The sequence below is a fragment of the Mustela putorius genome, unplaced genomic scaffold, assembly GCF_011764305.1.
Source record: "Mustela putorius furo isolate JIRA1106 unplaced genomic scaffold, ASM1176430v1.1 tig00000196_pilon_pilon_pilon, whole genome shotgun sequence".
Lineage (NCBI taxonomy): Eukaryota > Metazoa > Chordata > Mammalia > Carnivora > Mustelidae > Mustela > Mustela putorius.
The window spans coordinates 14,728,540-14,872,718 of record NW_025421310.1 but is presented as its reverse complement, the minus strand read 5'-3'; the positions used below and the strand labels follow the sequence as shown (position 1 = coordinate 14,872,718).

At 39.6% G+C, this 144,179-nt stretch overlaps 3 protein-coding genes, 1 long non-coding RNA gene and 2 pseudogenes across 28 annotated transcripts; 4 read left to right on the top strand and 2 right to left on the bottom strand.

Annotated features, from left to right (window-relative positions):
- The first annotated feature begins 10,834 nt into the window (after positions 1 to 10,834).
- LOC101688036 lies at positions 10,835 to 11,928 on the top strand (annotated as a pseudogene).
- A 2,634-nt stretch (positions 11,929 to 14,562) lies between these two features.
- On the top strand, positions 14,563 to 15,258 carry LOC101687754 (annotated as a pseudogene).
- Positions 15,259 to 21,312: 6,054 nt separating this feature from the next.
- LOC123391188 lies at positions 21,313 to 30,385 on the bottom strand. The gene is made up of 2 exons (XR_006605838.1): positions 29,839 to 30,385; positions 21,313 to 22,154 (listed from the first exon to the last, which is right to left on the bottom strand). It is a non-coding gene; the product is annotated as an uncharacterized LOC123391188 (long non-coding RNA).
- Positions 30,386 to 30,448: 63 nt separating this feature from the next.
- ZNF283 (zinc finger protein 283) lies at positions 30,449 to 51,174 on the top strand (the record flags this gene model as incomplete). Its single annotated transcript, XM_045077288.1, has 5 exons — positions 30,449 to 30,669; positions 31,366 to 31,416; positions 37,475 to 37,562; positions 39,783 to 39,909; positions 49,639 to 51,174. Coding segments are annotated over 5 exons (1,818 nt in total), but the record flags the coding sequence as incomplete, so codon positions are not given.
- A 14,708-nt stretch (positions 51,175 to 65,882) lies between these two features.
- Positions 65,883 to 98,880, bottom strand: ZNF404 (zinc finger protein 404). Its single transcript, XM_004767666.3, has 5 exons — positions 98,822 to 98,880; positions 97,889 to 98,466; positions 87,041 to 87,116; positions 83,472 to 83,598; positions 65,883 to 69,309 (listed from the first exon to the last, which is right to left on the bottom strand). The coding sequence occupies exons 3-5, from the start codon at positions 87,047 to 87,049 to the stop codon at positions 67,787 to 67,789; spliced, it is 1,659 nt and encodes a 552-aa protein (XP_004767723.1). The 5' UTR covers positions 87,050 to 87,116; positions 97,889 to 98,466; positions 98,822 to 98,880; the 3' UTR covers positions 65,883 to 67,786.
- Positions 98,881 to 112,786: 13,906 nt separating this feature from the next.
- Positions 112,787 to 134,873, top strand: LOC101673815 (zinc finger protein 45). Of its 25 annotated transcripts, none has more exons than XM_013063878.2 (12): positions 112,833 to 113,098; positions 113,562 to 113,807; positions 114,178 to 114,224; positions 115,601 to 115,683; positions 116,449 to 116,506; positions 123,965 to 124,395; positions 125,485 to 125,538; positions 125,902 to 125,942; positions 128,484 to 128,612; positions 129,364 to 129,490; positions 130,215 to 130,310; positions 132,287 to 134,873. In XM_013063878.2, exons 8-12 carry the CDS (start codon positions 125,928 to 125,930, stop codon positions 134,113 to 134,115), a joined length of 2,196 nt encoding a protein of 731 aa, XP_012919332.1. In that variant the 5' UTR covers positions 112,833 to 113,098; positions 113,562 to 113,807; positions 114,178 to 114,224; positions 115,601 to 115,683; positions 116,449 to 116,506; positions 123,965 to 124,395; positions 125,485 to 125,538; positions 125,902 to 125,927; the 3' UTR covers positions 134,116 to 134,873. The 25 variants fall into 25 exon arrangements, 24 of the variants coding, with proteins under 24 accessions (XP_012919332.1, XP_012919337.1, XP_012919346.1 ...); XM_013063883.2 differs by having other exon boundaries at positions 113,562 to 114,224; positions 123,965 to 124,231; positions 124,328 to 124,395; XM_013063892.2 differs by having other exon boundaries at positions 113,562 to 114,224; positions 132,287 to 132,417; positions 132,520 to 134,873.
- The last annotated feature ends 9,306 nt before the right edge of the window (positions 134,874 to 144,179 follow it).

Sequence of the window (144,179 nt, the reverse complement as noted above, 5' to 3'; positions counted from 1 at the left end):
GACTTTTGTTTGTTGGGAATTTAAAAAAAAATAATGATTCATTTTCACTACTGGTAATTGGTCTATTCAGATTTTCTTTCTTTCCTTTTTTTCCCCCCTGTTTTTGAAAGATTTTTTTTTTAAGATTTTATTTATTTATCAGAGAGAGGGGGGGAGCGAGCGAGCACAGGCAGACAGAATGGCAGGCAGAGGCAGAGGGAGAAGCAGGCTCCCCGCCGAGCAAGGAGCCTGATGTGGGACTCGATCCCAGCACGCTGGGATCATGACCTGAGCCGAAGGCAGCTGCTCAACCAACTGAGCCACCCAGGCATCCCGAAAGATTTTATTTATTTATTTGACAGACAGAAATCACAAGCAGGCAGAGAGGCAGGAAGAGAGAGAGGGGGAAGTGGGCTTCCCTCTGAGCAGAGAGCCTGATGTGGGGCTCGATTCCAGGACCCTGAGATCATGACATGAGCTGAAGGCAGAGGCTTAACCCACTGAGCCACCCAGGCACCCCTTTTCCTTAAAAAATATTTTATATATTTATTTGAGAGAGGCAGAGATAGTGACAGAAATAGTGAGAAGGAGCATAAACAGGGAAGAGAAGGAGAAGCAGGCTCCCTACTGAGGAAGGAGCCTTATATAGGACTCAATCTCAGGACCCTGGGATCATGGTATGAGCTGAAGGCAGGTCCTTAACCAACTGGGCCAACCAGGTGCCCCTTGTCTATTCATATTTTCTACTTCTTCATGATTCAGTGTGTGTGTTTTTTTTAAAGAATTCATTTGAGAGAGAGAGAGAGAGAGAGCATGACAGGGGGGAGGGTCAGAGAGAGAAGCAGACTCCCACTGAGCAGGGAGCCTGATGCAGGACTCAATCCTGGGACCCTGGGATCATGACCTGAGCTGAAGGCTGTTGCTCAACCACCTGAGCCACCCAGGCACCACATGATTCTTGAAAGATTGTATGTTTCTAGGAATTTATCCATTTTTCTAGGTTGTCTAATCTATAATTGTTCATAGCATTTTCTTATGACCCTTTATATTTCTGCGGTATTGGTTGTAATTCCTCCTCTTTCATTTCTGATTTTACTTGGGCTTTTTTTCCCCTTGATGAATCTGCTAATGGTTTGTTGATTTTGTTTATCTTTTCAAAAACTAGCTCTTAGTTTCATCGATCTTTTCTTTTCTTTTTTTAAGTTCCTATTCCACTTATTTCTATTCTGATCTGTTATTTCCTTCCTTCTACTAACTCTGGGATTTGTTTTTTCTTTTTTACCTAGTTCCTTTAGGTGTAGGTTTAGATTGCTTTTTTGAGATTTTTCTTGTTTCTTGAGATTGACCTATATTTAATTATGAACTTCCTCTTAAAACTACTTTTGCTTCATCACACACAAAAAATGGAAAATTGTTTCCATTTTCATTTGTCTCAAAAAAGTTTTTAATTTCCTCTTTGAGGGTAGCTCAGTCAGTTAAGTGTCTGACTTTGGCTTAGGTCATGATCTCAGGATCCTGGGATCAAGTCTGACATCTGGCTATCTTTTCAGTGGGGAGTCTGCTTCTCCTTCTCATTCTTCCTCTGTGTTCTCCCTCTCTCAAATGAATAAAAGCAAGAGAGAAGGGGAGAGAGCATGAGCAGGAGGAGGGGGAGAAGCAGACTCTCCACTTGAGCAGGGAGCCCAATGTAGGACTCAATCTCAGGACCCTGGGGTCATAACCTGAGCCAAAGGCCGACACTTAACCAATGGAGCCATCCCAGGTGCCCCGTAATAAAAATCTTTAAAAAAATAAATTTGCTCTTTGATTTCTTGGTTGATACATTGGTTGTCTAATAGCAAGTTGTTTAGTCTCCATGTGTTTATATTTTTTCCAGTTTTCTTCTTTTAGTTGACTTCTGGTTTCCCTGTGATCAGGGACGCCTGGCTGGCTCAGTCAGTAGAGCATGCGACTCTTGATGTCAGGGTTATGAGTTTGAGCCCCATAATGGGCATAGAGCTTACTTCAAAAAATAAGATAAGTTCATACCATTGTGGTCAGAAAAGATGTTTGATATGATTTCCATCTTCTTAAATTTATTGAGACTTGTTTTGTGTTCTAATATGTGATCTATCTTGAAAAATATTTCATTGGACTTGAGAAGAATGTGTATTCTTCTGTTTTGGGATGAAATGTTATATATAGACATATATGTCTATATATATATATAGACATATATATATATTAAGTCTATCTAGTTTTTTTTTAAAGATTTTTAAAAATTTTTATTTATTTGACAGACAGAGATCACAAGTACGCAGAAAGGCAGGAAGAGAGAGAGAGAGAGGAAGGGAAGCAGGCTCCCTGCTGAGCAGAGAGCCTGATGCGAGGCTGGATCCCAGGACCCTGGGATCATGACCTGAGCTGAAGGCAGAGGCTTTAACCTACTGAGCCACCCAGGCACCCAAGAAACAGACTCTTAAGTACAGAATACAAACTAATGGTTAACAGAGGGGAAGTGGGAGGATGGGTTACATAGGTGATGGGGATTAAGGAGTGCACTTGTGATGAGCACTGGGTGTTATATGGAAGTGTTGAAGCTCTATATCATGCACTGGAAACTAACATAACACTCTATGTTCACTGAACGGAATTAAATATAAAGCTTAAAAAAGCTACTGTGATTCTTTCATCAAAGAAGGAGATGGCTGTTGGCTGGGACACCACCAGTGACTGCCACACTGCAAAAATCTCCTTCACATGCAAGGAACAGAGAAAGACGTGTCAGACCTGGAGGAGCTGAGCAATTATGTCAATCACCTTAACTGTCTGAAGGAACTCTTAGGAGAAAGGGTGCAGCCAAATGATATTTAAATCAGAACTAAGATTTCAGGTGAACAATGGTCAGGGATACTTCTGTACCTCTGACTTTTCAGTTCCTTTCAAAGTCTCCAAGATCTTGCCTTCTTTAGGCCTTTGCAATGCCAGGAATTCTCTTTCCCCTGTCTGTGTCCGAGACCCTAATACTCATCTTTTGAACTGTAACTTAATTATTAATTTCTCTTACTGACCTTCCTTTTACCCATATTTAAGTCATGATCACCTACCAGTGGTTCTCAAAAAGCCCTCTTCTTTTTGTTCTTGTCACTTCTTATCACATGGGCAATTCTATGGTTTTTATATTCCAACTATTCTATATGTCTGGTCAAATAAAATGTCCACTAGGGAAAGAATTTTGACCCTTTGATTATTCATCGATAGCAGGCATCAAAAAACTATGGGCCCAGGCCAAATCTGGCCCACCACTTGTTTTGTACAGCTAATGAGGTTAGAATAGTGGTTATTACATTTTTAAATGATTGAAAAAAGAAAGATGAACAATATTTATGGACAGTTGAAAGTTACAAGATTCAATTTTTTTGTCCATAAATAAAGTTTTATTGGAATACTGCTACAGTACCTTGTATACATTTTGTCTGTGGCTGCTGTCCCACTGTAGTGGCAGAGTTGAATAGTTGTGACAGAGACCCTTTACAGGAGAAGTGTGCCAGCTCCTGCTCCATACTAATTATTGAGATAAATACCTGGTGGATAATGGAATCTATTGGTCCAAATTCAGTGTATCACTTAGACATCAGTCATTTACCTCAAGAGCTGGACTTTAACAAGCAATCACTTTCTTCAGTAGTGGGAAAATAAGACATCCCCATAGGGCTAACAGGCAAAGGGAATCCCTGGCTGGTGAAAAGTCAAGTTTGCCTCAATTGGTCAGGCAATGAATCTACACTTGCACAGCTGGAGGGATGTGGTGAATCGGTTTTGAAGTCCGAGGAGGAGACACTGGTAAGTGAAAATGTGAGCATGGGGACATGGGGGTTTGTCACTAATCCTTTACCTCTCAGGTTCTGCATTCAAGCCATGCAAATCCCCTCTGCACCATCCTCAAGACAATATCACAGGAAAGTTTCCCTACAAGGTACAATTGGTGTCCGGATTTTCCTCACCCAACTATTGCTCATGTTATTTATTTGTCTTTTTACTGGGGCCGGCAGTTCCTCAGGGATATTATCGATTCCCCTTGCAGACACTGTCCTTGCTACCAGTAACATTATAATTGCTACACTGGTGGGATCAATTGCTACACCATGAGATCATGGTGTCTGTAACCTTAAATTTGGGGTCAGGTGCTTTCTTACACTCTCAGGCACATACACTCGTGGTGACAGGCTCACTGTCCAGATATCAAAGATCTACTTGGTGAGTTTTTCTTTCTTTTTCCTCCTCTTAGAACATGTTAGAAAAAGTGACTTTCAGTGTTAGAGCTTTATCTTGGAATCCTAATATGCTTCTTGCCTGGGAAGGATGGAGTGCTATATTCAATCTGAAGATTCTAGAGAAATGTGTAGATCCTCAGGAAGACACTAATAATATGTCTTATGTTTGTACTGTATTTAGAGTTATTCTCTTTCCCTTCCTTTCATTTTTGTACTTGGCTTCCAGAGAATTCCTGGCCAGCCTTTCTTACTATTAACTTGCCAGAATATTCCTTTTTTCCTTTGCAACCTTTTAAACACTTTCTTTAAAATTGGGGACCACATCGGGACACCTGGGTGGCTCAGTTGGTTAAGCAGCTGCCTTCGGCTCAGGTCATGATCCAAGCGTCCTGGGATGGAGCCCCACATCAGGCTCCTTGCCCCGCGGGGAGCCTGCTTCTCCCTCTGACTCTGCCTTCCACTGTGTCTGCCTGTGCTCGCTCTCACTCGCTCTCTCTCTGACAAATAAATAAATCTTTAAAAAAAAAAGAATAAAAAAAATTGGGGACCACAGGGATATTATGAGGAATAAATAAAATAACATACGTGTCTGGCTTTAAGCATGGACATAGAGGCCACAGGTTCATTTTTTCTTGTTTTCTCGTTGGTCAAGGCTGGCTTCAGAAGAACGTTCATAGAGAGCCATCCCTTTGGGTGGTGCAAGGAAAAGGCACAAACCATATTCTTCTCAGGTTCTTCATAGGTCCCAGGAAAGGAATGTTAATTGTTGACTCTCAGTCTCTTAAGGAGAGATATATTCCTGAATTTATTTCCCAGAATCAATAATGGACATAAAGCCACCCATTGACCGCATCATCAGTGCTGAGCCAGAGTCATAAATGGGCCATGACATTTAGACAGGAAATCCAGAGTTTGGGCTCTAATTCAGGTTAATTCCCTCCCACATGCTCGGGTCTGACCTTACCCTGTCCTTGGTGTGACAGAGGAAATGAATACAAGAAAACGTGCCATACAAGGGCAGGGCCCAGAAAAGAGACCAGCAAAGAACCCATTGAATATTGGATTATTTTCAGCATCAGTTGTTGGTACTGGCAGGAACCATGTGAAGGTTGCCACCGTGCTTCTCCCCACCTGGCTAAAGGCCAATGCCTAAAGAAGGGAAAACCTTCCTTACCTTGGGGCTGCCTTTTCTACCTATTTGACTTCCTGCTATTTCCTCCTTAATGACCGACTCACTTCTCCTTTCTTGCCCTTACATACAGTGCTCTTTTTTAGCAAAGGAAGCCTGGATCCTAAATATTTGGCTGTCCATGTTCTTATTCCATATTAGTTTCATTATCTTCTTTCTCCACACTAGACTTGTTTCTAATAACTTTGCTTAGTCATCATAACACACTGGAATCTAGGGGCTTATCACAGAGTCTGCTTTGGTGTTCATGATTCCACACTCTTCAACGCCAGATTGAAGTGGGGACCCCTTCAACATGGCTGGTGTACCCATACCCCAGCGCCTTTGAGTGTTGGCTGTTAAAGCCTCACACCGGCACCCCTCTCAGAATTACCCTTAGATGCAATGCAACCCCCCTTACAATGTTACCTGAATGGCCAATGGCCAACGATGACTGAAATGGAGTCTGCGAGCCCAGCCTGTTGCCTCGGTGAGACACTAACTATGCTGCCGGGTGTGTACCAGGCCCTCCGGGGAATCTGGACAAGCCCGTATCCTTGCTCAGCCTCTTTCCCTTGCCCTACCTGCCTCCCTCCCGCCTCTCTCCTGGGAGTTCTCTCTCACTAGAACACTATGGAAGCTTCCCCATCTGAGGCTCTGCTCCAGGGAAATGGACCTAAAAGAGCAATAGTTTTATTTAATAATGGACATGAGGCTCAACAGAAAACACATAAGGCCTCAAATCTGAGCTGCCAGCATCTGATATTCATCAAAGACACCTCTGAATTAGAGTGTGGGGTCCCTTCAGCACCATGTGCTTGGGGCTGGACACAGGAAATGGAGGCTTTCCCAACGTGCCATTATTCCTGAACCCTTGGAAAGCCATTATTGCCACTGAGAATGATACCAGGTTTGCCTGCCTGCCTGCCTCCTTCTTTCCCACCCTTTCTCCCTTCCCTATTGGTTTCTTTCTCTTTCCCCTGGTCTCTTCTCTCCTCATTCCATCCCCCTTTCCCCTCCCCTCCCATTTCCTTCCTGCCTCTCTTTCTTTCTTCCATCGCTCCTTCCTTCCTTCCTCCCCCCCCCCCGCCTCTCTCTCTTTCTTTCTTTCATAACTGCAGTGGGAATGGATTCCCCTCTCCCTTCAACTACTTCAGCTCCCTCCTCAGAATCACAAAGGTACCTACTGTACATATCCACAAAGAAAGGTGAGGTGTCTCCTGACTTCTGAGATTTTGGGTTGAGAATCTGTAGATAAGACACTTGCTTACTTCCTTCTCTTCTGAGAAGCCTTTCTGGTTAGATGTAACATAGGACTTGAGAGTAGGAGATTTGGAGACACCATGCCTGGATGCCAAGGTTCTGTGGGGGTGATTTTAGATGATTTTATTAATTTTTTCTGATTTGAAAATGGGCGATGATAGTAACATCTCTATTTTTTTAGAGAGAAAGTAATGTTAGAATATGTGAAGTACATACTTAGAACAGTGGTTTTCTCCCTTGACTCTATATATGTGCTACAAATGTAAGAGCTGGTGATACCTCCCCCAGTTTATGCTTATCATTTGTTTTCCAGCCCAGGACTATTTAGCATAAAAAGGGCTTTAATTAAACTTGGCAGGGTACATTTTTGCCTTTTTTTTTTTAAGGTTTTATTTATTTATTTGACAGACAGAGATCACAAGCAGGCAGAGAAGCAGGCAGAGAGAGAGAAAGGGAGAAGCAGGCTCCCCGCTGAGCAGAGAGCCTGATACGGAGCTTGATCCCAAGACCCTGAGATCATGTCCTGAGCCGAAGGCAGAGGCTTAGCCCACTGAACCACCCAGGCGCCCCATTTTTGCCTTTCTTATTGAATATTTCCATGTCTCTTGTTTAGTGAGAATGCTATCTCCCAACATCAACACATTTATTCCTTTGCTCAGTGCAGTAAAACATTTGCTTATTTTTTTAAATGCAGTAAAACATTTTTTAAAGATTTTTATTTTAATTTTATTTCTGTTTTTCTTAGGTTTTATTTATTTATTTGACAGAGAAAGAGATCACAAGTAGGCAGAGAGGCAGGCAGAGAGAGAGGGGGAAGCAGGCTCCCTGCTGAGCCGAGAACCCAATGTGGGGCTCGATCCCAGGACCCTGAGATCATGACCTGAGCCGAAGGCAGAGGCTTAGCCCACTGAGCAGCCCAGGTGCCCCTCAGTAAAATATTTTTAAAAAGATTTTATTTATGTGAGAGAGAGAGTGGGGGGAGGAGCAGCAGGACAGGGATAAGCAGAGTATGGAGCCAGGTGCCCCCAGTGTAGTAGTTTTTGAATAGCTTCATCCATGCTACCATAGGTAACAAAACCACTAAAAAGAGTTCAGGATTTGTTTGCACTTAGTTTGCATTTCTCTATCTTCTACATTGCCCAGGACTGAGGGAATGTATTCAAATATTATATTCAGAGTTTTTGTTTGTTCGTTATTATTTTTTCTTCATTGTGGTTAGGGCAGTCATTGAAAGACAACTGGGTTTATTTGTTTCGTTTCTAGTTTTTTATCCCTTCCCATCCTCGGTGATTTTTATTAAATTTTATTTTTGGAAAATGTAGAACATTAACATGGCCCCCAAACTCAAAAATATATGCAATTTTATTTTCAGAGAAATGTCCTTCTCTCCTTTAACTCTTTTAGTCTGTGAGTGTGTCTTTTCCACCCCTGACTGGTTATCTCTTTCTTGTGGAAATGTCACCACAAGGCTCTGGTTGATGCCCCTGTTGCAGTTGTGCTGCCCAGTGGCTTGAAAGGTCAATACTCAAGAGACAGTTTTTATTCGAAGGGAATTTGAGCTCTATTCAGGAGGCCAGTCACCTAGGGAGAAGATAGGCTCTTGTCCAAAAGCTAATTCCAAGGTTTCTGGCTGGCCTAAGGATTTTAAAAGGACTTTAGGGCAGTTAGTCATAAAGGGAGTGCAGTAGTCTGTAACAGTTCTTTCTTTTTTTTAAGATTTTATTTTTCAGGTAAAAATAACCTGCGTAGGGCTCAAACTCACAGTCCTGAGATCAAGTGTCACAGGTTCCACCAATTGATCCAGCCAGGCACCCCTGTAACATTTCTTGATTATGTGCAGACTCGGTGGTGCCAGCCACAAATACTATCTCAGTGCTGGTTCCTGTTTTGTGATGTGCAGGAGAACTCCTTCCTCCTCCTCCTCCTCCTCCTCCTTCTTTGGAGACTTTATTCAGTTATTTGTCAGAGAGAGAGAACACAGCAGGCAGAGAAGCAGACGCCTTGCTGAGCAGACTCCCCAGATTTGGGACCCAGTCCCAGGACCCGGGTATCATGACCCAAGCCAAAAGCAGCTGCTTAACCAACTGAGCCACCCAGGTGTCCTAGGAGTACTCTGTTCATTCTGCAAAGAAGGGCAAGGTCCATTAGTACACAAAAGAAGGTCAGTTAAATAATTTGTGTGACCTAAAAAAAAGAAAAACATTTTACTAAAAAATCGGTAGGCTAATCAGAAAGCCAAGGTGTCTTCAAACAGACTTGATGGCTTCTGTAGCCTGGGAAAGTTTTGGTTCTTCTTTCCTCAAGGCCAGTGGTCTGTCTCCTACAGATCAAGGCACGGGTCAGCAGATAAGAAGTATGTTAACTTGAAGCCAGTTAACCATTAAGACCAGATGGAGTGCTCTTATAACTCCTCTAGAAAACTTCCCTGGCCTCTAACCACTAAAGAAGAGCAGAACTCGGTGGGGGCAGATTTCTTCCATAATCTGCCATTCTGGGTTTGGTGGAGAAAGAGAGAAGGAGTGAGCATCTCGGGAGATCTGGTAATCCTATATCTGCTGTCACCGTTATCTCAATTCAGCAAGGCTTTTAATCTCCCTGGATAACCACGTGTAATGTCATTCTCTAATTGTCTAGTTCTATGGCTATGGATCAATAAATATCTTCTAACTACAATGTAGAGAAGCAGCATGTGCAGAATATCAAAGCTCTCCAAAATTATTTTCTTTCTTCTGCATTCATCAACAAACGTTTTTTAAAGTTGTGCACATAATATCCTCTTGGGATATTTAAAGCTTATCTATATCTAGTGTAATATTCTCTTACCATTATAAAATTGTTAGTTTTTTCCCTTTTGTCTTGACAAGATTTACCAACGTTAGACTTATTTATATATCCTTTTATATTTTTGTCAGTTATAGAGCTATTTTTATTTCTATTTCATTAATTTATTATATTATCTTCAAGGATATCTTCCTTCTACTGTCTTCAGTAAAATTTAGCAAAATGTGTAGGTTAATTTTAAAATGCTTTTTTTCAGTTTAAAATTATTCCATAAAATCTGTTAAATCAGGCAGGCTAATGATGTTATTCAAATCCTCTATATTTTATCTATTTTTGTGAAGGAGTGGCATATTCAGATAGAAATCTGTTAAACTCCATCTTGGGTCCTTATATATAAAGAGGCAACTGTCAATCCAAAATCCTACAGGGATGAGTCATTAATATGAATAGATAAAGCTGGTTTAATGAAGGCTATTATGAATTAAGGATACCTCCCCCAGTCAATGGAGTTGACATTATCTAGTTCCAACAACCATTTAATATGGGAGAACCCTGGCCAGGACCATAGCATTTTCTAATTTTTAAAGAGAAACAGAAGCTCCAGATTGTTTAAAAGTTGACAAATAATCTAAAATATTTATTTATTAATTATTTTAGATGAGTCCGTAGAGAACAATTTATTTATTTATTTTTAAATCCAATAACCAGCTTTCAGCCCCTACATCATTAGTTTTTGACGTGGTGTTGATTCATTAGTTGCATATAACACCCAGGGCTCATCACATCACATGCCCTCCTTAATGCCTATCACCCAGCTATGCCATCCACCGTCCACCTCCCTTTAAAACATTTAAACTATAGGGGCGCCTGGGTGGCTCAGTGGGTTAAAGCCTCTGCCTTTGGCTCAGGCCCTGATACCAGGGTCCTGTGATTGAGCCCCGCATCAGACTCTCTGTTCAGCAGGGAGCCTGCCTCCCTTCCTCTCTCTGCCTGCCTCTCTGCCTACTTGTGGTCTCTGTCTGTCAAATAAATAAATAAAATCTTTTAAAAACAAACAAAAAACCCCATTTAAACTATAGAGTGGCAAAAGGAAGTGAATTATTGGGACCACTTTCTGCAATTGTATAGCCTATGTTTAGAAAAATGTCATTCATAAATATGCATCCACATACCCTAAATAAAATGCTAGAAATCATGTATACTTGGAAGAGAACCAGTTCACTCTTTCAGAGTAGTTTGAATCAGTATTTGTATATCCAATAATATAGGATTTTGCAAATACGAGTAAAGGTGAAATTTGTTAATATTGAACTTGTCGGGCTTAGGAAAGTAATATATATATTCTTTCTCTCTAGATTATATAGCTCTGAAACTCCTGGGCATTGACATGATGGCTTCTTATGAGTTGGTAATGGGGATTCTCCTCCTCTTCCAGACTATAGTTGGGAATGTCTTATTCCTTTCTTTTTATATATTGACTTCGTTCAGTAAACATACTTGGAGACCTACAGATCTAATCACCAACCAGTTGGCCTCAGCCAACTTTCTAGTCCTTTTCTCTAGCTGCTCAGGCACTGGCAGCTTTTTATTTAGACTATTCCCTGGGAGAACCTATGTGCAAGATTACCTTTTATACTCAGAGGGTGGCCCAAGGGGTTTCTCTATGCACCACCTGCCTTTAAATGGCTTCCAGGCTATCACTATTAGTCCTAATAATTCCGGGTGGGCAGAACTCAAACCAAAAGCTCCTAGGGGTGCCTGAGTGGCTCAGTGGGTTAAGCCGCTGCCTTCAGCTCAGGTCATGATCCCGGGGTCCTGGAATCGAGTCCTGCATCGGGCTCTCTGCTCGGCGGGGAGCCTGCTTCCCCCCACCCCCTCTTTGCCTGCCTGTGAAATAAATAAATAAAATCTTCAAAAAAAAAAAAAAAAAGCTCCTAGATTTGTTCAGCCCTCCTGTTGCCTCTGTTGGAATCTTCATCTCCTGATAAATATTATCGTGCCAGTGAAAGTGACTCACTCAAGGACTACTATAAACATCACAAAAATGCAGTTTGGACTGTGTGCTACAGAAAAATCCGATTCATCCATAAGCTCACTGTATGCATTCCTCTTTACCTTCCTAGACATTTTGTGTTTGGGACCAATGGGTTGGGCCAGTGGCTTCATAGTGCTCTTCCTGCAAAGACATAGGCAAAGAATCAAATACCGTCACCACGCCTATCTCTCTCTCTCAGAGCTTCCTCAGAGACCACTGCCACTCACACTGTCCTGCTTCCGGTGAGCTCCTTTGTTTCCTTTTATTTTCTATCCTCCATCTTATCACTCTGTAGGACTTGCTTTGTCACCCAAAGCCTGCAACTGGCGAACATAAGTGCATTCCTGGCTGTTTGTTTTCCAGCTTTCAGCCCCTATCTCTTCATCAGCCATGACATTCAAACCTTAAGAATCTACTTTGTCAGTTTTAAGACAAAAATCTCCAAATAGTCTCATTCAACAGGTTTTTAAGTACAAAATATTCAACAGCTGTGGGTCTAACTGTAGACTCATTTAAAATTTATCCTGGTTGTTTTCCAATGTGAGATTTCAGTCCCGTGATTTAATTTTCTAAGTGCATCAATTTTCTCATTGAATATTTCCTCCCAATGCAACAAAATACATTTTCTTCTCTGCAGAAACTGCATAATCCAAGAAAAAGGAATTTTTAATTATATTAACAGTTGGGGTTACCCTAATGATATGGCAAGGCTTACATAATAATCCTAATTGGAAGGCCCACCTGGTAATCTTCACGCCCTATCATGCATGATTTTTAAAGGCCTCATCCTTTGGGGCACCTGGGTGGCTCAGTCAGTTAAGTGTCCAACTCTTGGATTTAGCTCAGGTCATGATCTAACTGTTATGAGATTGAGCCCCATGTTGAGCCTGGCTGGCATTTGGCTCTGCACTGAGTGTGGAGCCTGCTTGAGGTTTTCTCTCATCCTCTTCCTCTCTCTCTCTCCTTCTCTGAAAAAAGTAAATGAAATAATTAATTAAATAAATAAAGGCCTCATCCTTTAATATGGATCAGGCAAAGACCAGTAGGCACCTGAAGAACTATTCAATCTTGAAAGAAAAACACAAAGACAAACAGATGGGAACAAGGGAGGGATAGTAACATGGAAAAAACAAAGCATATTAAGGAAGTAGAATAAAGTTCTACAATTTGTAAGTAATATTGTTGATGAGATATGAAATTATTGCATGCATAGGCAAGGGTAGGATGCTATTAAAATGAATGATAGATGACTAAAAGGATCTTTTGGGAATTAGGACCATGACAGAAGAGATAAAGTACTCAGCAGAGTGGATGGAAGGTAATACAGAGCAACCTCTAGGAAATTGAAAGAAGGGAAAAGAACTTAGAAACACCAGAAAAATAGCAAAACTTTTCTGATGGTGAATATCTGAATAACAGATATCCCTAGGAGAAAGACGTATAAACATGGAGAGGAGAATAATATCAAAAAAGTTAATACAAGATAGTTTGTCACACCCATTTGCAGACTAAAAGGCTCATTTGTTTAATGTAATTGAACTAAAATATGCCAATATATAAATTTTAAATATTGGAAAGAATAATACTCTCTAACTCCATCCATGTCATTGCAAATGGCAAGATTTCATTCTTTTTTATGGCTGAGTAATATTCCATTATATATTTCACTCATATGTGGAATTTAAGAAACAAAACAAATGAACATGGTAGGGGGAAAGAAAGAGGCGAAGCAAGAAACAGACTCTCAACTATAGAGAGCAATCTGATAGTTTGTTTGGAGGGGAGGTAGGCAGGGGAATGGGTTAAACAGGTTGATGGGTATTAAGGAAGGCACTTGTGATAAGCACTGGCTGTTGTATATAAGTGATAAATGACTAAATTCTACACCTGAAACTAACATTACCCTGTATGTTAACTAGAATCTAAATAAAAACTTGGAAAGAGAAAAAAATATTGGAGAGAAAAACAGATTCCTAAAGATTCTGGAAAGCAAACAACAGGTCATATTCAAAGGGAGAAAAATAAAAATGGCTCAGATTTCTAAAGAAAAGAGAACAACACTGAAAACTGGAAGGCAATGGAGCAATGCTGCCAAACTTCTGAAATAATGATTTCTAAACTAAAATTGGATACGTGTCAAACAAAACTCAGGGATGATTTAGAATAGAGATATTTTCAAGGAAGGCAAGTTCTCAAAATGTTCTGTTAATGCTTTTCCAGGAATTACTGAAGGCCAAATTCTGTAAAGTAAGTAAGTGAAAAAGAAGACAATATGGACCCCCGCGAACTGGAGATTCAACCCACCCGAAATGCTAATGAGATCTGTTCAATGACAGAGAAAGGCAATCTAGGTTAACCACTATCCAGCCAGCCTAGAAATAACACAGTCAAACTCGTGGCAGAGGCTTGTATTGAAGAAGAAGATTATATTGATAGAATTCCTGATGTGGGGGCGCCTGGGTGGCTCAGTGGGTTAAGGCCTCTGCCTTCGGCTCAGGTCATGGTCCCAGGGTCCTGGGATGGAGCCCCGCATCGGGCTCTCTGCTCAGCAGGGAGCCTGCTTCCTCCTCTCTCTCTGCCTGCCTCTCTGCCTCCTTGTGATCTCTCTCTGTCAAACAAATAAATAAAATCTAAAAAAAAAAAAAAAAAGAATTCCTGATGTGTTCTATTGAAAACTTGGGAATGAATAAATGTTTGTATACAGAGAAATCAAGCATAGTAAAATACATTAATTCTAATTTGGGGAAATTAAAATTGGTATGAGAATAGAAATGTAACATGAAACCTCCCATGTTGAGCAATTAAGTCATAATAGGTAAACACTGATCATTTATTTGACCAAAATATATGTATTTAAGCTAGTGCGGAGGGTTTACTTGCTATTCTGTCAAATGCATCTCTAAATGATACACTGGCAAATATAATTGAGATATATTAGTAATGCCTGAACCCTAGGCTCAGTCCTGTGAGCTGGATCAGGGAGCTCCCTGTCTCCACCTCCACATCCAGCAGAAAGTCATTGCGTGACTAACACATTTTCATCAGACTTCCTCTGATTTACCCAAAGGAATGTGAATGTGTATGTGAAAATGATGTGCACTGCCAAGAAATGTGGAATTAGGTTTCAGCCTCCAGCTGTTATCTTCATCTTTGAGAATGAAATAGGGGACAAGTCACCAATGCATCATGCCAGTCTGAAACTTTTCAAAGTTTTCAGATTTCAGCAGAGCTGCTGAACAATTAAAGAATATCCAGAACACAAGAATGACCTGGAACAAGTATCCCTGAGACAGCTAGAGAAGTTATTCTTTTTTTTTTCTTTTAAGATTTTATTTATTTATTTGACAGAGATCACAAGTATGCAGAGAGACAGGCAGAGAGAGAGGGGGAAGCAGGCTCCCCTCCTAACAGAGAGCCCGATGTGGGGCTCGATCCCAGGACCCTGGAATCATGACCTGAGCTGAAGGCAGAGGCTTTAACCTGCTGAGCCACCCAGGCGCCCCCGCCCTTTTTTTTTTTTTTTTTTTTACAAGGTTACTTGTGGGGGCAAATTCTGGCAAAAACAGTGGAACAACTTCAACAAGACACAACCATTGATCTTGTGGAAGACTTGAACAAACTAGATGACAAAGAACATGCCAAAAGAAAGAGCGTAATGAACTTTTTGAGAAAAATCAGAATGATGATCCAAATTTTGTTTATGATGTTGAAGCTGAGTTCCTGCGGATGAACAACTGCAGTCTTGTGGCTTGGGCACAGAGACAACTGATGAATTTTGATATAAACAACTCAAAAAATTTATTATGCTAGCAGAAAATCTATACAAATAATGTATAAATACGATTCTAGAAAAATCTGTAAGGAACACTAAATGTACCTGTTGGGTCATGTTTGGATTGACCTTGTTACTTTTCAAAACGAGGACATGAGGAGTATCTAGTATGTAGATGCATAAGGAAGTCAGGGAAAACTGAATACAGGAATCTGCCTGTAAGGAGTTTACAATCTAGGGATGCCTGGGTGGCTCAGTCTGTTAGGCGTCTGTCTTTGGCTCAAGTCATGATCCCAAGGTCTTGGTGTCAAGTCCCACATAAGGCTTCTTGCTCAGTGGGGAACCTGCTTCTCTCCCTGCCTGCCATTCCCCCTGCTTTTGCTCCCTTTCTCTCTCTCCCTCTGACAAATAAATAAATAAAATATTTTTAAAAAGAAAGTGTATTGATTCTGAGGTTCGATTTACTGTATCCATTAAAATAATCAAGAAAAGCCTAATCTAGGAAAGTATGAATGTTACAAAGTATGTTAATATAATTCACCATATCAATTCTGAAAGTGAAAATTTAGATATGTATCTCTATAGATTATTTTTTTAAATTCCAGTATAGTTAACATACAGTGTTACATTATTAGTTTCATGTGTACAATACAGTGATTCAACAATTCTATACAACTCAGGGCCCATCATGGTAAGGGTATTCCCAATCCCTTCACCTATTTCACCAATCTCCCCACCTACCTCTCCTCTGGTAACCAACAGTTTGTTTTCTGTTTTTTGGTTTGTCTTTTTTTTTTCTTTATTTGTTTTGTTTCTTTAATTCCACATGTGAGTGAAATCATATGGTATTTGTCTTCCTCTGACTGACTTATTTCACTTAGCCTTATACCCTTCAGATCCAACCATGTCATTGCAAATGGCAAGATTTCATTTTTTGTGGCTGGGAAACATTCCATTATATATAGACATAACCTCTTCTTTATCCATTCATTTATTGATGACCACTTATACTGTTTCCATAATTGGCTATTACTCTAATTAACATAGTGGTGCATATATCTTTTTGAATTAGTGCTTTCATGTTCTTTGGGTAAATACCCAGTAGTGGAATTACTGAATGATATGGCAATTGTATTTTTAATTTTTTGAGGAAACTCCATACTGTTTTCCATGGTGGTTTCACCAGTCTGCATTCCCACCAAGAGTGTACAAGTGTTCCTTTTTCTCTACATCTTCACCAACACTTGTTGTTTCTCATATTTTTTTATTTTAGACATTCGGACAGATGTGAGGTGATATTGTGGTTTGATTTGCATTGCCCTGTTGATGAGTGATGTTGAATATCTTTTCATGTGTCTGTTTAACAATTTGTATATTTTCTTTGGAGAAATGTCTGTTCGTGTCTTCTGCCCATTTTTAAATTGGATTATTTGGTCTTTTGTTGGTGAGTTGTATAAATTCCTTATATATTTTGGATAGTAACCCTTTATTGGATATATCATTTGCAAATATCTTCTCCCATTCAGTAAGTTGTATCTTAGTTGTGTTGATGGTTTCCTTTGCTGTGCAGAAACCTTTCATTTTGATGTAGTCCCAATAATTTATTTTTGCTTTTGTGTCCATTGACTCAAGCAACATATCTAGAAAAATGTTTCTATGACTGATATCAGACTGTGCTCTCTTCTAGGATTTTAATAATTTCAGGTCTCACAGTTAGTATTTAATCCATTTTTAATTTATCTTTGTGTATGGTGTAAGAAAGTGGTCCAGTTTCATTCTTTTCTATGTAGCTGTCTGGTTTTCCCAAGACCATTTGTTGAAGAGATGTGTTTTTTTCCTATTGCATATTCTTGCTTTCTTTGTCAAAGATTAATTGACCACATAATCATGGGTTTAGTATGAGGTTCTCTATTCTGTTCCTTTAATTTATCTGTCTCTTTTTGTGCCAGTACCACAGTATTTTCATTACTACAGGGTTTTTTTTTAAATTTTTATTTATTTATTTGACAGAGATCACAAGTAGGCAGAGAAGCAGGCAGAGAAAGAGGAGGAAGCAGGTTCCCTGATGAGCAGAGAGCCCGACGTGGAGCTCGATCCCAGGACCCTGGGATCATGACCTGAGCAGAAGGCAGAGGCTTTAACCCACTGTGCCACCCAGGCGCCCCCATTACTACAGGTTTTTAGTACATCTTGATATCTGGGATTGTGACACTTCCAATTTTGTTCTTCTTTCTCAAGACTGCTTTGGCTATTCAGAGTATTTTGTGGTTTCATACAAATTTTAGGATTATTTGTTCTAGGATTATTTGGGTAGTATAGACATTTTAGCAATATTTGTTCTTCCAATCCATAAGCATGAAAAATCTTTCTGGGAAGGGTCCAAGATGGTTGAGGAGTAGGGGACCCTATTTTAACCGGATCCCTGAATTGAGCTGGGTATCTACCAGACCACTCTGAACACACATGAAACAGCCTGAGATGTAAGAAGATATCTGTTACCATGTATCATTCAAAGCCACCATTTCCTTTTGGATTTTCTGTTTGGATGATCTATCCTTTGATATAAGTGGGGTGTTAAAGTCTCCTATTATTATATTACTACCAATTATTCCCTTTATATTTGCTATTAGCTGCTTTAAGTATTTTGGTGCTCCCATGTTGAGCACATGGATATTTACAATTGTTATATCTTCTTGTTGGATTGATCCTTTTATGATTATGTAGTATCCTTTGTCTCATGTTATAGTTTTTTTTCTTTTAAGATTATACTTATTTATGAGACAGAGAATACAAGCAGGGGGAGCAGCAGAGGGAGAGGAAGAAGTAGGCTCCCTGCTGAGCAGGTAGCCTGATGTGGGGCTCCATCCCAGGACCCTGAGATCATGACCTGAGCCAAAGTCAGACACTTACCTGACTGAACCATGCAGGCACCTCTCATCTTTAGATTAAAATAATTTTGTCCAGGAGAGTGGGGCCAAAAAAGTCTATTTTGTCCAACCTAAATATTGCTACCCCAATTTTCTCTTCTATTTGCATGGTAAATAAATGCTTTGCCTTCTTTTCAGTTCAATCCACATCATGTCTTTAGGTCTGAAATGAGTCTTTTATAGGCAGCATATAAATGGGTCCTGCTTTTTTTTTTTGGTATGGAGACAGAGAAAATATTTTATTAAGTAAAAGAAAAATAAATAGATTCTACAACACAAAAATATGACATTCTATGTAATAATTACCATCCAATAAAAGAATATAATGGGAAATGACACCTCACAAGAACATAATTTTACAGTTATCATTAAGAGGACAGGCATCAAATGAAAGAGGTTAAATGCTTAGTACTGACACACATGAGGTGATAGAGCCACTATGATGTGTTCAATGCTGGCATCTAAGTCTACAAATTGTAGTGGAAGAATATGTCTGTCCACAAAACCAGATTCTCAGTATGCAAACTACACATCATAAAGACCAAAGATCTCAAGATAATGTCTGTCTTTAAGTTATTTCAAATAAACAATATCCACTTTATTTTTTAATCCATTCCCTCATCCTATTTTTTTTATGGGAGTGTTCGGTCCCTTTACAGTCGAAGTAATTATTGATAGGTATATTCTTATTCCGTTTGTTACTTGTTTTATGGTTGTTTTTGTAGTTATCTGTTCCTTTCTTCTCTTGCTCTCTTTTCTCATGGTTTGCTGGCTTTCTTTAGTGATATACTTGGATTCCTTTCTCTTTATTTTTATGTATCTATTACCAGTTTTTGATTTGTGGGTACCATTGGGTTTACATATAACATCTTATGCATATAGCAGTCTATATTAAGTTGATGTTGCTTAAGTTTGAACCCATTCTTTACTCTATGCCCTCCCCTATTTTAGGTATATGGTGTCATATTTTACATTCTTTTATTTTGTGAATCCCTTGACTGATATCTATAGATATACTTAATTTTACTTTTTTTGTGCTTCCTACTTTTCTTACTCCTGCTTATGGTCTTTCCTTTCCACTCAAAGAATCCCTTTTAACATTTCCTGTAGGGCTGGTTTAGTGATCATGAATTCGTTTAACGTTTGTCTGGGAAACTCTTTACCTCTGCTTCTATTCTGAATGATAGTCTTATTGGATAGAATATCTTTGGCTGAAGGTATATTTTCTTTCAGTACTTAAATTATATCACACCACTCCCTTCTAGCCTGCAAAGTTTCTGTTGAAAAATCACCTTCTGGGGTTTCCCTTGTATGTAAGTGTTTTCTTTTCTCTTGCTGCCTTAAAAATTCTCCATCACTTTTTTTTTTTTTTGCAATTTTAATTACTGTGTATCTTGGTGTGAGCCTCCTTGGGTTGATTTTATTGGCCTTTTGTGCCTCCTGGATCTGGATTTCTGTTTCCTTTCCCAGATTTGGGAAGTCTTCAGCTGCTATTTTTTTTTAATATATATATTTTTAATTTATTTGTCAGAGAGAGAGGAGCAAGAGCGAGCACAGGCAGACAGAGTGACAGGTAGAGGCAGAGGGAGAAGCAGGCTCCCTGCCAAGCAAGGAGCCCGATGTGGGACTTGATCCCAGGACACTGGGATCATGACCTGGGCTGAAGGCAGCTGCCCAACCAACTGAGCCACCCAGGCATCCCTTCAGCTGCTATTTCTTCAAATAAATTTTCTGGCCCTTTTTCTCTCTTCTCCTTCTGAGATCCCTATAATGTGAATGTTACTGTGCTTGATGTTGGTTGAGTCCCTTAGTCTATTTTCACTTGTAATTATTATTTTTTTTTCTCTCATGTTCACCTTGATTGGTTCCTGTTTCCACTTCAGGTTGCTGAGCCATTCTTCTGTTTCATATTGGTGATCCATTGATGATTCCTGCCTAAAAAAATTACTACCACAGTGATTGTCAAATTGTGATTTTTTTGAAGTTTCTCTTCCTTTCTACATTTATTAGTTTGAATTCTACTGTATAGAAAAGTGTTAAAATTGGTATAATATAATGATATAATATAAATAAATTACATTTATCTATAGTAACATAGGCTCATGGGTTCTTATTTTGCTCAGTGTACCATAATCCATTATTATCATTATTACAAATGGTCCCAGGTGAGATTAGTGAGGGTCCCTTCAAGCTGGATTCTCTTGGAATATACCTTATACTTCTTGAACACCACCTTCTTTACTGACACAAGATGTTCTAAGCTCATCTTGTGATTTTCATGGTCAAGTTCTAGAGATAGCCATTTCTCTATGAGTAGAGAATGATATTGAGAAACTAACTGGGTGCTCAAGCTCATTACTCTAGGTGGGGGTGGGTAGCACTAGTTCAAGAGGTAATATATGTATATATATACATGTATCCATATATCCATGGTAGAAACCATGCGTTCATACCAAAACCTCCAATTCCAATACATTATAAGGTTTGTTCTAGCTTTCTTCTTTTTCAGATTTGGAACTCCCTTCTCATTCCTTGAAAAATCTGGCTCCCACTATCTCCAATATGTTTGTTTATTTGGAAAGTTCTCCTCTAAGTGACTGACCTTTTGACCTATGCTGCTTCGACCTCCTATAGCAACAGTGGCCTTATCCATTCAGTCACCAACCTGGGATTCCTTCTCCTCTTCTTCCTACTCAGATGTCGTCTTTACATGGGCACTGATCCTGCATTGAGCTGGGTCATCATCAGCCCTGTCCCTTTCACCCTTTTCTACCAGATCCAACTAATGGATTTTGGACTGAGAAAGGGAGGACTGACTATTTGATATTAATAATTTACTGTTAATTATGTATGTGTGAGAATATAGTGATGAACTTTATTTTTTAAAAAGAATCCTTAACTTTAAGAGACACTGAAATATGTATGAGTGAAATGTGTTGGATTTTCTTCAAAACAATAAGGGGTTGGGAGAAGTGGGTGGGGGTAGAGGTAAAACCAAATTGCTTATAAACATAATTATTGGTGCTGGTGGTATGTACATGAGTGTTCATTATATTTTTCCATAACAAGAAATATTTTTTAAAGGCCAATAAGCAAATTCTCCCCCTATCATGTAGTTCTCAAAATTGTTGTGGTTTGTCTTTTTTCTTTTTTTCTTCCATTTGAAATATAACATTCTAGCAAATCTATGAGAAAACTATACTTTGGAATATTGTTTTGGGTGTAGTTTTAGAAAGAATTGAATGGCTCTAAATTTGAGTGTTTACATGCAGGTTCAGGGCAATTCTTTCATTAATGTAAGTCTTTTAAAAAGTTTCTTTCAAAAGCAATATATTTTCTGAGCTTCCTGTTCTCTGCAGCTTCCTGGCTTCTGGGGCTTCAGTTCCAGTTAATCCAGGGCTTCTCTGTGTTGTAGTTTCTGCTTGCCTTGTACCTGCACCTCTTCAATTCCTGTTGCCTTGCTACCTTGTGGCTCTTACAGTCAGATCACTTCTTCTGCCTCATGGATCTTATCTGTTCAAGCCTTCTGCTGCTTTGTGGATCTCAGATTCAGGACTTTCCCTCATGGTTTCTGTTCCTCATGGATCCTGCTACATTGTGGCTCCTGTTGCTTCATGCTTGTTGGCCCACTGTTGTCTTGATGCTTCATGGCTTTTTGCTGCTTTGTGGTTCTGCATGCTCATGATATGAGGCCCCCAAAGGCCAAAGGCAAGCAAAGAGGGTAACAGGGGGAAAAAAAAGGTAATCAGTAGTACTAGGAGTATAAATACAGCCAAGAAGTTGAGTGACCATTTTGGGAAGCACTAGAGAAGGGAGCAACAGATGCCCACAGCTGAGGAGGTGACAAGATATGCCAGGCTTAAGAGCTGCTTTGGACTGTGAACAATTTCCAAGTTTCTGTTCTTGCAAGAGGCTGCCTGCGTAGCTGACTTTGTCCTCCTTATTTCCCCATGAATGCTTCGATAAATCACCATCACTAAAAATGAAGAAACAAATAAATGAAATAAAAAACATATTTTATTTTCTCAATAGAATTTCTTTTTTTTTAATTTTATTTATTTATTTGACAGACAGAGATCACAAGCAGGCAGAGAGGCAGGCAGAGAGAGAGAAGGAAGCAGGCTCCCTGCTGAGCAGAGAGCCCGATGCAGGGCTCGATCCCAGGACCTTGAGATCATGACCTGAGCCGAAGGCAGAGGCTTTAACCCACTGAGCCACCCAGGCGCCCCTCTTAATAGAATTTCTATTAGCTTATTATTTTTTCTTTAGGTATTTTATATTGCAACTGTGTGTAGCAAATTAACTTTTCCCCCTAATAGTTTCCTGCTTATAGTAGAAATTTTCAATTTTGTTACTTGATATTTGACTGCCACTGATTTTTAAAAAAGATTTTATTTATTTGACAGAGAGAGAGAGTGAGAGCGAGCAAGTAGGCAGAGTGGTAGGCTGAGGGAGAGGAAGGAGCAGACACCCTACTGAGCAGGGGAGTCTGATGCAGGGCTTGATCCCAGGACCCTGAGATCATGACCTAAGCCACCCAGATGCCCCATGCCACTGAATTCTTAATAATTCTAGTTTTTTTTAAAGATTTTATTTATTTTTTTATTTGACAGACAGATATCACAAGTAGGCAGAGAGGCAGGCAGAGAGAGGAGGAAACAGGCTCCCTGCTGAGCAGAGAACCCAGCATGGGGCTTGATCCTAGGACTCTGAGATCACAACCCGAGCTGAAGGCAGAGGCTTTAACCCCCTGAGCCACCCAGGTGCCCCAATAATTCTAGTTGTTTTACTTGGTATCCTTGTTTCTTTTCTTATCTTTAAAAAAGGTTTTATTTATTATTTATTTGAGAGAGAGAATGAGAGAACATGAGAAGGGGGAGGGTCAGAGAGAGAAGCAGAATCCCTGTTAACCAAGGAGCATGATGTGGCTGTCTGATGGACTGGTATCTGTCTTACCTTAGGGCACTAATGGGGAGCGAGCGTATTTGGGATGCCTCCCGGCCATTGAGAACAAGGAAGAGAGGATAGCTTGCTGTTATAGAACCAGACAACTTGCATTACAAAGCATTACAAAAACATATACCACAGTGTGCAATACACTCCTATAAAAGAAACTGGCAAGACTCTCTAAGAAATTGCACACATCATCTCAGAGAAGTTGTATTCCTCCAACAAAAGATTTCAGAGGCCTCCAGAATCTCTCACCAGGCTTATTGGCAAGAGTCTTCTATATGAAACCAGTCCATAAAGACTGGAAAAAGTGGTTGTCATCTGAAATGCATAGATCTTAACAAAAAGTTATGATACATATAAAGAAATAAGCATGGCTCAAACACAGGAGCAAAATAAATCTCCAGAAATTGAGCTAAAGAAGTGGAAGGATATAACTTACCTGAAAATAGTTCAAAATAAATCTTGCCATTTGCAATGACATGGATGGAACTAGAGGGTATTATGCAGAGCGAAATAAGTCAATCAAAGAAAGACAATTATCATATGATCTCTCTGATATGAGGAATTTGAGAGGAAGGGCAGGGAGTTTGGGGGCTAGGGAAGGAAAAAGTGAAAAAAGATGGTATCAGGAGGGAGACAAAGATAGGAGACTCTTAATCTCACAAAACAAACTGAGGGTTCCTTGTGGGTGGGGAGGTCGGGAGAGGATGGTTGTGTTATGGACATTGGGGAGGGTATGTACTATGGTGAGTGCTGTGAAATGTGTAAGCCTGATGATTCACAGACTGTACCCCTGGGGCAAATAATACATTATATGTTAATAAAAATAATTCAAAATAACCACCATAAAGACGCTGTACATGCTCAAGAAAATCATGCACAAACAGAGACAGAAATTATAAATATGAAAAAAGAACCAAACAGAAACTTTGGGACTAAAGAACACAATAATTGAACTGAAAAATTCACTGGAGGGATTCAACAGCTGCCTTGCTCAAGTAGAATAATCAATGAATTCAAAGAAAGATCACTTAAAATTATGCAGTCAGAGAACAGAAAGAACAATGAAAAAAAAGAGTGAAGAAAGCCTAAGGGACTTACAGAATACCATAATGTGGACCAATATATACATTATGGGAGTCCTTGAGAAAAAAGGAGAGAGAAGGGGGCAGAGAACTTATTTAAAGAAATAATGGCTAAAAACTTCCCAAGTTGAGGAAAGGAAATGGATAGCAGATTCAAGAAGCCCTATAGACTTCAACTAGGATGAATCCACAGAAATCCACAGTGAGATACATCATAGTTGAGCCTTGAACAACATGGGGACTGGGAGCGCTGATTCCATCTTTTCAAAATACAGTAAAAAAAAATCTGCGTATAATTTTTGATTCTCGTTTAAACTTAATAGCCCACTATTGACCAGAAGCATTACTGATAACATAAACAGAGGATTAACACATATGTTGTATGTTATCTATATTATATACTATATTCTTAAAATAAACTAGAGAAAAGAAATGTTATTAAGAAAATTAAAAGGAAGACAGATGCCTGGGTGGCTCAGTCAGTTGAGCATCTGACTCTTGATTTTGGCTCAGGTCATGCTCTTGGAATGGTGAGGTTGAGCCCGTAATTTGGGCTCTGCACTCGGTGGGGAATCTGCTTGGTGTTCTCTCTCTCCCTCTCCCCCTGTTTGTGCACTCTCTCTCTCGCTCGCTAAGGTAAATAAATAAATCTTAAAGAAAGAAAATTATAAGGAAGACAGAATACATGAACAGTACGGTACTGTATTTATATTTTAAAAAATCTGTGCATACATTTACCTGTACAGTCCATATTCTTCAAGGGTCAATTGTATAATCAAATTTCAAAACACAAAGACAAAGAGAATTTTGAAAACAGCAAGAGAAAAGCAGCTTGTCATGTATATGGAAAACCCTAAGACTCAGCAGATGCTTTGCAGACCAGAAGGGAGTGGGATAATATATTCAACATGTCAAAAAGAAAATGCCAATCAAGAACTAATATATTTTTAACATTCGTCAAAAAATGAAGGAGAAATAGACTTTCCCAGAAAAACAAAAGCTGAGGGACTTCATCACTGCTAGAGCTGCCTTACAAGGAATGTTAAAGGAATGCTTCAAGTTGAAATGAAAGGACGCTAAATAGTAATATTAAAGGGTATGAGGGGGTGCCTGGCTGGCTCAGTTGGTGGAGCATGTGATTCTCGGGTATAGAGATTACTTAAAAAAAAAAAAAAAAGCAAATAAAAGTATAAAGCTCACTGTTAAGTACCAAGACAAACACAGAATATTATAAAACTGTAATGGTGTGCATAAATCACTTTTAATTCTGGGTATAGAAGTTAAAAGACAGAAGTATAAGAAACTATAACTACTAAAACATGTTAATAGATGAAGAATATAAAAAGACACATTCATGACATCAATAACATAAAATGTGAGGAGAGAGAAGTAAAAGTGTTAAGAATTTCTAAGCAACTGAAATTAAGTAGTTGTCAGCTTAATACAGATGGTTATAACCACAAGATGATTTATGTAAGCCTCATGATAACCACAAAGATACTGATAGAAGATACACAAAAGAAAATGTGAAAGAAATCAAAACGTGACTACAAAAAATAAAATTACTGAAGCACAAAGGAAGACAGTAAGAGAGGAAAAGAGGGAGAAAAAAGACACAGGACAAACAGAAAACAATTAACAAAATGATAACAGTAAGTCCTTCCCTAACAATAATTATTTTAGATATAAATGCATTAAACTCCCCAATTAAAAGATATATAGTAGCAGAATGTATAAACATCATCCAACTATGTTGTCTATAAGAGAATCATTTCAGATTTAAGGATCTGTATTGGCTGAAAGTGAAGTATGGAAAAAGACATTCCATGCAAATAGTAGCCAAAAGAAAGCAGACATATCAATCATATTAGACAAAATGGATTTTAAGTAAAAAATTCAAGCAGGACATAAAAATACAAAGTGAAAACACCTGAAAGCCTACTATCTTATGATAATAATTCTTAATATTTTTAAAACCATCCTTTAACAAATATACATGTAAATAACAGATGTATGTGTTTTATACTTTTAACAAGAACTTTATACTTTAACAAGAACTATACTTTTTTTTAAAATTCAATTTTTTATTTGACAGAAAGAGAGCACAAGCAGGCAGAGTGGCAGGCAGAGGGAGAGGGAGCAGACCCCCTACCAAGCAGGGAGCCTGACATGGGGCTCAACCCTAGGACTCTGGGATCACGACCTGAGCCAAAGGCAGCCACCCAACAGACCCAGCCTCCCAGGCACCCCAAGAACTATACTTTTAACAAGACTTTCATTGGTTACCTATCAGTTTCCCCTTTGTACATACATCTTCACAAGTTCCTATACTCCCTCTATGTAGAACACGTTAAAATTCTGGTGTGACTATCCCACGTCTTTCTCCATGTTTATACAGTCACATATATATAAGTACACAGTTACACATTCCATTCCTATATCAAATGTTTTTAAATTTCATCACAGATACACTAATACCTACAACTGATGAGGAATATATCAAAATAACAGTAAACCATTGTGTAAATATAATCCAGTTTAAGAAATACAATACATGAAATAACTTTTTTTGTTGTTAGAGCAACTCAGCAAAATAAAATTTTGGTTTCTTGTTGGACAACATTGTTCTACACAGACATCAAACAGGCCAAAGAAAATAAACAGAAACTTCACAGGCAAAAAAGGGAAAAAAAGAAAACGTTTACCTTTGGCCTTTTCAACCATCTCATAGAAACCGACTACTCATAGTACAGCTACGTACATACACACCAAAAAATTATTGGAAGGCTTGGAATAAGATTTTTTTACTGCTGTTTTGCTTTTTTTTTAAATGGTTTTATTTTCTTCTTTGAGATTATAATGAACATGGCCATACCACAAGTAAAGTCAGAAGTGGGGCAGAGAATGCTCACAAGGCTAGTTTTGTCATCTGAGATTACTAAAAATGGCTGACCCCTAACAATATGTACAAAAATATAAATATAAAATACCATGTCTCCTTTAAAAATACTTTTAAGAAAAAAAGCAGGGCCTTGGAAGTTTTGGTTCTTTTTTTCTTCCCTGTTGTAGATTCCTGTTGTGGTTTTGCATTGGCGGAGAGTGCGTGTGTCGTGTGTAGGTGGCACTGCCCAGGTGGGGCATGGGTGGGTGGGACTCTCCGCTTGAAAGTGACCGCGTTTAGAGTCTGAGATGGGAAATAGGGGCGTGGTGAATAGGATAAAATCCCTTTTCTATTACAATTTCAGAAGAAACCCCCAAATGTCCTGAGGGGGGAAATGTTTAAATGCTGTTAAGTTTAACTTTTCCTTTTTCACTGCCCAGAAATCCTCATAGGTCTTCTGTTTCTTAGTGTGAACTTTGCCATCCTCATCATCTTCTGCCACCTGTGTTCTTCACTGCCTAAGCCTCCCCATGTACCTCTCTATCGCCTTCCTATTCCCCTCCTCTTCCTGCTGCACCGTTTTACATCTTCTTCATCTTCCTTCTTGGCCTCCTGCCCCCCATTTTCCTCATAAGCCTTCCCATTAGCAGGTGCATCTCTTCTATTCTCTGCCTCCTCCACAATTCTCCTCTAAATCCTTGCTGGTGATCTTGGAGCTAGTGTCTACAGCTGTCTCGGACATGACCTGGCACACTGGTGATCTGAAGCTCTGGGTTAAAAAGAAAGCAAGAGTTGGAGGACCATGTTGATAAAGCTGCCAGAGTCTGTGGTGGTGGAGGTGTGTGGCAGAGTTGGTTACAATGAACCCGGAGCTAGACCCAGGAACAATGCAAAGATGGCTTTTTGGAGCAGCCAGTGGGGTTATGAAATAACTCTGTATCCCTTTTGCAAACTTATCTTTTCCTGTTTCCTCCTCTCTGAACTTACTACATTCCTGAATTTTATTTACCATATCCTTGTTTTCCATTATCTTCCACTTAAGCACAAAGTATAATTTATTTTGCTTCTTTATAAAATTTCATGAATGGAACACTCTGTATATATATTTCTATGGCTCATTGCTCATCACATACTAGATTCACTAATTCTCGCTGCTGTGTACTATTTCAGTGTAAAGGTACTCTACACCTCCTTATCCATCCTACTTTTTATGGTCATGTTTCATTTCCAGATTTCTTACTGCAATGATATTAGTGAAACCAATGTAACTGTGTTTGATGACAGGGAAAGCATTTCAAGGATTTTTAAGCTATGATGAAACCAGTTAGGAGGAAGTAAAGGAGAGACTTTTGGAAGAGAAACAACAAAAAGAAAAGGTCAAAAAAAGACATTTCCCCCCTCAGGAACACTTGGGGGTTTCTTCTGAAATTGTAATAGAAAAGGAATTTTATCTTCTTTCCTAATACTACTCCATTAGCTCTTCATCTACTTTCAACTACCATTTCAGATCTGAAGAAAAAGTGTCAGAAATGTCAGAAGAAATACAAATATTTAGGTTCAAAATTGCCAACTGCAACAGAGAAATCAGGCACTGTTCGGGAAATGGTAGCCTGGTTTTTGTATAGTCAGAATATAACACAATGTAATTATCACTTTTAAAATAAGACAAGTAGTATTCTAATGGACTAATTATGCAGTCTCAAACAGGTTCCTTGCCTTGCCTGACCTATATACTAGAACATCTGATCCCTTAATGCTGGGCTCTGCTCTAATCTACCTGCCCCTTAATGCTGGGCTCTGCTCTAATCTACCTGCTTGAACAAGTAGGAAATTATTTCCTTAGTCTAGGGTTTTCAAAGTTATCTGGTTAAGTACCCTTAATATTACAGAAGATTGGAAATCTACAGAAGCCACTCCATGACCGCATGTTACTTTGATTTCTTCTTTCATATTTTTAAAAAAGATTTTATTTATTTATTTGTCAGAGAGAGAGAGAGAGAGGCAGGCAGAGGGAGAAGCAGGCTCCCCACTAAGCAAGGAGCCCCATCGGGACTTGATCTGAGGACTCTGGGATCATGACCTGAGCTAAAGGCAGACATTTAACTGAATGAGCCACCCAGGCATCCCTATTTCTTCTTTCTTTAAAATACTGCAGTCTTTCTGATAAAACGGCACTGATCCATTATAAAATATCATTATAAAATCATTTGGCAGATAAACTGCAAATATTTTTATGCATCTTAAATTTGATGCTACAAGAAGATGTAATAATACTGCTACTCTATTTTATAGATAATGAAACTTGTAGAAATCATGAAACTCACAACAACGGTCATATTTATTCAGTTATATATAATGATTGGCAGTCAGATAATCAAATTAACACATACTAAGCCAGTTAACACTGTACTGTTTCTCGATCTCGGATGGACAGTAATCTACCTTCATAATCACCATACTATGCACAGAAAAGAAAAGCTTATTAAAAAAACTCACAAATATTAAATCGTTCTCAGTTACTGATATTAACACACAATGTCACACATCTCATCTCTCAATGCAAAGAGAACTTTGCATATGATCACAGTATCAATCCACGACCACGTATTGTTACTTTTCAACAGTGGTAATAGGCTGTAACACAACCCGCCTTACATCTAAGGAAACAAAGATTCACACAAGCATGAATATAAACAACTCCACTTAAGGTCCCACTCGCCAAATTGGACCCATAAACTCACCTGGAGGAAGACGCACCCATCTGCTCAACTGCCAGACCCTGCTCCAGTCTCTCACAAACTAGATAAGCTCGTGATCTAACTTTTTCAAGAATTTTAAGTAGTGGCCATGAGGTGAGTGAGGTGTCAGGCACAAATTTTAAGGAAGAACTCACTTTCAGGTTTGTATAAGGTTGTGTAAGTCAGTACTTACATAACTCTAATAGTGAATACCTTCTTAAACTTTGTGCCTTAAGGTTATTCCCATGGACCTTACTTGAGACGTTCCCGCTCACTGAAGCCTAAGTCCCTGGTCCCTTCTCATCTCCACCTTCTCGGGAGTCCAGAACGCGTTCCTCCGCCTTCCTTGAGAACCATTCATCAAAGACCACTACCATTCATCCAAGATGTTGACAACAACATAAAAGACAACTGAGCAGCAAGGCTCGCGGAGCCCGGACCTACGCCCTGCAGCAAAGACTAGAACAACACCAAATTGACTTTGGAAAAAGCGCCTTTGCTACGCGAAGCCGAGTTACATGCTGGGAGCATTCTGAGGGTCCAGGGTCCCCACTCCTGAGTATTTGCCCACGGTGGACTACATTTCCCAGAAGTCTCCGGGCACAGGTCTTTTTCTGGGCGGGGCGAGTTTGCCGGCGGAGAGCTCTTTGGATGGCCAGGTTCCCAGCCTCCGAGGACTTCCCGGCTCTTATTTCCCATAAGTCTGTGGGTCCGTTTCCGGCGGCCTGAAGGTTCTTGGATTCGGCGTGGTGAGTTGCTAGCGTCGGAGGAAGTAATCAGCGCCGGCTCGGAACCCGCAGGGAAGGCAGGGGTTGACTCCGGGCGGCTCCCGAGGTGAGGAGGACCGGCTTGCGGACAGGGCGTGTCGCGTTTGGAGCCTCCAGTCTGTATGCGCGCGAGCGGCTGAGAAGGATGGTGTGGGACAGACGGCGTGGCAGGGCCGGGGCGTGTCTCCGTGATGGTGTGTGCGACTGGGACTGTGTGACGGGGTGATGAGCTGCGTGGCCTTGCGGTTTTGCCTTGGCTGTGCGCTCCAAGTTTCTTCTAGACTCTGTTTGGGCCTGCCAAAGTGAAGTGACCGCAAGAGCAGGAGTCCTTCACTGAGCCCTAGAGGGAACGTTTCACGCCCGAAGGCGTAGGTCCAGTCTTGGGATGAGCATTGTACATCCAGAAGTGTCCTCATGACATGCCGCTAGGAAAACGTGCTGGGGGGTTCCAGAGCTAAGATTCCTGGAAGGGGCGCGTCTAGGAGCTCCCTGGGAGCCAGCTCCCTGTTTCAGAGCCACTGCGACCAGACCTCTCTCCCCAATAATTGCTGTCAGCCCCCAGAGAGATTCTTGTCTTCTTTTCAATTCCATTTGGTTTCGTGTGGATGAAGGCAGAGATGGCTATAGATGGCGTTTTGGTTTCCCGGTGTTTCTGGGGTGTGTGTGTGTGTGTGTGTGTGTGTATTTGCTACTTCTGTGCTCCAAGCAATGCTGGTGTCTCATGATTCTTTTTTCCCCCTACCGCTGCTGGGTTTCTAAGAAGGACCCTGAGAAGGAAGAAAGAATTGTTGCGTATATTGAAATCAAGGTTCAGGTGAGTTTGTGTTTCTTTCTTTCTTTCTCTCTCTTTTTTTAAAGACAGTTACTTTTTGTTTTTAGATCATGAGAATATTTGCTTTCCTCAGCCTGCAGTATCACTGGTAGTGTCTATCCTGGGTTTTCCTTCTGGTGAATGACCCACCTTGCTGATGTATCTCTCTTCTTGGTGACCCTCTCTTGCCCGTATTCTCAATCAATAGCTAGCTGTTCAAACGGCAAATTATTCCAATCCTTGGGTGCATTCTCCCTTTCTGAGCATACTGATGGTGTAGAAGTACACCTCCTAGATTAGCGTTAGAGTTTCATTTTAAAGATTTTTTTTTTAATTTATTTATCAGAGGGAGAGAGGGGGAGAGAGCGAGCACAGGCAGACAGAATGGCAGGCAGAGGCAGAGGGAGAAGCAGGCTCCCTGCTGAGCAAGGAGCCCGATGCGGGACTCGATCCCAGGACGCTGGGACCATGACCTGAGCTGAAGGCAGCTGCTTAACCAACTGAGCCACCCAGGCGTCCCTAGAGTTTCATTTTAGACTATGATTACTTAAGGAGATTGGTATTTACTTGGTATTGTGTGCAAACTATTTTGTGTCTTCTCCACAGTCATGATTTTTAGATCAAGGCAAGGTAGGATTGTTTGAGTTAATAAATGACAATGTTTTAAGACTTTTAGGGGGTGGGGATGTAATTAGGGTTTGAGCATAGGGGTTTGCTGTTTGCACCAACAAAGACAGAGACGTTCATTTAATCTTTTGGTAGAAATCTGTAACATTGCGAGACCTGGGTTATTTCAGGTCCCACTTTTTGAGTGTTGTAGAGGCAGTACTGTGTTATGGGTAAGAGTAAGGCTCTGGACTTAGAGCATCTGTATTCAAATTCTGGCTCTATATGTTACTAGCTCTGTGAGCTTAGGTGACTGGGGCTCTCTGTGTCACATCTACAAAATTAAGACAAGGTAATGCCTATCTCATGGGGGTTATAAAGATGTAAAATGAGTCAGTGCATGTAAAGCACCTTAGAACAGGGCCTGCGCCATGATACAGGCTTAGTGAATGTTAAGATTTGCTGTTACATGGTGATTCTGGATCATTTCACATCAACTTCCCATAACTGAAATTGGAAGAGAAATATGAAGATGATTGTGATAGGTGCTTGCAAGTTTAAAAAAGTGACCAGATGCTCAAATGGTCTAGTACAGGATACCTTAACCTGAGGTCTTGTTCCATTTATGAGCTGCAAGGTGATTGCAAACCCCTTGAAATTGGGCAGGATTTTTGTAAATATTTGTGAATTTATTTTTCTTAAGTGAGCAAAATGTCTGTAATTTCATGAGATTGTTAAGTGTAGATGACATAGAAAAAGTCTGGCTTCGTTGATCTGGAATGAAGATTTAATAGATGGGAAGGAACTTATAAAATTAGGATCCAGTGATAAGGAAACAAGTAAATTGCAGTATATCCTGTAATGGAATAATGTGCACCTAATAAAAAATAAGTTTATAAAGAATCAAAAGAAGGAAAAATGTAAATAATAAAATATTAAGTAATAGTTGTAGTTACGAACAAATTCCCCAGGAATATTATGAGTTATATAAGAATCCCATTCAGTACGAGAGACTTTTGAAAGACATTTTTCAAGGATTGTCTCTAAAATGTTTTTTGATTTGACTCTTCAGTGAAGAATTAGAGAGGTGTAGCCACACCTGCTGAGCGTCTGTTCTTACCAAATGTCATTCTGCTTAGGTGCATATATTTCCTTCCCTCAGACTTTGAAGGTGACTTACATAATTAATGTTCATTATGGGGGAATTTTTTTTTTTTTAAGATTTTATTTATGTTTGTGAAAGAGAGAGTGGAGGGGTGAGCATAAATGGGGGGAGGGTCAGAGGATGAAGCAGACTCCCCCCTGAGCAGGGAGCCCCATGCAGGACTCTATCTCAGAATCCTGGGATCATGACCTGAGCCAAAGGCAGATGCTTAACTGAATGAGCCACCCAGGCACCCATTATGAGGGAGTCTCTACAGTGAAAGTGTCTCTGTTATGGTGAGCTATAGCTAGAGATGTTCAACAGCGGGTAGGTGTACTTTGTTTCTGGCCCACTGATTTTCGAAGTGTTGGGGTGTTTTTGGTTTTGGTTTTGGTTTTTTAGTGTTTTTTTTTTTTTTTTTTCAGTTTTATTAATGACTGAAATATGCCCCTTCCCTATTACTCAATTTTTCATACTTGGAACTATCTTTATATTTCCAATTATGGAATTAAAACAGGTTTGTTGCAAAAAGTTCAGCAATCCAAGAAACATATAGAGATGGAAGTTAAAATTACATCCTCTAAAGTTAATCAGTTCTTAATATTTTGGTGTGTTTCTGTTTAGAATTTTTTTCCCTGTGAAATTATGTGTCTGGTTTTGTTTCTGCAGAATAAGATAACAGTAATGGGTGGTAGAGTTGAGTTGAAGATTCTTTAATTCTTATTTTGAAGAAGAAATCCAGCCCAGATGTGGGTTTTATTTTAATCTCAAATATGTAGAAAGAAGAAGGAAATGTCAGTGATTTCTTACTTAAAAACCTGTCAGGTCATGATCCTGGAGTCCTAGGATCGAGTCCCACATCGGGCTCCCTACTTGGCGGGGAGTCTGCTTCTCCCTCTGACCCTCATCCTTCTCATGCTCTCTCTCTCTCAAATAAATAAATAAAATCTTTAAAAACCTATAGTATTCACAACTTTTAGAAATATAGAAACATCTTTTTAAAAATTAGAAGGGCCACAAAGACAGACTTTCATAATTAGATTATTTTAAAGGTTACTTCCGTAAAAAATAGTGATAATTTCTAATGTATATGTTCTGTCTTATCAAAATCTATTTTATAGGGAAACCTGGGTGGCTCAGTCAGTTAAGGGTCTGCCTTCAGCTCAGGTCATGCATGATCCCAGGATTCTGAGATCAAGTCCTGCACAGGGCTCTCTGCTCAGCAGGAAGTCTGCTTCTCCCTCTCCCTCTACTACTCTTTCTCTCTCTATCAAATAACTAAAAATCTTTTAAAAATGTTTAAAAAATCTAATTTATAAATATATTTTCAATGATGGATAATAATACCAGAAGGTAGAATAAGAAGGTTATAGTTACCAAATTCAAATAAACCACCAATTTGCACAGAAAAAGATCGAGTCTCTGGTTCATGTTCTTTTTGTCACCTAACTGGGTTGTATTTTCTGAGCCATTTTTATGATGCTGAGTCCTGTTTCTGTCTGCAGCTTCTGGCAGGAGGAGCTATCTCCTATATATCTTTCTGAGAACCTGTTTCGCTTATGTTGTTATTAAGAAAGAATTGGAGGCTCAAGGCTGGGCTGTGAAGCTTTAGTTAATTTTGTAAGAACATAGGCCTGAGAAGAGCAGATTTTATTATGAAAAAATGGAAAGGTGCATTAACTGTCCTTATTATAATAGAATAAAGGACAGTAATCTTCTCCGTCTTTAATAATAGCAAAAACTTATATTAAGTAATTATTGTACACCTGTTGTTGTTGTTGTTTAGAGTAATCTCTGTACCCATTGTGGGGCTCGAACTCATAACCCTGAGATCAAGAGCCATGTGCTCCTCTGAAGGAGCCAGCCAGGCACTACAATTGTACATCAGTTTTTTGTTTTTTTTTTTAAAGATTTTATTTATTTATTTGACAGCGAGAGAACACAAGTAGGCAGAGAGGCAGGCAGAGAGAGAGGAGGAAGCAGGCTTCTTGCTGAGCAGAGAGCCCGATGCGGGACTCGATCCCAGGACCCTGAGATCATGACCTGAGCCGAAGGCAGCGGCTTAACCCACTGAGCCACCCAGGCGCCCCTGTACATCAGTTTTTTATGTGGATTTTCTTACATAATCTTCATTGCAGTCATCTGTGGCAGACAATGTTCCTATCGTTCTTTTATTGACAAGGAAATAGAAGTGTTGAGAAATTGGTCATGTCAAGCCCATATCCTGAAAGTCCAGCACCAGAGTTTTTTATCTTAATTTCAGATACACTTCCCATATTGTGTATACTTTACAAACCTGCCTGTCTTCCTATGGAGTTGATTATGTGTGTTTTCTTCATCAGTTAATCAGTTAATGACATAGCAGGCCACAGTCAAGCAAACCCATTTGCTTACTGTTAGGTAGTTTCTGATTCTTGATTATCATAAATGATTTTTGGTTGAATATTCCTTTTTTTAGATTTATTTATTTTAGAGAGAGAGTGAGTGAGCACATGAGCAGGAGGGCCAGAGGGAGTGGGAGAGAGAATCTGAAGCAGACTCTGCTGAGTGTGGAGTCTGAGGTGGGGTTCAACCCCATGACCATGAGATCACAACCTGAACTGAAACCAAGAGTTGGCCAATTAACTGACTTTGCCACCCCAGTGACCCTGGGTGAATATTCCTGTGTATACATCTGTACTTCTCTAGCTATTTAAGGATACATTTCCATAAGGGAATTTTGGATAAAAATTTGCCCCAATTTTAAGAGCCTGAGATTGTACTTGGGAGGTAATACAATAACTGAAAGACATTGTTGTTACCCTTAAGACAAGGAATACTAAATATACATGGGAATAACTAAAGCTGACAATAACAAAGGCCAATAAACAATGCAGGCAACCTGTCTTAGGAACTCACAGGAAGGTAATTATAGGCAATACTGTTGGGTCGTGACCAGCTTTGTGGAGGCAAACGGAATTCATCCCAAGTTTTATACTTAAAGGTTTTTTTTTTTTTTTTTAAGATTTTATTTATTTATTTGACAGAGAGAAAGATCACAAGTAGGCAGAGAGGCAGGCAGAGAGAGAGGGGGTAGCAGGCTCCCTGCTGAGCAGAGAGCCCGATGCGGGGCTCAATCCCAGGACCCTGAGATCATGACCTGAGCCGAAGGCAGAGGCTTAACCCACTGAGCCACCCAGGTGCCCCATACTTAAAGGTTTTATCCTATTAATGTTCACTGCTAAGTCAGACTAACGGAATCAGGTGATTTAGCACTTACTGGGAGAGTATCATGTCTGAAAAGATAGGTCAGCGATAAATTAAACCCGTGTGTCAGAAGACGTGAAAAGAAACAGGCTTGCGATCTCATCAAAGTATTCATGACTTTTCTTGGGGAATTTTAGCCATTTTTTTCTAGGCAGGACGTGAGTGTATATAGAAATTATGTAGTTAATATAATGCATGGCTGTGGTTACAGCAACTCTGCAGAATACTTAAAAAGGACATTAGGGGGACGCCTGGGTGGCTCAGTTGATTGAGCAGCTGCCTTTGGCTCAGGTCAGGATCCCAGCCTCCTGGGATTGAGTCCCACATGGGGCTCCTTGCTCAGCAGGGAGCCTGCTTCTCCCTCTGCCTCTGCCTGTGCTCATTCTCTCTGACAAATAAATAAATAAAATCTTTAAAAAAAAAAAAAGGACATTAGGACCACAATAAAAACTTTATTGTATTTGGGTGTGTAACTTCCTAAACACTTTATTCATCTATTGACATCTGATTGTCAGTCTTTTCTCTATCGATATACATGCATAATTTATAAATAGAATCATACTATACATCCCGTAAGCTATATTTTGTATTGGCAACATATCTTGATGATTTCTCCCAACTTAGCATAGTTTTATAGCATTCCATTGCATGGATGTTCTGAATGCATTAAGAGGTCAGCTTTTGGGGCTCAGGCAATTGTATGTCCCATCTACTCCTGTGTCTTGACCAACTTTATTCAGCCCCAAGCCCATGAAGGATGTTGTGGCTTGGACCATGTGCCTCTTTCGCAGCTCTGAGAGGTGAGAGTAACAGGAGGAGGATCCAGTCTGGGCAGCACTCAGTAGACCAACCTCTGGCCCATATTAGCATCCCCAGAATGAGGCACTGCCAGAAACCTTCCTACTGAAGGACGTTCAGGTTTTAGGTGAGAGTTTAGATTCCACAGATGGTTGTGGGAGGTGTGAAGCAGAAGCAGGAATGGAAGAGATAAAAGCTTATATTCCTTCAGTCCGGATGGGATCACTTAAGCACACCTGGTCTAAAGCTTTTTTTTTCCTTCCCCAGCTCTGGCTTTTCTGGATTCTGTGCTTCACCAATAGAGGAACCCCATGGATTATTAATTAGTTCTTGCAGTTCTAGAACCATGACTGATGTAAGTTGGTATTTCTCTGTCCTTGAAATATTGTGACTTTTAGGTCATATGAACCTTTTCCTTAATTGTCCTAAAGCCTTCTACATAATAGAACCCCAGTCTTGAACCCAGTCTCAGTTCCTGTCCCAGTAAGAGGTTGTGCCAAATAACCCAGTGTCCTCCCTGTGTGCCTTCCAATAAGTATCATCATGTCATTGAACACATCCAACAACTGTGTGCTCAGTCTTCTGTTAAAAGCAGTGGAGGGGGGGCGCCTGGGTGGCTCAGTGGGTTAAGCTGCTGCCTTTGGCTCAGGTCATGATCTCAGAGTCCTGGGATCGAGTCCCGCATCGGGCTCTCTGCTCAGCGGAGAGCGTGCTTCCCTCTCTCTCTGCCTGCCTCTCCATCTATTTGTGATTTCTCTCTGTCAAATAAATAAATAAAATCTTTAAAAAAAAAAAAAAAGCAGTGGAGGGATAGGAGTCTTTTGAAGGAAATACTTGAGCTCCTGTCAAAGAATAACTCAAAGAAATATAGTTAACAATTAGCACATTTTTACTTGTATACAAGGAAAACCAAGAGTAGATTGATTTCATCTACCAAGGCACAAACAGGATTTTTATAAGGGAAGGAGAAAAGAGAGAATGAAAGACTGTAGACATTTTCAAAACAACAGTTACTCCTTCTTCTAAGGTCCTGATTGGCAGGCATCTAGGAAAGAAGCCAGTCAGGATACTATGTCCTTAGACAGCTGGATGGTCACCCAAGAGAACGTTTTCGGTTGCTTGTGCCTTCTCTGGAGAGTTTTGGGGTTTACTTAGGACGTACTTAGGACAGTAGGCTGTCTTGGGCAGCGACCGTTGTTATCACCTTTGTTCCACTAGGGCTGCACCAATTCCCCTTGCCAGAATTTTTTTATTCCTGTGTCAGGTCTGTGGGGTGATGACTCAATGATGAGGGTCTCATTTGACCACACAGGCAAACTTGGAACTTCTTCACGGACCTGAGTTTCCCAGAGAGAGATGGAATTTGGGTTTTCTTGGCCTTAGCCTCAGTTTCTTTGAGGCTTTGCAAGGCTTTTAGGATGAGAGGGACGGTGAGTGGATCTTCCTAGGGAAAGTGGTGCTGTAATTGTTGAATACCAGTGTCAAAGTTCATTTGGTTATTGACCAGGATGCGCAGATCTTGGGTGACCTCTGTGTCGTATATGTTGTGCCCTTTCAGTGTCCTCCAACTCAGGAATGAGGAAATTGTTAGATGAGGGGTGGTTGATGGTAACAGGTAAGAAGGTGATCGGGATTTCTAAATACTGGATGATAATAGATTCCTAGAATGAAGAAAATAGAATTTTCGTTCAACCTAAATGTATAAATATAGTAGAGATCTTAATCTATCTATATGATGAACTGAGTTGCAGCTAATAAAACATCTTACGTATTTACCATTGTAAGAGAAAAGACTTATAATGTACTCTAACAGAGTGATTTACTTGAGGCTTAATGATAATCCTTAATTTAATGGAAATCATTTTTCTAAAATTGAGATTTTATAGTGCATTTGGGAAAAAAGATTTGTTTTTTATATTCCTTAAAGGGAAAAGTTGGTGTAGCAGTTCACATTAATAAAGAATTTATGAGGCAGGCACATAATAGTTTGTGTGTATGTATACATAGTCCTGTATCTAGGGCTTCTCCCCACCCCACTATTTTTTTTTTTTAAGATTTTTTATTTAATCATTTGACAGAGAGATCACAAGTAGGCAGAGAGGCAGGCAGAGAAAGAGGGGGAAGCAGGCTCCCTTCTGAGCAGAGAGCCCAATGTGGGGCTCCATCCCAGGACCCTGAGAACATGACCAGAGCCAAAGGCAGAGGCTTAACCTACTGAGCCACCCAGGTGCCCCACTATTTTTATTTAATAGAAGAGAAACTGGGATGATTTTATAGATTATCAGACAGGTCTAGTTATTTCATAATATCCAAGAAGTTTTTGTTTTTTGTTTTTTTTTTTTTTTTTGCTGTAACAGGATTCTTCTAGAACATGAAGACACTGCCTTAGTCATACAAATTTCTTTACTTTTCCCTACCAGTACGTACTGCAGGCTTCTAGCCTACTTGACTGTTACATTTTCCTCTTCTTGCAGTTTATCCTTCATGATCCTTTTATTCCCCCCTCTTGGAAATATTTTCTTAAATCCTTAAATTTCTGTAATTTCACAAGTAATATATGGGTTTTTGGTTTTAGGGTTTGGTGACTTTCAGGGATGTGGCCATCGACTTCTCTCAGGAGGAGTGGGAGTGCCTAGACCCTGCTCAGAGGGACTTGTACGTGGATGTGATGTTGGAGAACTATAGTAACTTGGTGTCATTGGGTAAGGTCATCTGCCTGAAATACTTCACAGTCTTTCTCTGCACCATCGGCTTTTGCTATGGGAATTATAGGGCTGTCTTTGAAGAAACCAGTTGAATTTCTTCTCCCTGTGGTCAAAGGGATGTTTTGATATTTGTTGGATTTTTATTTTATTTATTTTTTTTTTTTAAGATTTTATTTATTTTTATTTGACAGACAGAGATTACAAGTAGGCAGAGAGGCAGGCGGAGAGAGAGAGGAGGAAGCAGGCTCCCTGCTGAGCAGAGAGCCCGATGCGGGCCTCGATCCCAGGACCCTGAGATCATGACCTGAGCCGAAGGCAGCGGCTTAACCCACTGAGCCACCCAGGTGCCCGATATTTGTTGGATTTTTAATGGGTTCATTAGGCTCCTTCCTCTTCCCATACCTTCACACCTTCCTCTGGCTTTTTCTGCAATTGCCTCTCTTCTTTAATTACTAAGGAGCTGGATTTGCATTATGGGGCATTTAATTCATAACCATTGTCAGAGAAACCAGGTTTCATATTGTGTTGAACTTTAGCATATCTAGAGATGATCTGTGTCCTTGCTACTCAAGGTGTGGTGGTTTAGTTTGAGGAACTATAGGGAGGCCAGAGCAGAGTTAGTGTAAGAGAGGATGCCAAGAAGGCAGTGAAGGAGATAGGCTAGGCCCAGGGGGAGGGATGTGGATTGTTTTCTCAGTGATTTCATTTGGTTTATGTGGGGTTTTAGCTTTTTTTTTATTGTTAAGTTTTTCATACCTAACATCAGCTTCTTCTGGGGCTTGTGAGGTCCTCCCTAGTCTTTCAGAACAGAGGCTGCATTTATACAAGATCCCCAGGTGATTTTTTTTTTTACAGTTTAAAGAAGCACTGCTCTTCGTAAATTTTTGACTCACATGCAGGGAGTACAGCTAGAAACAGGGTCCTGATATACTGTGACTTCGAAAGAGCCTCTTCATTTTATATAGAGGAGGGTTGGATAAACAGAAGTCATTTTATGCTAAGTGAACATATTCATTTGCTTTCGGCATATTTGAGGTTAAAAGTTGCAGTTTGTGGGGCGCCTGGGTGGCTCAGTGGGTTAAGGCCTCTGCCTTCGGCTCGGGTCGTGGTCCTGGGGTCCTGGGATCAAGCCCCGCTTCGGGCTTTCTGCTCAGCGGGGAGCCTGCTTCCTCCTCTCTCTCTGCCTGTTTCTCTGCCTGCTTGTGATCTCCACCTGTCAAATAAATAAATAAAATCTTAAAAAAAAAAAAAAAAAGAAAAGAAAGTTGCAGTTTGTGAACTTTGCATTTTATGAAGTTAAATGCGACCTTGAGGGACGCCTGGGTGGCTCAGTTGGTTAAGCAGCTGCCTTCGGCTCAGGTCATGATCCCAGCGTCCTGGGATCGAGTCCCACATCGGGCTCCTTGCTCGGCAGGGAGCCTGCTTCTCCCTCTGCCTCTGCCTGCCATTCTGTCTGCCTGTGCTTGCTCTCTCCCCCCCTCTCTCTCTGATAAATAAAAATAAAAAAGTCTTTAAAAAAAAAAAATGCGACCTTGAATTAAATCCTAAAAATGTCTCATGAACCTTCTTTTTCTGTTACCAAAATAACAACAGTAATAATAAGAATATTAATATTTAACACTGTGCTTACTATAAACCAGGCTGTGTTGTAAGCAGAGCAAATACTTCGGCTTACTTAACTTTCACAACATCCCCATGAGGCAGGTAATGTTTTTATCAAACTCCTTTTTAGATGAGAATACAGAGGCTCAGGGTAAGTGACTTCCCACGGTCACACAGCTAGTGGGAGAAGTAGTAGCAATTGAGCCTCTAAGGAGGTCTGGCTCATAAGTCTGTGTTCTCAACCACTATTCTCTGTTTGCTCCAAAGAGGAGTCTGAATGAATCTAAAACAAGATTATTCTCCTACTGATGTGATCTCATGTTTTTCATTCCCATCATACTTCATTTCTGTGAAGTCTTTATCAATATTATTTTTACTTTTTATTGCATATTTGGCCAAATGTTTTGAGCTCATCATTTTTTTAAAAAAGGTCTTTACCAGTTAGTAGTTCTTTTCTTGCAAGGAGACACTCCTTTTCTCAGTCAGGTGTGACCTTATGGGAGCAAGGACAGGAGTCCTGGAAAGTTGTGAGGGGAGGGCCAAGAAGCTGGAACCCAGGAAGGCAAAGGCAGGAGGGGACCATCATTGCCGGGAACCAACCTCACAGGTCACTCAGGAGGAGGAGAAACAGGTGGGATGGTGCTTAGAAAACTCCCTCCCTGTGGAGGGAGGAAATTGAGATCTCATTTTGGGTTACCAAACGAACTTCCATCTGATCTCATTTCTTACTCTCTTTGTTTTTCTTCTCATATTTCCCTCCCATTTCGCCAAGCAAGGCTTCTCTTTTGTTTCTGGTGCAGCCATTCTACTGTGTCGGATTCAGCGGCTTTCCAGCTCTTTTGCATTTCTGCATGTGTCTGAATGAGTAAATGCATTCATTCATAAGTTCTGCAAATATTTTGACTACTTGTTCCTAGCCAGGCATTGTACTGGGCACTATCAATACAGTCATGAACGACATCGATAACTTGCCCATTCTCAAATGCAGTTTTATGTAGTCAGGGAGAAACTGAAAGTAAGTAAATAAATAAATAGATAAATAATGTCATATAATGAAACATGTTGGTCAAGGAAGATAAAGAGCATGAGAATAGAAAACGCTAGAAATCGACAGGGCTCATTTAGGTAAGGTGGTCAGGGAAAGCTTTCTTGAATAGAAGCATGAAGAGCGGGATCAAATTCTATGAGTATCTGGGGGAGGAGTGTATCAGTCACCATGAACAGTAAACACAAAGGCTCTGTGATTGCCAAGAAACTGCTGGAATGATAAGAAGGCCAGGACATAGTTAGTAAAAGAGTGTAAAGAAATTAGGTTGATGAGATAGGTGAGGGCCCGACAATACGGTTTTTCACTTACTATTTTAGGAATTTGAGTTCTGTGGCCTTTCAGTCTGGAAGAGTTCATCCATCTTTCCTTGATTTGCATTCCCAGCTGTTTTTGAAGATTACAGGCCAGTTATTTTGTAGAGCGTCCCTCGTTCGGGTTGGTGTGCACTTTTCTTCATGATTAGACTTAGATTTATGCCTCTTTGGCAGCAGTATCACAGAACTGATGCTGTGTTCTTGCATTCTGTCAGGTAAAGCACACATTTGTCGTTACTGCTGACACTTTGAGCACTTGATTAGGTTATTGTCTGCTGGCTTTCTCCTTGTAAAATTAATCATTTTTCCTTTAATGAGTCTCTTGTGAGGAGAATCTCGGAAACTATTAAATATATCCCTCTCCACCGATTTTTCAGTTTGTTCATTTGTTGGATCTTCGTTGGTGGGTTGTAATCTCTTCTTATTTATTTTGAAGTTCAAAATATTTGAGCTTATCCCAGGTTTGACCTGTGGGAACCCGCTCATGAGGCTTCTGTGTCTTCAGGCACATCTCTGTCACTCATTGAGCATCTCCTTATTTTCTGACACAACAGCATGTTTTATCAGGCTCATCTTGTACTTTTCCTGCTCCAGTCATAAAGTCAACCATTTCTTCAAGGTGCCCTGGTCCCTTTTAGTTGAGAATAGTAGTTAGAAGGCAAAATTTGCATACTGGGGTTGCTCATTGCTGCTGGAAGATGGCTGCTCCAGGTCTCTGGGTGGTTAGAGCTGGGGAATGTATTTGTATACATACATACATACATGTGTACATCTGTATTGAAAACCACGAGACGACACCCACCTCCCCCTCAGCAACTCTCAGTTTGTTTCCTATAATTGTCTTTTATGGTTGGCTTCCCTCTCTGTTATCTTACTTTATTTTTCCTTCCCTACCCGTATATTTATCTGTTTTGTTTCTTAAGTGCCATATATGAGTGAAATCTATGGTATTTGTCTTTCTCTGAATATTTCACTTAGCATAATATCCTCTAGTTCTGTCTATGTTGTTGCAAATGGCACGATTTCATTCTTTTTGTAGGCTGAGTAATATTACACTGTATGTATGTATGTATGTATGTATGTATGTATGTATATATACCACATCTTTATCCTTTCGTCTGTCAGGGGACATCTGGGTTCTTCCCATATATTGGCTATTGTGGACATTGCTGCTTTAAACATTGGGGTGCATGTGCCCCTTCAAATCACTGTGTTTATATCCTTTAGATAAATACCTAGTAGTGCAGTTGCTGGGTCAGAGGATAGTTCTATTTTTAACTTTTTGAGGAACCTCCATACTGTTTTCCAGAGTGGTTGTACTGGTTTGCATTCCCACCAACTTACTCTCCATATTTCTAACTCCCTTCTCTGACAGGGAAGAATTTGGCTTCCATTTCCTTAATATATTATTTTCTCAAACTCGCTGAATGTAGCTAATCTTTCATTACCAGTACCATCACTTTGACCATGTGATTGCCCTTCTCACCCTACTTGGGCTGTGACAACCCACGCCAGGTCTCTTATATGCAGACACTTGTCTTTAACAGGCATGCAGTTGGGACAGTTCTTTCATACTGAAACCCTCCCCACAGAGGGTATCAGTATTGGTTGACTTTGAGTATCCTGCTCTGGGCTTTATTTTATTAAGTCTTAATCCTTGAGTATGCATTTTAAAATATTCATTGTGTGGGGCACCTGGGTGGCTCAGTCCATTAAGCATCTCCCTTGGCTCAGGTCATGATCAGGTCATGATCCTGGACTCCCAGGATTGAGCCCAGCATCAGGCTCCATGCTCCGCGGGGAGTCTGTTTCTCCCTCTCCTCCTCCCCTGTGTGTGCTCTTTCTCTCTCTCGCTCACTCAAATAAATAAATAAATCTTAAAAAAATAAATTAAAAAAAATTCATTGTGGTGAAATGGGAAGTATTCATTAAGTTCTTCTGCCCTTTTTTTTTTTTTTAAGATTATTTATTTATTTATTTGACAGGCAGAGATTACAAGTAGGCAGAGAGGCAGGCAGAGAGAGAGGAGGAAGCAGGCTCCCTGCTGAGCAGAGAGCCTGATGCAGGGCTCGATCCCAGGACCCTGAGATCATGACCTGAGCTGAAAGGCAGAGGCTTTAACCCACTGAGCCACCCAGGCGCCCCTAAGCTCTTCTGTTTTATACCAAAGTGTGATATGGTTGCCTTGAGAAAAACCAGTTGTGTGGTTGTTTGGATTGTGAGTCAGACTAGCTGTTCTTTCCACAGGACACCACTTTGATCTTAAAAGAATGCCTGACAGACAAACTATTATTATTCAGACTTAGGTAGTTGGAAAAATTTTCTTAAAAGCGTGCCTGTCACTTTAAAGATAAATAACAGTATTTGCTGCCAATGATAAATTCAGACTTTCAAGTAAAAATTAGAATTGTGTGAAACAGCTTCCATTTTGAGCTTTACCATTTCTCAACACGTAAACATTTTTCTGATGAGATAGATGGTGACATTAACCTAGTGATTTTAATGTATTATGTAATGAAATATGTCAGCATTTCAAAGATCTGCATAACTCAGTGAACCACTATTTTTCAAATGACCAGTGCATGATATTACAGAATTATGTCTGGATAAAAGATCATCCAAAGTACAGTGGATTTTAAGGTAATTTAGTATGAAAAGTTCATAGTTTTAGTTGCATATTTCACATTGCAACTAACCTTTAAGAAACTCCCTTCTCAAGTTTTATTATAGTATCAGAGAGTACCATATTTATAATTTCAAAAAATAACAGTTACATATATGTGGGAGGCTAGATTTTTTTCATATGCTTCAGTCAAAATAGCATATTGCCACAGAGTGAATACAGAAGCAGATTCGAGAATCCAGTTATCTTCTATTAAGCCATATATCTCAGAGATTCACAAAAAATTAAAATAATATTTTTTGTTGTTTTGGAAAACAAGATCATTTTTGGAAATGATTTTGGAAAATATAATTTTCACACATTTGTTATTTCTGTTAATAGGCAATGATTTATTAATTTCAAGGGAATTAAATATCTTTAATTTCTCAGTTTTAATTTCTAATATGGTAAATATCAAAATATAACTCACACAAACAAATCCCTTTTGAGTCCTCAATAATTTTTTAACATTTTTTAAATTTTAATTTTATTTATTTATTTATTTGACAGAGAGAGAGCACAACAGAGGGAGCAGCAGGCAGAGGAAGACAGAGAAGCAGGCTCCCCACTGAGCATGGAGCCCTATGCAGGACTCGATCCCAGGACCCTGGGATCATGATCTGAGCTGAAGGCAGCTGCTCAACTGACTGAGCCACTCAGGTCTCCCAGTTTTTTAACTAAAAAGAAGTTAGGGACGCTTGGGTGGCTCAGTCAGTTAAGTGTCTGCCTTCAGCTCAGGTCATGATCCCGGGATCCTGGGATGGAGTCCCATATTGGGACTGCTGACAGGGAGCCTGCTTCTCCCTCTGCCTACCACTCCCCCTTCTTATGCTCTCTCTCTCTCTCACACCAATAAATAAATAAAAGCTTTTAAAAAGCTTGTAAATATAAAAAGTTAAGGGTGCCTGAGTGGCTCAGTGGGTTAAGCCTCTGCCTTCGGCTCAGGTCATGATCCCGGGGTCCTGGAATCGAGCCTCTCATTGGGCTCTCTGCTCAGCAGGGAGCCTGCTTCTCCCTCTCTCTCTGCCTGTCTCTCTGCCTGCTTCTGCCTACTTGTGACTTCTCTCTCTCTCTGTCAAATAAATAAATAAATAAACAAATAAATAATCGTTTAAAAAAAAGTTAAACCTACATTCATTGACTAGCATTGTTAAGCCTTACTTACAAGTAATTGTGATACAAGTTCTCGCATGGCAGTTCTGATTGGTTGAACTAAATTCAAGTTTATTGAACTATTTATTCGTGCTAGACTGCACAAAAGGGCACTCCTTTTAGTTTACATTTGACCCTCTCAAAGGAGTTGTAATATTAGTTTGGTCAGTTTAAGTATCTTGGCTTCCTTTTGGATATACACACAGTCCTTATACACAATGATAATGTATACAAAGCAATGAGACATTGTTAAGTAAAACAATAGGTACTGCAGTTTGGCTATGACTAACAGGCCATGACTGAAATTACTTCCCACAAAACATCCACAGGACTTCTTTGCCCTTTAGTAAATCAACTAAAATGTTACAGAATCACCATTAGATAAAAATACTGAAATTTGGGGATGTCTGGGTGGTTCATTTGGTTGGGCGGCTGCCTTCGGCTCGGGTCGTGGTCCTGGCATCCTGGGATCGAGTCCCTCATCGGTCTCCTTGCTCGGCGGGGAGCCTGCTTCTCCCTCTGCGTCTGCCTGCCACTCTGTCTGCCTGTGCTCACTTTCTGACAAATAAATAAATAAAATCTTAAAAAAAAGACAACAACAACTAAACTTTGTATTGGAAATATGTTTATGCATGAACAAGCCAAGAATTCACCAGTAATTTTTAAGAATATAAGGGATTCTGGGGCACCTGGGTGGCTCAGTGGGTTAAAGCCTCTGCCTTCGGCTCAGGTCATGATCCCAGTGTCCTGGGATCAAGCCCCGAATCAGGCTCTCTGCTCAGCAGGGAGCCTGCTTCCTCTTCTCTCTCTCTCTGCCTACCTCTCAGCCTACTTATGATCTCTATCTGTCAAATAAATAAGTAAAATCTTAAAAAAAAAAGAAAAGAATATAAGGGATTCTGAGACCAGCAAGTTTGAGAACTACTGTTCCAGATGATGGGTCTTTCAAAATATGGGCTTTGTGAGGCCTCAGATGAATGTTTCTACTGAGGCTGTGTTGGTACTCCATTAATACTTGGTTACAGATCCAATGGGGTAATCCCTGCATAGATTTCTGGGACTCTGTTGCAAGGCTCCTTTATTCTCTTCACCTTGAACTATAAATTCCAGCCATCTTAGCAGCCCTGGACTCAGATACTACCAGTATCCTTTGCCCAGTGAGACCACCGCTGTCTATTTGGAGAGCATTTTCCAGGATGTTTTGGAGGATGCAGGCAGGCATAAAGGGTGAATATGAAGTTCTCCTGATATAAAGTTTCTCAGCCCTGCATCTAGTATCCTATTTTATAGCTTTTGGTTGTTTGTGGTGTAAGACTTAAGTCTAATACCAGGTTTTTCTTCATGGCCATGGCTGGAAATGTCTCACCTTCATTTTGAAGAAATCTTTCGCTTTATGTAAAACTCGAGGTTTTCTAGCTTTCTTTCTTCATCCATTAAAGATATCATTCCATTGGTAGCTTCTGTTAAGGATGTGAATTCTGCCGTAATGTTTGGTTGTTCCTCTGACTCTAATGTTCTCCCTCCCCTGCCTCCTTTTACTCTTTTTCCTTCATCTTCAGTTTTCAGCTCTGTCATTATGTTCTCAGTTGTTACTTTTCTTTGTATTTTTCCTGCTTGCAGTTTGCTAAAAGTAGGTTGATTATCATATATTTCATACATTTTTTAGAACATTTTAATAATCTTTTTGAGTACTTACTTGGTTTTGTCCTCTTTCTAGAATGCTGTTGCCTGAAGTCGGATTGTTTGATTTTGTTGCACAGATCTGATACTCTTCTTTCTTTCCCCCTTCTTTTTTCTCTTTGGACTTTTTAGTTGTAGAATTTCCATTTTACAATTTTAAAGTTTCTTTTTCTTTGCTGAAACTTCCCATCTGCTCACTGTCCATCTTTTCTTCCTGAATCTATAGAATAAAATTGAATGACCTTGCCTACTGATGTATTTCTAATACATCTGTTCTTTGTCTCTTTTGTGGGTTTGGGGGGGGCAGTTATATGTTACACATTCAGTCTTCCTTAGCTACCTCATAATTTTTTATTCTGTGCCAGACATTTTGAAGAACAATAACAAATGGATGGTTCCCTGCCCATGAAAGTATATGCTTCTTTCTCAGTTTTTCAGGGTGAGGGAGTGATAACGCTGATACCACCAAGCATGGAGCTGAGATGAGGCTGAGTCATAGTTTTTATTAGTTTCAGTTTATATCAAGTTTCAAATTAGATGTAAAAATCATTCTTTGCTATAAACTTCCCACATGACCATGCACTTATCTCTTTGATTATAGCAGGATTTGAGCTAAGTGGAGGTTGTATTATAATTTTAATTGGTTTTGTTTCACATGTTTCATCTTCAGTAGAGCCTTGGAACTTTGTAACTGCTTGGCTTGCAGAATCTTGTCTGCTTTCTAGCCCAACACCAATCACTCAGAAAAATTCCTGTGAAAAAGTATTATGTAGCTTAATGTTTTGTTTTGCCCTTTTTTTTTTTTAAGTATAGTTGACCTACAATATTAGTTTCAGGTGTGCTTGATTTTGCTTTTGAGTTTGGGGATTTTCTAGGTTCCAGTTCATCATGCCAGCCTACACAGTCATTAAAAGTTCAGCTGAACCACACTTGGGCACATAGGGGCTTGGTTGATGGAAGGACCCATTGGGTTTAAGGGGTCAGCCGCATGGGAAGATAAGGAACTTATCATCTTTGTGGAATGCTCCAGAAGGCTGTTCAATCAGAACATTAAGATCATAAAAGCTGAAAAGTCAAAGCTGAGATTGTTGTTCAATAGGGAAGAGATATGATGCTTAGCAGTGAGCTTAATTTCCTGATTCACTGTGGGTATTATTTCCAGTTTGTCTTGTATTTCTCTGTTGACTATTTTTTGTTTGTTTGTTTGTTTTCTAGTAAATTTTTCTGGTAAAGAAGGTAAAATATATGGTTTTCTTGTTTTCTTTCAGATTTGGAGTCAACATATGATACCAAAAATACAATTTCAGAAAAAGACATTTTTGAAATAAATTTTTTCCAATGGGAGATGAAGGAAAGAAATAAAACTCTTGGCCTTGAGGCATCCATTTTACCACAGGGACATCAAGAGGGATACTTTAGTCAAATGATAATTAGCTATGGAAAAATGCACACTAATAGAAAAAGTAAATCTTTTAGTGCACATCAAAGAATTCATAATAGAGAGAAACGCTATGTTTGTAAAGAATGTGGGAAGGCTTGTAGTCATGGCTCAAAACTTGTTCAACATGAGCGAACTCATACAGCTGAAAAACACTTTGAATGTAAAGAATGTGGGAAGGACTTTTTTAGTGCCTATCAACTCACTGTGCATCAGAGATTTCATACCGGTGAGAAACCCTACAGATGTAAGAAATGTGGGAAGACTTTTAGTTGGGGATCTAGTCTTGTTAAACATGAGCGAATCCATACTGGTGAGAAACCCTATGAATGTAAAGAATGTGGGAAGGCCTTCAGTCGTGGCTATCACCTCACTCAGCATCAGAAAATCCATATTGGTGTTAAATCTTATGAATGTAAGGAATGTGGGAAGGCCTTTTTTTGGGGCTCAAGCCTTGCTAAACATGAGATAATTCATACAGGTGAGAAACCTTATAAATGTAAAGAATGTGGGAAGGCCTTCAGTCGTGGCTATCAACTTACTCAACATCAAAAAATCCATACTGGAAAGAAGCCTTATGAATGTAAAGTATGTGGAAAGGCCTTTTGTTGGGGCTATCAGCTTACTCGATATCAGATATTTCATACTGGCGAGAAGCCCTATGAATGTAAAGAATGTGGGAAGACCTTTAATTGTGGCTCAAGTCTTGTTCAACATGAGCGAATCCATACTGGTGAGAAACCCTATGAATGTAAAGAATGTGGGAAGGCCTTCAGTCGTGGCTATCACCTCACTCAGCATCAGAAAATCCATACCGGTGAGAAACCTTTTAAGTGTAAGCAGTGTGGGAAGGCCTTTAGTTGGGGTTCAAGCCTTGTTAAACATGAGCGAATCCATACTGGTGGGAAATCCTATGAATGTAAAGAATGTGGGAAGGCCTTTGGTAGTGGCTATCAACTTAGTGTTCATCAGAGTTTTCATACTGGGGAGAACCCTTATCAGTGTATGGAATTTGGGAAGAACTTTATTCATGGCTCAAACCTTGTTCAACATGAGAGAACTCCTAGTAATGATAAGCCTTATGAATATAAAGGATGTGGGGAAGCCTTTATATGGACAGCTTATTCAAATGAGACCATAAATACTGGTGAAATTTTATGATTGAAGAGGTGAAAGAAAAATTTTTATGTGTATAAACAACATGAGGAATCTTAATCTTGAGAACACTTATGAATGTATGGAATGTGCAAAAAGCCTTACATCTGTGTGGACAACTTGATATCAAAAATTCATACTAGTGAGAAATACTTTGAATATAAGGATTATGAAAAGGCCTTAGAATTTTATACAGTCTTACTGAATGTCAGTTTGTACTAATGTGAAATCATTTAAATGTAAGGAATGTGTGAAGATCTTTATTCATGGCACAAAAGTCTGGTAAACATTGGGGAGTTTGTACTCATTAGAAACACTTCAAGGAATGTAGGAAGAACCTAGTTCAGTTTTTGCTGTTCACATTAGAGAACTCATACTGCTGTGAAATTTTATGAATGTAAGGAATTTGGGAAGGCTTACAGATAAGATAAATATCTTACAGTACATCATCGAATCCATCCAAATGAGTCTACAGCCATACCACCCTGAACGCGCCCGATCTCATCTGATCTTGGAAGCTAAGCAGGGTCGGGCCTGGTTAGTACTTGGATGGGAGAATCCATCCAAATGACAAACCCTTTAAATTGGGATGTAGGAAGGCCTCTAGACAAGTACTATTAAAACTGTTGTCTAGAGACTAGTGCCAGCTCATGGAATTGTTACCTGTCCCATCATGAAATGAATGTGGAAAATAAGAGTGTTTGGAAACTTAGAGCAATTTCATATTGCCTTAACATTATCATTGTATTTTATAAAAGTATCAATCAGCTCATGAATGATTACAAGTTAGAAAGTTTGCCCTTTCCAGAAAGAATTTGAGACAACATTCAGTTTTTATTTTTTTTTTTAAAGATTTTATTTATTTATTTGACAGAGAGAAATCACAAGTAGATGGAGAGGCAGGCAGAGAGAGAGAGAGAGAGAGGGAAGCAGGCTCCCTGCTGAGCAGAGAGCCCGATGCGGGACTCGATCCCAGGACCCTGAGATCATGACCTGAGCTGAAGGCAGCGGCTTAACCCACTGAGCCACCCAGGCGCCCCAACATTCAGTTTTTAAAACATGAGACAAGTCAGGGCGCCTGGGTGGCTCAGTGGGTTAAGCCGCTGCCTTCGGCTCGGGTCACGATCTCGGGGTCCTGGGATCGAGTCCCGCATCAGGGTCTCTCTGCTCAGCAGGGAGCCTGCTTCCTCCTCTTTTTCTCTCTGCCTGCCTCTCTGCCTACTTGTGATCTCTCTCTCTCTCTCTCTGTCAAATAAATAAATAAATAAATCTTTTAAAAAACAAAAACATGAGACAAGTCACAATATAATTTGAGTAAGAGATGCTTCACTTGTCACCTGTGATTGAATAGCAGAATATTCACACTATAGGATTTGGCTAATGTATGAGTCACAACTTCCTTAAGCCTATAAAGGCATGATTTATAACAAATAATTTTCATTTAATGAAGATATAGAAGCCTTCCAGCACTATTCGACCTTTGTTAAACTTTGGAGAATTCATCCTAGAAAATAACCTTATCAAATGTAACATATGCAGGAGATCTCTCACACATGCCACAAACCATACTTACAGTCCTCACCATTCCATCTCCTTACTACCTGTGGGATATTGGAGAAAATGCTTATCTCTTCTGGGCATCATCTTGAAAATGTTGGTGATGGTAACTAACAGTCCTGTTTCAGAGACTGCATGGATTTAGTATGCATCAGATCCTTTGAAGAGTATCTCGAATGTAGCCTACGCTCAATACGTGTTTGCTGTTTTCTTATCTTCATCATTAGTATTACTCCTGGTGAATTCTTAGGAAAAGAATGGACCTTGGTGTGATGCATTTTGAAAAGCTTCCATAACCACTCATCCATTTGAATTTCAGATAGTTCATTATGGATAAAATCTAGAAAAGCACAAAGAAACTTGAGAGGATTTTTATTAAGAGTTTATCCCTTAAGCTGCATAAAAAATGAAGGCTGAAAAGAAATGAGGATTAAGTAAATGTTAAGATGTTAAGTAGACAGGAATATACCCGTTGAAGAATGAGGGAGAGGTGAAGCAATTTGCCTTTAATGAATTCAAACAGAAGTAGCCAGTGATTTAAATTCTCTGCTCACATTTTGAGATAAATTACAAATTTAAAAGACACAAAATATTGTCCATTTGGGAATTCTTTCCCCAAATTTTATTATGACAAATTTCAGACACTCAGAAAAATTTAAAGAGCAGTATAATAAACATCCATATACTCTATTTAGAATCAGTACTTATTAACATTTGATCAGAAATTTAGGTATGAATATGTACACTCACTCACCATTATCTTATGATCCCCGCATCTTTTAAGAATAAGAACATCCTTGGGGGGAGGAGTCAAGATGGCGGAGAAGTAGCAAGCTGAGACTGCTTCAGCTAGCCGGAGATCAGCTAGATAGCTTATCTAAAGATTGCAAACACCTGAAAATCCATCGGCAGATCGAAGAGAAGAAGAACAGCAATTCTGGAAACAGAAAATCAGCCACTTTCTGAAAGGTAGGACCAGCGGAGAAGTGAATCCAAAGCGACGGGAAGATAGACCCCGGGGGGAGGGGCCGGCTCCCGGCAAGCGGCGGAGCAACCGCGCACAAAATCAGGACTTTTAAAAGTCTGTTCCGCTGAGGGACATCGCTCCAGAGGCTAAACCGGGGCGAAGCCCACGCGGGGTCAGCGTGGCCTCAGGTCCCGCAGGGTCACAGAAGGATCGGGGGTGTCTGAGTGTCGCAGAGCTTGCGGGTATTGGAACGGGAAAGCCGGCTACAGAGACAGAGCCGACAGTAATCTCGCAGCTCCGTGTTACCTTGAACCGGTCGCAGGCTCGGTGAGCTCGGAGCGCGGCCGGAGGTCAGGCAGACGGGAGTAACTGGGCGCTGTTCTCTGAGGGCGCACTGAGGAGTGGGGCCCTGGGCTCTCGGCTCCTCCGGGCCGGAGACCAGGAGGCCGCCATTTGTATTCCCGTCCTCTGGAACTCTACGGAAAGCGCTCAGGGAACAAAAGCTCCTGAAAGCAAACCCGAGCGGATTACTCACCCCGGCCCCGGGTAAGGGCGGTGTAATTCCGCCTGGGGCAAAGACACTTGAGAATCACTACAACAGGCCCCTCCCCCAGAAGAACAACAAGAAATCCAGCCGAGACCAAGTTCACCTACCAAGGAGTGCGGTTTCAATACCAAGGAGAGCAGCAGAATTCCAGAGGAGGAGAAAGCCAAGCACGGAACTCATGGCTTTTTTCCTGTGATTTTTTTTAGTCTTGCAGTTAATTTAATTTTTTCTTTTTCATTTTTTTTTTTTTTCTCGCCTTCGGGTAAAATTTTATTTTTTTTAACTGTTACCTTTTTCTTTTTTAACGATTTTTTACTAGTTTATCTAATATATATATATATATATATATTTTTTACATTTTTCTTAGGTGTTTTCTTTTTTTAAAATTCTTTTCTTTTCTTTTTTTTTTTTCTTTTCTTTTTTCTCTCTTCCTTTTTGAACCTCTTTTTATCCCCTTTCTCCCCACTCACGATTTTGGATCTCTTCTAATTTGGTTAAAGCATATTTTCCTGGGGTTGTTGCCACCCTTTTAGTATTTTACTTGCCCCTTCATTTACTCTTATCTGGACAAAATGACAAGACGGAAAAATTCAACACAAAAAAAAGAACAAGAGGCAGTACCGAAGGCTAGGGACCTAATCAATACAGACATCGGTAATATGTCAGATCTAGAGTTCAGAATGACAATTCTCAAGGTTCTAGCCGGGCTCGAAAAAGGCATGGAAGATATTAGAGAAACCCTCTCGAGAGATATAAAAGCCCTTTCTGGAGAAATAAAAGAACTAAAATCTAACCAAGGTGAAATCAAAAAAGCTATTAATGAGGTGCAATCAAAAATGGAGGCTCTCACTGCTAGGATAAATGAGGCAGAAGACAGAATTAGTGATATAGAAGACCAAATGACAGAGAATAAAGAAGCTGATCAAAAGAGGGACAAACAGCTACTGGACCACGAGGGGAGAATTCGAGAGATAAGTGACACCATAAGACGAAACAACATTAGAATAATTGGGATTCCAGAAGAAGAAGAAAGTGAGAGGGGAGCAGAAGGTATACTGGAGAGAATTATTGGGGAGAATTTCCCCAATATGGCAAAGGGAACGAGCATCAAAATTCAGGAGGTTCAGAGAATGCCCCTCAAAATCAATAAGAATAGGCCCACACCTCGTCACCTAATAGTAAAATTTACAAGTCTCAATGACAAAGAGAAAATCCTGAAAGCAGCCCGGGAAAAGAAGTCTGTAACATACAATGGTAAAAATATTAGATTGGCAGCTGACTTATCCACAGAGACCTGGCAGGCCAGAAAGAGCTGGCATGATATTTTCAGAGCACTAAACGAGAAAAACATGGAGCCAAGAATACTATATCCAGCTAGGCTATCATTGAAAATAGAAGGAGAGATTAAAAGCTTCCAGGACAAACAACAACTGAAAGAATTTGCAAATACCAAACCAGCTCTACAGGAAATCTTGAAAGGGGTCCTCTAAGCAAAGAGAGAGCCTACAAGTGGTAGATCAGAAAGGAACAGAGACCATATACAGTAACAGTCACCTTACAGGCAATACAATGGCACTAAATTCATATCTCTCAATAGTTACCCTGAATGTGAATGGGCTAAATGCCCCTGTCAAAAGACACAGGGTATCAGAATGGATAAAAAAACAAAACCCATCTATATGTTGCCTCCAAGAAACACATTTTAAGCCCGAAGACACCTCCAGATTTAAAGTGAGGGGGTGGAAAAGAATTTACCATGCTAATGGACATCAGAAGAAAGCAGGAGTGGCAATCCTTATATCAGATCAATTAGATTTTAAGCCAAAGACTATAATAAGAGATGAGGAAGGACACTATATCATACTCAAAGGGTCTGTCCAACAAGAAGATTTAACAATTTTAAATATCTATGCCCCCAATGTGGGAGCAGCCAACTATATAAACCAATTAATAACAAAATCAAAGAAACACATCAACAATAATACAATGATAGTAGGGGACTTTAACACTCCCCTCACTGAAATGGACAGGTCATCCAAGCAAAAGATCAGCAAGGATATAAAGGCCTTAAATGACACACTGGACCAGATGGACATCACAGATATATTCAGAATATTTCATCCCAAAGCAACAGAATACACATTCTTCTCTAGTGCACATGGAACATTCTCCAGAATAGATCACATCCTCGGTCCTAAATCAGGACTCAACCGGGTATCAAAAGATTGGGATCATTCCCTGCATATTTTCAGACCACAATGCTCTAAAGCTAGAACTCAACCACAAAAGGAAGTTTGGAAAGAACCCAAATACATGGAGACTAAACAGTATCCTTCTAAAGAATGAATGGGTCAACCGGGAAATTAAAGAAGAATTGAAAAAAATCATGGAAAACAAATGATAATGAAAACACAACGGTTCAAAATCTGTGGGACACAACAAAGGCAGTCCTGAGAGGAAAATATATAGCGGTACAAGCCTTTCTCAAGAAACAAGAAAGGTCTCAGGTACACAACCTAACCCTACACCTAAAGGAGCTGGAGAAAGAACAAGAAAGAAACCCTAAGCCCAGCAGGAGAAGAGAAATCATAAAGATCAGAGCAGAAATCAATGAAATAGAAACCAAAAAAACAATAGAACAAATCAACGAAACTAGGAGCTGGTTCTTTGAAAGAATTAATAAAATTGATAAACCCCTGGCCCGACTTATCAAAAAGAAAAGAGAAAGGACCCAAATAAATAAAATCATGAATGAAAGAGGAGAGATCACAACTAACACCAAAGAAATACAAACTATTATAAGAACATACTATGAGCAACTCTACGCGGCAATAAATTTGACAATCTGGAAGAAATGGATGCATTCCTAGAAACATATAAACTACCACAACTGAACCAGGAAGAAATAGAAAGCCTGAACAGACCCATAACCAGTAAGGAGATTGAAACAGTCATTAAAAATCTCCAAACAAACAAAAGCCCAGGGCCAGACGGCTTTCCGGGGGAATTCTACCAAACATTTAAAAGAAGAACTAATTCCTATTCTCCTGAAACTGTTCCAAAAAATAGAAATGGAAGGAAAACTTCCAAACTCATTTTATGAGGCCAGCATCACCTTGATCCCCAAACCAGACAAGGATCCCACCAAAAAAGAGAGCTATAGACCGATATCCTTGATGAACACAGATGCGAAAATACTCAACAAAATACTAGCCAATAGGATTCAACAGTACATTAAAAAGATTATTCACCACGACCAAGTGGGATTTATTCCAGGGCTGCAAGGTTGGTTCAACATCCGCAAATCAGTCAATGTGATACAACACATCAATAAAAGAAAGAACAAGAACCATATGATACTCTCAATAGATGCTGAAAAAGCATTTGACAAAGTACAACATCCCTTCCTGATCAAAACTCTTCAAAGTGTAGGGATAGAGGGCACATACCTCAATATCATCAAAGCCATCTATGAAAAACCCACCGCAAATATCATTCTCAATGGAGAAAAACTGAAAGCTTTTCCGCTAAGGTCAGGAACACGGCAGGGATGTCCATTATCACCACTGCTATTCAACATTGTACTAGAGGTCCTAGCCTCAGCAATCAGACAACAAAAGGAAATTAAAGGCATCCAAATCGGCAAAGAAGAAGTCAAATTATCACTCTTCGCAGATGATATGATACTATATGTGGAAAACCCAAAAGAATGCACTCCAAAACTGCTAGAACTTATACAGGAATTCAGTAAAGTGTCAGGATATAAAATCAATGCACAGAAATCAGTTGCATTTCTCTACACCAACAGCAAGACAGAAGAAAGAGATATTAAGGAGTCAATCCCATTTACAATTGCATCCAAAACCATAAGATACCTAGGAATAAACCTAACCAAAGAGACACAGAATCTATACTCAGAAAACTATAAAGTACTCATGAAAGAAATTGAGGAAGACACAAAGAAATGGAAAAATGTTCCATGCTCCTGGATTGGAAGAATAAATATTGTGAAAATGTCTATGCTACCTAAAGCAATCTACACATTTAATGCAATTCCTATCAAAGTACCATCCATCTTTTTCAAAGAAATGGAACAAATAATTCTAAAATTTATATGGAACCAGAAAAGACCTCGAATAGCCAAAGGGATATTGAAAAAGAAAGCCAACGTTGGTGGCATCACAATTCCGGACTTCAAGCTCTATTACAAAGCTGTCATCATCAAGACAGCATGGTACTGGCACAAAAACAGACACATAGATCAATGGAACAGAATAGAGAGCCCAGAAATAGACCCTCAAATCTATGGTCAACTAATCTTCGACAAAGCAGGAAAGAATGTCCAATGGAAAAAAGACAGCCTTTTCAATAAATGGTGCTGGGAAAATTGGACAGCCACATGCAGAAAAATGAAATTGGACCATTTCCTTACACCACACACAAAAATAGACTCAAAATGGATGAAGGACCTCAATGTACGAAAGGAATCCATCAAAATCCTTGAGAACACGGGCAGCAACCTCTTCGACCTCTGCCGCAGCAACATCCTCCTAGGAACAACGCAAAAGGCAAGGGAAGCAAGGGAAAAAATGAACTACTGGGATTTCATCAAGATCAAAAGCTTTTGCACAGCAAAGGAAACAGTTAACAAAATCAAAAGACAACTGACAGAATGGGAGAAGATATTTGCAAACGACATATCAGATAAAGGACTAGTGTCCAGAATCTATAAAGAACTTAGCAAACTCAACACCCAAAGAACAAATAATCCAATCAAGAAATGGGCAGAAGACATGAACAGACATTTCTGCAAAGAAGACATCCAGATGGCCAACAGACACATGAAAAAGTGCTCCATATCACTCGGCATCAGGGAAATACAAATCAAAACCACAATGAGATATCACCTCACACCAGTCAGAATGGCTAAAATCAACAAGTCAGGAAATGACAGATGCTGGCGAGGATGCGGAGAAAGGGGAACCCTCCTCCACTGTTGGTGGGAATGCAAGCTGGTCCAGCCACTCTGGAAAACAGCATGGAGGTTCCTCAAAATGTTGAAAATAGAACTGCCCTATGACCCAGCAATTGCACTATTGGGTATTTACCCTAAAGATACAAATGTAGTGATCCAAAGGGACACATGCACCCGAATGTTTATAGCAGCAATGTCCACAATAGCCAAACTATGGAAAGAACCTAGATGTCCATCAACAGATGAATGGATCAAGAAGATGTGGTATATATACACAATGGAATACTATGCAGCCATCAAAAGAAATGAAATCTTGCCATTTGCAACAACATGGATGGAACTAGAGCGTATCATGCTTAGCGAAATAAGTCAAGCAGAGAAAGACAACTATCATATGATCTCCCTGATATGAGGAAGTGGTGATGCAACATGGAGGCTTAAGTGGGTAGAAGAATAAATGAAACAAGATGGGATTGGGAGGGAGACAAACCATAAGTGACTCTTAATCTCACAAAACAAACTGAGGGTTGCCGGGGGGAGGGGGTTTGGGAGAAGGGGGTGGGATTATGGACATTGGGGAGGGTATGTGATTTGGTGAGTGCTGTGAAGTGTGTAAACCTGGTGATTCACAGACCTGTACCCCTGGGGATAAAAATATATGTTTATAAAAATAAAAAAATTAAAAAAAAAAAATAAAATAAAATAAAAGGAGTTTAAATCAATAAAAAAAAAAAAAAAGAATAAGAACATCCTTTAATACCATGGTCATAGAAAAAATTATCAATAATTCTGTAATACTCTTCTATATTCACTTCATATGTCCCAGTACTCCCAAGGTATCCTATTGCTATTTTCTAACCAGCATCTTTTCTATATTCAGGCATTGCATTTTGTTATCTTGTGTCTAGATTTTAATCTTTAAAAGACTTCTTGAAATGTTAAGGAAAACTGTTTTGTAGAATGCCATGCATTCTTGATTTATTTCTCCCGTCATGGTGAGATTTAATTTGTGCTTCTATCCTTTGTATCTCTCATAAAGTCAAGTTAGAGCCAGAGACCTAAACATTTTTCACAAAAATACACCATATTTGGTGATAACTACTTCACATTGCTATATACCAGAAACACATAATACCCATTTTTCTCACTATTGCTAATGCTAAGTTTGGTCATGTGATTAAGACAGAGACTGCGGGGCGCCTGGGTGGCTCAGTGGGTTAAGCCGCTGCCTTCAGCTCAGGTCATGATCTCAGGGTCCTGGGATCGAGTCCTGCATCGGGCTCTCTGCTCAGCAGGGAGCCTGCTTCCCTTCCTCTCTCTCTGCCTCTCTGCTTACTTGTGATCTCTCTCTGTCAAATAAATAAATAAAATCTAAAAAAAAAAAAAAAGACAGAGACTGCTAGAGCTCTCCATTAAAAAGGTCCATTATATGCTAGTAAGATTGGTGAACCTTTCAACTACTTTTGAAAATGTAGTCCTACCATATGTATATATAAATTCTGAATTAAAGAGAAAATTGAAGCAATTACAGATTGTTGAAAAAAGAATGATAGTTAAATTGTATATCAGAAGTTGTAGAATGTGCCTGAAGCTTTTTTCAGTGGAAAATACCTTTTACTGTGTCTTGGAGAAATCTAAGCTGCATCTGGCCAGATGGAAGGCCAGAACTATGACTTTTTTTCCCCCAGTATCTACATGGTCCCTGTCACCCTGGACTATGAAGCTAGAAAAGTAAACCCTAAACCAATATACGGAAGCAACTTACACAGCTAAAATTGTCCCAGAACTTCTGAAGTTATGTCTCAAAAATTACCAGTACTGAGTAGTACATGAGAAACTGGAATTTTCTGGTTAATGAGGCCTATGAAATAGAACCTACTAAATCCCTTCTTAAGGAAAAATCAGAAGCACCTTGTCAACTTAAGAAACTAAAAAGAGTATTCTAGTGAATGAAATTTGCTTGACTTAATTTAAACTGGTGGTCTCAAACTTTACCATGGGACTACTGGTTCCCATTACCTATTTCTATCTTAGGGATCTGAAACTGCGTTGAGGAATGCTGCCATAACTGGAAGGCCCTAACGTTGGATATTTCAGTCACTAAGTTTGATTGTTATAATGGAATGGTAGTTAGGATCATGCTCTCAAGGGATGACCTTCTTTTTTTTTTTTTTATAATTTATAATCTTTTTTTTTCCTTTAAAGATCTTAGCTATTTATTTGACAGACAGAGATCACAAGCAGGCAGAGAGGCAGACAGAGAGAGAGGGGGAAGCAGGCTCTCCACTGAGCAGAGAGCCCTATGCGGGGCTTGATCCCAAGACCCTGAGATCACGACCCGAGCTGAAAGCAGAGGCCCCAACCCACTGAGCCACCCAGGTGCCCCAAGGGATGACCTTCTAATGCTTGCTTTTATTCCCGAGTAAAAATCCTTGTATCTAAGTTGAAAGGGCTCCTGAATTATCAGATGTCATTTCTTCATCTCTTCCTGCAATTGTATAGTATTTAATTTGTTAATGTGATAATTTATATTGACAGATTGATTTTCTCTCATTGCTGGATATACCCAGGTTACTTATTGGTGTAGGTATGTATTCTGTGCACTGCTGGGTTTCATTTGCTACTGTTTTATTTAGAATTTTTACATCTCATGAGTGTGATTATATAAAAATTTTATTTTTGAGATATTTTTGTTTGTTTTTGTATTGCAATTACCTGTTCCTTAAAACTGTATGACTGTTTTGGGTTCTTTTGTTTTGAATTGGAAGTCTTTAATCACTTTTCTAGTTTTATCTGTTGATTCTCTAGTCTTTGAAATTCTGTTTTGGACACAACAAATTCAGAGTTCCTGGCACAATTCTTTTAAGAAGTCTTTGCAGCCATGTATTACCAGCCACTACCCACATAAAAGGACCAATCTAGCACTGAAAATTCTTCATTATGTGTTCTTGGAAATACTTTGTTGGGAGATCAGAGCTCCTTATCAGACTGTTGTGGTCATACCTGTGCATGTTTTTCTCCATATACTGAAAGTGGAGTTCCGTGGGTTAGGTCACGAGTATGCCTATGCTCAACTTTAGTAAGTTTAATTTTTCTTTCTTTTTTTTTAAAGATTTTATTTATTTATTTAACAGAGATCACAACTAGGCAGAGAGAGAGGAGGAAGCAGGCTCCCCACAGAGCAGAGAGCCCAATGTGGGGCTCGATCCCAGGACACCGGGATCATGATCCGAGCCAAAGGCAGAGGCTTAACCCACTGAGCCACCCAGGTGCCCCATAAGTTTAATTTTTCTAAATAGGTTTCCAAATATACCAACTGGCACTCCCACCAACAGTGTATGAATATTCTTCTTTCTCCATATCCTTGACAATATTTGGCATCAGTTTTTTTTTTTTTTTTAAATGCTTGCTACTCTGGTAGGTATCAGGTTTACATTTCCATTTTTTTCCTGAGTATTTATTAGCTGTTTGAATATTCTCACAATATCTGTCCACTTCTTCCTCCTGACACTGAGTGTATTAGGTGTGGCTGTATACCAGTGACATTTGACATGGCATTTGAATCTCATAATTTTCAACTACCATAAAGGACTGTCCTTTGGTTTCTTCCAACATTAAGAAATATAGGGGCGCCTGGGTGGTTCAGCGGGTTAAAGCCTTTGCCTTCAGCTCAGGTCACGATCCCAGGGTCCTGCGGTCAACCCTGCATCTGGGTCTCTGCTCAGTAGGGAGCCTGCTTCCTCCTCTCTCTCTGCCTACATGTGATCACTGTCTGTCAGATAAATAAATAAAATCTTTTAAAAAATGTAAAAGCCCAACTCCTTCAAAAACTGTAAAAACTATTTTTTTTCTCATTTGTGCGTATTTTTTAAAATTATGTTCAGTAAAAACCATTCTTATTCTTTGCGGATTGGCCAGAGCCACATGTAAAAAGACAGTGGGCCAGATTTGGCCCATAGGCCATAGTTTTCTTACTCCTGTAGATGAATAACTAAAGGGTCAACAGTCATGCTGTAATGGACATTTTACTTGACCCATGGAGATGGACATAGGAAAATCCAACTATAAATAAACATAAAATTTACACAGTATGATGAATGATAATGAAGAAAAAGAATATTCTTTCGGGAACCAGTGATGGATGATCTTGACTTAAATATGGGTATAAATATGGATATAAAGAAGGCCTGTAAGAGAAGAAATAAGCAGCAGTTTGAAAGATGAGAGTGAATGCTTATGGCAAAGACAAGGAGAATTACTGGTATTGCCAAAGGCCCCAAGAGAAGAAAGTGCTTGAGACTTTGAGAGGAACTAGAAGAGGTTCAGAGGTGTAGGAACATCACTGTTATGTGTTTACTTCATCTCCCCTTCCTGAAAGCTTGGTTCTGATTTAAATGTTTAAATGTCATTTGGCTGGATCCCCTTTCTTAAGAGTTCTTTTAGACAGCTTATGTGTGTCACATAGTGGAATAGTATTCCACACCATATATACATATATGATTATATGTATCTACATAGATACATTTATCACATTTATTTTATCCATTCATCTATTGTGGACATTGGTTTTTTTACTACCTTTGGCTATTGTGATATAATGTAAACATTGGAGTACAAATATCTGTTCAAATCCCCACTTTCAATTTCTTTGGGTATACATGGAATTGGATTAAATGATAATTCTATATTTAAAATTTAAATTCTGTATTTAAAATTCTGAGGAATCATCATATTGTTTAACACAGCAACTGTCCCATTTTACATTTCTACCAGCTGCACAACTTTATTGCTTTGGTAGGACTCCATTTCACTTCAACCATTGTACTGCATAGATCTTATTTTTGTATTATAGTATATGTGTCATGTATATGTTGTTTCTAGGGTCACACATAAAACACATCATTGACCTAGCTGATGTCAAGAACAGATGTGTTTATTTGGATATTTTATGAAGACAACATGAGTTACAGTGATGTGAAGGAAATAATAATTGGTAATTAAATATACTTATTACTTTAATTATAATTAAATTATTATTCTAGGTTAAATAAGTGTGTAGCAATTTTTAAACTTACAATGAAAGCTTACTAATGATTCATTGTCAAGTAGCAGCCAGTACTATGGCCAGAATAGTAAAAAATGTGAGACTAGAAGTACAAATGCTAACTGCAATTTGCTGTAAATAGAACAAAATTAAAAAGCTGTTAGATAATGTAAAAAATCAGGTTAATAAAGTAGAGAATATCGTGAGACATTTGCAGCAAATCTATAACACATTTGATGAGAATTTTCCTTTTGATAACCAAAAAGGATAAAATTAGTTGCCTGAAATCATAATTAAATGGGCAACCAAATTTTAACTGACTTTGAAACAATCTGAGCTTATAACTTTGTGTAGCTATAAAATGGCTTTGTGTCTTGTACACACACAAAAATCAAATTTTATGTGGAAATATAGGAAGATAAATTATTACTGTAGTTAGGGGAGTTTTGTTATGATATTATGAAAAAATGCTAAAAATTATATCTTATAAAAAGTAAAAAAATTTAAGCCACTAGTCAACTGCCTGTAAAAGATCTTTCTAATATCTAATATCAAAGATTAATTCAAAATTAGTAAAGCTACATATATTCTCTAGCTTTAGACAAGTTGTACGATAAAATATTTTCCACTTTACTCTGGGTACCTTCCAAATCAAATAGAAATATTGTCAATCTGCAGCCTACAAAATCATATTCATAGCACAGATATCTTAAAATCTTTTATATATGTCAAAAAAGAATTTCAACTAGATATAAAAAAAAAATTCTATTAAAATTAACAGCCGGGGCACCTGGGTGGCTCAGTGGGTTAAAGCCTCTGCCTTCAGCTCAGGTCATGATCCCAGAGTCCTGAGATAGAGCCCCACATTGGGCTCTCTGCTCTGCAGGGAGGCTGCCTCCTCCTCTCTCTCTGCCTGCCTCTCTGCCTACTTGTGATCTCTTTCTCTCTCTCTCTCAAATAAATAAATAAAATCTTAAAAAATAAATTAACCAGCCACGCTAAGTTAAAAATGTGAATGCTGTGAATTTTAAAGAGCTTGATGTCTCCCTAACTGATTTGCTCCACAGTATGAAAAGTATGATGGTTTAGTATATACGCGCAAATATTATGAATTACTGTTGCTTTATGGAACTGTTGAAAGAAACAGAGAACAAATGAATTTATTTATGTTTTTTGCCAATGCTCATTGGTTGAATGGTTGAAGAGTTTACAAATTTTTTACAAAGATTTACTGTATTTTGAATGCGAAGGCTTTCTTTAAGAAAATACTTGGCGAATATTTCATAATCAAGACCGCCAAAATGACAGCATGATTTGTTTTCTCACCAGTATCACACTACATGTAAACAAACAAAATCTGGAATGCCAAGGAAAGGAAAAGCTGTTTTTATGACTAAGCTAAGAGGGTAGGAATATTTCTTGAAACTGATACTTTTCATAATTTTACTTATTCTTCTATCATTAATCAATATATGAAAGATTTTCACTGGAATCAAAAGCATTGTCAAAATACACATTGAAGAAACAGGAAACCTTAGTAAAGAAATAGAAACTATTAAAAAAGCACAAAATGAAGATAGAACTGAAAAGTACTATTAAACTTTTGATAGATAAACTTAATAGCATAATTGAGATGACAAGAAAAAGAATCAGTAAACTTGAAGATAGAGCAATAGAAATTACCCAATCTGAAAAAGAGAAAAATAAAGGGCGCCTGGGTGGCTCAGTGGGTTGAAGCCTCTGCTTTTGGCTCAGGTCGTGATCTCAGGGTCCCAGGATTGAGGTCCGAGTCGGGCCCTCTGCTCGGCAGGGAACCTGCCCCCCCCCTACTTGTGATATCTCTGTCAAATAAATAAAGTCTTTAAAAAGAGAGAGAGAGAGAGAGAAAGGTGAGAGATAACAGAGCCAGTGACTTGTGGGACAATATCAAAGATTTAACACAAGTATTTAGAATCCCAGAAGGAGAAGCATGGACAGGAAATAAATATCTGAATATGGACAAAAGTTTCTGAAATTTGGGGAAATGCATAAGTGTATAGATTTCAGAGGCTCAGAGAACCCAAAACAGGAGTAACATAAAACCACATTTAAACCAGCATACTCAAATTGATGAAAACCACAGGTAATGAAAAATCTTGAAAGCATGCAGAGAGAAATGACACATACAGAGGGAAAGTAATTCAAATGACTTCTCATCATAACCTATGGAGGACAGAAGTCATTGTCTATCTTTTAAAAAATACACAGAAAACCCAGAATTCTATAGCAAGAAAAACAATCTTTCAAGAATAAAGGGTAAAAGAAACTGAAAATTCACCTCCAGCAGATGTACACTCCAAGAAATGCTATATTAAGTTCTTCAAGCTAAAAGAAAATGATACCAGATGGAAATTCAGAAAATTAGGGATTGGGAAATCAGGAAGAGCACGGGAAAGGGCAAATATATGGGTAAATATAAAATAATATAAAATATTGGTAGTCAATACGTGAATCAAGAGATCAAACATAGTTTCGCTTGTATGCCACCTGATATTTTATATTAAATATACCATATCTATGAAATAGTCATAAAAATATTTAATCTGAAAATCAAGCCTCTAGACATAAACTTCAGTTCACAATAGACACAAAGGATAGAGGAAGAAGTCAAGCCCATCTTGAGAAAAAGCAGGACAAATATGGAATTACAATATTATATAGGTTGCTTCTGAGGCTTCAAAAAATGTAAGGAGGTAAAGGATAAATTGTTGACCAATTTTTATTAGACCCAATAAACCATAGTCATGTAAAACAAATTTGCTTAGTTTGGTTTTTGGACTTTAAAAAAGCTAGTACTTTTAGAAGATATTCTTTAACCAATTAGAGAAATTTGTAAATAGGCTGAATATTATAGAACAATATAGGGTTATTATTAGTGTTTTTTTAGGTAACTGTAGTTTAATGGTCATCTAGAAGATTATCCTTAATTCTAAGAGTCGTATGTTGACTTTTTAGAGGTGAAGTGATATCTAAAACAGTCACTGAAAAATACAGCAAAATGATATATGGAAAATATATTCAACATTAATAAGAATTATATATATATATACATACACATACATCTGTATATATACATATTCATATTTACGAGAGAGAAATACCAGATATACTGAATCTAGGTGGAGGACAAACAAACTTCATTGTAACACTGTTGTACTTTTTATGTAAATTTGAAAACTTTCAAAAACTCACTCAAAAAACTCAACCTAGTCTTGAGCTACCAGATTGTTAGTTTTTAATTTATTTCAATTGTAGGGCATGTGGAATGTATATTATCTGTATTGCAGAATTTATTGTAAGAAAGTTTCTTCAAACTACTCCAATTTTTCAACAGATGAACTCTCAATATTCTAAAGGCACAGGGTTTCTTATTATTATTCATCCTCAGGGGCTTGATCTTTGAATAAAAATGGGATTTTTGTCCAGAATTAATTATCTGAAGAAAATATGAATGAGCTCTGATACATTTTAAAAACATGCTTATAGGGTCTTTCTTCCACATGAATTTATGTATAGTAATAATAGTGATTATCATTTAAAAAGCCACAATACTTAGTAAGCAAATACCATGTGCCAGATGACCCCTAAACATTTAAATTTTATGTTAAGTAATTTAATCTTTACCATAACATCACTAGGTGGTAGAATAGTGGTAACAGTAAAGGTGCCAAAGTTAAATGCTTTCTGACTCTCATTACCTCAGGAGTTTCTCACCACTATGAAATCTTTGATGTTGAGTAAGTTGATAGCAACGAGTAAAGGTCTTTCCACATTCCTTACATTTGTGTGGTTTCACACCAGTATGAATTCTCTGATGTTGAGTAAGTCGATCGCTGCGATTAAAGGCCTTACCACATTCTTTACATTCATAGGGTTTTTCACCGGTATGAATTCTCTTATGTTGAGAAAGACCTGAGATAGAACGAAAAGCCTTCTTACATTCCTTACATATATAAGGTTTCAAACCTGTATGAATTGTCTGATGATAAATCAGTTGAGAATTAAGTCTAAAGGTTTTTCCACATTCCTTACATTCAAAGGGTTTCTCCCCTGCATGAATTGACTGATGTGTTTTAAGGTCTCCAATACGGCTGAAGGCTTTCCCACATTGTTTACATTCATATGGTTTTAAATCAGTATGAATGATTTGATGTTGAATAAGGTATGAATGAAGCTTAAATGTCTTCCCACATTCTTTGCATTCATGTGGCTTCTCACCAGTATGAATTCTTTGATGTTGCGTAAGTTGAGAGCCTCTACAGAAGGCCTTCCCACAGTCCTTACAGTCATAGAGTTTCTCACTGCTATGAATTCTCTTATGTTTAAGAAGGCTTGAGCCCCTACTAAAGGCCTTCCCACACTCCTTACATTCATGAGGCTTCTCACCAGTATGACTTCTCTGATGTTCAATAAGTAGATAGCTGCGAACAAAGGCCTTTCCACATTGTTTACATTTATATGGTTTCTCACCAGAATGGATTTTCTTATGTTGATAAAGACTTGAACGATGACCAAAGGCCTTCCCACATTCCTTGCATATATAGGGTTTCACACCATGATGAATTTTCTGATGTAGGCACATATGTCGGTACAATCTAAACGTTTCTCCACATTCCTTACATTCATAGGGTTTCAAACCAATATGTATTTTCTGATGTTCAGTAAGGTGAGAATAACGTCTGAAAGACTTCCCACATTGCTTACATTCATAGGGTTTTACACCAGTATGAATGATCTGATGTTGAATAAGCTGTGAATAAAACCTAAAGGCTTTCTCACATCCATTACATTCATAAGGTTTCAAATCAGTGTGAATTTTTTTATGTCTAACAAAATGCTGGAGAACTATAAAGGCTTTTCCACATTCCTTACATTCATAGGGTCTCACACCATTATGGTCTCTGAAATGTTCAGTAAGGTGTGAATATTTTCTAAAGTCCCTCCTACATTGCTTACATTCATAGGATTTCTCTTTAGTGTGAATTCTCTGGTGTAGAGGAAGAGATATATGTTTTATAAATGTCATTTGACTAAAACCTTCCATGTTAGGCCCCTGTTCTCTCCCAAATTCAATTCTGCACTGTGGGTCATTTCTCAAAGTAAACCTCATAAGGTTGAAGGTTTTATTTCTTTTCATTGTCTCCCGATGATATGAATTTACTTGATAACTGCTTTTTTCTGAAGATAACTTGTTGGTCTCAGTTGTAAAATCAAAGTCTGAAAGAAAACAAAATAGACAAATGCTATTTTACTGTACTGGGGATGAGGAGGAGCCTCTTAGAGTAAAAATAGTGACAAATTGAGAAGTATATTCACTAGAAGTAAAAGGGTCATAAAATCCTAAAATACTATCAGGATTTTTTTTTATTCTTTAATTTTTATTTTTTTTTTTTTTTTTTTTTTTTTTTTTTTTTTTTTTTTTTTTTTTTTTTTTTATTTTTTATTTTTTATTTTTTATAAACATATATTTTTTATATACATATATTTTTATCCCCAGGTCTGTGAATCACCAGGTTTACACACTTCACAGCACTCACCAAATCACATACCCTCCCCAATGTCCATAATCCCACCCCCTTCTCCCCAACCCCCTCCCCCCGGCAACCCTCAGTTTGTTTTGTGAGATTAAGAGTCACTTATGGTTTGTCTCCCTCCCAATCCCATCTTGTTTCATTTATTCTTCTACCCCACTTAAGCCTCCATGTTGCATCACCACTTCCTCATATCAGGGAGATCATATGATAGTTGTCTTTCTCTGCTTGACTTATTTCGCTAAGCATGATACGCTCTAGTTCCATCCATGTTGTTGCAAATGGCAAGATTTCATTTCTTTTGATGGCTGCATAGTATTCCATTGTGTATATATACCACATCTTCTTGATCCATTCATCTGTTGATGGACATCTAGGTTCTTTCCATAGTTTGGCTATTGTGGACATTGCTGCTATAAACATTCGGGTGCATGTGTCCCTTTGGATCACTACATTTGTATCTTTAGGGTAAATACCCAATAGTGCAATTGCTGGGTCATAGGGCAGTTCTATTTTCAACATTTTGAGGAACCTCCATGCTGTTTTCCAGAGTGGCTGCACCAGCTTGCATTCCCACCAACAGTGTAGGAGGGTTCCCCTTTCTCCGCATCCTCGCCAGCATCTGTCATTTCCTGACTTGTTGATTTTAGCCATTCTGACTGGTGTGAGGTGATATCTCATTGTGGTTTTGATTTGTATTTCCCTGATGCCAAGTGATATGGAGCACTTTTTCATGTGTCTGTTGGCCATCTGGATGTCTTCTTTGCAGAAATGTCTGTTCATGTCTTCTGCCCATTTCTTGATTGGATTATTTGTTCTTTGGGTGTTGAGTTTGCTAAGTTCTTTATAGATTCTGGACACTAGTCCTTTATCTGATATGTCGTTTGCAAATATCTTCTCCCATTCTGTCAGTTGTCTTTTGATTTTGTTAACTGTTTCCTTTGCTGTGCAAAAGCTTTTGATCTTGATGAAATCCCAGTAGTTCATTTTTTCCCTTGCTTCCCTTGCCTTTTGCGTTGTTCCTAGGAAGATGTTGCTGCGGCAGAGGTCGAAGAGGTTGCTGCCCGTGTTCTCCTCAAGGATTTTGATGGATTCCTTTCGTACATTGAGGTCCTTCATCCATTTTGAGTCTATTTTTGTGTGTGGTGTAAGGAAATGGTCCAATTTCATTTTTCTGCATGTGGCTGTCCAATTTTCCCAGCACCATTTATTGAAAAGGCTGTCTTTTTTCCATTGGACATTCTTTCCTGCTTTGTCGAAGATTAGTTGACCATAGAGTTGAGGGTCTATTTCTGGGCTCTCTATTCTGTTCCATTGATCTATGTGTCTGTTTTTGTGCCAGTACCATGCTGTCTTGATGATGACAGCTTTGTAATAGAGCTTGAAGTCCGGAATTGTGATGCCACCAACGTTGGCTTTCTTTTTCAATATCCCTTTGGCTATTCGAGGTCTTTTCTGGTTCCATATAAATTTTAGAATTATTTGTTCCATTTCTTTGAAAAAGATGGATGGTACTTTGATAGGAATTGCATTAAATGTGTAGATTGCTTTAGGTAGCATAGACATTTTCACAATATTTATTCTTCCAATCCAGGAGCATGGAACATTTTTCCATTTCTTTGTGTCTTCCTCAATTTCTTTCATGAGTACTTTATAGTTTTCTCTGAGTATAGATTCTGTGTCTCTTTGGTTAGGTTTATTCCTAGGTATCTTATGGTTTTGGATGCAATTGTAAATGGGATTGACTCCTTAATATCTCTTTCTTCTGTCTTGCTGTTGGTGTAGAGAAATGCAACTGATTTCTGTGCATTGATTTTATATCCTGACACTTTACTGAATTCCTGTATAAGTTCTAGCAGTTTGGGAGTGGAGTCTTTTGGGTTTTCCACATATAGTATCATATCATCTGCGAAGAGTGATAATTTGACTTCTTCTTTGCCGATTTTTGGATGCCTTTAATTTCCTTTTGTTGTCTGATTGCTGAGGCTAGGACCTCTAGTACGATGTTGAATAGCAGTGGTGATAATGGACATCCCTGCCGTGTTCCTGACCTTAGCGGAAAAGCTTTCAGTTTTTCTCCATTGAGAATGATATTTGCGGTGGGTTTTTCATAGATGGCTTTGATGATATTGAGGTATGTGCCCTCTATCCCTACACTTTGAAGAGTTTTGATCAGGAAGGGATGTTGTACTTTGTCAAATGCTTTTTCAGCATCTATTGAGAGTATCATATGGTTCTTGTTCTTACTTTTATTGATGTGTTGTATCACATTGACTGATTTGCGGATGTTGAACCAACCTTGCAGCCCTGGAATAAATCCCACTTGGTCGTGGTGAATAATCTTTTTAATGTACTGTTGAATCCTATTGGCTAGTATTTTGTTGAGTATTTTTCGCATCTGTGTTCATCAAGGATATCGGTCTATAGCTCTCTTTTTTGGTGGGATCCTTGTCTGGTTTTGGGATCAAGGTGATGCTGGCCTCATAAAATGAGTTTGGAAGTTTTCCTTCCATTTCTATTTTTTGGAACAGTTTCAGGAGAATAGGAATTAGTTCTTCTTTAAATGTTTGGTAGAATTCCCCCGGGAAGCCGTCTGGCCCTGGGCTTTTGTTTGTTTGGAGATTTTTAATGACTGTTTCAATCTCCTTACTGGTTATGGGTCTGTTCAGGCTTTCTATTTCTTCATGGTTCAGTTGTGGTAGTTTATATGTTTCTAGGAATGCATCCATTTCTTCCAGATTGTCAAATTTATTGCCGTAGAGTTGCTCATAGTATGTTCTTATAATAGTTTGTATTTCCTTGGTGTTAGTTGTGATCTCTCCTCTTTCATTCATTATTTTATTTATTTGGGTCCTTTCTCTTTTCTTTTTGATAAGTCGGGCCAGGGGTTTATCAATTTTATTAATTCTTTCAAAGAACCAGCTCCTAGTTTCGTTGATTTGTTTCTATTGTTTTTTTGGTTTCTATTTCATTGATTTCTGCTCTGATCTTTATGATTTCTCTTCTCCTGCTGGGCTTAGGGTTTCTTTCTTGTTCCTTCTCCAGCTCCTTTAGGTGTAGGGTTAGGTTGTGTACCTGAGACCTTTCTTGTTTCTTGAGAAAGGCTTGTACCGCTATATATTTTCCTCTCAGGACTGCCTTTGTTGTGTCCCCACAGATTTTGAACCGTTGTATTTTCATTATCATTTGTTTCCATGATTTTTTTCAATTCTTCTTTAATTTCCCGGTTGACCCATTCATTCTTTAGAAGGATACTGTTTAGTCTCCATGTATTTGGGTTCTTTCCAAACTTCCTTTTGTGGTTGAGTTCTAGCTTTAGAGCATTGTGGTCTGAAAAATATGCAGGGAATGATCCCAATCTTTTGATACCGGTTGAGTCCTGATTTAGGACCGAGGATGTGATCTATTCTGGAGAATGTACCATGTGCACTAGAGAAGAATGTGTATTCTGTTGCTTTGGGATGAAATATTCTGAATATATCTGTGATGTCCATCTGGTCCAGTGTGTCATTTAAGGCCTTTATTTCCTTGCTGATCTTTTGCTTGGATGACCTGTCCATTTCAGTGAGGGGAATATTAAAGTCCCCTACTATTATTGTATTGTTGTTTATGTGTTTCTTTGATTTTGTTATTAATTGGTTTATATAGTTGGCTGCTCCCACGTTGGGGGCATAGATATTTAAAAATTGTTAAATCTTCTTGTTGGACAGACCCTTTGAGTATGATATAGTGTCCTTCCTCATCTCTTATTACAGTCTTTGGCTTAAAATCTAATTGATCTGATATAAGGATTGCCACTCCTGCTTTCTTCTGATGTCCATTAGCATGGTAAATTCTTTTCCACCCCCTCACTTTAAATCTGGAGGTGTCTTCGGGCTTAAAATGTGTTTCTTGGAGGCAACATATAGATGGGTTTTGTTTTTTTTTATCCATTCTGATACCCTGTGTCTTTTGACAGGGGCATTTAGCCCATTCACATTCAGGGTAACTATTGAGAGATATGAATTTAGTGCCATTGTATTGCCTGTAAGGTGACTGTTACTGTATATGGTCTCTGTTCCTTTCTGATCTACCACTTGTAGGCTCTCTCTTTGCTTAGAGGACCCCTTTCAATATTTCCTGTAGAGCTGGTTTGGTATTTGCAAATTCTTTCAGTTGTTGTTTGTCCTGGAAGCTTTTAATCTCTCCTTCTATTTTCAATGATAGCCTAGCTGGATATAGTATTCTTGGCTGCATGTTTTTTTCTCGTTTAGTGCTCTGAAAATATCATGCCAGCTCTTTCTGGCCTGCCAGGTCTCTGTGGATAAGTCAGCTGCCAATCTAATATTTTTACCATTGTATGTTACAGACTTCTTTTCCCGGGCTGCTTTCAGGATTTTCTCTTTGTCATTGAGACTTGTAAATTTTACTATTATGTGACGGGGTGTGGGCCTATTCTTATTTATTTTGAGGGGCATTCTCTGAACCTCCTGAATTTTGATGCTTGTTCCCTTTGCCATATTGGGGAAATTCTCCCCAATAATTCTCTCCAGTATACCTTCTGCTCCCCTCTCACTTTCTTCTTCTTCTGGAATCCCAATTATTCTAATGTTGTTTCGTCTTATGGTGTCACTTATTTCTCGAATTCTCCCCTCGTGGTCCAGTAGCTGTTTGTCCCTCTTTTTGATCAGCTTCTTTATTCTCTGTCATTTGGTCTTCTATATCACTAATTCTTTCTTCTGCCTCATTTATCCTAGCAGTGAGAGCCTCCATTTTTGATTGCACCTCATTAATAGCTTTTTTGATTTCAACTTGGTTAGATTTTAGTTCTTTTATTTCTCCAGAAAGGGCTTTTATATCTCTCGAGAGGGTTTCTCTAATATCTTCCATGCCTTTTTCGAGCCCGGCTAGAACCTTGAGAATTGTCATTCTGAACTCTAGATCTGACATATTACCGATGTCTGTATTGATTAGGTCCCTAGCCTTCGGTACTGCCTCTTGTTCTTTTTTTTGTGGTGAATTTTTACGTCTTGTCATTTTGTCCAGATAAGAGTAAATGAAGGGGCAAGTAAAATACTAAAAGGGTGGCAACAACCCCAGGAAAATATGCTTTAGCCAAATTAGAAGAGATCCAAAATCGTGAGTGGGGAGAAAGGGGATAAAAAAGGGGATAAAAAGAGGTTCAAAAAGGAAGAAAAAAAAAAAGAAAAAAAAAAAAAAAAAAAAAAAAAAAAAAAAAAAAAAAAAAAAGAAAAGAATTTTTTTTTTTAAAAAAGAAAACACCTAAGAAAAATGTAAAAAAATATATATATATATTAGATAAACTAGTAAAAAATCGTTAAAAAAGAAAAAGGGGTAACAGTTAAAAAAAAAAAAAAATTTTACCCGAAGGCGAGAAAAAAAAAAAAAAAAAAATGAAAAAGAAAAAATTAAATTAACTGCAAGACTAAAAAAAAAATCACAGGAAAAAAGCCATGAGTTCCGTGCTTGGCTTTCTCCTCCTCTGGAATTCTGCTGCTCTCCTTGGTATTGAAACCGCACTCCTTGGTAGGTGAGCTTGGTCTCGGCTGGATTTCTTGTTGATCTTCTGGGGGAGGGGCCTGTTGTAGTGATTTTCAAGTGTCTTTGCCCCAGGCGGAATTACACCGCCCTTACCCGGGGCCGGGGTGAGTAATCCGCTCGGGTTTGCTTTCAGGAGCTTTTGTTCCCTGAGCGCTTTCCGTAGAGTTCCAGAGGACGGGAATACAAATGGCGGCCTCCTGGTCTCCGGCCCGGAGGAGCCGAGAGCCCAGGGCCCCACTCCTCAGTGCGCCCTCAGAGAACAGCGCCCAGTTACTCCCGTCTGCCTGACCTCCGGCCGCGCGCTCCGAGCTCACCGAGCCTGCGACCGGTTCAAGGTAACACGGAGCTGCGAGCTTACTGTCGGCTCTGTCTCTGTAGCCGGCTTTCCCGTTCCAATACCCGCAAGCTCTGCGACACTCAGACACCCCCGATCCTTCTGTGACCCTGCGGGACCTGAGGCCACGCTGACCCCGCGTGGGCTTCGCTCCGGTTTAGCCTCTGGAGCGATGTCCCTCCGCGGAACAGACTTTTAAAAGTCCTGATTTTGTGCGCGGTTGCTCCGCCGCTTGCCGGGAGCCGGCCCCTCCCCCCGGGGTCTATCTTCCCGTCGCTTTGGATTCACTTCTCCGCCGGTCCTACCTTTCAGAAAGTGGTTGTTTTTCTGTTTCCAGAATTGCTGTTCTTCTTCTCTTCGATCTGCCGATGGATTTTCAGGTGTTTGCAATCTTTAGATAAGCTATCTAGCTGATCTCCGGCTAGCTGAAGCAGTCTCAGCTTGCTACTTCTCCGCCATCTTGACTCCTCCCTCTATTCTTTAATTTTTAAAAAAGATTTTATTTATTTATTTGGCACAGAGATCACAAGTTGGCAGAGAGGCAGGCACAGAGAGAGAGAGGAGGAAGCAGACTCCCTGCAGAGCAGAGAGCCTGATGTGGGGCTCAATCCCAGGACCCTGGGATCATGACCTGAGCCAAAGGGAGAGGCTTTAACCCACTGAGCCACCCAGGCGCCCCTCCTGTCATGAAATTTTTTTTAAAGATTTTATTTATTTATTTGACAGACAGAGATCACAAGTAGGCAGAGAGGCAGAGAGAGAGAGGTGGAGAAGTAGGCTCCCTGCTGAGCAGAGAGCCCCATGCAGGACTCAATCCCAGGACCCAGGATCATGACCTGAGCCGAACGAAGGGAGAGGCTTTAATCCACTGAGCCACCCAGGCACCCCTGTCATGAAATTTTTAAAAGGCAAGAAGGACTCAGAAAATTATGAAAGTTCATATTGAGAACTATGAAGTTTGTGAACAGGCAAAGAGAAAAAGTCAGTAGTACTCATATTTAATGTGGACCAAAACTATAGAAGGAGTTTCTTATATACACTACCTTCTAGATAGCTGCTGAGACTAAGTGAATCAGAATCTAGAGGAGTAGGTTCTGGTCATCTATATTTCTAACATTATCTATCAGATGGCTCTATGTAGTTTTTTCAATGGTTTGTCTTTATGTTAGAATAGAACCCTAAACACGTAATCATGAACAAAAAGGATCTATCTTTTTACACAAACTCATCTTGATCCCTTGGCATCTTTTGTTCCTTATATACTATCCCAATGAATCTCTTTAGCTACTAATACATACCATAACCTTTCCCATTTCCTGGGGCTTCTCACAGGTGCTCCACCTTTCAGGAAGCCTTTTACCTAGTGCCTTTAAATTACTATCTTTGGGTGCTGCAGATTAGAAATCACTTCTTCAGAAAGGCTGCGTCTGCTAACTCTAAGTAAATTCATATCCTTTATTCTATATTCCAACAGTTAATTTTTGCCTTCAAAATACTTTTCTCTATTACATATTTATTTTCTCATTTATTTTACTATGTATTTTCTTCTTCTACTACTGCAAAACAAGTCCTTACCACAAGGTAAATATTAATTATAAGATAAAATGTTGAATTTAAAAAATTAACTTGGATGAAAGTAAAGGTAAATAAAAACAAAAATTAAGGCTACTGGGGAAGGCAGCTGAATAAAATATCCATTTAGTTTCTGAAAATTATGTGACAGTTATCAATAATCTCTCCCTAACTAATCTCTCATACCATATTATAGTAAAAAATGTTTTCTTCTATCATTTACCTTAAAGTTGAGAAATACGGACTTCCAAACCAGCTCAATCAAAAATATAAATGGAAATAGGTGACACGTGATCATTCTCCAATCGCTTATCACCTTATATTGATATGCACGGCTCTACCACCATTGTTCCATCTTCCCTGTGCTCAGTCATGATTGTTTTTCTGCTTTATCTCAATCAAGATGATCAGATGGTATATTACCTTCATCAGCAGAGTTTTAATATTATTCATCCATCCTACTGATGCTCACTGTTTTGTTTCTCTAATGACTTTCCCAAATTCTCCATTCCATTCCTTTATAGCCAAGGCCAATTATTCTTGAATTTCACAGAAACTTGTTTCAGGAATTTCAATAATTAATATAATTTTAGAAGGCTTATGAAAAGCTATTAAATTAAACTGGAGGATGTTGGGAAAAAATAAAGTAAGTGCTATGGGAACAGCCTTTGGGGAAACCAAATACCTGGGATGCTGCAACAAAAGAAATGTTGAATAGAGGATAAAATTTGGCTATCTGGATAGTGAAGCAGTCTGAAGAACTCTAATGTGCTAACTGGGTCAAGTATGATTTGAAGGCAAGTGGGATTCTTCTATGAATGAAGTACAATATGTTCAAATAGTTGAAGTAAAGCAAACAATATTCTCTGAAATAATGAGAAATGGGAAGCAATACCCAAAAGCCAAACACTTTCTATTGATAAATAAAACTCAAAAACTACTATTAGTGAATGATAAATACAAACTGAAACCACAGAACTTCTTGAAAACAATGATAATAAAAAAATAATACATCAGAAACTGTGGCCTTTAACTGTACTACTGAAAACTCATAGACTAAAAGGCTTATATCTAATGAAAAATTAAAGAATAAAAATGAATGAATATTAAATCCAAAATTAAGAAAAGAAAAAACTTCGAAAATGAATGATAAAGTCTGCTGAAGGAAAACAGAAAACGGAAAGTAATATAATAAGAATTATATTTTTATAAAATATAAATTTTATATTTTATATAAAATTATATTTTAAATAAAATTGTACAATTAACATGTGCAAACAAACCGGTAGACTACCTATTCAAGGAACAAAAGATAGGAGGAAAGTCTAAACACAATGACAGTAGGGAAACAGTTATCAATAAGGAAACAGAGAATGTTTAAGAAACCCATTCAAGACAACTATGCAAATAAATTTGAGATGTACATGAAAGATGAATTTTTTGAAAATATAGTTTCTAAAAACCAAACCCAGTTAAATTTACAAACTTGTTTCTAATAAATAAAATATTAAAAGAAAAAAATAACTTCTCAATGAAGAAAACCAGCAGATACCACTTTACACAAGTTTTTAAGGTTAGCACCCCCTTGATGAATCACATTGATATCATGTGCCCCTGATATACAATGAGAAGGGTACTTCTCTGGTATTCTTCCCCCAAATCCATGATCTGAGTTTAATAATAAGAAAGCGCCAAACACACCAAAATTTGGAGGCACTCTACTAAATACCTGACCAAACAGTATCTTCAAAAGTATCAAGGTCAAAAAAGAGAAGGAAAAACAGAGACTGTCACATTTGGAGGAAACAAAGGACACAGGATGACTAAAAGTAATATGGTATCCTGGATTGGATCCTGAAACAGAAAAAAAGACATTAGTGCAAACACTGGTGAAATCTAAATAAAATATTCAGTTTATAGTATTGTAAAATGTTAATTTGATAGTTTTCACAGATGTACCACAGTTATGTAAGATGTTATCATTATGGGAATGATACACTGGAACTCTTTGTACCACTTTTGTAACTCTTTTGTGAATCTAAAATTCTTTCCTTTTTTTTTTAAAGATATTTTTTATTTATTTGAGAGAGAGAGAGAGGTCACAAGTAGGCAGAGAGGCAGGCAGAGAGAGAGGGGGAAGCAGCCTCCCTGCCAAGCAGAGAGCCCGACGTGGGGCTCGATCCCAGGACCCTGGGATCATGATCTGAGCTGAAGGCAGAGGCTTTAACCCACTGAGCCACCCAGGTGCCCCTCTAAAATTATTTCAAGAACAGAAACAGATTCCAGAAGAGATGGGAAATCTAAATATACCAATTTCCACAGAATAATTTAAAAAATTGTATATTTATCCCACAAGAAGTGGTTTACAATTAGCTTTCCAGTTGTCCATGTTTCTCCAAACCATTTCCCACTGATGTTAATGAGGGTGCTTTGGAGAAATAGCTAATTCCTAGTCCAGGGCAGGGAAGATACAAGGTGATTCTAAGACCTCTTGTACTAAAGTGCAAAGAAGCTTTCAAAGACAGAGTTAATAATTTGTGCTTTTGGTCATGCAACATTAAGAGGGATCAAATTTGCCCTCCTACCTTAAATAACTAGAAAATTTAAAAAATGTATGAAACATCTTTCAAATATTGGAAAATAGATAGTGCAGGATAGAAATTTCCCAAGGGAAGGGAAACAAATGAAGTGTGCCCTGCAAGTACCACAGTTGACTGTCTAAAGAGAATTTCCAGAACAAAGCACATGGAGGGGAAACTAAAATACTGCAGCTGTATCCCTGAGTTGAGAAGACAGAGTAGAGAATTAAGGGAAAGAACGAAGTGCAGAATTTGCAAGGCAGAGTACTAGAAAGGAGGGAGCTGCACAGAGAGATCTCTAGAGATCTGTAGAGGAAACCCCTTGATACTTGGCTGAATGTGAATCTAGACATCTGTGTGAGGAAACTAATGAAAACGAAGAATGTACTACTTGATAGGAGTAGGCAGAACATCCCCGGAAGTCACAAAGGGCAGGGGATAATTCTTGTTTCCACCAACCAGAGTGGAAAGATCCCATAAGGCACAAGGCATCAAACATAGTCCCTAGAAGGATATTGCCTCAGTGGTGGGGTCAAGTTAGCACTAGACTGAAACGTATTCTGGACCCACCCTAACAAAGCTTTAAGGCAACTCATGGAAGTATTGACAGATTCCAAATTAAATAGCTACATCCAAGAACAAAGCCCTAGGATATTAAAAGAATTTTAGGAATCCAGCATCCCAACCCAGTAAACTTCACAATGTCTGGCATCTAATAAAAAATTATCAGGCAGGGACGCCTGGGTGGCTCAGTTGGTTAAGCGGCTGCCTTCGGCTCAGGTCATGATCCCAGCGTCCTGGGATCGAGTCCCGCATCGGGCTCCTTGCTCAGCAAGGAGCCTGCTTCTCTCTCTGCCTCTAGCCTGCCACTCTGTCTGCCTGTGCTTGCGCTCTGTATCTCTCTCTCTCTCTAACAAATAAATAAAAAAATATATTTAAAAAAATTATCAGGCATGCAAAATAGCTAGAAAGTATGACCTTTACTAGGAGAAAATTAATCAAAAGAAACACACCAAGGAATGATACAGATAATATAATTAGTAGATAAGGATACTGAAAGAGCTATTATAAGTATATTTCATGTTTTTATTTTTAAAATATTTATTTGAGGGACGCCTGGGTGGCTCAGTTGGTTAAGCAGCTGCCTTCGACTCAGGTCATGATCCCAGTGTCCTGGGATCGAGTCCCACATCGGGCTCCTTGCTCCGCAGGGAGCCTGCTTCTCCCTCTGTCTCTGCCTGCCATTCTGTCTGCCTGTGCTCCCTCTCGCTCGCTCTCTCTCTGACAAATAAATAAATAAAATCTTTAAAAAAAAATATTTATTTGAGACAGAGTGAGAGAGAGCATGAGTGGTGGGAGAATTAATTGGAGAGGGAGAGGCTGACTTCCCCACTGAGCAGGAAGCCTGAGGTGGGGCTCAATCCCAGGACCCTGGGATTATGACCTGCGCTGAAAGCAGACAGATGCTTAACCAACTGAGTCACGCAGGTGTGCTGTTTTGTTTTGTTTTGTTTTGTTTTAGTGGAGTTTTTGTAGATTAAAATTTTTTAATAATTTATTTCATTTGATTTCTCAAAGTTTTTGGCAAAACGTTTCTCAAAATATATTTTCAAGGCTTCATGGTTTTTGAAATATGGTGAATTTTTTCCTTACATAATTTTTTTTTCTTGATTCATGTTGACAGAATTGCATCACTTGTATTCTTTCTTTGAGATAATGAAATTTATAGTTGTGACTTTCTCTTTTGTATGTTTGGCTTTTTATTTCATTAATTTCTGTTCTTGCCTTTATTATTTCCTTCCTTCTACTTTCTTTAAATCTGTTGTGCTCTTCTTTTCCTGGTATATCAAATAGATGATCTGCTTATTAATTTTCAACATTTCTTCTGGAATCCAAAGACCTACTGGGAGAGGAAGCTTGAAATCAAAAGAGATAAATAATAAGAGCCATGACAAAGTGGTGAATTGGCTCTGATGATTTACAAATTTTCCCCTGTAGAAACTTACTGATTCTGAGTGCAGCTAGCAGTAAAGGCAAAATTCCATATATATATGGAATTATAAAAAAATATATATATATATACATATATGTATATGTATAGTAGCTGAGAATGACCAAAACTGAAAACCAGCACTGACCCAGCTCAATCCCTAATATAGTGATCAGCCTGCCTCTCTACTGATTAATAGAGGAAAATGTAAATACTCTGGTGGAAGATACCATCATCTGGAAACCATTCAGTTCTTTTTTTTAAAAGATTTTATTTATTTATTTATTTGAGAGATAGAGAGCGAGAAGGAGAAAAAGCAGGAAAAAGAATGGGGGTGGGGTGGGCAAGGAGACTAAGTGGGGCTTGATCCCATGACCTGAGCTGAAACCAAGAGTTGGAGGCCCAACTGACTGGGCCACCCAAGTGTCTTCATTCAGTTCTATTGTACATAATATCCAGCATAAAATTACAATTACTAGGGACGCCTGGGTGGCTCAGTTGGTTAAGCAGCTGCCTTCGGCTCAGGTCATGATCCCAGCGTCCTGGGATCGAGTCCCACATCGGGCTCCTTGCTCGGCAGGGAGCCTGCTTCTCCCTCTGCCTCTGTCTGCCATTCTGTCTGCCTGTGCTCGCTTGCTCTCCCTCTCTCTCTCTGACAAATAAATAAAAAAATCTTAAAAAAAAAAAAAAAGAATTACAATTACTAGTAACTTGAAGAGGAATTACCATATGATGAATAACCAGAGAAAAGAAGAAATATAAGCATACCCACAGGTGAATAAACAGTAATGAAAAGAAAGTAAATAAACAATGAAGAATTGTAAAAGATAATTAGATGCTTTAAGACAAACTGAATTTCTAGAACTGAAAAAGACAACATATGATATGAAAAACCTGTCTTTAAGAGCAGACTCATCATAGCAGAATACAGGATAAGTGAGCTGACATAGAGGTCAACAGAAGAGAGATAAAAGGAGATATACACATGATAGAAGTGTAAGATACACTTGAAAGATCTAACATAGGTATAAATGGGAGTCCAGAAGAGATGAAAGAATAGTCAAGTATTTTCCAAAAACTGAAGGAAGATGTTCACTTCTTGGTAGAAACCCAAAAATCACTGCAAGCCAACATTTCCACTGCTATAAGTATAAAAATAATATTAAAAAGAGAATGTTCTTTGGGCGCCTGGGTGGCTCAGTGGGTTAAGCCGCTGCCTTCATCTCAGGTCATGATCTCAGGGTCCTGGGATCGAGTCCCACATCGGGCTCTCTGCTCAGCGGGGAGCCTGCTTCCCTCTCTCTCTCTCTGCCTGCCTCTCCATCTACTTGTGATTTCTGTCAAATAAATAAAATCTTTAAAAAAAAAAAAAAAGAGAATGTTCTTGATTCATTCTACACTGTAAAATTTACCAAGGTTCGTTTGTAGCAAAGAGAAAACCAGGACCCTGTGTTACCTGTTTTCATGTAGGTGGACCAGCAATTAAAATGGATATTTGTACATATTCTGAACATACACATAATATGAAATCTCTTTTCTTTGCTGTTGGTTATGCAGAAAAAGTCCTAGAATTTAAATCTTTATTTTAGAAAAAGAAGGAATTGCAGAATGGGGTAGAGGAAAGAAGGAAGGTAAATGAAAGAAAAGATTCAGGTGCTGAATGGAGATGCCCATTTCCATCTAACAAAGGTCCAACTAGGCCTTTGGGAATATGGAGAATATGAATATGGAGAAATTTATCTGGTTTCTCGGCAAAGAGCATAAAATACACAGTGGAGAAAGGAGCTATTCCAGATAGCAGAGTCTACATGATTTCAAGTAGATGTCCTTACCCAGTGAGACCAAGTTAGTATAATTCTCCAACATCACATCTCTGTACAAATCCCTCTGATCAGAATTTAGGCATTCCCACTCCTCCAGAGAGAAGTCTATGGCAATATCACTGAATGTCAATGGCACCTGAAAAGACAAACCATGTATTATTGTTGTTCGTAACAGTAAAGAAAAAAATGTTCGAGATGGAATGACTAAATTGCAGTAAGGGGACAATGTAGAAAAACAAGCTGAAGTTACAAGATCATGACACGATTAGATGAGAATAAATACATTAGCTTCTAAAATAGAGTGCCAACTCAGTCTTGAAGGATCCTGTTGGAGTGCACAAAATTTCTTTAAAAATAAAGGAAAACTGAAATATCTAAATGTATGAAAATGAATAAAGTAAAGAGATTTCTCCAATTAAATGAAACAGTATATATAAGAACATTACCTTCCATGTACATGAATCACATATTACTAGTAAATACAAGTTCTTATGTTTTTCCTCTTCAAGGAATATATAAAAAGAATTGTTCATTTTTCTCCAAAATGAATTATAAAATCTATTAGAGTTAAGATGGAGTAACATGGATCAGATTTAACCTCCCATGTGAAATAACAAAGAACATGGACAAATTGTAGAAAACAATGGTTTTTGAGCCAGAAAATATTGGGCAGTGATCCCCTGAGAGACAAATAACAAATGAAGTGAGCCCCATGATTTCCATGGCTTACTGCTAGGAGACAGTATCACTACACAATTATTAGAATGGCTAAAATTTAATAGGCTGACCATTTTAAGCACTGCTAGAGATGTGGGAAAAAATGGAACTCTCACACATTGATGGGGGAAATGTAAAGCAGTAAATCACTTTGAAAAATAGTTTATTGATTTCTTATTCCCCAGCCACTCCACTCCTAGTGTTTACCGAAGAGAAATGAAGGCATATGTCCACACAAAGATTTGTGCATGAAGCAGTTTTACTTGTAATATCAAAAAGTGGAAAGAACTCAAACATCCATGAACAGAGGAGTGGATATACAAATTTTTGTATATACTGAGAATACTAATATTAGAATAATAAATTTAGTATTAAAATTAGAATAACAAATAGAATACTAATAAGCACTTAAATGGAATGCACTACTACTATATGCAGCAATATGTATGAATCTCAAAATAAATATGCTGAATGAAATAAGATTAAAAAAACACATGAAGTGTGATTCCATTTATATAAAATTCTAGAACATGCAAATCAACCTATAGTGGCAGAAAGCAGAAGAGCAGTTGCCTAGGCATGAAGGACAAGTTTGGGGGCAGGTAGGAAGGGGCAATTACAAAGGGGCATGAGAAAAATTTTGGAATGATGGAGATGTTCATTATCTTGGCTATGGTAATAGTTTCACGGATATATATAAGTCAAAATTTATTAAATTCTACACTTTAAATATAAGCAATTTATTGTCAATTATATTTCAACAAATCTGCTTTAAAAAGACACAAAACAAACTGAGGGTTGCTGGGGGGAGGGGGTTTGGGAGAAGGGGGTGGGATTATGGACCTTGGGGAGGGTATGTGCTTTGGTGAGTGCTGTGAAGTGTGTAAACCTGGTGATTCACAGACCTGTACCCCTGGGGATAAAAATATATGTTTATAAAAAATAAAAAATTAAAAGTTAAAAAAAAAAAGACAAGATACAGCAGCAGCAGCAAAGGCCACGGTCACCGAACTGTGGAAAGAACCAAGATGCCCTTCAACAGACGAATGGATAAGGAAGATGTGGTCCATATACACTATGGAGTATTATGCCTCCATCAGAAAGGACGAATACCCAACTTTTGTAGCAACATGGACGGGACTGGAAGAGATTATGCTGAGTGAAATAAGTCAAGCAGAGAGAGTCAATTATCATATGGTTTCACTTATTTGTGGAGCATAACAAATAACATGGAGGACATGGGGAGATAGAGAGGAGAAGGGAGTTGGGGGAAATCGGAAGGGGAGGTGAACCATGAGAGACTATGGACTCTGAAAAACAACCTGAGGGTCTTGAAGGGGCCGGGGGTGGAAGGTTGGGGGAACAAAGTGGTGGGTATTAGGGAGGGCACGTATTGCATGGAGCACTGGGTGTGGTGCAAAAACAATGAATACTGTTACACTGAAAAGAAATAAAAAAAAATACAGTGTACATCAAAATAACCATGTGTATTGAAAGAATTGAGCTACAAAAAAAAGACAAGATACATACACTTAATTATATGTCAATTACACTTCAAAAAGTTGATAAAGTTTCTAAGGAAATGGAGTTTGTGTAAAATTAAGAAATTTTATCAAGAAAATATAGGTCAGATAATACCTCATAAGCACTTCCTTTATTCTCACAAGTTAATGTTCTCATTTATTCCTTCTTACAGACATTAGATTTAATCTTCCTTAAAGTATTAAGATAATTAATAATATTAAAATAATACTAAATTTTTAAGTATTATACTATTATGATATTTAGGTTGGACACAAATACTAACCTCTTCCTCACTGTTCAGTATCATCTACCACTTGTAGTTCTAGATGATCTTCCTTTCTGCAATCCCTTACTGAACTCCTGTTCCTAGTTAGAACACACTAATGTAGGATGATCAGAACAACACTGATTTACTCAAGACCAGCAATTTCTCTTTCAATACAAAATTCTCAGTGATTTCCGTAGCTGGGGCCCTGATGTCTATCTGTCTGTCTGTCTGTGTCAGCGGCACCAATACCATTTCTACCCAAACCTAAAAGCTTTTCTTTCTTTTTTTTTTTTTTTTAAGATTTTATTTATTTGACAGAGAGAGATCACAAGTAGGCAGAGAGGCAGGAGAGAGGAAGGGAAGCAGGCTCCCTGCCAAGCAGAGAGCCCGACTCAGGACTCGATCCCAGGACTCCGAGATCATGACCTGAGCCGAAGGCAGCGGCCCAACCCACTGAGCCACCCAGGTGCCCCTCTAAAAGCTTTTCAAAGCTGAGTTCTCATCTCACACCCGAGTCTGAGACCATTCATAACCCACTTATCCCTTATCTTCCTGGAAAACTGAGAAAGTTTTCTCTCCTGTGGTCAAATAGGGCCTTATTTTATTTTATTTTTCATGGGGGAAGCAGAAGTAGAGGGAGAGAGAGAGAATCCATGCTGGGTGTGGAGCTCAACATGGGGCTTGATGTCATGATCTTGAGATCATGACCTGAGCTGAAATCAAGAGTTGGATGCTTAACCAACTGAGCCACACAGGTGCCCCAGGACCATTATTTCTGTATCATAAAACCACAAACCTGACAAGGGAAGCTCAAATATTTCCTTCAAGGTACTTCACTCTTGCACTGCTCCAACAGTGCTCTTGAGAAAAGACTGAACATATAGAAGATGAATAATTGAAAATCAGAAAATAGGGAGCAGAGGAGGACACCATCCTCTCTAAGGGGAGAACCCATGAAATAGAGTCAGAGATACAGCCTTCCTAGGTAGGAGGTATGGGGATAAAGAATGAAAGTTTTACATGAGTTAAACATCGTAGTATTTCAGGAGGGAGACAGGCATCCACTTACCTGTGCCATGGTTTTCAAACTGCTGATCTTCCTCAGGTTTCCTCCATTAGAGAATCTAATTGCAGAGAAGCTAGAGCTGGGAGAGGAAAAAGAGGCCTTGAGATCTGTTTTATCTTAGAACTCCAAAAATTATTTAAGGTAATATAGCCTTTCTTTTTTTCCTCTTTTTTTTTTTAAAGATTTTATTTATTTATTTGAGAGAGAGATCACAAGTACACAGAGAAGCAGGGAGACAGAGGGGGGGAACAGGCTCCCTGCTGAGCAGAGAGCCCAACTCAGGGCTCGATCCCAGGACTCTGAGATCATGACCTGATCCAAAGACAGCGGCTTAACCCACTGAGCCACCCAGGTGCCCCTCTTCTTTCCTCTTTTTTCCTGCTTTCCACGGTCCTTGCCCACTCTCCACCCTCCCAAACACATGAACACATGTCAGGGGATATGAGAAGTTCAGACAAAGTCAAGCCCTTCCCTGTACCTAAAGATACAAAGCACACAAGAGTGGATAAAGAACAAAGACATTCTTGCACCAAAGCTAGATCCAGACACCCACACTGCCTAATTTCTCATACTTATCAGGCCAACTGAACCCAGCCTAGGTTGTTCAGGAATACCAAGTAGCTTCTCATCCAGGCCTATCTTCTACAGTAAAGAGCATGCCACACAACACAAACTTCAACAACCTTCATGTCTTTGGGATGGACCTGGACATGAAATCTTTTGCACCAGGTAAAAGAAAGCAGTAGAGATGAACGTGGAAATCTTGAGCACTATAAAAATGCCTTCCCATCTGAAGCCTTTCCCTTAAGCCAGAACTATGACTCTCGAGATCCTCTGTGATAACCAACCTGGATTTCCCTATCAGGATCTACTTTGCTGGCATGAGTCATTGCCTGTGCCCCCAGCAACCAACCCACCAGTACCCACTAGAGAGAAGTGAACTCATGCTTAACACATAGATTTTTGCAACCTTCTATGTGATGGGTAGTCTATACATATTGACATTTAATTCCATAATGTAGTTATTATCTCAATTCAACAGATGAAAAAATGAAAGTTCAAAGAATTAAAGAAATTTCCTTGTATCACAAACAATAAGCAGAAGTGATGTGTTTTGAATCACATTCCTCTAGTTATAAGGCCAACTTATTTTTCCAACTATTGCCTTTTAAACCTAGATTTTTTGTTCTCTTGTGTGAAACCTTAGAACAGATAATTAAGATATTACCTAACAAAAGATTTACTGAAGAGATGTTTTTAAGCAACAAGGTACTATCACTTATAGGTATTCAATTTTCAGACTTTAAAGGCTGATCATGCACCACACAGAGTAAGGTTATAGGGAAAGGAGCATTGTTACGGTGTCCTGTAGACTTGTGAAAACTTAGAGCAGTTGTGACATGTAAGCATAATTCTTTTTTTTAAAGATTTTATTTATTTATTTGACAGAGAGAGATCACAAGTAGGCAGAGAGGCAGACGGTGGGGGGGTGGGGAACCAGGCTCCCTGCCAAGCAGAGAGCCCGATGCGGGGCTCGATCCCAGGACCCTGGGATCATGATCTGAGCCGAAGGCAGAGGCTTTAACCCACTGAGCCACCCAGGCACCCCTGTAAGCATAATTCTGCTTAAGAATTTAACCATGAAAGGTCATATCTGAATCTACATCCAAAGGAAATACCCAGAAAATGCACCTAGAGATATAGAAAGAAATATGATAGCTACTAGTTAATTAAAAAAAAAAAACAGAGAGAAATCTAAAGGTACTAAGACTTAAAGCACTGAGATGAGTGGCTGATTAAATAAACTATAGTGTACTCATACAATGGAAAATGAAGTAGACTCTGAAGATGATTGTACAGACCATTGGTTCTCAATAGGGGAACATTCAGCAGTGTCTGAAGACATATTTGGTTGTCATAATGTGCATAGAGGTGACATTGTTTCTATTAGACAGAGAACCAGTGATGCTGCTAAACATCTCATAATACACAGGAAAGCCCCCTACAACAAAGAATCATCTGGCCAAAAATATCAACGACACGAAGTTTGAAAAACCCTGAAGTAAACTCATTAAAGAAAGATAACATTATCCAGAATCTGTATATTATCCACAATGCCACCATACAATAACAATTACTAAACATGCAAAGAAACAGGAAAGAGTTTACTGATAATCAAGAGAAAACATCTCAGTAGAAACAGACCCAGGGATGACCTACATAGTGGAACTAGTAGACAAGGACTTGAAAACATTATGATTATGATGCTTAAAAAAAAATAGAGGAAAACATGGGCAAAATGGGTTCAGTTTTTTTAAAAAAGATTTTATTTATTTATTTGACAGATTACAAGTAGGCAGACAGGCAGGTACAGAGAGAAGGGGAAGCAGGCTCCCCACTGAGCAAAGAGCCCGATGTGGGGCTTAATCCCAGGATGCTGGGACCATGACCTGAGCTGAAGGCACAGGCTTTAACCCACTAAGCCACCCAGGCACCCCAAAATAGGTTGAGTTGATAGAGCATGCAACTACTGAGCTCAGGGTTGTTAGTTAAGCCTCATGTTGGGTACAGAGATTACTTAGAAAAGGTGGGGGGCACCTGGCTGGCTCAGTCAGAATGCAAAATGAAGCATATCAATAGATATTTAGGATCTTAAAGATTCATATGAACACTTTATAATTATAAAAATATAATACCAAAAGTTAAGAATGCATTGCGTAGGGGTGCCTGGGTGGCTTAGTGGGTTAAAGTCTCTGACTTTGGCTCAGGTCATGATGCCAGGGTCCTAGGATTGAAGCCCTGCATCGGGCTTTCTTCTCAGCAGGAAGCCTACCTCCCCCTCTCTCTCTGCCTGCCTCTCTGCCTACTAGTGATCTCTCTCTGTCAAATAAATAAATAAAATCTTTAAAAAAAAGAATGTACTGGGTGGTCAATGTAAAGTCAAATTAACGATAATCTTACAAAGAGAGAAAAAAAGGAAAGAACAAAAGAAATATAGGAGACAGTCAAACGATGAAATTGAACACCTAAAAAATAGGACAGAAAATTTATTTGAAGAAATAATGGACAAAAACATCACAAATCTCATGAAATGTTTTGATACATAAAATTAAAAACTCATCAAACCTAACCAGATAAAAGAAGGAAATCCATACCTAGGCACAGCATCACCAAACTGTTGAAAAACAAAGTTTACAAATACATCATAATAGTATGTAGTTTAAAAAAAAGGATATCAGTTATAAGAAAACAACAATAAGAAAAAGAGTTTGGGCTCCTGGGTGGCTCAGTTGGTTCAGCAACTACCTTTGGCTTGAGTTGTGATCCTAGAGTCCCGGAGTCTAGTCCCGCATGGAGCTCCCTGCTTCACAGGGAGTCTGCTTCTCCCTCTGACCCTCTCCCCTCTCATGCTCTCTCTCACCATCTCTCAAATAAATAATATTTCTTTAAAAAAAGAAAAAGAGTTCATTTCTCAATAGAAATTATAGTGGCTTGAAGAATGGAATTATATCTTCAAAGTACTGAGAGAAAAAAATGACAACTGTGAATTTTATACCTGGAGAAAATATCTTTCATAAATGAAAGTGAATGAAAGATATTTTCTAACAAAAGCTTAGAGAATTTCTTACTAACAGATCTACAATACAAGAAATATTAAAGGACAGCAGTCAGGCTAAAGGCAAATAATTGCAGGTGAAAGCATGGACATGCAGAAAGCTATGATATAGAAAATATATGACTAACATGACTAAACAAATGCTGTTTAAAGCAACAAAAACAACAATGCTTGTGTGGCTTGTAATACAGGAAGAAGAAATGACAATACCAGCATAAATGGAGTTAAACTATTAAGAAGTTTTACATTATTTGATATGTAGTAAAAGACTTAATTTAAGGGAGACTGTCTTAAAATGCATTCTATAATAGCTCAGTTAACTACTAAAAGAATTACACAAAAAATGTACAACAGAAAAACCTAATAGAAGAGATAAAATGAAATAATAAAACACCGGATTAATACTAAAGGATACAGGAAAAGAGAAATAAAATAAAGAAAGGACAAACAGAATATATTGCAAGATGACAGATTTAAACCAACTATATCAGTAATTGTAGTAAAATGTAGATATACTAAACATTGCAGTTAAAATCTAAGATTGTCAGATTAAATTCAAAAGAAAACCAGAATCAATTATGCTGCTTATAAGAAACATACTTTAGGGGCGCCTGGGTGGCTCAGTGGGTTAAGCTGCTGCCTTCGGCTTGGGTCATGATCTCAGGGTCCTGGGATCGGGTCCCGCATCGGGCTCTCTGCTTAGTGGGGAGCCTGCTTCCTCCTCTCTCTCTCTCTCTGCCTGCCTCTCTGCCTACTTGTGATCTCTCTCTGTCAAATAAATGGATAAAATCTAAAATTGGCTGGACTCTATTTTCACATTAAAAAAAAAAAAGAAACATACTTTAAACACAAAGACAAATATATTAGACAGTAACAAGAAAAATACTAGTATGAGTATATTAATAACAGATACAATAGGCTTTAATGCAAGATGTATTAAAAGTAATAGAGACATGTCATACAATTCAAGAAGAATATAACGGTCATCCTACACTTCTTATGTATCTAATAACATAGCTTTAAAATATAGAAAGCAAAAGTCAACAGAATTAAAGGACAGACAAAGTTATAACTGGATTTTGAGAGTTTAATACCCTCCATTTGGTAACCAATAACAGGAAGAGAAAAAAAAATCACCAGAAGTTTAATAGGATTAATCTAACTGACCTAATTGAACATTATACTCCTAAATTGACCATTATACTTCTCAATTGACCTAATTGAAAATCACCAGAAGTTTAATAGGATTAATCAAACTGACCTAATTAAACATTATACTCCCAAACTACAGATTATACACTGTTTTCAAATGCTCACAATATATTTATCAGAATGTTCTGGGCTGTAAAACAAGCATCTATAAATTTCAGATGATTAATATAAAAAATGCATATATTCTGAAGCCCTCAGAATTAACTTAGAACTTAAAAACAGGTGTTTCTGAAATGTTTCCAAATATAAAAAGTTCACTTCTACACAAGTATAGGTCAAAAACCAAATCATAATATGGAAACCAGAAAATATTGTGAGTTGAATGATCATGAAAGTATGACACAATAAATCTTCTGCGATGCAATCAAACTGATGCTTACAAAGACATTTTTAGCTTTAAATATTTTTTTTCTTTTTGTAAGTGCTGCAGATAAATGCCATTCATTGTTCAATCTCCATCATAGTTGTTAGGTGTTATACTGACATAGCAAATAAACTAGTAGTGAAATTATGATAGGAATCCTTTGTCAAATTATGTCAATACCCATCACTCAGTCACTGAACAATACAAGAAAAACTTATGATGTATTATCTTTTGGCTAACTTAACATAATGAAAAAAAAATAAATAAAAATAAGTAAATTAGTTAAAAATTATGTCAATGCTAAATAAATTTGGAATTTATTTTCTCCCAGTAGATAGCATGAGTGTAGTAATCGTCTTCTTATTTTCTTCTTTCTTTTAAATATTCTTTGACCTACTTCATCCAAACATAAATGTATGTATTATTAAAGTAGTAAGGTTAAAAATCAGTGATCTACCTTTGGATGCTAGAAAAAGAAAAGCAAATTTAGTCTATGGAAAGTAGAGTATACTAAAAGAAACCAGTGACATAAAACCCCCAGATATACAAAAAGAAAAATCAATAAAGCCAAAAACTATTTCATTGAAGAGATAAAATTGATATATCTCTAGCTATACTAGTCAAGAAAATAAATGCCAATATCAAGAATATGAAAGGAGATATCACTACATATATTATAGACATTAAATTGTAACAGAATCTCACAACTTTATGAAAATAAGCTTGAAAAACATACATGATAGTTTTAAATTCCTTGAAAACACAATTCTACTAAACTGAGATGAGAAATGGAAAATCTGAATATTGTTATATTTACAAAAGAAATGAAATCTTTATTAAGAAACTCCCCATAAAGTATCACGCCTAAAGGCTTCAGTGGCAAATTCTTCCAAACATTTAAAGAATTAAAAATACAAGTTAAACTCAGTATCTTCTAGAAAACAGAAAAAAAGTGGACCATGTCATGAAGCATACCATGGTATCAAAACCTGACAGGGACATTAATTACAGGAAAAGAAAAATACAGTGCATCTCTCATGAACACAGATGTAAGCATATTAAACCAAATATTAGCAAGGATATTAAACCAAATATTGCAGGTGTTATAGAAAGTAAGAGAAATTTAGTCTAGAAATATAAAGGTCATTTAATTTTCAAAAAATCAATCAACATAAATGTCCAACCATAACTGTCCAACCTTAAATTAAAAAAGAGAAAGCCATTCATAGATTTCATTAGATGCAGAAACTCTGATAATATTCAACCACAGTTCATGACAAAAATTCTCAGCAAACTAGGAAAAGAGAGAAGCTTCCTTAATTTGATAAAGGGGATCTACAGAATAAAACTACATCTATAATTATATGAGAGGTGAAATGTGGATCATTTCCTTCTGAGTTCAGGAACAAGGCAAGGTTGTCCATTCTTACCTCTTCTACTAAATTTTATACTGTAAGACCTATCCACTACCATAAAGAAAAAAATGAAATGAAAGGTATGAAGGTTGTAAAAAAGGAAGTAAAACCAACTTTATTTGCAGATTACATGATTTTGTACATTGAAAAAAATTTCAGTTCTACAAACTATTAGAATAAATGAATTTATTAGCAAGATTGTTGAATAAAAGGTCAAAGTATCAAACAAATATCTGTATCAAAGCAAAGTTACTGGAAAATGAAATTTTAAAATCCTAACAGTTTTTTAAAAAATCTAAAAAAGTATAACACTTTGGAATAAATCTAACAAAAGAGGCACAAGACTTTTAGACTAAAAACATCAAAACATTAAGTGACTAAAGAAGAATTAAATAAATGGAAACATAGTCTATGTTCATGAATTGGAAGACTGTTTTAACTATCAATTTCTCTCTAAATTGATCTATTGATTTGATGCATCTCTAACATTATCAGTGGGGAGTTTTGGGGGTATTTTTTTTTTTAGAAAATTAGAATTAACTTGTTCTATAATTATATGGAAATGCAAAGAACCTAGAAGAGTCAGGGCAATTCTGAAGAACAAAGTTGTCAAAAATCACATTAGATATCAAGACATGATATAAAGCTACTGTACTTAAAACAGTGATACTGACACATGACTGACAAATAGACCAATAGAATAGAGAGCATAGAAAGAGACTTGCAGAGATGCCTGGGTGTCTCAGTTGGTTAAGCAGCTGCCTTCAGCTCAGGTCATGATCCCAGCGTCCTGGGATGGAGTCCCACATCGGGCTCCTCACTCGGCAGGGAGCCTGCTTCTCCCTCTGCCTCTGCCTGCCACTCTGCCTGCCTGTGCTCGCTCGCTCTCCCTCTCTCTCTCTGACAAATAAATAAAATCTTAAAAAAAAAAAGAAAGAGACTTGCACATATATAGCCACAGTTTTCACACACACACACAAAATCTGACTGCAATTTATAGCAGAAAGTATAGTCAGTCATTTTCAACAAAAGGTATCTGAGCAATTGGGTTTCTGTGTGCAAAAACTGATTTTGACTCTGATCCCACTACATACACAGATAAAAATCCAAGATGGATCACATACCTAAATTTGAAAACTGAAACAATAAACTTGGAAGAAGAAACAGAAAAATATCTTCATGATCATGGATGTGCACAATTTTCCTTTTTGGGGGTTAATTTTTAAAAATATTTTATTTATTTATTTGATAGAGAGAGATCACAAGTAGGCAGAGAGGCAGGCAGAGGGAGAGGGAAGAAGCAGGCTCCCTGCCGAGCAGAGAGCCCTATGCGGGGCTCGATCCCAGGACCCTGAGATCATGACCTGAGCCAAAGGCAGAGGCTTTAACCCACTGAGCCACCCAGGCGCCCCATTGGGTTTAATTTTATTTTCACTTATTTTAGACTTAGGGAAAAGTTGCAAGAAGAGTGCAGAGAGTTCTTTTTACCCCTCGCCGTAATGTTAGCTCTTACATAGGACAAAGATCAAAACCAGGAAATTAACATTCGTACAATACTATGGATGGCAGATCTTATTCAAATATCACCAGTTTTTCAAACTAATATCCTATTCTTTTCCAGGATTCTATACATGATCCCACACTTCATTTAGCTGTTATTTCTCCTTAGTCTCTTCCAAACTCCACAGTCTTCTTACGGTATTATTTTCAACTGCTGCCCTAACGAACTACCACAAATTTAGCTTAAAACAACACATATTTATCATCTCACAATTTCTTTTTTTTTTTTTTTTTTTTTTTTTAAAGATTTATTTATTTATTTGACACAGAGAGATTACAAGTAGGCAGAGAGGCAGGCAGAGAGAGAGAGAGGAGGAAGCAGACTCCCTGCTGAGCAGAGAGCCCGATGCGGGACTCGATCCCAGGACCCTGAGATCATGACCTGAGCCGAAGGCAGCGGCTTAACCCACTGAGCCACCCAGGCGCCCCTCATCTCACAATTTCTGTGGACCCAGAGTCTGCACACAGTTTAGCTGGCTGCTCTCCTTAGGCTGATCTCATAAACTGTAAACAAGGTGTAGGCTGGGCTGTGTTTTCATTCAGAGGTTCAGCTGAGGAAGAATCCACTTCAGAGTTCATTCAGAATTCATTTCTTTGCAGCAATGGTACCAGGGCCCCTTTTTGGTGGCTGTCCACTGGTGGACACCCTCAGGTCCTGGATGCCACCTGCAGTTTCTGGCAACATGGGCTTCTCCAGCATTGCCACTTACTTCATCAAGCCCACAAAGATAGTCTCTAGCTCTAGTCTGCTATAATGGGGTCTTACATGACAAAGCAGAACCACAACAGTGACATACCATTTCTTTTACTATACAAAATAGCCTTATCACAGAAGTGACATCCCCCTCATCTTCGCCATTTTCTATTGCTTAAAAGCAAATAACAGGTTCTCCTTACACTCCAGAGTTGGGGGTTATACAGTGGCACAGACACCAGCAGGCAGCAATCAGATGGTCACTATAAAGTCTGTCCTCCAGACCCATCTTCATGCCTTTTTATTTTGGAGGAGTACCATCATTTATTTTGTCAACTATCCTCCCACTTAGATTTTCTAATATTTTTGTAACTGGGATTTGGTTGCACATTTTTGGCAGTACCACAGTGGTGTTGTGTCCTTGCCTTTGCATCAATGGCAGCAATGTCTTACTACTGGTGATGTTAACCTTGATGGGTTGATTCAACTTCTTTCTGCAGGGTTTCTCTACTGTAAACTTACTACCTTTCCCTTTGTAGTTAATAAGTGTCTTGGATAGTGGGAAATATTATAACACTATGCAAATCCTTTTTCTCATCAGATTTTCACCCACTAATTTTAGCATCTATCAGTCAATTGCATCTGAAAGAACTATTACTGTGGTGTTTGGCTAAATGGTCACTTTCTGCGTTCCTTTGTCCTTCTACCTTTAATAACTGGAATTCTACCAGAAGGAAGAGCTATCCCTCCTTCCCCAGGAAAAGATGTTTTAAACAGAATATGCAATACTACAAAAGAAAAAGGTTGGTAAATAGCTTTATTAAAATTAAGAACTTCTCTTCGTTATATCATTAAGAAAGTAAGAAGCAATTGGCTAATGAAAGATATTCTTTGTCTCCTTCTCTCTTTACACACACAGACTCAGACACACACATACACAGAGGCATACAAATATATTTATAAACACTCACAAAGGACTTGTATTCAAAATATACATAAAATTCCTACAAATCAATATGAAAATGACAAAAAATGGATAAAAGATTTGAATAGACACTTCATAAGGGTATATCAAATGGGCAGTCTCATATGAAACGATGCTTATATCACTACTTATCAGAAAAATATAAATTAGAATCACAATGAAATACTACTACACACACATCAGAATGACTAAAATTAAAATGATTAACAATAGCAAGGGATGGCCAGGTTGAGAAGTAACTATATCTTGGGGTGGAGCACAAATTAAGTCAACCACTTCCACCCCTAAGTATATGTCCAGGGAAAACATGAACATACATGCCCACCAAAAAACGTGTACATGAGTGTTCATAGAAGGTTTATTCATAATAGACAAACACAGGGAACAACCCATCATCATGAGAATGAATAAACAAAGTGTGATATGGTCATCCAAGGAAGTTTTCACAATGTCATCATATTCTGGCAGGGCTGCTAGACACAGAGTGATGTCTCTTCCTATGAACTCCCAAAGCAGGTCACCTGGATTTCTCTAGTGACATCTCACATCTTCTATCTTACTTATTCCTATTCTGATTTCACTTCCTTCAGGGATAACAAGTCATCTGAGGAGAGCAACTATGTCTTTTTGTCACTGTATGCCAGTGAGGTCAAGCATATTGATATATTGTAAATATCTGGTATCTGTTTTAAATTTCAAAACTAGAAATTTATCCTTAGGGAATGACTGCAAAAGGACATAAAGATCTATGCATAATGATGTTCGTTATAGAATAATTTAGTTGGTAGTTAAAAATTAAGAAACATAATAGCTAACAGTAGGCAACAGGTTAAATAAATTAAGGAGAAAAGAGCTTGGGGGCCCTGAGAAGGGTGATCCATCCGCATGGTCTCTCACACAATTCACAAATACGTCACTATTAGGCAGGACATTTTAGCAGAAGGAAAAGAAAGGGTCCCATATCTTCAAGTGTATTTAATGAATAATGAGGAAACACAAACTCACCTGAACTTTATCTTTTAGATGTGTAACAAAAATTCTTTTTTCTCTCTGTATTCATTATTATTATTATTATTTTTTAAGACACAGGCAGCACTGGGAAAAGAGAAGGCAATCATGAAACATCAGGATTTTCTTGGATAGCACAGTAACTTAGAAAACATCCTCCATGACCACCCTCTCAACCAGAAGAGGAGTAGAGAGGATACTGGAATAGTGTTGTCCTTCCCAGTATGTGGAGGCCAGGGTCACTGATGTCCAGGGAGAAATCGGTCCCTAATTCACAGTAGGTTCTTGGGGCCAAAGTTCTGGAAATTCTGTGGTTATGAAACATGCAGCTGACCTTTAGAAGCTTCCAAGGAGGAACCTTCCAGGAGGAAATCCTACTCCTGGGACCTCATCAGGTCTTCCCAGAAGCCTGCCTTGGGGCCCAATGCAGCTTCAACATATCTCAAGATCAAGTCTGTGTCATCTTGCTATGCTTCTCCGTTCTTCCATTCTAAGGCTCAGCATCTGACTTCCCTCTTTTATCCGCGACAGGCCCCAAGGGGCTGTGAGGGGACGGGGTGGAGGATCCGCGGAGCCTAGAGCCAGGAGTTACAATGACAACCCACACGGCGACACAGCCGCTCACCCATAAGCCACGAAGTTAAATAAGCACAATCAAGTATCTGACCTACAAGCGCAGACGCCGCCATGGAGACACACTGTCCCAGTGTCACACACATACACAGACTCACACACGTTTCTCATAGGCACAAAAATCTCTACTGCTCACGCAGACACAAGCCTGAGACTTGGGGCTCCACACGCCCTGTCAGTTCCCAGACTGTCCTCGCCTGGAGAGCCTCTCACCCCCTCCAAGGATCCCCGTCCGGCTCTGGTCAGAAACTGTGGATGCCTCCGCTGGTTTTTTAACTATGGATAGGTCCTACTCACCACGTAGGGACCACAGCTGCTCGGACACCGGAAAAGGACCCAGGGCTGGAGGGGGAATGAGATCCCGGTGGCTTCTGGGAAATGCAGTCCTTCTGGCTGGGAGCCCGAGCTTCGGGCGCCGGTGCTCCGAGTGCGCAGGGGCTGGTGCGTGTGGCGGCGCGCGGCGGCGAGGAGCGGAGCTGTGGAGGACCGTAGTCTTCGGTGTTACAGCACGGGTGAGGGCGGCGAGTGGAATGTGAGTCCAGGCTGTAGAAAACGGAGCAAGGGCAGAGGACTCCAGAGCTTCGACCCTGCATACGGGACGTGGAGGTAGCTGGCTCCTGAGTACGGAGCTTCAGTGGGAGAGAGCTCTGTGAGGGGACCAGAACTTTCTGTCTTCGCTCCCGGGGTAGCACCAGCGCCTGAAGTGGAGCCGGGAGCACAGCCCATGTCAGGTATGCATTTGCTTTGTGTTTTTTTTTTTTGTTTTGTTTTGTTTTTGTTTGTTTGTTTTTTAAATATTTTATTTATTTGAGAGTAAGAGCGCGAGCATGAGCGAGAGGAGAGGCGGAGGGCGAGAGAGAAGCCGACTCCAGGCTAAGCAGGAGCCCCAAGCGGGGCTGAATCCCACGAGACCTGAGCTGAAGGCAGGCGCTTAAACCACTAAGCCACCCAGGCGCCCCTGTGCATTTGTTTTAAAGAAACAGTGAATGACTCGGCAGGGGCAGGTGTGTTTGGGTTTTCATTCTCTGTGACACTGAGGAACCCCTCGTGTGTCTGTGTCTGTGTTTGTGTGTGTGTGTGTGAGTGGTTGTGTTTCTGGTTGTAATTTGTTTCAGAGTTTGTTCTGTGGGTGTGATAGTGGCTTGTATTTCAGATTTTGAGGTTATAGGAAATTTATTAAGCCCTGTTCCTCCTAACACCTATATCCCCACCCCGAAATTATTCATGCCCAGTAAGTTCTTTCCATTAAGGTTGAGTCTGGGTGACTTTTGTCCAAGACAGATCCTAGGAGGGCTGGCTCGATTATGAGACACAGTGGCAAAATGCCCACTTTTTGGAGGCACACAAAAAGGCACATACTTATTTATTTAAGTCTTTAAAGTCAAAATTAAAAAATGAACTTGTAGGTCAAAGCAAATGTTTGTCAAAGAAACATAACATTAATTTATTATTATTACTATATCTAAACAATCATAAAATACAATTTTTATTCTTTTTCTTTTTTTTTTTTTTTTTTTTAATGGAAGAGAGGGCTCATGAAAGTATAATGCAGCCTAGCATCTTAGCCAAACCAAACCAGATTTCTGTCCGTCCCAATACCTCTTCCGGCTTCCCACTGGGACCTGGGAATATAGCACCAGACTCTCCGGCTTTAGGTGCAACTGCCTATGAACTCTGAGCTTCTCTTATGAGGGCCCCTCCATGGCCCCAGTATGGAGTGCAACTTTTCCTTCCACAGTTGTGTGAGTATCTTGAAAGTGAAGTTTGGACATGTGTTTCAGTCTCCTCTAAATTTTTTTCTTTCCCAGACTCTTTGAGAATAGGCAATAAAAAGTTTGGGTGTTTCTGTGACTGTGTATCGAATTATATAATAGGATGCATTTTTGGAGGCTTATGGGATTGTATGTTTTTATCTGTATGACTTAAAATTTATGTGATAGTTTTGAAAGATATGCTTTTCTTTTTTAAAGATTTTATTAATTTATTTGACAGAGAAAGAGATCGCAAGTAGGCAGAGAGGCAGGCAGAGAGAGAGAGAGATGGGGAAAGCAGGCTCCCTGCTGAGCAGAAAGCCTGATGCGGGGCTCCATCCCAGGACCCTGAGATTGTGACCTGAGCCGAAGGCAGAGGCTTAACCCACTGAGCCATCCAGGTGCCCCAAGATATGCTTTTCTTATGTGTGCTTTCTGTAGTTACTGTGAATGTGAATCCCTGTGTGAACAGACTTGTGTGAGAAGCTGCATGACTGAGCTGCACATGTGTGATTTTGATTATATGAGTATAAAACCCTGAGTTATTAAGACTCTGTGTATTTGTGAGTGACCGTAAACCTTCTTACTCTTTTCAACAACGAAATAAAGAGAGGAATGTTACACCTTTTTAGAGCAATAACTTCAAAATTTGGGTAAAAGAGGATTTGTAACTTGCCTGTCCAATCATTTGGATATTTTATGTTCAGATATATATTTTCAAGGGAAAGAATACAAATCAGCCTATCTTTCACAAATGTAGGAATTCATAGTCTCATGCTCTGTATGCAGAGGGTTGTAGTTTTTTTGTCTCTCTTCTGTCCCAGAGGTAAGCTTCCATTCTCTTGACTGTGAAGGAATTTTTATAGATAAGTTTGAAAAGCCCTGGACTAAAGACATAATTTACACATAAAGAGGCAGTTTGGCTTAGAGCAGATAACTAGGAGTAAGACTAGGAAGTCATGCCCTGAATTCTGTGTCAAGCATCATTGTTATTTCTATTTTTTGAAGAGAAAACTGATTCAGAGAAGACGACCTGTGTAAGACTATTCAATTTGTTAACAGAGAACTACTTGCCATACTTCAAATTATAGGTAATTAATACATTGTTACCAGTAATCCGGTGAAATGCAAAATTAGAGTTTTAGTTCCTGTGTAAGGCCTTATCAGAATGAAAGTATGGTAACTTTGAATGGCAAAGTAGTCATTGTCAGTGATAATAATTTTATTTTGGTGTTCTCATTTTTACATTGATTTTTAAAGTTATATTTTCTTCCATTTTTAATAAAATACTAAATACTTCCGTATGCATTTCCTGTAGACTGTAGTTCCCGTAACGCCTGTAACTGTCCATTGTGATTTGCTTCTCTCAGACCCAATAAGTCGTAACCACCCATTGGAGATGAAAGTGGTACATCTGGAATCAAGCATTATCAGGACCAGAGTGCATAAGAAGTTCACATGAATATGTAACCCAGGCTCCATTTCATTTACCAGGGTTGCATCAGTACCTCTCCCTTAGCTCATACATGGATATATGGTCTCACGGAGGATCATTTATGACCAGCTGATAGAGGACAAAAAGTCCTGAGTTTGATTTACATATGCATCCATTCAGTCTACAAGCCAGAAATAGCCCCATTCAGGAGTGGCCCTGAAAATTCTCCCAGTGGAGTAAGAATTTTATCAGCATATCTGGTACTCTACTTTGTGTGAAAGGAAAAATGACCTAAAGTTAGAACTGATATGGCCTCATGTGCAGTGGTGTATGGATTGATACACAAGATATGGGTTGATATATAAGATATCTGAGAAGAACAAGACTGGAAGATCAGGGAAAAGGAAAAGGAGGTCTGGGGCGGAGGAATGTAGAGAGACTTGGTAGTAGGCATGAAGTGTATCTAAGCAGCTTTGTATTTTACATTAATACCCACAGAGAACATGTACTGTGAATAAAAAAGTACATCAGATAGACAAAATAAGGTGTTCAGTTAATATCATTCAGTCTTTGTCATTATTTTCCTAATTGTGGCACAGTGGTGGCAGTGATAAAAGTTACCTGTGGGCCAAACAGCATGGGCTTTCATTTACCAAAGATGATGTAGCTATTAGTGACACAAAATATTCAGCTTGTTAGCAAAAGAGACAAATTCAGAGTCCCAGTTATGGCACAGTCTCTTGTCAAGGAGACAAACCAACCATTTGATGGCAGGGCCAAACTACTTCCACCCTGGACAGGAATTAACAATATTTTGATTATGGATTTACCTTTCCTGCCCAGAGGGCTTCAGCTAGTACTAGCATACAACGGCTTACAGAGCTTTTGACCATTGTCAGGGATCCCAGTAACATTCCATCCAACCAGGAATCTACTTTGCTGCAAAGGAGATGGCAGGAGTTAGCCCAGGACCATGGTTCCATTGTATTATATATTGTACTAACAAAAAGCTGCCAACTTGATAAAGCACCAGAAGGCCTTTTGAGGACACAGCTAAAATGCCAGGTTGGAAGATACACTTTACAAGACTGGAGTGCCATCTTCCAGGATACAGTACATCCTTGGAATAAAAATTCAGTGAAAAATACAAATTTATAGATTCAAGAAGTTCAGTGAATTCTAAGAAGGATAAATAACAGAGCAAACTACAGGGAGACGCAACATAATAAAACTGCCTTAAAGCAAATATAAAGAGAATTGTGAAAGAAGCTATATAAATAGGACACATTTATGTAAATAAGGGGGAAATGATACAAATGATTGCTGACTTGTCATTAAAAAATTGAAAAAATGGGGTGCCTGGGTGGCTCAGTGGGTTAAAGCCTCTGCTTTTGGCCCAGGTCATGATCCCAGGGTCCTGGGATCGAGACCCACATCAGGCTCTTTGTTCAGCAGGGAGCCTGCTTCCTCCTCTCTCTCTGCCTACTTGTGATTTCTGCCTGACAAATAAATTGTAAGGGCCTATTCAGCCAGAGCAGCCCCACCCTGGTTGAACTGCCATTTTGTAGTAAAGCTTAAATTGACCTTGCCCCCCCACCGAGGGGAATTTATTTAAAAGCAATTCCGGGAAACCAGTCCCAGGTAACAAAGTCCAAGTACAAGGGTGGGTCAGGCCAGGTGGAGGTATTCAATCAGTGGGGGCGCATACTGTCTCCTAGCTACCAAGGGGCATGGGCCCCTGCCCTTTGGGAAACTTTTGGTGCTAGTCCTAACCAAGGTGTGATAGGCTGGTTCAAATGCCTACTAGGGTAAATTGTAATTCAGTTGGTCACCTCATATCTTTGTGGAATTTCCTCTGTGTGTTACAATCTCATTGGCTACCTATGTGTGGCCAAGCCCAACCACATGGCCTTTGCTCTATAAAAGTTAGTTTGGAAAGCAGGGAGGGGTCGTCCTCTCTGTAGGGGCGGCCCAGACCGGTCTGTTTGACGGTCGGTCTGATTCCTGATGCTTGGCGCGAAATAAAACTTTGCTTGACCTCTGCTTTGTATCATTCTCGCTCCTTTAATCACGGACCCATTATTGGGGTACCCAATTTTGAGGGGACCCAACATAAATAAATAAAATCTTTTTTAAAAATTGAAAGACTGAAGACAATGGTAACATAATTAAAGGGCCAAAAGTAAAATAAGAAAGAATACCCCCAAATTATTCATCCAGTAAAAATATCCTTCAACAATGAAAGCAAAATGAAGATACTTCTAGATTAAAAAAAAAGTTAAGAGAATTTATCATCAGAAGACCTTAACTATAGGGAATGCTAAAGGAATTTCTGCAGTCTGGAGGGAAGATATCAAGTGAAAACATGATGTCGTGATGAGCACTGGGTGTTATATGCAACTAATGAATCACTGAGCACTATGTCGGAAACTAACTGAACATAAAAGAAACAGATTGTTAGGAATAAAAGTGTGCACAAAATAGTAAATATGTGAGCTACCTTTTCCTTTTTCAGTGTCTTTAAAACACTTGACTGTTCAAACAAAACTGTAATGTTTTGCTGTGTGATTTAAAGCATATGTAGGGGCACCTGGGTGGCTCAGTCATTGAGTGTCTGCATTTGGCTCAGGCCAGGACCCTGGGATCAAGCCCCACATTGGGCTCCCTGCTCATTGGGAACCCTGCTTCTCCCTTTCCCACTCCCCCTGCTTGTGTTCCCTCTCTTGCTGTGTCTTTCACTGTCAAATAAATGAATAAATTATTTTTTAAAAAGTGTATATAGGGGCGTCTGGGTGGCTCAGTGGGTTAAGCCTCTGCCTTCGGCTCAGGTAGTGATATCGGGGTCCTGGGAATGAGCCCCGCATCAGGCTCTGTGCTCAGCAGGAGCCTGCTTCCCCCCTCCTCTCTGCCTGCCTTTCTGCCTACTTGTGATCTATCTCTCTCTGTCAAATAAATAAATAAATAATAAAATCTTTTTTAAAAAGTTTAAAAAAATTAAAAATGTATATAAATGTAACATGTAATAAGTTCAAGATAAAGAATTAAAATAAATGGAACATTACGGGCACAGCTGAGATGGACTAAACACACTACAGCCAATCTCCCCCTTGAATTACAACCAAAAACTCTGGATAAAATACAAAGAGCAACTACATGAGGACTTTGAAAAGCAAATAATAGCAGGCAGATTAAGGTGAGAAATAAAAACTTGAAGATCAATTTGTATGGCATGGTGAATTTCCTTTTATTTACTTATTTATTTTACCCCTTTTATCTCCCGGCTTTGAACTGACGGTTGACGAAACCTGGAAAACAGCCTGGGAACAGAGAGGCAAAAATCCTGAGAGAAACTTATCTTCTGACCAGAGTACTAAAAAAGACAGCCCCTGTGACCCTGAGAATATTGGGGGGACCCGCCTTTCCTCCTGTCCCCTCTGCCCCCATTCCTGGTGCCTGCCCAAGGCCAGCACCAGTGATGGAATTGTACTGATGTCAGTGCATATGAAATCCTTAGTTAAAACACATTTCTCTAGATACAGGAACTGAGAAAAGAGCTTTTGTTATGTAGAGTGTGGGGAGGAATGGTCATTATATATCTAACTTTATTTTGCCATTGTAACCCAAGAGTGGCCCAGTAGTACAGAAATATGTGATAGGGTGGGAGGTTGAAACTCTTAGAAAATCTCATCTTTAGGGTCAAAGAAACTTGGAAAGAAGGACCTTAGGATATATAAATGTAAGAGGCAACTCAGAAGAGGACATTGCTAAAGAAGGAGATACTAAAATAAAATAAAATAAATTTTAAAAAAAGAAGGAAATACTCTGATTCTATGGATGAACTGATATAATTTTCAGACTCACACCTATGCTGCACATTCACAGCATACCCAAAGAAGTGTAGAAAAGACATTGCTCAGAACTCAAATGATTTCTGGGGTGCCTGGGTGGCTTAGTTAAGTGTCTGATTTTGGGTCAGGTCATAATCTCAGGGTCCTGGGATGGAGCACAGCTTCAGGCTCCACATTCAGCAGGGCATCTATTTATCCTCTCCCAGTCACTTGGCCCCTCTCCCTGCTCATGCTCTCTCATATAAATAAAAAATATTTTTAAGAGAACTCATTAATTTCTGGATGGCTCAATGAATGACAGACCCAAACAATATATCCAAGGTTTTGGAACCAACACATGCAGAAAGTGAGGCATAATTTGTGAACCTAACCCAGTTGATTGCCTGCTAAAACAAACAAAAAATCAATATACTCCAGAGATTTTAATAGGAACCACAGTCATAATGTTATATTAAAAGTATCCAGGATACAGTCCAGAATTACTTGATACACAGAACCCAGAAAATATCTGACCAACTTCAAGGGAACAGACAACCAAGAGATGTCAACCCCTAAATATTTCAGATGTTTGAAATAATAATGCAAAGGTTATTTTGTTAATAAAGCAGGTATTATAACCATTCTCTGCAAAGTATAAGTAAACACTCTTGAAATGAATGGAAATATAAAAGTTCTTGGGAGAGAAATAGAAACTATAAAAACAACCAAATTGAAATTTTAGAGCTTTAAAATAAAATAACTAAAATTTAAGAATTCAACCAAATGGCACAAAAGCAGAGTAGATATGACAAATTTAGCTCAGTAAACTTTAAAGTGATCAGTACAAAGTATCCAGTCTGAAGCAGGGAAAGAAAAATTAGAAAAAAACTCCACTGAGCCTCAATGACTTTTGGGCCAATATCAAAAGGCCTAATATTTGTGTCATATCATTGGAATTCCAGAAGGAGAGAAGAAAGAGGAATAAGAGAAATTTTGGAGAAATAATAGTTGAAAACTCCAATTTGTTAAAAGACATTTTTTAGATTCAGAAATCTCAATAAAACCCAAACATGTTAAAATCAAAATTACCCTACTTGTCATAGTTAAAGCATAAAAGGCCAAAGGTGAATTTTTAAAATGCTTAAAAGCATGTAGAAAAAATTATACTTTGCAGGTAGGAGAACAATGTTTCACATCACTGCATATTTCAGATTAGAAAACAGGTATTTGAGAAGACAGTGGAGCAACATCTTAAATGCATTGAAAGAAATGAATTGTTAATCTCAGAAAAAAACTCAAAAGTGAAGACATAATAGACATTTTCAGATGAAGGAAAACTAAGAGAATTCATCACCAGCAGACCTACTCTAAATATAGAAAGAGTTCAGATGTCCACCAACAGATAAATGTATAAAGAAGATATGATTTACATATACAATGGAATATTCCTCAGCGATCAAAAAGAATGAACTCTTGCTATTTGCCATTATGTGAATGGAATTAGAGGGTATTATGCTAAGTAAAATGAGTCAGAAAGAAAAATACCATATGATTTTGATCCTATGTGGAATTTAAGAAACGAAACAGGTGAACATAAGGGAAGGAAAGGAAAAGAATAAGATAAAAACAGAGAGGAAAACTATAAGAGACTCTTAACTATAGGAAACAAACTGAGGGTTGCTGGAGGGGAGGTTGATGGGGGGATGGGGTAAGTGGATGATGGACATCAAGGAGGGCACTTGACGTAATGAGCACTGGGTGTTATATGCAACTGATGAATCACTAAATTCTGCCCTTGAAACTAATACACTATATGTTACCTAAGTTGAATTTAAATAAACAATTTTTTAAAAAATGAAATATTCACAAAACCTTATGTAGCTACTCTACCTGCAAGGGGGTGAGCATAACTCTGTACTTTCTCAGTTTGGGGTACACAGTGAGCTCTCTTCCAAAGAGGACAATATGGGAAGGGCAAAAGAAGAGAACTTTATAATAGAGAAACTGAAAAATCCTACCTTGCATGGATACTCAAGGTCAACATTAATAGTCATTAATCCTGTTGATGGTGCATCCTTGCTATGATGTGAAAAAGAGGCATTTTACTTCTGTAATAGGCTGAAAGAAAAAAAAAAAACCTGCCAACCAAGAATACTTTATCTGACAAGAATATCCTTCAGAAATGAAAGAGAAATAAAGACTTTCCAATGGGGCGCCTGGGTGGCTCAGTGGATTAAGCCGCTGCCTTCGGCTCAGGTCATGATCTCAGGGTCTTGGGATCGAGTCCCGCATCGGGCTCTCTGCTCGGCAGGGAGCCTGCTTCCCTCTCTCTCTCTGGCTGCCTCTCTGTCTACTTGTGATTTCTCTCTGTCAAATAAATAAATCTTTAAAAAAAAAAAAAAAAGACTTTCCAAGACAAAGATTGACCTGCCTTACAAAATGCTAAAAAAAAGTTCTTCAAGCTCAAAGTGATGCTACCTAGTAACATATGAAAATATACAACACATTGGCAATGGTAAATGTATAGTCAAATTCAGAATATTTTAATATCTTTGCATGGTGGTGTGTTAACCCCTTAACTATGGCATAAAGGTTAAAGAACAAGAGCATAAAAATAACTGTATAATTTGTTAATGAATACAAAATATAAGAGGTAAATTGTGACATTAAAACATAAAAGTAGGGGCAGGAAGGGATGAGTATTTGGATGTGATCAAAGTTAAGTTGTTATTAGCAGAAGATAGACTGTTTGAAGATGTTTTATGGAAGCCTAATAGTAACCACAAATAAAAGTCTATAGTTGATTTGTAAAAGAAAAAGAGAAAGGAATCTGAACATACCACTACAGAAAATCACCAATTCTTGACAGAAGGTAGCAAGAGAGGAAGAAAGGAATAGCCCACTACAAAATAGCCAGAGAAATAAAATGGCATTAGTAAGTCCTTATCCTATCAGTAATTACTCTAAATGCAAATGGATTTAATTATCTAATCAGAAGGCCAGAGAGTCCAGATGGATTTTTTTTTTTAAATGACCAAACAACATGCTGTGTAGGAGACTCACTTCAGCTTTAAGGACATACATAGGATTAAAATGAATGGCTGGAGAAAGATATTCCATGCAAGTGGAAATCAAAAGATCAGGGGTAGCTATACTTATATCAGACAAAACAGACTTTAAGCCAAAATGGGAACAAGAGATAAATAAGGTCATTACATAATGAAAAAAGGGTCAATTCTTCAAGAAAATATCACAATTATAGGGGCACCTGGGTGGCTCAGTGGGTTAAAGCCTCTGCCTTCGGCTTGGGTCATGATCCCTGAGTCCTTGGATGGAGCCCCGCATCGGGCTCTCTGCTCAGTGGGGGACCTTCTTCCCCCTTCCCCTCTGCCTGCCTCTCTGCCAACGTGTCATCTCTGTCTGTCAAATAAATAAATAAAATCTTTTTTAAAAATTTAATTTCTTTTCAGTGTAACAGAATTCATTGCTTATGCACCACATTCAATGCTCCCTGCAATAAAATCTTAAAAAAAAAGATATCACAATCATAAATATACAAACATTGGAGCACCTAACTATATTAGGCAAATATAGATCTGGAGAGAGAAATAGGTAACAATGCAATAATCGTAGGGGATGTCAATACTCCAGTTTCAACAATGGATAGATGATCATGACAGAGTATCAACAAGAAAATGCTGGATTTGAATCATATTTTAGACCATATGGACTTAGCAGATATAAATAGAACATTCCATCCAATTGTAGCAGAATACATATTCTTCTCAGGCACTCACAGAACATTCTCCAAAGTAGTTCATATGATACACCACAAAATAAATCTTAGTAAGTTTAATAAAGTGAAATCATATCAAGTATCTCTTCTGACCACAATAATATGAAACTAGAAATCAGTAAGAGGTGGAAAGCTGGAAGATCTACAAATACGTATAAATTAAACTACATATTCTTGAACAATCAATGGGTCAAAGAAGAAATCTAAAGGGAAATCAAAATATATCTTGAAACAAGTGAAAATAGAAACACACTTACCAAAACCTATGGGATGCTACAAAAGCAGTTTAAAGAGGGAAGCTTATACCAACGAACCTCTAGATTAAGAAAGTAAAAAGATCTCACACAACCTAACTTCACACCTGAAGGAACTAGAAAAAGAACAAACAGTGCGAAGTTAAAAAAAGGAGGAAAAAACAAAGAGCATAAATAAGTGAAATAGAGGCCAGAAAGACAATAGAAAATATCAGTGAAACTAAGAGACTTTTTTTTGAAAGATAAAATTGACAAATCTTAAGATTTAGAAAAAATACTCATATAAAGTCTAAAAGGAAAGAGGAGATGTTACAATTGAAAGCACAGAAATTCATAGAATCTTAAGTAACTAGTATGACCTATCATATGCAAACAAATTAGGTAACCCAAGAAGAAAAGGATAAATTTCTAGAAATATACAGGCTACCAAGACTGAATCAGAAAGAAATAGAAAATCTGAACAAACCAATAACAAGTAAGGGAGGGAAGAAAGGAAACTCCCCCCCCCCAAATCCAACACCGCTCAGGACCAGATGGTTTTGCTAGTGAAGTCTAACAAACATTTAATGAAGAAGTAACACTAATCCTTATCAAGCTTCCAAAAACTGAAGAGAGAGGATCACTTCCAAACTCATTTTATAGGGAAGACCAGCACTACCCTGGTACCAAAGCCAGATAGGGACAATACAATCACAGATATCTACACACAAATGTTATTGATGAATATGGATGCAAAAATTATCAATAAAATATCAACAAACCAAATTCAATAGCACTTCATAAAGATCATACACCATGACAAAGTGGGATTTATCCCTGGGATGCATGGATGGTTCAACACATGCCAATTAATAAATGTGATACACGGGGTGCCTGGGTGGCTCAGTGGGTTAAGCCGCTGCCTTCGGCTCAGGTCATGATCTCGGTCCTGGGATCAAGTCTCGAATCGGGCTCTCTGCTCAGCAGGGAGCCTGCTTCCCTCTCTCTGCCTGCCTCTCCATCTACTTGTGATTTATTTCTGTCAAATAAATAAAATCTTTTAAAAAAATAAATGTGATACACCACTTTAATTGAATGAAAGGTAAAAATTACATGGTCATCTGAAAAAAGGATCAAAAAACATTAGAAAAAATATGACATCCTTTCATGATAAAAGCTCTCAACAAATCACATATAGATGGAATATAACTCAACCTAATAGAGGCCATATACACCAAACCCACAGCTACCATACTCAATGAAAGATTGAAAGCTTATCCTCTAAAATTAGAAATAAAACAATGTACCCACTCTCACTCACTCACTACTCCTATTCAGCATAATGCTGAGACATTCAATCAAGATGAAATAAAAGACACCGAATAGGAGAGGAAGAAGTTAATTTGTCTTTGTTTGCAAATGATATGATCTTACATACAGGAAATCCTGAAGACCTCACCAAAAATATGGTTAGAGCTAATCAGTGAATTCAATAAGGTTGTATCGTAAAGAACCATCATACAGAAATCAGCTGGGTTTCTATACACTAAAAATGGGATATCTGAGAAAGAAAATAGTTCCATTCACAATAGCATCAAAAATAAAAATCCTTTGGAATAAATTTAAACGAGGTAAAAGACTTGTATACTGAAAATTATGACTTTGATGAGAGAAATTGTAGACAGATAGATGGAAAGATATCTTGTATATGAGAAGTAGAAGTAATATTGTGGCTCGTTTTTGTGTACAGTTACTCTTCTGTGTACTTAAGAAATGGTCAGTAGCACTGCAGTTCAGGAAATGTTCGCCACCACACCCCCATTTCCTTAAAAGTGCTCTCTTTTGGGAGCCTGGGTGGCTCAGTGGGTTAAGCCTCTGCCTTTAGCTCAGGTCATGATCCCGAGGTCCTCGGATTGAGCCCGGCATCAGGCTTTCTGCTCAGCGGGGAGCCTGTTCTCCCCTCCCCCCCACCTGCCTCTCTGCCTACTTGTGATCTCTGTCTGTCAAATAAATAAAATCTTTAAAAAAATAAAGGGGGGGGATCATGACCTGAGGGGAAGGCAGAGGCTTTAACCCACTGAGCTACCCAAGCGCCCCAAGAAACAAACTCTTAACTGTAGAGCAAACTGATGGTTACTGGGTTGGGGGAGGGGGGTCCGGGGAGTGGGGGGGGGGCGGGAGGGATGGGTTAAATAGGTGGTGGTTATTAAGGAGGGCAATTGTGATGAGCACCAGGTGTTGTATGTAAGTGATGAATCACTAAATTCTATACTTGAAACTAATAGAGTGAGTTACCTGGAATTTAAATAAAAATGTGGAAAATAATTTTTTAAAAACCTCTGCACAGCAAAATAAATATGTTTTTTTAATGAATACACAACTTATGGAATGGGAGAAAATATTTGGAAACCATGTATCAGATAAAGAGTCAGGACTCATAAAGAATGCCTACACCTCAGTAACAGCAACAGCAACAAAACCCCAATGAATTCAATTTTTAAAAATGGGCAGAGGAACAAACAGACATTTTTCTGAAAAAGATATCCAAATGGCCAACAGGTACATAAAAAAGATGCACAACATCGCTAATTATCAGGGAAATCCAATCCAAAACCAATTTCCTGCCAGTGCAACAACAAAAAAAATTCCTGAAGTGAAGGAAAAGCAGAGAACTTTTCTCTTTCTGTTTTATATCCTGCTGGATAGTTGCATCTCTTTTTTAAAAAAATATTTTAAAAATATTATTAGAGTGCGTGAGTGGGTGTAGGGGGAGAGGGAGAGGAAGAGAATCTCAAGCAGGCGCCACACTGAGCTCAAGGCCTGATCCCAAGACCTAAGCAAGAATCAGGTGCTCAACCGACTGAGCCACCCAGGAGTCTCTGGTTGCATCTCCTTTTAAATGGATTCTTGGTCACAGGTGAATCCAGGCTCGGGTAATAAAGAAGGCTTGTTCAGCGCAGCTCAGCTCGCCCCTTTTATGATCTCTACTTTTACCCAGCACATAGCAGCCTTTCTAATAATTTTCCTTTTGTTTTTCCCATTTCCAACTACTTCAGGTGTGAAAGGGAGCAGTGAGAAAGAAAGGCAAGCCCAGTTCCACAACACCGGAGGGTTTATTTAGACTCCACCTGATCATTCAAAAGAGAAATTTAAGGTAGGCGGGAAGCTCAGTCCTACAGAGGATTCTGGGATTTGTAGTCCAGACGCTTTCTGGGATTGGAGCACTTCCGCTCCGGGAAAGCGCAAAACTATTTGCTCCGCTGGAGAAATGGGAGAGCGTAATACAGTGCTCTGTGTGTTCGGAAGCATTCGGCTACCAGAGGGCAAGAATGCGAAGCCCTCTCCTTTCGTGGACTCCGGATTGGATTCCGGCCGTAGGTGTGGGAACCGGCTTGTCCGCCTCACGCGGGGGCGGAACAGCGGCCCGGGTGCCTCTCGGGAATGCTGGGGAATGTAGTCCAGGAGCTCCGCAGAGTCGGAGGTATTTCCGCTGCGGGAGGTTAACATCGCGGCCTTCGTTTCTCTCTGGGAGGTGAGTGATCCCCGGGACTCCGCGACCTTTTCTAAATTTTTGACCTGGCATGAGATCAGCGGCTCCGGGCCCTAGGTCACAAGGAGGAAAAGCCTCGGCCCGTGGCAGAGATCGAGGTTGAGGGGCGGGGGCGGCTGCCTGCCTTCCCCTCGCCGGAGCCTCTACGTTTGGGGCGCTTCGCGGGTCTCAGGCTTGGAGGCGGACCCGTCTCCCCGCCGCCCAGCTCGCTTTCCCCTCCCCTTCCACACGGCTCTGTCACTTCCTAGAACTTGACCTTTCCGTGCCTCAGTTTCCTTTCCTGGAAGCGGGGATATTACCTGCCTTACACATTTGTCTTGTAAATCCATGGCATAGAGTGTAAGTGAACTGTTTGGAGCAGTTCGGACGTGTGGCAGGGTGTCAGTTGTGAATATAAACACTACAGTAGTAGTCAGAAAAGTTACCTCTCTGCAAACTCTTCCAGGTGGCACTGGCTCTTCTCATCCTTGCGGGACAGGAGGCTCTGCCCGGACTACTTCTGACTCGTGTTTTAGAAAGAGAGCGTCCCCCACAAATACCTTCTGCGGTTTTTGCAGGGCCACAGACCAGACTGCAGCATCTCAGGCTCCTTTCTTTTCCGCCTCCTGACTTCTGAAAGAGGACCCCTTGGCAGCAGAGCCCCGCTGCGACCGTACTGCGCTTTCGTCTTCCTCTTCTACGGTGATAGAAGGTATTTCATTCATGAGCAACTGTTAAATAATTGAGAAAATATGGAGAACATGCACAGGACGTGAGTGATGGTCTTCATGGTTACACCTGGAGTGCTAAGCATCGTCCCGAGGGTTTTATAAAAATTAACGCAGTCTTCACAAAGCCCTCTCAAGTGAATACTGTTACTGCCTCTATTGTACAGACGAGAGAATGGAGGCAGAGGAGCCTAAGTTACTTATCCTGTGTCACACCGCTAGTGAGTGAAGTGGATTTGAATCCAGGGTGTGTGTGCCTTATGTGTGGATATCCTTGGCCCCAAAGTTTGAAGTCCTCAAATTGGAATTAGGAAACAAAACAGAAAAATAAGCTATATAAATATTTAACCATAGGAAACTGGCTGCAGAGGAGTCAAGTCATTTGGGATCAAGTTACAGAGGTAGGTTGGAATTTTAATGTAAAGTATTTTGAAAGCAGGATTCATGAGTCTGGTCTTTTTATAAAATTTTAGAAGCATTCTCATTTCCTTTTATTTCAGACAATATTTATAGTTCATGTTCTCATTATGGAAGATATGCACACTCATCTTAGAGAAGTTACAAAATATAAAAATGTATACAGAAAAGCAATAAGAATAACTCCTAATCTAGAATATAGACAGTTTTTAAAAACATTTTAGTGCATTCTGTTTAGCAGTTTTTAAATGTGTGTTTATTTATTTTATGATATTATTACCCCAGTATTTATAGTTAGTTCCTTAACTCTACTGTGGAAGTTTCCAAGCATACCCAAAGTATGATATAATGAACTCCTATGTAACAATCACCCTGAGTCAATCCTTGCTAGTTTTTTCTTTTTTTTTTTTGCTTCTCTGCTCTCCACACACATATTTTTTTTCTCTTTGATTATTTTAATCATTTTTTAATTAACATATAATGTATTATTTGCCCCCTGGGGTACAGGTCTGTGAATCATCAGGCTTATACATTTCATAGCTCTCCTTGAGTATTTTAAAAGATTCTATTCATTTATTTTAGAGAGAGAGAGAGCGTGCACAGGAGGAGGGGCAGAGGGAGAGAAAATCTCCAGAAGACACTGGCTACACTTCACTGACTGAGTCACCCAGGTGCCTTTCTCCTTGAGTATTTTAAAGCAAACCCAGATGTTGAGTTGGTGGGACTGAAAAGCTATCACAAATTGTTTATATATGAAAACCAGTGGAAGGGAGATTTTATTAATACATCAGGATTGGTGTAACGAACTTAAGCAACAGAAATTTATTTTGTTACATCTGGAGCTAGAGGTCAAAGATCAGGGTGTTGGCAGGTTTGGTTTCTTCCAAGGCCTCTCCCTTTGGCTGCCTTCACGCTGTGTCCTCTCACATGGCCTTTCCTCTACGTGCCTGCTTCTTTTGTCCCTCTGTGTGTCTAGATTTCCTCTTACTAGGACATAAACCAGATTGGTTTAGGAACTGCCCTAAAAAACTCATTTTAAGCTAATCACCTCTTTAAATGGCCTATCTCCAAATATAATATATTCTGCTAATTTGCTGACTTTTGAACCCAGAATATCATCACATTCTGAGGAACTGGGGTTTAGAACTTCAACATAAGAGTTTTAGGGGGTCATATTCAGTCCATCACAGATATCGACAGCAACTCTAAGGTTTTCAGTCTTGGCAATGAGAATATTACTCATAGGAGAAGGTTAGAAAGAATTGCAGTTAGGGAAGATGAGGGGTTGTCTTTGCTCCTTTGAGGTTGCTTTTGCCACTGGCATATAACTTTGATTTCTTTTCTCTCTTGTTGGCTTCAGGGACGGCTGTTTTCCAGGACCTTGTCATATTCTTTCCAGAGTGCCTAGCAGCAACCTAGAAGTTAGTAGAGAAGAGTTATTCAGTGAGTAGCCATCGAAGGGGGAGTCCCAGCCTGGGATTAGGAAAGAAAATAGGAAGATAATCTATATTCACATTCCTTATCTTTGATCTCACTTGTGGTGGGCTGCGGAATACCACCCACTTTTTCAAGAGTATTCAGAAGCTGATGTACCATTATGCCCAATATGTCATGGTCTAAAACAAATTTTCTTAGAAACAAGTTGATGCTAATGTTTCTTTCTTTCTTTTTTTTTTTTTTTTTAAGATTTTATTGGGGCACCTGAGTGGGTCAGTCGTTAATCGTCTGTCTTCTCAGGTCACGTTCCCAGGATCCTGGGATCGAACCCCTGCATTGGGCTCCTTGCTCAGCGGGAAGCCTGCTTCTTCCTCTCCCACTCCCCATGCTTGTGTTCCGTTACTTGTTGTGTCTCTCTCTGTCAAATACATAAATAAAATCTTTTTAAAAATTTAATTTATTTGACAGAAAGAGCGAGAAAACAAGCAGTGGGGCAGGAGAGGGGGCAGTCAGTAGCGGGCAAAACAGGATCAAACTTGAGCAGCTTGGTTTAAGACCTAGCTCTGGCACTCTGACTGGATAACCTTGGGCAAAGTATTTAGCTTCTCTGTGCCTCTGTTTTCTTACCTGTCCAAATAGGACTCTCAGTACCCACCTCCTAAAGTTTTTGTGAATATTAAAAGAGAAATGCTATGTAAAGTGCTTGACATAGCTTAGGATGTTGTAAATCCTCGACATATTACAAACTAACATTTTTTTTTTCTATTATAGGTGGCTATGTGACATGAAAAATGCAGCAAGTTATCGAAAGGGCAAAGGGGATTTTAAGGTATTCTTTTTTTCACCTGCCTACCATTTTCCCTACTTTAGTTCCGTCATTCAGTTGAACAAAAATGAATAGTTTCTGTAATAGCCATTGGTTAAACTTATAACTAACACTAATTTGCTGTCTTGAACCCAGAAAGTCCCTGGGGGATGGTTATTTGGTCTCAGTTGCTTTAAAAAGTTTCAAGTTATGTGATAATTGAGCACCTGAAATATGGCTAGTGCTAGTTGGGATGTTCTGTAAGTGTAAGACACACAATGTATTTCAAAGACTAGTATGAAAAAAAGGAGTGTAATGTCTCAGTAATTTTTATGTTGATTGCAGGTTGAATTTTTATGTTGATCGTAGGCTGAATATATTTTGGATATATTGAGTTAAATAAAATATATTGTTAAGATTGAGCTCAGTTGCTTCTTCTAACTTTTTTTAATGTGGCTACTAGAAACGTTTAAATTATACTATGGAACTTGCATTGTATTTGTCAGATCGCACTGGTCTTCATGGAAGCTCTCTTTTCACTCCGGGGATTTGCCTTCAGGGGCATTCATGAGCTACTCTTGCTCCTTAGGCCTCCGAGAGCATCATACAATGGAGAGAAGCAGAGAGTTTGGACTTAGGAGGCCTCAGTGCCAGGTCTAACCCTGCCCTTGATTTTCTGGATGTCCTTCAGCAGTTCAGACAACTCCTGGATAGGCAGGATAGACTGACATGGTGGTTCTCAAACTATGGTCATATCAAAATCACTTTAGGGAACTGGGTCAAAAATAGAGAGACTACAAAGATCTAGGAGTTTTACTGTATCAGTGAGCCTTGGTTTTTGTGTTTATTAGCTTTCTGGGTGATTTTGAGGCTGTTCTGATCACCTCCTATTCACCCTGTGTAGGAAGGCGAATCCTTGTTCTAAGTAGTATGAGACGGCTGAAGGCGTAACACCCGACACTGGGCAGGTGTCATTGGCAGCAGCTTACCCACAGCCCTTGGGCGGAGGACACTACATGCCGTGTAGGGCCGTGTGGGGCTTGCGCCCAAAATAGAGTAAACCAGCAGGGACTGTAGTAGGGGGTTTTTGTAGTGACAGGAATGTAAAGTGACCCTTCGCTCCTGAAGGAAGATTTGATTAGCTTGTCTGAATAATTTGACAGCTGGCAGGGAGGTAAAGGCTGTTAGGTTGAGGACTGAGTGGGGTGCATCTGGTCCAGTTGGTAGAGTGAATTTTTTCGGGTCTTAAAGTTATACAGGCTATTGTGTGGCAACATGGAGAGGTTCACTCCATTGAGAAAGAAGGTTTTTAACACTATGGTTCCCCCAGAACCAAGAGGCATAGCCTGCTACATAGGACCATATGAAGCCTGTTACATGCAGGGTTGGGAAGCAGAGAGAGGAAGGGGGTTTTGCTTTTATGACTAGAGAGGCAGCAAATAACCAGGTGGAGACATCTGTATTGGGTACTAGTGAAAAGAGGCAGGTTGGGGTCAGTGGTCAGGAGAATGAGGGCTCTTGTGTGCTCTCTGGGTTTTTGACAGACTGGCTTTGTGATTTAGCAGGCTCTTGGTGAGGTTGGAATAAAAGATGTCAGATAGTATTGAATCTAGACCCTGGTTCATATATAGAGGAAGTAGCTGGGTGGGAGCCTTTCCCCCAGCATCAGGGGCCAGGACCATATCTGGAGAGAACAGAGTAACTCATGGCTAGGCCTTTGGGCCCTGTGAGGCTCAAAGTTGTATAGGCAGCACATGGAATCTCGGGCCTTACGATGCGATGTACACAAGAGTTGACAACCGCTGCTTATAAGACAAGGGCTTGGGCGCCATATTGCCTAGGTTCCTTAGTGCCTGGTGCAGTGTCCTAACCAGACAATGAGAATGTGGCCTGGGGCAGTAGGAGGGGTGTAGGAGTGCACACCTCAGTCGCCCCCCTCCACAGACTTGATTTGATTAGTTGTAGTAAGGCCTGAACCCTTTTTTTTTTTTTTTTTTTTTTAAGTTCCTTTTTGAGTCTAATGTGCTGTCCAAGTTGAGAACCGCAGTCCTAGTAGTTAAGGCTCTGGGTGAAAATCTTGACTTTTCTATTGGTCACTGGTTGATCATGAACAGAGCTATTTCTCTGTGCTCTATCTTCTTTACTTGTAAAATGGGGATGATTTGTCTCAATCTCTAGACTTGTGAAGATCAAATAAGATAGCACATGTACAACATTCGTGGAAATGGTGCCATGGTAGGTACTAAGTCAGTTGCTATTAAATGTCAGCAAAAATTGAGAGTATTTTATGAATGGCTTGAGTTTCCTTGTGGGTAAAATTAGGTGCTTAGAGTGCCCTTGGTATTCTTTCCGATCCTAACAAACCTTGATTCTAATCCCATTTTTAGAACCAGAGAGAAAGAGAAGATTGCAGTGTATTTACTTTCTCTTAACTTTTTGCTCTGTTGTGGTTAGAAGAAGAGTTGAAGGGGAAAACCTCAAGTCTTTAGTCTGTCCGAGGATATCTGGAGGGTTGTTTTGACTGTTGCTACTCTCATAGTGACCCAGAAACCAACAGCATCAGCATCCTCTGGAATATTGTTAAAAATGTAGATTTTTCGGCTCCATCCTTGATCTTCTGATTTAGAATTTCTAGGTGTGAGACAGAGGTTTCTGTACCTTCCAGGGTCTCCATTTGATTCATGGAACATTAAAATTTGAGAAGCACTGGTAGAGAGAACAGACTCATGCTTTTTTTTTTTTTTTTTTAAAGATTTTATTTATTTGACAGAGAGAGAGAGAGATCACAAGTAGGCAGAGAGGCAGGCAGAGAGAGAGAAGGGAGGAAGCAGGCTCCCTGCAGAGCAGAGAGCCCAACACGGGGCTTGATCCAGAACCCTGGGATCATGACCTGAGCCGAAGGCAGACGCTTTAACCCATTGAACCACCCAGGCACCCCAGATTCATGCTTCTTAACAAAAAATATTTTCTGTTTTCTCTCTGGCTGAATTCCACATCCTTCCAGTACCAGATTTCTGCATGATGGGCTCTCCCTTGCTTGGTTCAGGTTTCATGGTCAAATGTACGAGAAGCATCCATGACAAAAAGTTATTCTGCAACAGCTCTTCCTGCTATCTCTTCACCTCTTTTTACCATGCCTTTTTTTTTTTTTTTTTTTTTTTTTTTTGAGAGCACTTGTGCAGGAGTGGAGGGAAAGGGAAAGAGAAAATACCAGGCAAGCTCTCCACCCAGTACTAAGCCCAACATGGGGCTTGATCTTATGACCCTGAGATCATGAGCTGAAATCAAGAGTCGGATGCTTAACTGACTATAGCATAGAGTAGGAGATAAATAATAAGGCCCTGATCAACACGACATATCTGTCAGCTGTTCATTGCAGCAGTCATTCTGCAAGTCTTTGTTGAGTTCCTTTCCTACTGAGTGCTCGCAGAAACTACTTTTGTCTTGATGCTTTCAAAATTTGTTTCTCTACATTTTTTGCCATTTTAATTACAATATGCCTTGGTGTGGATCTGCTTTTTTTTATTTTGTTGGGGGTTCTCTGTGCCTAGATCTGGTTATCTGTTTCCTTCCCAGATTAGGGAAGTTTTCAGCATTATTTCTTCAAATAACTTTTCTGCCCCCTTTTCTCTCTCTTCTGGGATCTCTATAATCTGAGTGTTACTATGTTGATGGAGTCACTGAGTTCCCTAAGTCTATTCTTGTTTTGCAGAATTCTTTATTCTGTCTTTTGTTCAGCTTGATTACTTTCCATTACTCTGTCTTCCAAGTCATTAATTGGTTCCCTGCCTCTTCCAGCCTGCTGTTCATTCCGTTGAGTGTGTTTCTCATTTAATTTATTCAGCCTCTTATCTCTGTTATTCTTGTAGCTCTGTGTTAATGGCCTACCAGTGCCCTCCACTCTTTTCTCAGGTCCACTGAGTATCTCTGTGGCCATTACTTTAAATTCTCTATCAGGCATGTTAGTTAGATCTCTTTCACTAAGATGTCTGGCTGTGGCCTTGCCCTGTTCTTTTATTTGGGACAGATTCCACTGTCTTCTCATTTTGTCTAAGTCTGTGCCTGCTTCTCTGTGTTCAGAAAGTCAGTGACATCTCCCTTACTGGAGGGTAATGGCTTTGTGAAGAAGAAGTCCTGTAGTGTCCTGCCATGTAGTGTTCTCTGTTCCCCAGTGCCTGGTGCTTCGGGGAGTGTCTCCTATGAGTGTGGCGTGTGCTCTGCTTGGTGTAAGGAAGTTACAGAGGGAGTGTCAGTGCTGTGCTTGTTCCTGCAAGTGGCTCTGTGTTTATGCTGACGGGTGAGGGAGGGCCAGTGGCTCCTGCCAGTTCTTTGTTCCAGGAGGGTCTCTCCAGGAATGCAGCCTCTCTGGAACACACTCTCAGGATGAGCAGACAACCTACCCACTATGTGCCCCAGGCGCACTTCTGCACTTCCCATCGCTGCCTCCATGCTGTATGTCCGCAGGTGTTGTGTCCTGCCTTCTTTCCAAGAAGGATGTCTCCAGCTCTGCCTGAGCCAGGCCCACTGACCTTTCAGACTACATACAGGCTTTCAGCCCTGCTGGTTGCAAGAACTCCTGAAATGCGGCCCCTCTTGCTTTCTGAGACCATGGCTATGGGAGATTCATTTTCGCGTCTCTCACACTTCTCCACAACCATAGCTCCCTCTTCCCCACTGAAGCCACGATCTTGTTTCTCTCCCAAACCAAGGCTCCACACTTCTTGGCTTCTACCTTTACTTGTGAGTTTGTTATGTCAGTGTTTAGGTTGATGACTGGGGTATGTAGGAATTTCCAGGTTATCCAGTTGTATTCATGGGAGGATGTGAGCTTAGGGTCCTCCTGCTTTTGCCACCATCTTCCCTTCTCTCCAAGAAGTAAATGATTCTTGACTTCATCCTCCAAACAGTCCTCTCTGATCCCAGCCACTTCCCCTTCCAATCTCTCTGTTGAGAGAATAATCTGATTACAAGACAAAGGGATCTTTTACCCTCCCTTCCTCAAGGCTTTCCTGCTGCCTTGCAGATAAAACTGGGACTCACATCGAGGGAGGTTGAATCCCACCCACCTGCTTATCTGTTGCTGCCTCTGATTTGTATTCATTCCCAACATAGCAATTTGTTCTCCTGAGGTTTTCCAGTGATTCTACTTCTCTTGGTCTAGTAGAACTCGGTCATCCCCCACAGCTCAGCAAAAGCTATGTTTATGTAGAACCTGCTCCATGGGCCTCAGGGGACCCAGAGGACCCCATACCCTACTCTGCCAGGTAGCAACGTATAATCACCAAACTAGCAAGTTGTATCTCTCTCTCTTCTTTTTTAAATTTTATTTATTTGAGAGAGAGAGAGAGCACTAGAGACTCTAGCATGAACAGGATGAAGGGCAGAGGGACTTCTCACTGAGCAAGGAGCCTGATGTGGGGCTCAGTCCCAGGACTCCTGAGATCATGACCTGAGCCAAAGACAGGTGCTTAACCTACTGAGCCACCCAGGCGCCCCGGTTATATTTCTTTTAGTGAGGTTTCCATAAGTGTTCAGTGAATTGATAAACTCATTTAATGAAGAATTTATAAATTAACCTGTCTATTGCTAATTATGTAGGCAGTGAGCTAGTTGCTCTGAATATTTTGATGGACACACTGTGTGGATTTCGTACCAGGTCCATGTAGGTACTGACTTCGAAAAGCAGAAATCACCTTTCTGAGATGGTAGTTTTAGTTCATTTAATTTTTAAAAGATTCTATGTATTTATTTGAGAGAGAGAATGAGAGAAAGAGAGAGAGAATGAGAAGAGGAAGGGTCAGAGGGAGAAGCAGACACCCTGCCAAGCAGGGAGCCTGATATGGGACTCACTCCTGGGACTATAGGATCATGACCTGAGCCAAAGGCAGTCGCTTAACCAACTGACCCACCCAGGGGCCCTGAGATGGGAGTTTTAAAAATCCAGATGCTCTTCTCTCTCTCCCCCTTTCCCTGTACCCCCCAATTCATGCATGTGTACGTGCCAGCGTGCGTGCATGCGCACAGACTCTCTCTCTCTTTCTCTCAAATAAATAAAATCTTAAAAAAAAAAAAAAAGAAAAGAAAAGGGGTCACCTGGGTGCCTCAGTTGCTTAAATGTCCAGCTCTTGATTTGGGCTCAAGTTATAATCTCGGGGTCCTGGGATTGAGCCCCACTTTGGGCTTGATGTAGAGTCTACTTGGGATTCCCTCTCTCTTTCTCCCTCTGTGCCACCTCCTACCTGTGCTCGCCATCTTTCTCTAAAATAAAGAAACAAAATCTTAGGAAAAAAATCCAGAGGCTCTTTTCCTTCCAAAGTTGACCTTGGTCTTGCAAATATTGTGAAAGACTTGGAGGAAAATCTTGGAAATAAAACACCTGCTCTCCAAATCCTCCCACCTGGGATCAGCCTCAAAATTTTACAACTCAGGGGTGCCTGCTGGCTCAGTTGGTTAAGTGTCCAACTCTTGGTTTTGGCTCAGGTTGTGATCTCAGGGCTGTGAGGCAGAGCCCCATGTCAGGCTCCATGGTGGGTGTGGAGTCTGCTTAAGATTCCCTTCCCCTCCCTCTGCCTCTCCACCCCCCTCTCTTCCTCCCTCTCTAAAAAGAAAAATTTTTTTTTAATAACTCAAAGAAATCTTCATTCATTAAGAACCTGACACGGACTGCTGAGTGTCTCCTGAGCAGTTCCTGTTCCAAGCACTGTTTCAAGTGCTTGAGCTACAAAGCTGAGTCAGTATTAATTACAAGATTGATTTACCAGTTATCCCCCTTTTCCCAGAGGTGATGGAAAGGGCTCCCTGCAGAACACTTCTTACTGAGCAAAAGTTTTTGGGCAAATAGAGTCAGAACAAAGTGAAGCACAGATCCCAGAAGCCTGTTTCTGCCAAGATTGGGAAGTTTTCCATTGCCCTTTTCCATACTAGGGTTCCTGTATCTAAAGATGGAGGAGTAAGTAATAGTAATTAACTAATAAGTAACAAATTAACCAACAATTGGCCAATAATAATCTCTTAACCTGATTATTGTATGTTCAGTTTCCACCCTCCTCAGAATCAGTCCTACCCTGAGAGTGAAAAGGAGAACTTATATCCAGGCCACCTGTGTGGTTGGGTGGTGGTTCACTACCCAGAGGTGCTCAGCTAGAAAAGGCTTGATCTCAGGAATCTAACCCACTCTCTGCCTGTCTCTACCCCGAGGAAGGGGTTCCTTGGGTGTTCCATGTCGAGCAGCCATACGAGTCACTTGTGTTGCATGTTTAAGCCACCAGATGCTGTTCCAAGTGTCTGACATATAGTTACTTAGACCTACTTCCCTTCCCCTGAGGTTGGTAATGTTATTGTTGCCATTATTATTATCTCCAGTTTTAGCTTGCGCTTTGAGACACAAAGTATTAGCAAGTTGGGGATGCAGTATTCACACACTGGTGGTCTGATTCTAGAGCCTACACCCTTCACAGCACTGTTCTCTTCTCCCTCAAGCAGATCCTTTGGCTTCAGAGTCGTCTCCCCGTTTCCGTGTCTGTCAACCCTACTCTCAGCTCTCGTTTCTCTTCCTGTGAGACCTCTTGGAGTCCCATCAGTGTATTTTTGTCCTCAAAAGCAGCAGAGAAGCATCTAGAATACCGGTTCTGGTGTGAGAGCTGGATTCCACTTCTGCCTGTGTGTCTTGACCTCATCAAGCTTCAGTTTCTTCATCTGTTAAACGGAAGCCACAGTCCTCGTCATCAAGTGGGAACTTCCAAAATGCCGGTACCATGCCAGAGGCATCGCACAGATTAGCTCATTTATTCCAGCACAGTAACCCTCTGGCTGAAATTCTGTTTTGATCTCTTTGTTGTATCTGAGGATGGACACAGAGGTGTAGGCAGTTGGACCGAAGTCACACGACTTGTGCAACAGTAACTTCATCATAGGTATGTGGGCAGTACCTTCACCAAACGGTGTGCCAGGTGCTTCGTAAGGTCCCTGGCACGTACTTGGTGCTCAGTTAAAGCCACCCACTGCTGTTTTTGTTGTTTTTAATTATTTACTAGGATTATTATACCTTGTTAGTTTGAATGACATAATGACAATGATCACCTCACTTATGGGTAGATAAGTCTTGCAGAGTCACAGGTTTTTGTTTTTTTTAAAGATTTTATTTTTATTTATTTGACAGACAGAGATCACAAGTAGGCAGAGAGGCAGGCAGAGAGAGAGGAGGAAACAAGCTCCCCGCTGAGCAGAGAGCCCGATACGAAGCTCAATCCCAGGATCCTGGGATCATGACCTGAGCCGAAGGCAGAGGATTTAACCTACTGAGCCACCCAGGCACCCCTGAGTCACAGGTTTTTATTACTTCTTCTTAAGCTTTTGAGAGTCTTTTTCAAGGTCCTGCTTTTAACAGTAAATTTGACAAGGTCTCATATCTTTCAAAAAACAGTCCTCTGTTAACAAAAACAGAAAAGCCCACGGGTGTCCATATAGTAAAATTCAGAGAGAGAGAGTAGAGTAGTGGTTACTAGGGTCTGAGGGGCGGACTGATGGGGAGCTGTTGTTTTATGGGTACAGAGTTGTAGTTGAGGATGGCAAAAAAGTTCTGGAGATGGGTGGTGGAATGCGGTTAATGAACTTAATAGTGAATAATAATAATAATAATAGCAAATTTAATAATGGTTAAAAGGGTAAATTTTAGGTTCTGTTTATTTTATGCAGGAAAACAAGTCATCCACGTAATCTTAAATCTTATTGCAAAGGCATCCCGTTAAGTAAGCTGACCAAGAAAGTATAGTATATTTCGGAGGTTAAAGGTGATTTTTGCAGGACACAGCGACAGCCTCCAAAGGCTCCATTGATAGAAACCATTTATGAGGACAGCTTTTATGTTAGTGAATATTATCTGCTTTTCTACAGCTACTAAGAAATAAGATACCCTAAGAGTGTTCTGTGTGTCCTGTACCTGCTGATTTAATTCTTAAAACAATCCTATGAAATAAGCATTGTTAATCCCTCCATTTTTACAGATGAAAGAATTGAGGCACGGAGACATTAATAACTTGTCGAAGATTTCACAGCTAGTAAGTGAACCTAAAACATTTGACCCCGGTGATTACTTTCTCAACCTGGGTATTTAATTCTCCACATCCACGCTCCCTAGAATCAGATTCATACCCTAAAAGTGACAAGGAGAATTTGTGTGTGCTTGGGCAGGTTGTTCATTGTGCAGGGGCTCTCAGCCAAAGGGATCAGTGGTCTCAGGAATCCAGACCATCCTCTGCCCATCAAGCCCCCTGAGGAAAGGGCACCATGGCTCTTTGATGTGAAGCATGAAATATGGGTAGTGATAATATGTTAGTCGAATGGGTTAAGGACAGTCTTGGCCAGACGCTGATGGCTTTTTTTTTTTTCTCCTTCCCCTTTTGTACCTTCTCTGGACTCAGCCCTTCCTTAGAAGGACGAGGGCAAAATGACCAAGTTCAAGGTGAGTTGGGCTTCCTTTCTAAATTTTAAACCATTGTCTCATTTCTCTGCGATTAGATGCATTCTTGAAAATGGTTAAACAGGGCGCCTGGGTGGCTCAGTGGGTTGGGCCGCTGCCTTCGGCTCGGGTCGTGATCTCAGGGTCCTGGGATCGAGTCCCACATCGGGCTCTCTGCTCAGCGGAGAGCCTGCTTCCCTCTCTCTCTCTCTCTGCCTGCCTCTCTGCCTACTTGTGATTTCTCTCTGTCAAATAAATAAATAAAATCTTTAAAAAAAAAAAAAAAAAGAAAAAAAGAAAATGGTTAAACAGAATAGCAGGCATTTCAGAATCTCTTCTGTGCCAGAGGATTGCTGCTTTTTATTTTAGTGTAGATTAATTTTTGTTATTTTATTTCATAATTTCACAAGTAAAATAGAGGAGAAAGGTCACTAGCAGTAGAAAAAATCTCCCACTTTACTATATTTTCCTTATAAAAACTGTTTTCATTTTCCCATGTTCTTTTCCTTACATGCATTCGTAACCATATAGTTATAATAGTTATATAGTTAAAATTTTCAAATTATGCTTTTCTAATTAATTAATATTATAGTTCCTAGTTTTTTTTATTCCCCACATTTTTTTTAAGATTTTTTATTTATTTATTTGACAGACAGAGATCACAAGTAGGCAGAGACAGGCAGAGAGGGGAGGAAGCAGGCTCCCTGCTGAGCAGAGAGCCCGACGCGGGGCTTGATCCCAGATCATGATCCCTGGGATCATGACCTGAGCCAAAGGCAGAGGTTTTAACCCACTGAGCCACCCATGTGCCCCTATTCCCTACATTTTTAATGGCTATATCATATTCCCTTGAATTGATGGACTCTGTGTGTGTGTGTCTGCGTGTGTGTGTGTCTCATAACTTCTGCCCCATTTTTGGACATTTAGGTCGTTTAGAATTTTTTTTTAAGATTTTATTTATTTATTTGAGAGAAAGAGAACAAGCAGGGAGAGGGGCAGGCAGAGGGAGAAGCAGGTTCCCCACTGAGCAGGGAGCCTGATATGGGGCTTGATCCCAGGACCCTGGAATCATGACCTGAGCTGAAGGCAGATGCCTAACCAACTGAGCCACCCAGGCGCCCTGGTCATTTAGAATTTTTACTGTGTTAAAGAACACTGTTATGATGAGCACCGGGTGTTGTAGGGAAATGTTGAATCACTCTATAGTACACCTGAAATTAATAGTACACTGTATGCTAACTGACTGGAATTTATTTATTTATTTACTTTATTTTATTTTTTTTTAAAGATATTTTTTTAAAAATTTATTTATTTGACAGAGATCACAAGTAGGCAGAGAGACAGGCAGAGAGAGAAGGGGGGAAGCAGGCTCCCTGCTGTGCAAAGAGCCCGATGTGGGGCTCAATCCCAGGATCCTGAGATCATGACCTGAGCTGAAGGCAGAGGCTTAACCCACTGAGCCACTCAGGTGCCCCACTAACTGGAATTTAAATAAAAGCTTAAAAAAGCAAAACCAGGAAAGTGACATTATAATAAATTCTGATTTTTACATACTTGAAAGAATATTGTACTAATATGTTCCTAACATAACCATTTTCCTCAAAAAGGAATTTTGAGGTTGAGGCATTTGCTATTCTTTGTTCTTAATGCTTTAGGAATCTAAATTGAGAAAGGACACTTGCTAGGGGTACCTTGGGGATTTTGCACATAGAACACTCTGATTTGGCCTAGTGTAGCCAGGCATAACTGGTGTGTCACATGGAGAAAATATTCTTCTGTATTTTCCCATAAGAAAACTAGAGTCCTTTAAAAAAAAAGAACTTATTTATTTGTTTTAGAGAGGAAATGAGCAGGAGGGGCAGAGGGAGAGAAAGAGCAAGAATCTTTTTTTTTTTTTTTTTGAGAGAGCAAGTATCTTAAGCAGACTCTACGCCCAGTGGGGAGCCCAATGTGGGGCTCGATCCCAGGACCCTGGGATCATGCCTTAACCTGAAGGCAGACACTTAACCAACGAAGCCACCCAGGTGCCCCTGATTTATATTTTTTATTTACCTATTGATTTATTTTTTATCAAAGTAATAGTGTTCTTAATTTTAAAAAGTACTAGTATAGGAAGACATACTGATGCTTTTCTTACTGCCTTTAGTTTCCGACCAGCCTCAAGAGGCAGTCCATGGTCGCCCCTGCATGTTAATTCCAAAGAAACAGGATTGTAGAATTTTAGAAAACTCCTTAGGCTCACACAGGAAACCAAAGGTCCAACGGATCCCAAAAGACTCTGGATAAAGAGGGAGGCAAGGGAAAATAATTCTTCTTGAGGACTTAGGCCTTTCTGTGTGTGCTTAGTTGCTGTTGTGTACAGAAGACACCACAGCTAATGGGACTGCCTCTTCATGGTCACTCTTCAGTGGCTCCTTTAGGATCTCTGTTGCTCGGCTCCTGGACATGCAGGGCTCCTATGATGAACACAAAGTTTCCATGTAAAATAGTTAAGACTCTACTGCACACCAGCTGGTCTTACTCATGGGTGATTTTTGCCCCCAGGCAGTGTCTGGCAGCATTTCTGGTGTCGCCAACTTGAGGGAGGCTTCGGCCTCTACTGCACAGAAGCCAGGGCTGCTGCCAAAAAGGCAGGGGACAGCCCCCACAATAAGCAGTTATCTGGCCCCAAATGTGAGTACTGTCAAGGTTGAGAAACCATGCTGTACACAGAGCTATCCAGGAAAAATAGCAAAACATGAGTTTTTTATGTATGTTTTTTAAAATATGTTTTATATATGTTTTTTTAAAAAAAGCTTAAAGTCTCTAGTAGAAATTTTACAGTCATAAAATAAAACCCTGATTGGAATATGAGCAAAGGACTTTGACTGGCAAGGTAGTAAAGAAGAAGAAATAAAAATGGCCAGTAAATATATGAAAATGTGATCATTTATTAAGTGGCAAATAAGCGCAAAATGAAAAATAAGTTGTTTTTTACTAATCAGATTACATAGGACTTAAAAACGTTGGTTATATTCAGTGTTATGTATGGTGTGGAGAATTAGGGCTACTTAAATTTTCTGAGGGGAAGAATAAAATACAGAAAAAGTTGAAAAGGAGGAAACCTGCCATCGTACATAATAATTTTGAAGTGGCATATTCTTGGATTTTGCAGTTTTTTTCTTCTTATACTTATTCTAAGAAAATAATTAAGACAGGAGGCTAATATTTATTTGAAAGTTCTTTTTAGTATTTATTTTGGAAAGAAAAAAATCTAATGTGATACAGTATGTATTACCTGAAATGTTTACCTATATTGTAGTAAAATTGACTTTCGTCTCTTAGAATCTGAAACTACTTCCTACACATCCCTTCCAATTTTCTCAGTGCTCCTCCCAGCAGCCGTTGGGTGCAAGATTGAATTTGCGTGTGCTTGGTGTTGTAGGAGGCGGTGACATTCAAGGATGTGGCGGTGGTCTTCACGGAGGAGGAGTTGGGGCTGCTGGACCCCGCCCAGAGGAAGCTGTACGGAGACGTGATGCTGGAGAACTTCAGGAACCTGCTCTCTGTGGGTGAGGACAGGTGCCCTGTGGACTTCAGTCCCTTGCAGTGTTTATTGTATCCTTGGATGCATATATCCTTTGGAGCTCTTGAACTGGATGACATTTCTCTGGTCTTCTATCATCAAAGTGTGTTTTATAAATGAGCTGTAAATTGATTCAATGACTGCTGTGGTCATCTCTCATGACACATATGTAGCGTATTGTACTAGATTTTTTTTTTTTTTTTTTTTTTTTTGAGAGAGTGAGAGTGTATGTATGCATGTGCAAATGGGCAAAAGGGCAGAGGGAGAGGGAGTGAGAGAATCCCATGCATGCTCCACACCTAGCATAGAGCCCAATGCAGGGCTCAGTCACAGGACCCTGACTTTGTGACCTGAGCCAAAATCAAGAGTCTGATGCTTAACTGATTGAGCCACCCAGGCTCTCCTTGGACCAGCATTTTTAATGAAATAGGGTAGAAAATAGTCGAGTCCTTGGCAATAACTGCACGTTGCTGAAAATCATGTGAGAAATGGTGGAAAGAGTCTGAAGAAAACAGACTTTTTTTTCCAGTAATTTACAGGTAAGGCCCGCATATCCTGGATTTTTGTATCAAACATCGTCTTCTGATGGGTTGTAATTAACAGTTTGGAAATCACTGATTTTAATGTCCTAAAAATGATATGGTTAGAACCACATTTTTAGTAGTTTAGTAATTTTTAAACTTTAAATGTTTGTCCTTACCTTTTGACAGGGCATCAGCCCTTCATCCCACATGTAATACTCCAGTGCGAGAGGGGAGAAAAGCTTCAGATGGGAAAGACAGCAACCCAGGGCCGCGGCATCGCAGGTGAGAGCCGCGTGGCCGTGCTTCCTGTCGCCTCCACAGCAGGGCCGGGCCTGTGAACTCTGCAGCAGTCTCTCGTGCTTTTCCTCCCCTCCTTGGCTCTTTTATAATCATTCTCCACTCGAAGTGATTCTTCTGTATGTTTGTCAGATCCTGTCCTCTGCTTGAATCTCTGGTAGCTTCTTAACTCATTCAGAGTAAAAGTGGAGTACTTCAAGTGGCTTATGATGTCCCACTTCCTGCTCCTTGCTTTGCCCCCATCACTCCGCACACGTGACCTGTCACCTGCCCCCATGTCAGTCTGTTCCATCCAGTTTTGGCGCTCCACTCTTCCCCTCACGGCCCTGCTTCATCAGCCTCTCTCTCTACTTGTTCTTCCTTCTGTAAGAAGTGCCCTTTCTCTCTGTCATCCTCTCAGCCTCTCCCTTCCTTCATGTAGGTCTCTTCTCAAATCAGAACATCATAAGAGGGCGCCTGGGTGGCTCAGTGGGTTAAGGCCTCTGCCTTCAGCTCAGGTCATGATCTCAAGGTCCTGGGATAGAGCCCCGCATCGGGCTCTCTGCTCAGCGGGGAGCCAGTTTTCTCCTCTCTCTCTGCCTGCCTCTCTGCCTACTTGTGATCTCTGTCTGCCAAATAAATAAATAAAATCTTAAAAAAAAAAAGAAACTTAGTTCAAACTCCATAAAGAAGGCAAACTGGGACTTACATATTCTTTCAGCATGTCTTTGTTGGATACTGACAGGGTTCTGGGAGCAGTGACAATGCTTGTCCTTGTGGCTGCTGTGTTCAGGTGGGAGAAGACATAAAACAAAAAGATAATGGACATACATATATAGTACGTCAGATGTAATATGTGCTGTTTAAAAACAAAACGGGGTTGGGGCACCTGGGTGGCTCAGTGGGTTAAAGCCTCTGCCTTCAGCTCAGGTCATGATCCCAGGATCCTGGGATCAAGCCCCACATCGGGCTCTCTGCTCAGCAGGGGGCCTGCTTCTCTTTCTCTCTCTCTGCCTGCCTCTCTGCCTACTTGTGATCTCTCTGTCAAATTAATAAATAAAATATTTTAAAAAAACAAACAAAAAACAAAAAAATAAAAACAAAACGGGGTAAAGCAGATGCCAGGCAGATGGCCAGGAGTATTGAGGGATAGGGAGAATTTACTGCTGGAAATTGGATGGGAAAAGAGGCCTTGTGGATAAGGTATGATTTGACGAGTGATCTGAAAAGAAGCAGGTAGCTAGGTGTGTGTCTATTGGTAGAACAGAGTTCCAAGGAGAACATAACTCTTCCTGACCAGTATTGACTTTGAGAATCTGTACCATACCCTGTTCATTTCCTCCTCACAAGTTCTTGCTCTGGTGTAAAAGATTAAACTTCTGATTTGTCACTTTTTTCCCCCCTGGAGGTGATAGGAACTTTATTGCTGTGAGGTTTTGGAATGACATATGGTACTGTAAACCTCTTCCCCCATTACTGTCCTGAAGAATATTTCCCAGTAGGAGGTGAAAGGCCATTCTCTGCTTATACTCTGAATTTTAGGCACTTAATGTGATAAGATAGCTTCTCCCAAACACGTGTCTTTACAACCAACCCAGTGCTTTAAGGCTTCTAACATAGAATAGACTTGCAGTGAAATAATTTTCAAGCAAAGATTTTCAGCCTTGCCTGGGGACATTTTCTGATAATCTGTCAGTTTTACTAAACATTTTGAACGTTTGGTCATATGTGCGTACAACAGGAAGAATTATGTGGAAGCTATTTATCAGACATATGCCGAAGCAAAGACAAGGCTTTTAGTAAAGTGCAGCTTCATCTTTATAGAGACTCCCTAGGAATCTTGATCTGCAGCCACTAAATTTCTAACCTGTTTCTTCCATGTTAAACTTAGTATGATTCTCAATGGACCTAAGTTTATAGCCCTGACATCTCTGAACCAAGTGTCTATATGCCTCATCTCTAAATTCTTATTATTCTTTTAGGAGACAAGAATCTAAATGACCTGGAGACTCTTCAAGAAATTGGATCAAAGTTCCTGCCACATGAAGAGCTGTTCTGCTCACAGATCTGGCAACAGGTTACAAAGGAATTAGCCCAGTGCCAAGATTCCATGGTCAGTATTCAAGGAACTGGCTCTCAGTTGGAAAAACGAGCTGATGTACTCTATAAAGATGAGGGGTTTGGTAAAGGCTTTAATCAGAATTCACATCTTCAGGTTCCCCACAGAGACGATCCGGGAGGAAAAACCTACCAGGCAGAGGAGCATGAGAAAGGTTTCATTCAGCGCTGTCATCTTCAAACTAACCCGACAGCCCATGTAGGAGAGAAGCCCTATAAATGTGAAAAATGTGAAAACACCTTCCGTCGGCTTTCAAGCCTTCAAGCCCATCAGAGGGTCCATAGTGGAGAGAAATCGTTGAATTATGACACATCGTTTAAGGGTTTACGACAGAGGTCATCTCTTTACCATCACCAGAGAGTCTCCACTGGAGAGAATTCACACAAATATGAGGAATGTGGGAGGAACATCGGGAAAAGCTCACATTGTCAAGCTCCTCTGATAGTCCACACATTAGAAAAACCTTATAAATGTGAGGACTGTGGGCTGAGCTTCAGTCAGAGCTCATATCTTCAAGTCCACCAGAGAGCCCACATGGGAAAGAAACCTTATAGATGTGAAGAGTGTGGAAAGGGCTTCAGCTGGCGTTCGCGACTACAGGCTCATCAGCGAATCCACACTGGAGAGAAGCCGTACAAATGTGAGGCATGTGGCAAGGGCTTCAGTTACAGCTCACACCTTAATATTCATTGTCGAATCCACACAGGCGAGAAACCCTATAAATGTGAAGAGTGTGGGAAAGGCTTCAGTGTAGGTTCACACCTTCAGGCCCATCAGGTGAGTCACACTGGAGAGAAACCTTACAAATGTGAGGAGTGTGGGAAGGGCTTCTGCCGGGCCTCAAATCTTCTGGACCATCAGAGAGGCCACACTGGTGAGAAACCATATCAATGTGATGCATGTGGAAAGGGCTTCAGTCGTAGCTCAGATTTTAACATTCATTTCAGAGTCCATACAGGAGAGAAACCCTATAAATGTGAGGAATGTGGGAAAGGCTTCAGTCAGGCCTCAAATCTTCTAGCACATCAAAGAGGCCACACTGGAGAAAAACCATACAAATGTGGGACGTGTGGCAAGGGCTTCAGCCGGAGTTCAGATCTTAATGTTCATTGTAGAATCCACACCGGAGAGAAACCCTACAAATGCGAGAAGTGTGGTAAGGCCTTCAGTCAGTTCTCAAGTCTTCAAGTGCATCAGAGAGTCCACACGGGAGAGAAACCCTATCAGTGTGCAGAGTGTGGGAAGGGCTTCAGTGTGGGTTCGCAGCTTCAAGCCCACCAGAGGTGCCATACGGGGGAGAAACCGTATCAGTGTGAGGAGTGTGGGAAAGGATTCTGTCGGGCCTCAAATTTTCTGGCTCATCGTGGAGTCCACACAGGAGAGAAGCCATACCGGTGTGATGTGTGTGGTAAGCGCTTCAGACAGAGATCCTATCTTCAAGCCCACCAGAGGGTCCACACCGGAGAGAAACCGTACAAATGTGAGGAGTGTGGTAAGGTCTTCAGTTGGAGCTCATACCTTCAAGCCCATCAGAGAGTTCACACTGGAGAAAAACCATATAAATGTGAGGAATGTGGGAAGGGCTTCAGTTGGAGCTCAAGTCTTATAATTCATCAGCGAGTACATGCTGATGATGAGGGTGATAAGGACTTGCCTTCTCCAGACAATTTGCACAGGAAAGAAGCTCCATAAAATATGTTTTAATACCTCAAATGGGTGCTGAAATAGTCTAATTATCAGAACTGTCCTAGAAGACAAAGCATTTTATAAAAGAGTCAGTATTTAGCCAGGGCTTGACATGTCACAGTGGTTGGGTGACCACACAGCAGAAAAGCCTCATGAGAGCAGTGACATAAGGACTTCATTCAGAACGCTGACATTTAGCAGATAATAGACGGAAGTGAGGCTTAGGAAGGACGCATCTGATCTGAAGTTGACTGAAGGGCTGAGAGGGAAGTGCCAGAATTTTATATTCCATGAGAGTATCAGCTCGCAAGAGCATAGGGATTTGTTGACTGCCAAATCTATTCCGTGTTTTCAGTGCCTAACACATGGTAGGTATTTAGTAATGTTAAATGAGTGAAAGGGAGAATGGTCATATGTGAAATTTTTATTCGGTTCTTCTTTAAAAATTTCTGTGAAATGTGCTTAGAAGAGGAATTCTGCAAGGCTTGGAGGACATTTAAGTTGTACCCATGGGCTTATTTTCCCAGCCCTACAGGTCCTGTGAACTAGTGTTTATCAACCTGCCAGTAGGTCCCCAATCACTTCAGTGGGTTGTGACCAGCACTTTTATATGCTAACATTTTATTGAGGTATAATTTGCATGCAGTAACATGCATAAATCTCAATTTTACAACTTCATGAATTTTGACAAATGTATACACTTATGTAATCACCAAAATCAATGTATACAATATTTCTATTAAACCAGAATGTTTCCTTGTGTACATTTCTAGTCATTCCCACCTCCAGTGGCATCAAGTTTGATTGCTATACCTCACATTAGTTGTCTGTTCTTTGGTTCAATGTGTGTCCTCTTATGTCTGGATTCTCTTGATCAAATATATGATCATTTTAGTAGATTGAGGAAAGTAAGATTGACAAAATCAGTGTCCATTATAAAAATTCCTCAGTGAGATAAAAGACATCTATGAAAATTCTACAAGCTAACATTTTTTGTAAAATTATTATTAGGGAATAGTTGGTATAGTAAAATCGACTCTTAGGTATATCATTCTGTGTCATGGCAAATGCTTACTATTGTATTACTACCAACTCAATCAAGATGTTTTAACACTTCCAAGACCGACCCCCTACCCTGAAATTCCTTTGTACTCTTGTAGTCAACCCCTCTCCCTGTCTCCTCTCCCTGCCTTTGGCAGCCATCTGCCTGTTTCCTGTCTGCATAGTTTACTTTTTTTGGAATGTCCTAAAATGGAATCATACAGTATGTAATCTTTCAAGTCTGGCTTCTTTCACTTTATGCTTCTGAGAGTCATGAATCTTGATGTGTGGCTCTGCTGAATGGTAGTCTAGTGTATGGATGAATCGTGTTTGGTTTATCCATTTATGAATTCAAGGATATTTGAGTTTCCAGTTGTTAGCGATTATGAAGAAGACAGTGATAAATATTTGCAAAGAGATATGTGTGTCAACACAGGTTTTCTTTGTCTTAGTAAAAATTTAAATAGTGGAATTGTGTAGTATGTCTAACTGTATGGAAAGCTAACAACTCTAAAATGGGTATACCAGTTTGCATTCCTACCATCAATGCATATTAGGGTTTTGCTTTTACCATTTGAAAAGGTTTATTGTGACATCTTTGGTTTTAATTTGCATTTTCCTAATGACTGTGTTGGGCATCTTTTATATCTGAATGTGTCCTGTATGTGTATCTATTTTCTCTGGGAACTGTTTTCTTGTTCTTGATTTTTGAGAGTTTATGTGTTCCAGGCATATGTCCTTTGTCAGTTACATGTGCAAATATTTTATCTCTGTGCGTTTTGTGTTTTTATTCCATTATCAGTGTTTTTCACAGAGTAGAAATTTTGTTTTTGATGAAGTTCTGTTTTCATCTTCCATGGATTGTGCTTTTGGTTTTAGATCTAAGAACTCTGCCCAATCCAAGGTCACTAAGACTTTTCTCCTTTTTTTAATCTAAAAATTTTATGGTTTCACGTTTTTGCATTTAGGTCTCTGATCCATGTGAGTTCATCTTATAAAGTGTGAGGTCAAGGACCGTGGTTTTTGGTCCATGAACATCCACTTACTAAGTATCCTTTTAACATCAAATTTCTGTTAGCCCTTGTGGAAAATCTATTGATCATACGTGTAGGTCTTCTTTTGGCCTCTGCTTGGTTCCATCAATCTATGTGTCTATCATTTTGCTAATATGTAGCCTTATTTAAGTCTTGAAATGAGATGGTGTGAGTTTTCCAACTCCATTCTTCTTTTTCAAAATGTTTTGGCCTTTTTAATTTGTTAACTTTTGTATAATTTTTAAAATAAGTTTTGTGATTTTTAAAAATAAACTAATTGATGGAAATTTTGTTGGGATTGCACTGAGTATATATAGATAACTTTAGGGAGACTTAGCATCTTAGCAATATTGAATATTCTAAGCCACAGACATGGAGTATTTGTCTGTCTATTTGTTTAGATCTGCCTATTTGTTTAGGACACTTCCATTTCCTTTTGTCAATAATTTGTAGTTCTCAGCACATAGATTCTGCACATATTTTATTAGATTAGATTTATACCTAATACTCTGTGTTTTTTGGTGCTAAATTAAATGGTACAATTTTTCAAATTTCAATTTCCAATTGTTTATTGTTGGTATATAAAAATGCAGTTGATTGTTTTATGTATTTTATGATCTTGCCAAACTTGGGTATTAGTTAAAGTTGCCATGCTGTATAGATTCCTTGGAGCTTTCTATGTAGATAATCATGTCATCTGCAAGAAGCTTTATTTTTCTATGCAATTGATATACATGTTACAGCAATTTCATTGTGATGTAAGGAAGTACCCTCACCATCGTTAAATTGGGGTAACACAACTCATGATGGTAGTGCTTTGGGATGATCTAAGGTAGAGGGGATAGCTGTCTAAGAGAAGGTCCGGAACAGAAAGAATGGTCAGTGTTCAGGTACTTTATACAGTGGAAGTCCTCACTGAACAAGTTTTAAAAATGGTGGAAGATTGCACTTTGGGAGTGGTAGGTGAACCTTATCAGAATTATGAAGGAGGCAGTGAACATGGGCAGGAGATGAAGCTTATAATTGGCAGACACTAAATCATATGTCCAAGTTTCTTTCCTATTTCGAAGTTTCTTCACAATTCGCTTCTGACGTTTGGGCTAGCATGGCAACCTCCCAGGTATCTATCTCCGTAAATAAACTGGTATTCGAGAGGGCACATTTGCAAAGTTGACCAAAATAATCTGGTTAATAGGTGTGTGTTTTTTGTTTTTTTTTTTAAGATTTATTTATTTATTTATTTATTTGGCAGAGAGAGAGAGATCACAAGTAGGCAGAGAGGCAGACAGAGAGAGAGGAGGAAGCAGGCTCCCCGCTGAGCAGAGAGCCCAATGCGGGGCTCGATCCCAGGACCTGAGATCATGACCTGAGCCGAAGGCAGAGAGGCTTTAACTCACTGAGCCACCCAGGCGCCTGGTTGATAGTTTTATGAAAGAAAATGTGGCGCCAGATAAAAGACCTGGTAGAGGAAGGATCTGAGAGAAGATCTGAGTGGGGATTCAAGAAATCTCTTGGAGTATGATTGTAACTTGGCAATATCATTGACTATTTTGATTTGTTGCTTCATCTATTGAACTATTTTAGAGACTTTTCCTATATTACTGACCTACATACAGCCAGAGGTTCCCTACAAGGATTTACCTTGAGATGCCAAGGCAATGTTATTGGCTCCTACAGCAGCTACAGAACTTTGTCTTATTAAAGCCTTCTAAATCTTGGGCTTTTTGATATATGTGGTCTGCCAGGAGTTGTGACATTGTTTGGTTGGCCTCTAGGTGCTAAGACTGTGGCACAGAACTGAAAGGACCTAGACTTGTGCCTATTATACCAAAAATTGTGGTGTTTATATAAAATGTGGTGTATAAAAAATGAGGCCTAATTTATAATAGACTTAAAAGCTAGCCTGTGTGTACCCTGTTGTGGGTACATTAGCGTATACATAAGGGGGCATATACTTTTAATAGCTATGTGTATAACAACAGTTGTTGGTAGAGGCTAGGAAGGGCATGAGGTTTGTGAAGCAAAAGATAATGAGGAAGAGCCTGTGAGGCTGAGGAAGTGCTGGGGGAAGTAAAGGAACTGGAAGGTGACCAAAGAGGATAGTGGTTAATATGGATAGCAAAGACCTCCAAGGGCGTGGGAATTAGTTGTGTAAGTGGTTTACCCAAGCTGAGGTGCCTGGTCCAGCATTGTTGGAGTTTTATTTTTTGGGTAGCATGTTAACTGTTTTATAGATATTATCCAGCAAGTGGAGGAAAGTAGGAAGTGGTGTAGTGATGTGGGGGTAGTGGAGAGTGTAGCATGGATTGTTGAACAAAAGGATTGGAGCTGATGTAGTTGTGGCAGGCATAGTGGAGAGTGGTGTGGGGGCAGTTACCGTGTCCAGATCCCAGCTCTTAAGCATGGAAGGAGGTGGAGTTTTAAACTTGTGTAGTGCTAATTTCACCGAAAGGTGAAATTAAGTGGTGAGGCACCAGTGTATATAAATTGGCTAATTTGCAGGGTGCTAGCTCACAACAAAAGGGCAACACAGGAAGAAGGAAAAGAGTGGTTCAAGCACAAATTTAGATAATTTACTTTGGGGTGCCTGGGTGGCTCAGTGGGTTAAGCCGCTGCCTTCGGCTCAGGTCATGATCTCAGGGTCCTGGGATCGAGTCCCGCATCAGGCTCTCTGCTCAGCAGGGAGCCTGCTTCCTCCTCTCTCTCTCTGCCTGCCTCTCTGCCTGCCTCTCTGCCTACTTGTAATCTCTCTCTGTCAAAAAAAAAAAAAAAAAGATAATTTACTTTGTGTTCCTTGATGCATTGGAGTAGGTAATAGGCAATAGTAGGTCCCCGTGTTCTTCATTAGGACCTGGGTATGTTTCGGTAAGTAAGGGCCTGGCAGTAAGCTTTAGTTTCTTACAGTGTGCCTACGTTGTATAAGGGAGGAGAATAGGGAGGTTGCCAAGATATACATAAGCAGAGAAATTGGGAGTTTCAGTTAAGTTGCCTACGATAGATACTGTTGGCATTGGCTAAGTCAGGAACAAAGTGTAATAAGCAAGGCTACATAGATTGAAACTTTGGGGATAAGGCAGAAGGTGAGTGATTTTTTAAAGGGGGCATTTGGGAGGTTACAGTGGCCACTAAAGGGGGTACAGGTTTGCTGGGAAAACTGTATTTTGAACTTGGAGCAGACGGGGGTTTTAGAATTGTTCTTTGATGGGCTGTGGCATGAAACTGTGATAGAATATCTTGAGTTGGCATCAAGGTTGGAACTATGGTTGTGCTGAAGTTATCATTCGGGATGCTTTGATCTCTTTGGGCTGAGACCCTCATCCCTGAGCTGATGGTTGTTGTTTGTGCTGTCATCTGTGATTGAGTGGTGGGTAGTACCTTTAAGGAACCATGTAGTAGATGATGGAAACTCCTGGTATGAATCCTGGGCGAACACCCAAGACCTCAAGGCAAAGTTCTACATTTGAGAAATTATTGCAAGACTGACTGAAGACCAAGGGATGCTCTGGGGCACGTTGGCTCTACCAGGTGACCTCATATGCATCAGATGTAGAATATAAGTAGACTTGGGAGCTCTACCTATACAGATACACATTGTGTCTTCTGTCACTTTTACCTCCATTTGTTATCAAGTAAAGCTGTGAAGTAACTGAATGCCCAAACAGCATTGAGCTGGAGTGGGAGAATCCCAGGCCCAGATCATGAGCCAAATGAGATAAGGTCAGGCCAAGTAGAGCTATAATGTCCCACAATGACATATTTTTGCCTTTGATGTGTGGTCCTCAGCATGCTGGGGGTGCCTGCTTATTACGATGGGAATCATGGGCATTGTCATCCCAGATCCTGTAAGCTCCCCCATTCCCATTAAGTATTTACATAATGGGCTGAAGCCAGAGCTGGTGTCCTATTTAAGAATGTTGGTGCTGGGTAGGGCACTTGGGTGGCTCAGTAGGTTAAGTGTCTGATTCTTGATTTTGGCTCAGGTCATGATCTCAGGGTCATGAGATCAAGCCCCATGTTGGGCTCCCTGCTAAGTGTGGAACTTGCCCAGGATTCTCTCCCTCTCCCTCTTCCTCTGCCTCCACTCTCTCACATGCACATGTGTGCTCACATGCATTCCCTCTCTCAAAAAAAAAAAAAAAAAAATGGTGCTGGGAACTAATTTAAGATCTTCCCCTTGTTTAAAGATCTACACAATTACAGGTATGGGACTGGGTACAAGACATACTTCCTATAAAGGGAGACCTCCCATTAGCCAACCTTTATACTGTTGGGGAAGGGTAGCAAGTTTGGCAGAGACCTTTCTTGTGGCCTATAGAATAATCTTTTCAGCAGTCATGGGCCCTCAGTTCCCAGTGGATCCCATTCTATTATCTGCCCTAGAACTGGTTGCCAGTCCAGCATACATTGTGCCAGAACTGAAGAGGCAGGATTTGGGGGGGGGTGCCTTTGGGTGAAAAAGGGAGTTCTATCTGGGTATTATAGAGCCTGGAAAGAAAAAGAATGGTCCCCTGATGGCATTTGGCAGTCTTGGGACCTAAAAATTGAAAGTTTAAGGTGACTAAAGAAATGTGCAGAAGAGAGAGCCATTTGGAAGCCATTATCCATTTTGTGATTTTAGTATATGTGCTGCCAAATCGAGCACCCATTTTGTGATTTTAATAGGGCATCCTTCAGAGGACCATTTTTTCTCTATCTGTATATGATAGGACAAACGCATGTTCCAAATGATGTTTTATTTTGGTAAGGTGTGTGCCTGAACTGAATGAGCACTAATGTGTATCCTGATCAGAGTCAGTGATATCTGGGGGCCCAGAGGAGATGTAATCAAGTTTTATTTTTTTTTTAAAGATTTTATTTATTTATTTGACAGAGAGAAATTACATGTAGGCAGAGAGGCAGGCAGAGAGAAAGAGGAGGAAGCAGGCTCCCTGCTGAGCAGAGAGCCCTATGCGGGGCTTGATCCCAGGACCCTGGGATCATGACCTGAGCTGAAGGCAGTGGCTTAACCCACTGAGCCACCCAGGCGCCCCTGTAATCAAGTTTTAATGAAGTCTATTATGGTGATGTTGGCGAGGCACACCAGGAAGAATAATTCAGGAAATCAGTTTACATAATATTACAGGATATTATAAAGGATACAAGTCAGCTTTCTTCCCCTTTCTTTCTTCGGGGACTCCCATAATATGTATATTTTCCTATAGTATAACCCATAATTCACATGGGCTTTCTTCACTCTTTTTCTTCTCTAAAAATTTCTTCTTTTTAAAAATTTCTTTAAAATTTAAAAAAGATTTTATTTAATCATTTGACAGAGAGAGTGGAGAGGGAACACAACCAGGGAAAGTGGAAGAGGGAGAAGCAGGCTTCCCACCAAGCAGGGAGCCCGATTCGAGGCTCGATCCCAGAACCCTGGGATCATGACCTGAGCCGAAGGCAGACGCACAACAACTGAGCCACCCAGATGCCCCAGACTGAAAATTTCTAATGACTCATCTTTGAACCAACAGATTTTTTTATTCTGCTTGACCACGTCTGATGTTTATACTCTCTATTGCACTTTTCATTTCATTCATTGTATTTGGGGGCTCCAGAATTTCAGTTTGGTTCTTTTTTTCTAACTTCTATCTCTCCACTGAACTTCCTGTTTTGTTGACATATTCCTTTCCTAATTTTGTTGGGTTGTCTGTCAGTGTTCTCACTAAGCTTGCTTAGAAGTTAATTTTGAATTCTTTGTCAGGCAACTTTTCACTCTCCGTTTCTTTGAGGTTACTTACTGAAAAATTGTGTTCTTTGGTGGTGTCATGTTTCCTTGATTTCTCATATTCCTTGAAGTCTTGTGTTGCTGTCTTTTCGTTTGAAGGAGTAACCTCCTCCAGTCTCTACTGAGTGGCTTCAGTAGAGAAATACTGTCACTAGTCAGCTGGCTAGGGATTCTGAGTCTTTCTCAGAACTTTGTGTGGATGCATCCAGTCCACACTTTGTCTTCCCTCTGATGGAAGACATTTATAAGAATGTATGCTTTTTCTCTACCCCACAAAGCCAGGCTTGGTGTTGAGAGCCTCCCTTATTTTCCCTTACAGTTTTTCCCTGAAGTGCTTATGTCTGTGTTCCTTTTCCAAATCCTACAGAATTAAGTTGGCTTTCTATGTGTGTTTGCTAGAGGTCTATAAAGGCTCATGCTTAGCATCTGCTGAGGTGGGTGCAGGGAGATAGTCACAAGGTAGAGGAAATGAGGCATGTGGAGGGTTGGGGCTGCCAATGGGCAGTTTGCAGAGACTGCAGGAGAGGCATCCCCAGCAGCAGCTTTTGGGCAGGCTTCCTGACAGTCTGTGAAGCATTTAATAGAATCTGCATATCTTGGATGAGTTCCCAGCCCTGGTTGCTGTGCTTCCAGCCTCTCCCAGCCATTCAGCCTTGCGGATCACCTCAGTATTCTGGGTAGAGCAGGAAAGAAGTGAGCCTCTTGAGAAGCATCACACACCACTGGGGAGGCCGAGTACTCTTTCATATGATCATACTTTCCCACATGGGGGAAATTGCAGACCAATGGAATGTCTCTTGGCAGTGAATTCTGCTGTCTTGGAAGAGAGGTGACACAGATAAAGTGAACTGTTCTTATCTTCTTCAATACATCTGTTCTCAGATTTGTTGCTCCAACAGTGCTGGAACTTTTCTATTGAATACAGAATACCTACAAATGTACCCTTGTCCCTGAGAGATTGCTCTCAAACCCCTGAATTTTGCAAAGTCATCCTTGCCACCAGGCACTACTGCCTGAGGAAATTGACCCTTTTATGCCTGAAGAACATGCAGTGGTTTCCTCTGAGATAGATACATTGAATGACACTGCTGATTCTCCTCAGGACCAAATCCTGCTACACTTCTTTGGTTTCACACTTACACTTAGATTCAATTCATACCTCATACCAAAGATTAGTTATAAATATAACACTGAGGTGATAGTCCACACCTCAAAAGAATTTCATGATTTTTCAATTTATATGGACAAATCTGGGAACATGTTTGGGAATGGATCTTGGGGATATGGGGTGATGGTACAAGGAGTATAAAATTTGATGACATGAATATACTGAAATAGGCTCACTAAGCATAGATTCTGGATCTAAAATTTTAGCTCCTTAAGTTGGAGAGTCTGTTTTGTTTTGCTTTGTTTTTTTGGTTGGTAGGTTGAAAAATGGAAGGAAATGTAGCTACAGTAAGTTAGGTTGAAATTCCAGAATTTCTTTGGTACAATGTAGAGGAAAGTGATCGAAGTCTTATGGAGATTTAAATGTTAGAGCAGATTTATCATGTTAGACATGGTCACCAACCCTGGAAGGATAGAGAAATCATAGTTCACCATGAGAAATAATTTGTGAGAGGAATCTCAGTATCTTTGAAGAGCTCAAGGTTGGTTCTTCTCTGTAGATGAGGTATTACAGTGAGAATTCCACTGAACTGGGATCCCTAAATGAATTTAATGATAGGATCCCAGTGTGGTGGCAGCCAAGTGATTAGTGGCATTTAGTCCCAAGACCAGCTGGTTAGGAATACTCTAATGGACAACAGAACCAACATAGTGTTCAGAATAGCCTGATATGTGACATTGGCTATTGACTTTAATGTTCCTAAAAGAAATAGATGTGAAGAGTACTAAATTCTTATTTGATATGTATAAATAGAATAGTTCCAAGTCATGTGAACAGAAGTCCAACTGCATCCATCAAAAATAGATACTGACTACCTCTTAAGCAGCACCCAGACACAAGCCAGTTTTAACACCCAGAATTTATTGAATTCAGGAAAGGCTGCATCTTCCTGAGTAAGTATCCCATTACCCTGCCAAGCATTGCAGTTTTATTCTTTTTCCCAGCTTCCCCCAAAGGGACCATTTACCTGGGATTGCCGGATCCTGGCTCTGACATTGATTGATGCTGATTGGCCCTGGTGAGCAGGAAGTCACTGTTACCCTAGGCACATTGGTAAGACTACATG

Excerpts from the sequence above, each read along its gene's own strand:
- ZNF404 (XM_004767666.3), bottom strand. Across the intron at positions 69,310-83,471 it reads TACTAACTTGGTCTCACTGG|ACTTTGATTTTACAACTGAG; the intron begins GTAAGGACATCT and ends GTTTTCTTTCAG.
- LOC101673815 (XM_013063879.2), top strand. Across the intron at positions 129,491-130,214 it reads CAGGAACCTGCTCTCTGTGG|GGCATCAGCCCTTCATCCCA; the intron begins GTGAGGACAGGT and ends ACCTTTTGACAG. Across the intron at positions 130,311-132,286 it reads CCAGGGCCGCGGCATCGCAG|GAGACAAGAATCTAAATGAC; the intron begins GTGAGAGCCGCG and ends TTATTCTTTTAG.